The sequence below is a fragment of the Bombina bombina genome, chromosome 6, assembly GCF_027579735.1.
Source record: "Bombina bombina isolate aBomBom1 chromosome 6, aBomBom1.pri, whole genome shotgun sequence".
Classification (NCBI taxonomy): domain Eukaryota; kingdom Metazoa; phylum Chordata; class Amphibia; order Anura; family Bombinatoridae; genus Bombina; species Bombina bombina.
The window spans coordinates 59902619-60046797 of record NC_069504.1 but is presented as its reverse complement, the minus strand read 5'-3'; positions in this window follow the sequence as shown (position 1 = coordinate 60046797).

Genomic DNA, 144179 nt, shown 5'->3' with positions numbered 1-144179 from the left:
ATTGTACCTAGTTAAAATAAATACAAAGTTGCCTGTAAAATAAATATAAATCCTAAAATAGCTACAATGTAACTATTAGTTATATTGTATCTATCTTATGGTTTATTTTACAGGTAAGTATTTCGTTTTAAATAGGAATTATTTATTTAATTGTAGTAATTTTATTTCATTTTATTTAAATTATATTTATGTTAGGGGGGTGTTAGGGTTAGGGTTAGACTTAGGTTTAGGGGTTAATACATTTATTATAGTAGCGGTGACGTTGCGGGCGGGAGATTAGGGGTTAATAATTGTAGGTAGGTGGCGGCGATGTTAGGGAGGGCAGATTAGTGGTTAATAAAATGTATTATAGTGTTTGCGAGGCGGGAGTGCGGCAGTTTAGGCGTAAATACATTTATTATAGTGGCGGCGAGGTCAGGTCAGCAGATTAGGGGTTAATAATTGTAGTTAGGTAGCGGAGACGTTGGGGGGGCAGATTAGGGGTTAATAAATATAATATAGGTGACGGCGGTGTTAGGGGCAGCAGATTAGGTGTTCATAGCTATAATGTAGGTTGCGGCGGTGTCCGGAGCGGCAGATTAGGGGTTAATAGTATAATGCAGGGGTCAGCGATAGCGGGGCGGCAGATTAGGGGTTAATAAGTGTAAGGTTAGGGGTGTTTAGACTCAGGTTCATGTTAGGGTGTTAGGTGCAGACTTAGAGAGTGTTTCACCATAGGAAACAATGGGGCTGCGTTAGGAGCTGAACGCTGCTTTTTTGCAGGTGTTAGGTTTTTTGGCAGCCAGCTCAGCACCATTGTTTCCTATGGGGATATCGTGCACGTTTTTCCAGCTTACCGCTACCGTAAGCAATGCTGGTATTGAGGGTTGAAGAGGAGCTAAATTATGCTCAACGCCCCCCATTTCTCAGCCTAACGCAGCCACTCAGACAACTCTAAATACCAGCGTTGTCTTAAGGGTGCGCTGGGAAAAAAAGCAGCGTTAGCTACGTGGGTCTTTACTGACAAAACTCTAAATCTAGCCGTATGTGAATAACATTGGAAAGTAAAATTTGGTTAACACGCTTCGGGTTTCGAGCTTTAGGTCTAATGCAGTGTCAGGTAGACACTGAAGAATGAGTTATCTTAAAGTGTGTTATGTAAAATATTAAATATAAAATCTTAAATATTATTAATAATTATTATAGATACTGCAAAATAATCTATATAGTCTATGTATTTTTAGAATATTTTAGTACATCTATATAATAATTATTTACAATAATAATTATTTTTCAATATTTTATACTTAATAAACACATAATGCACCTTAATATAACTCTTGTCGGTTTAGAGCACATTAAAAATTTGCACTCCTGTCAGGTTTATGTGCGCAAAACCCAACCGGAGTACACTTATTCTTCATGTGCTTGCTCTTCCAATGTTCTTCACATAGAATTTTTTTTTTATTATTAATAAATATATATTACATGATCTACTGTAGTGGATCATGTCCTCTGCACATCGATAAATGCCGACAGTATATGATGTCCTTTTAAGCTTCACTTTTGTTCTTGACAATCCTTACCTCATTAAAAAATACTTTAACAAATATGCTGCTGCTAGCTTATAGCAGTAACACTAGCTACTACTTTAAAGGACCATTAAATACAGCAGCATTGCATAATCAACAAATTCAAAATAAAATGACAATGCACTTACTCTGAATTTCTTTTCAGCTGTATATTTTATTCTGACATATTTCAAAATGTCCTTCTATTTCCCTGCCCCCTTTATTATGTTCCAGCTATTAGTCAATCACAGACTCATATATGTATACACAGTTAACACCTGCACCTGCTCAGTAGTAACTAGTGCCTCAGAATGTGTGCATTTAAAAAGACTATTTAGATTTTGATAATGGAAGTACTGTACATTGGTTAGGTTTTTCTTCTAATCGCATGCTCTACTTAAAACATGAAAGTTTTATTTTGACTTTAGTGTCCCTTTAACTTTATTTAAAGGGACAGTTCACCCTATATTTTTTTCTACTTTAGTTTGTTTCCAATGATCCATTCTACTTGCTGGAGTGTATTCAATTGTTTACAAATATCTCATTTCACTTTATTTTGGCATTTTAAATAGCTGCTTTTCCTGAGGTATTCCTACCTATTCTGAAACGTTATTTTCTTAAAGGAACATTATACACTAGATTTTTCATTGCATAAATGTTTTGTAGACAATCCATTTATATAGCCCATATGGGAGTGTTTTTGTAAGAATGTATAGTTTTGCTTATTTTTTTATATAATTGTGATTTTCAGACTCCTAACCAAGCCCCAACGTTTTATATGTATACTGATGTTTTTGACCAACATTTGACCAGGTGGTAAGGAAGCCTGAATGTGACAAACATACGGCTAGATTATGAGTCTTGCGTTAGCCTTAAAAAGCAGCGTTGAGAGGTCCCAACGCTACTTTTTAACGCCCGCTGGTATTACGAGTCTGGCAGGTACAGGTGTACCGCTCACTTTTCTTCCGCGACTCGAGCTTACCGCAAATCCCCTTACGTCAATTGCGTATCCTATCTTTTTAATGGGACTTGCATAACGCCGGTATTACGAGTCTTTGCAGAAGTGAGCGGTACACCCTCTCCTGTCAAGACTCCTACCGCATTTAAAAGTCAGTAGTTAAGAGTTTTATGGGCTAAGGCCGTAACATAAAACTCTTAACTAAAGTATTAAAAAGTACCCTAGCACCCATAAACTACCTATTAACCCCTAAACCGAGGCCCCCCCACATCTCAAACAATTAAATAAAATGTTTAACCCCTAATCTGCCGACCGGACATCGCCGCCACTTTAATAAATATATTAACCCCTAAACCGCCGCACTTCCACCTTGGAAACACTAGTTAGATTTTATTAACCCCTAATATGCTGTCCCTAACATCGCCAACACCTATCTACATTTATTAACTCCTAATCTGCTGCCACCAACGTCGCCGTTACTATATTAAATGAATTAACCCATAAACCTAAGTCTAACTCTAAGTCTAACCCCCCTAATTTAAATATAATTTAAATAAAACAAAATAAAATTACTACAATTAAATAAATTAATCCTATTTAAAACTAAATACTTACCTATAAAATAAACCATAAGATAGCTACAAAATAACTAATAATTACATTGTATCTATCTTAGGGTTTATTTTTATTTTACAGGCAACTTTGTATTTATTTAAACTACGTACAATAGCTATTAAATAGTTATTAACTATTTAATAGCTACCTAGTTAAAATAAGTACAAATTTACCTGTAAAATAAATCCTAACCTAAATTACAATTAAACCTAACACTACACTATAATTAAATTAATTACATAAACTAACTACAATTAACTACAATTAAAATAAATAAACTAAAGTGCGAAAAAACAACAACACTAAATTACAGAAAATAAAAAATAATTACAAGAATTTTAAACTAATTAAACCTACTCTAATCCCCCTAATAAAATAAAAAATCCCCCCAAAATAAAAAAATTCCCTACCCTATACTAAATTACTAATAGCCCTTAAAAGGGCCTTTTGCGGGGCATTGCCCCAAAGTAATCAGCTCTTTTACCTGTAAAAAAAATACAATACCCCCCCAACATTAAAACCCACCACCCACACACTCAACCCTACTCTAAAACCCACCCTATCCCCCCTTAAAAAAACTTAACACTACCCCCTTGAAGATCACCCTACCTTGAGACGTCTTCACCCAGCCGGGCACAAGTGGTCCTCCAGAGGGGCAGAAGTCTTCATCTGATCCGGGCAGAAGAGTTCCTCCCAGTGGCAGAAGTCTTCATCCAGATGGCATCTTCTATCTTCATCCATTCGGAGCGGAGCGGGTCCATCTTCAACCCAACCGACGCAGAGCATCCTCTTCAAACGAAGTCCAAGCGAAGAATGAAGGTTCCTTTAAATGACATCATCCAAGAGGGCGTCCCTTGAATTCTGATTGGCTGATAGGATTCTATCAGCCAATCGGAATTAAGGTAGGAAAAATCCTATTGGCTGATGCAAACAGCCAATAGGATTGCTCTCGCATTCTTTTGGCTGTTCCAATCAGCCAATAGAATGCAACCTCAATCCTATAGGCTGATTGCTTCAGCCAATAGGATTTTTCCTACCTTAATTCCGATTGGCTGATAGAATCCTATCAGCCAATTGGAATTCAAGGGATGCCATCTTGGATGACATCATTTAAAGGAACCTTCATTCTTCGCTTGGACTTCGTTTGAAGAGGATGCTCCGTGTCGGCTGGATTGAAGATGGACCCGCTCCGCATGGATGAAGATAGAAGATGCCGCCTGGATGAAGACTTCTGCCGCTTGGAGGACCTCTTCTGCCCGGATCAGATGAAGACTTCTGCCCCTCTGGAGGTCCACTTGTGCCCGGCTGGGTGAAGATGTCTCAAGGTAGGGTGATCTTCAAGGGGGTAGTGTTAGGTTTTTTTAAGGGGGGATTGGGTGGGTTTTAGAGTAAGGTTGGGTGTGTGGGTGGTGGGTTTTAATGTTGGGGGGTATTGTATTTTTTTTTACAGGTAAAATAGCTGATTACTTTGGGGCAATGCCCCGCAAAAGGCCCTTTTAAGGGCTATTTGTAGTTTTGTATAGGGTAGGGAATTTTTTTATTTTGGGGGGATTTTTTATTTTATTAGGGGGATTAGAGTAAGTGTAATTAGTTTAAAATTCTTGTAATTATTTTTTTATTTTCTGTAATTTAGTGGGGTTTTTTTTTCGTACTTTAGTTTATTTATTTTAATTGTAGTTAATTGTAATTATTTTATGTAATTAATTTAATTATAGTGTAGTGTTAGGTTTAATTGTAATTTAGGTTAGGATTTATTTTACAGGTAAATTTGTACTTATTTTAATTAGGTAGCTATTAAATAGTTAATAACTATTTAATAACTATTGTACCTAGTTAAAATAAATACAAACTTGCCTGTAAAATAAATATAAACCCTAAGCTAGCTACAATGTAACTATTCATTATATTGTAGCTAGCTTAGGGTTTATTTTATAGGTGAGTATTTAGTTTTAAATAGGAATAATTTATTTAATTGTAGTTATTTTATTTAAATTTATTTTAATTATATTTAAATTAGGGGGGTGTTAGTGTTAGGGTTAGACTTAGGTTTTGGGGTCAATAACTTTATTATAGTGGCGACGATGTTGGTGGCGGAATATTAGGGGTTAAGAAGTTAGGGGTTAATAAATATAATGTAGGGTTCGGTGATGTTGGGGGCATAAGATTAGGGGTTCATAGGGATAATGTAGGTGGCGGCGGTGTCCGGAGCGGCAGAGTAGGGGTTAATAATTATAATGTAGGTAGCGATGATGTCAGGGACAGCAGATTAGGGGTTAATAAACGTAAGATTAGGGGTGTTTAGACTCGGGGTTCATGTTAGGGTGTTAGGTGTAGACATAAAATGTATTTCTTCATAGGAAACAATGGGGCTGCGTTACTTAGGAGCTGAACGCTGCTTTTTTGCAGGTTTTAGTTTTTTTTTCAGCCGGCTCAGCCCCATTGTTTCCTATGGGGAAATCGTGCACGAGCATGTTTAGCCAGCTTACCGCTACCGTAAGCAACACTGGTATTGAGGTGAGATGTGGAGCTAAATTCTGCTCTACGCTCACCTTTTTGTGGCTAACGCCAGGTTTAAAAAAAACTGTAATACCAGCGTTGTCTTAAGGGAGCGGTGAAAAAAAAGGCTTGTTAGCACCGCACTCCTGCTTAAGGCGATAGTTACCTTAAGATCATAAATATCACAGGCTTTTTCACTTAAAGGACCATAAAAATTCAAATTTAAAGTTTCATGATGCAGTATAAAAAAATATTTCCAATATAATACCATTATCAAAATGTGCACACCTATTGAGTATGTTCAAAAGGCCCAGTATATACATATATCCGTTTTGTGATTGGCTGATGGCTGTCACATGATATGGGGTAGGAAAAATTGGATTAACTTTGAAATTTGCCAGAAAATATTATACTGCTCATTTGATATTCAAAATAATTGCTATTGCATTGTCTTTTTATTGTGTACATATGATTGGGTCACAGTCAAATAAATGGGTGATTTTTTTGGTACCAGATTTAGTCCAAAAACATTTTTATTCATGATTTGTGTTGGTATGAGTTGTTATTATCTACAGATGAGGTGAGAGAATAAATAATGTATCCATTTAGAATACATATATGTAAAGGTTGATGACCAAGTCAAATGTTGTAAATTTACATCCCCTGGCAAGTAACCTATCTTGGGTTTTCAAAAAATGTAAAGTTTTTTTTTTTTACTATGAATTCCCAACATGTTATTTTGCTTTAAACACAGATTGTGAATGCTCTTTCTGAAACAATATTCAGGTACAATTCCTTGGAGTGACTCTGTATTATTTTACAAAAATCCTGGAGGACAGAATTCGGCTCTAATACTGCAGATATCAATACCATTTTGTGTGGCTCCTCTGATATTTAAACTGGTTTAAAGGGACTGTAAAGATTGTTCAATGCAACTCAGTATAACTGATGCACAATTATACATTGGTGATGTTAACTTTTAGATGCAAAGGGCCATATTTATCAAGCTCCGTATGGAGCTTGATGCCCCGTGTTTCTGGCGAGTCTTCAGACTCGCCAGAAACAGCAGTTATGAAGCAGCGGTCACAGAGACCACTGCTCCATAACCTGTCCGCCTGCTCTGAGCAGGCGGACAGACATTGCCAGAAATCCACCCAATTGAGTACGATCGGGTTGATTGACACCCCCCTGCTGGTGGCCGATTGGCCGCTAGTCGGAAGGGGGTGGGGTTGCACCAGCAGCTTTTGTGAACTGCTGGTGCAATGCTGAATACGGCAAGCGTATTGCTCGCCGTATTCAGCAAGGTCTGGCGGACCTGATCCGCACTGTCGGATCAGGTCCGCCAGACCTTGATAAATAGGGGCCAAAGCATCAAATAATTTGTCTGGATACATTAATATCAGCTCTATTTTTACTAGGTTTACATACCTCCACATATCATTTTACAAGCACACTAAAATTGTGTAAGGTGTTACGTGTAACCTTATCCACATTGTTATCTGATGTTCAGCAACTTGGCTGTTTTTAGAAGAAAATTAGCGTTTGCTTCCTCCACAACAGACACACAATTATACAAAATATTTTATAACTTATTTTATTTACATCTGTGTCAGACTCCTATATTTTGTTCATGTATTTTCCTTCATGGTTAATAACAATAGTGGGGTTGATGGCAATAGTTTTGAAAAGCTTATCAAACAATTTATCTACAAAAATCCCCCAAAATTTTTATGGTAAATTGTGGAGAAAATTAGATATTTTGTGTGTGTTATTGTGATTGACCTTATAATAATGATTATATTATTTTAATGTTACAATCTACGCAAAGGTAATGTCAGACAAAAGAGGAACCTAAAGCTGTGGAAGGTAAAGGCCCAAGCTTGATCATTGTCAGATTTTTGCTCTCTTTAAACAGTAAGTATAGCAAAATAATGTAAATACCAGAGTATGTAAAAATCCAGAACAGGATCAACTTGAAAATAGACAAGGGGGGGGTAGTTATCAAGCCGTCAACCTCAAATACGCTGGAATTCCGCAGTGTATTTGTGGCGAGGCTGATTCGCCTTAGTTATCAAAGGCTAGAGACCGGCAAAAGTAGAATATTGTGACGTAAACTTAAATAAGATTGAGCTTGCATTCTATTGGCTGATCGGAACAGCCAATAGAATGCGAACTCAATCTGATTGGCTGATTGGATCAGCCAATCGGATTGAACTTGAATCTGATTGGCTGATTCCATCAGCCAATCAGAATTTTCCTACCTTAATTCCGATTGGCTGATAGAATCCTATCAGCCAATCGAAATTGAAGGGACACCATCTTGGATGACGTCCCTTAAAGGAGCCTTCATTCGTCAGTAGTCCGTCGGGAAAGAAGGATGTTCCGCGTCGGCGGGATGATGATTCAAGACCCGGCTTCGAAGATGACCTCGGCCGGATAGAAGACTTCTCCAGCGCCTCTTGGAAGATGACATCGCCCGGATGGAAGATTTCTTCAGCGCCGCTTGGAGGATCACTTCATCGGATGGAAGATTTCTTCAGCGCCCCTTGGATGATCACTTCTGCCGGTCCGGATGTCCTCTTCAGTTCCATCGGTGGCTCGGCTGAGTGAAGACGACTAAAGGTAGGATGATCTTCAGGGGATTAGTGTTAGGTTATTTTAAGGGGGGTTTGGGTTAGATTAGGGGTATGTGGGTGGTGGGTTTTAATGTTGGGGGGTTGTATTTTTCTTTTACAGGCAAAAGAGCTGAACTCTTTGGGGCATGCCCCCACAAAAGGCCCTTTTAAGGGCTGGTTAGGTAAAAGAGCTTTGAACTTTTTTAATGTAGAATAGGGTAGGGCATTTTTTATTTTGGGGGGTTTGTTATTTTATTAGGGGGCTTAGATTAGGTGTAAGTAGCTTAAAATTGTTGTAATATTTTTTAAAATGTTTGTAACTTATTTTTTTATTTTTTGTAACTTAGCTTTTTTTATTTTTTGTACTTTAGTTAGTTTATGTAATTGTATTTAATTGTAGTTATTTGTAGGTAGTTTATTTAATTTATTTAATGATAGTGTAGTGTTAGGTTTAATTGTAACTTAGGTTATGATTTATTTTACAGGTAATTTTGTATTTCTTTTAGCTAGGTAGTTATTAAATAGTTAATAACTATTTAATAACTATTCTAACTAGCTAAAATAAATACAAAGTTACCTGTAAAATAAATATAAATCCTAAGATAGCTACAATGTAATTATTAATTATATTGTAGCTATCTTAGGGTTTATTTTACAGGTAAGTATTTAGTTTTAAATAGGAATAATTTATTTAAGTATAGTGTAGTGTTAGGTGTAATTGTAACTTAGGTTAGTTTTTATTTTACAGGTACATTTCTCTTTATTTTAGCTAGGTAGCTATTAAATAGTTAATAACTATTTAATAGCTATTGTACCTAGTTAAAATAAATTGAAAGGTGCCTGTAAAATAAAAATAAATCCTAAGCTAGTGTGTCCTACGAATGTATTCTTATGTAATGAAACTTTGTCATCAATTTTAGAAGCTTTAGCAGAAAAATTGTTAATACATGTCAATTACAAACTTTATATTCTTTGAATTCTTTATTTAAATACCCCATATTTTTTTGAGTGCATAATGTCCCTTTAAATTATCTAATTTGCTTCATTCTTTTAATATCATTTGATGAAAGGCATATCTAGATAGGCTCAGTAGTTGCTGATTGGTGGTTGCACATAGATGCCTCGTGTGGTTGGCTCACCCATGTGCATTGCTATTTCTTCAACAAAGGATATCTAAAGAATGAAGCAAATTAGATAATAGAAGTAAATTGGAATGTTGTTTAAAACTGTATTATCTACCTGAATCGTGAAAGAAAATGTTTGGGTTTAGTGTCCCTTTAATATAAAGCTTTTCAATTTAGATACAAATTATCTTTTAGTTAGTACTTGGTGAATATTGCTTTTCCACTGCTGAGTCAATAACTTTAATCTTCATAGTCTATTTTGATATTGATTCAATGGCACTGTCCAACAAAGCTGACATTGTAGTACAGAGAATATCCATGACTGTTACTGTTATCATTTATATCTATATTTTGTTGTAATTTGTTTGCTTTACCTCAATAATAATATATTATATAAAAGCCTCCCATAAAACCTTTATCCTAAAACTTAAATCCCATAAAAAAATCTTACATTTAGAAAAATGTTCCTAAAAAAATCCAAGTTAAAAAAAACTATAAATACCTGGCTCTTCTCTTCCATTTCCCCCTTTTCATAGGGGTTTTCTGGCAGTTCAAATCAGACAAAAGAAGGGCAGTTAACGAGTGGCATGAGTGGGTGCATTACAAGTTGAAAGTAAATTCGTTTTCTCAAGCACATTTGAATTTAACACGCCTCAGATCTCTAATTAACTGTTAAAGGAACATGAAAGTCAAACATTTTCTTTCATGATTCAGTTAGAGAATACAATTTTAATCAACTTTCTAATTTACTTCTATTATCTAATTTGTTTCATTCTCTTGGTATCATTCGTTGAAGGAGCAGAAATGTACTACTGGTTTCTAACTGAACACATGGGTAAGCCAATGACAGTTGGTACCTCCAATCAGCAGCTAGAACCTAGATTCTTTGCTGCTCCTGAGCTTGCCAAGCTAAACCTTTCAGCAAAGGATAACAAGAGAAGGAAGCAAATTAAATAATAGAAGTAAATTGGAAAGTTGTTTAAAATTGTATTCTCTATCTGAATCATGAAATTTTTTGGGGGGTTTCATTTCCCTTTAAGCTCAAATAAAAACTTGCACAAAATACAAAAACATTACACACTCATAATAACATCTAATAGAAATTATTGGGAACACATTGCTTAAAGGGACAGTCTAGGCCAAAATAAACTTTCATGATTCAGATAGAGCATGCAATTTTAAACAATTTTCCAATTTACTTTTATCACCAATTTTGTTTTGTTCTCTTGGTATTCTTAGTTGAAAACTTAACCTAGGAGGTTCATATGCTAATTTCTTAGACCTTGAAGGCCACCTCTTTTCAGAATGCATTTTAACAGTTTTTCACCACTAGAGGGTGTTAGTTCATGTATTTCATATAGATAACACTGTGCTCGTGCACGTGAAATTATCTGGGAGCAGGCACTGATTGGCTAAACTGCAAGTCTGTCAAAAGAACTGAAATAAAGGGGCAGTTTGCAGAGGCCTAGATACAAGATAATCACAAAGGTTAAAAGTATATTATTATAACTGTGTTGGTTATGCAAAACTGGGGAATGGGTAATAAAGGGATTATCTATCTTTTAAAACAATAAAAATTCTGGTGTAGACTGACCCTTTAAATAAATTATAAGGGCTCAAAGATATGAGTTCTCAGGTGTTAGAATAAAAAAAGGACTTTAACATACATATGCATGTCTAAATATGTATGTATATGTGAGAGAGAGAGAGATGCTAAATAAGGGGGAGAGAGAGATAATTCAAAAGAGAGGGGGGGGGGAGAGAGAGTGCAAAAGAGAGGGGGGAGAGAGAGGGAGCAAGGGTTGGAACCGCGGTACCTAAAAAATTGGCCCGTGTACACAAGCTTTAGGACTATTATTTAATAAAGTGTTATACTGTGTCCTTAGTGTAAATATTTCACATTCAGCAGAAGAGGAGATTAGAAAAGGACCACAGTGGATTGCTTCAGATATTGGCCTCTATTTAACAAGCTCCGTAAGGAGCTTGCTGGCCCCTGTTTCTGGTGAGTCTTCAGACTATCCAGAAACAGCAGTTATGAAGCAGACATCCTCGGAAATGAACCCGATCGAGTACGATCGGGTTGTTTGACACCCCACTGCTGGCGTCCTGTTGGCCGCGAGTCTGCAGGGGGCGGCGCTGCACCAGCAGCTCTTGTGAGCTGCTGGTGCAATGCTGAATACGGCGAGCGTGTTGCTCGCTGTATTCAGCGAGGTCTGTCGGACCGGATCAGGTCCAACAGACCTTGATAACGTGGGGCCTAAGAATCTGGACACCAGTGACCTGACAGAAGACTTCGGACTGTGAGTAGAAGGGTTTTTTGGAGGGGTATTTTTATTTATTTTTTTAATTTTAAATAGGGACACTATCGGCTAGATTTAGAGTTTTGTCGGTAACGACCCGCGTAGCAAACGCTGGCTTTTTTCTGGCTGCACCTTTTAAATAACTCTGGTATTGAGAGTCCACAGAATGGCTGCGTTAGGCTCCAAAAAAGGAGCGTAGAGCATATTTAACGCAACTTCAACTCTCGATACCAGAGTTGCTTACGGACGCGGCCAGCCTCAAAAACGTGCTCGTGCACGATTCCCCCATAGAAAACAATGGGGCTGTTTGAGCTGAAAAAAACCCTAACACCTGCAAAAAAGCCGCGTTCAGCTCCTAACGCAGCCCCATTGTTTTCTATGAGGAAACACTTCCTACGTCTGCACCTAACACCCTAACATGTACCCCGAGTCTAAACACCCCTAACCTTACACTTATTAACCCCTATTCTGCCGCCCCCGCTATCGCTGACACCTGCATATTATTTTTAACCCCTAATCTGCCGCTCCGTAAACCGCCGCTACTTACATTATCCCTATGTACCCCTAATCTGCTGCCCCTAACACCGCCGACCCCTATATTATATTTATTAACCCCTAATCTGCCCCCCACAACGTCGCCTCCACCTGCCTACACTTATTAACCCCTAATCTCCCGAGCGGACCACACCGCTATTATACTAAAGCTATTAACCCCTAATCCGCCTCACTAACCCTATAATAATTAGTATTAACCCCTAATTAACCCTCCCTAACATCGCCGACACCTAACTTCAAACATTAACCCCTAATCTGCCGACTGGAGCTCACCGCTATTCTAATAAATGTTTTAACCCCTAAATTAAAAGCTAAGTCTAACCCTAACACTAACACCCCCCTAAGTTAAATATAATTTAAATCTAACGAAATAAATTAACTCTTATTAAATAAATTATTCCTATTTAAAGCTAAATACTTACCTGTAAAATAAATCCTAATATAGCTACAATATAAATTATATTTATATTATAGCTATTTTAGGATTTATATTTATTTTACAGGTAACTTTGTATTTATTTTAACCAGGTACAATAGCTAAAATAGTTAAAATAATTACAAAATTACCTGTAAAATAAATCCTAACCTAAGTTACAATTAAACCTAACACTACACTATCAATAAATAAATAAAATAAACTACCTACAATTATCTACAATTAAACCTAACACTACACTATCAATAAATTAATTAAATACAATATCTACAAATAAATACAATGAAATAAACTAACTAAAGTACAAAAAATAAAAAAGAACTAAGTTACAAAAAATAAAAAAATATTTACAAACATCCGAAAAATATTACAACAATTTTAAACTAATTACACCTACTCTAAGCCCCCTTATAAAATAACAAAGACCCCCAAAATAAAAAAATGCCCTATCCTATTCTAAATTACTAAAGTTCAAAGCTCTTTTACCTTACCAGCCCTTGGCATGCCCCAAAGAATTCAGCTCTTTTGCCTGTAAAAAAAACACATACAATACCCCCCCCCCAACATTACAACCCACCACCCACATACCCCTAATCTAACCCAAACCCCCCTTAAATAAACCTAACACTAAGCCCCTGAAGATCTTCCTACCTTATCTTCACCATACCAGGTTCACCGATCGATCCAGAAGAGCTCCTCCGATGTCCTGATCCAAGCCCAAGCGGGGGGCTGAAGATGTCCATGATCCGGCTGAAGTCATCATCCAAGCGGGAGCTGAAGAGGTCCATGATCCGGCTGAAGTCTTCTATCAACGGCATCTTCAATCTTCTTTCTTCCGAATCCATCTTGCAGACCTCCGACGCGGAACATCCTGCTGGCCCGACGGACTACCGATGAATGAAGGCTCCTTTACGGGACGTCATCCAAGATGGCATCCCTCGAATTCCGATTGGCTGATAGGATTCTTTCAGCCAATCGGAATTAAGGTAGGAAAATTCTGATTGGCTGATGGAATCAGCCAATCAGAATCAAGTTCAATCCGATTGGCTGATCCGATCAGCCAATCAGATTGAGCTCGCATTCTATTGGCTGTTCCGATCAGGTATGGAAAAGTCGCGGCTGAATAGTGAGCTTTAGACCCTTTCCTGACTGACTCCAAATACCGGCGGTAGCCTAAAACCAGCGTTAGGAGCCTCTAACGCTGGTTTTCACGGCTACCGCCAAACTTTAAATCTAGGCCTATGTTTTTAATTTAGGATTTTTTTAATGGGACTTTTTAGTTTACTTTTAAGGAGGGATTTAGTTTTAGCAAAGGATTTTTAGGTGGGCCTTTTTTATTTTTTAGCAGGTTTAGTTTTAGTATAGGGGTTTTTAGGGGGCCTTTTTTATTTATTTTTAACCACAGATTTAGTTTTAGGATAAAGGTTTTAAGGGGGCCTTTTTATTTTTTAGGGGGACTTAAGTTTTAGGATAGGGTTTTTAGGGAGTTATTTTCATATTTTTGTTTTTTGTATTTTACTGTCTTTTTTTTATTTGTACCTTAGGGGGTGTTAGTTTAGGGGTCTTGAAGAGTTGGCAGTGTGGGTTTCTATGCATTGGGGTTGTTGTAGTTTATGGGTTAGTAGCATATTAACATTGTGTTAATTCTCAGACTTCTAATTAAGCCCCACAGTGTCAGATGTATACACTCGTTTACAGACTGTTTATGTTATATGTTGTTCCCAGCCCCTTTCACTGGGTGTCCCAGACTAACTTCATCAACAGTGCTAAGTAAGTTTTTAAAAGTTTTTATACTGGCTTTTTAGATCAGTATCTTTGCGTATTCTTCTTTACAGTAGTGTCTATTACATGCAGTTATATGAAAATTGGTGTACACTGTCCCTTTTTATAGCATAGAGGTTTTTGTAATGGGGTTGTGGCAGTTTAGGGATTCATAGCATAGTTTTTTTTGTGATGGGTTCTAGTAGTTTAGGGGTTAACAGTATAGAGGGTGTATTGTGATTGGTGTTGTGTGGTGGTTTAGGGGGTTAATATATATATATATATTTTTTAAGTGGTGTTGTGGCAATTTTAGGGTTAATAGTTCAGTTTTGGTTACCCTGTTTAAAAATGATTTCTTCTGGAATGCCATGGAGACAAACAGCATAAAGGATAAAGACAGAGGCAAGTTTCAGATATGTAGTAGGGAAGAAAGATGAAGAAGCTGATTTATCATATGTTGTGTGGACATGATCCTCTGAGCGAATCATGTCCACCCGACATCGCTGAATGCCGAAATCATACGCTGTCGGCATTTAACATTGCACAAGTAGTTCTGGTGAACTGCTTGTGCAATGCCGCCCCCTGCAGATTCACGGCCAATTGGCTGCTAGCAGGGGGTGTCAATCAACCTGATCATATTCGATTGGGGTGATTGCTGTTCGCAGCCTCAGAGGCGGCAGACCAGTTAAGGAGCAGAGGTCTTAAGACCACTGCTTCTTAACTGCTGTTTATGGTGAACCTGAAGGCTCGCGCGGATACAGCTGAATTGGAACCGATCGATCGTTTGGTAAATCGGTCCTGAAGTGTGCTTTTTTTAGAAATTGGGTCTGTAATAATCCATATCACAATGTAGTTATTGGATGGTGGCGAATTTAAAATTAAATCCATTTCTAAATTTGTTTAAGGTTGTTTAGACACTGGGAGTATTTGCAAAATCCAGAGTGAGGAATGTAGTTGCACAAATGTAAAATTTAAGAACAGAATCTTTTTACATATTTAACCACAATAGGTCACCAGACTTGTGGAAGTAACTGTAACTGAGAAAGGCGACTGTGGAGAGTGTTGTACAGGTGTAGTAGCAGGGGCAACTGGCATGGTAGTGGTAGTAAAAGAAGAGACCAGTATAAAAAAGCATGTGCACCCAAGAAAATCAACACAGTGTAAACAGTCTCTTAGTTTGTGTCCAGAGTCCAGAGATAGGGCAACCGTTGCTACCTTGTTGGGATCCATACATGGTCCACCTACTCTGTCACAATCTACACATGGTTGTACCAAGCCAAATAGGACCCATTGACTGAGTAGCAGACTGAGATTAGTTTGTGTGGTGATTACTTATTTATAGTTCCCAAATACAGAACCACAAAACACTAATAAGAAATAGTTGCTAGGCAAATTTAACACATTCATAAAAATAAATCCTTTTTAATTACTATCCTATATAAAAAATAAAGAAAAAAGATGAAAGACACATGGGGGTGTTACATCATCACACTTCCAGTATAGGTCTATCTGTCTTCATGTAAAAAGAAAATACAAATCATATCAAGGCTTAAAGGTCATAAACAACCTTGTACAGTTAGAGTTTATAAAGAATCAACACACACACTTCACAACTAATTAGTTTGTAGAAAGGGGGAGATGTTTGTAAAGCTTGAAGGACTAGGATATGTGACATGAAATAAAATCACAGTTGTCACTAGAACCAATTAGAGTGAATTACAATTACATTGTGATTTACTGTTCTTTCCAGTGTGGAAGGCTTAGCAGTCATGCAAAAGATTAATGGAAAAAAGACCTGCTGATGGGCAACTGGAAGCAGATTTAGAAATCTTTGGGGGACAAAAATAATGTAAATGTTACTTTTTGACTCTCTTGAGAGGATTTGATACCCATTTAATACACATTTATTTGAAGTTACAGTAAACACTTTTATATAATGGGCCAGATCACGAGTGGAGCGGTATTTATCGCTCCAACTCTCAAGCTAACTCCACTAGATGTGAGGTTTTTGCGTATCGGGTAGCACTCGTATTACAAGTTGAAAGTAAAAAGCTTTTACTTGTGCTGTAACCCGCAAAAAGCTGAAGTTATAATATTACGTTAATGTATTCCTCCATAGTAGTCAATGGAACAAGAAAAGTATACAAAAGGCACCCTACTCCTGCGCAAACCCGATCACATATTCTTAAGTGAGCTAACCCAACATGAAAATATTAATATTTCACATTCCAATTTTCTTCACATAGCAGATTGTTCTATTCATTCATGAATACATATTTCTAAATATACAATGCCTAGCAAAAGTATTTACACCCTTGGCATTTTCCCTATTTTGTTGCATGACAACCTGGAATAAAATTGCTTTTTTTGGGGGGTTTGTATCATTTGATTTACACAATATGCCTACCACTTTAAAAAATATTTTTTTATTGTGAAACAAACAAAAAATTAGACCAAAAAACAGAAAACTTGAGTGTGCATAACAATTCACCCCCCCCCAAATTCAATACTTTGTAGATCCACCTTTTACAGCAATTGCAAGTCTCTTGGGGTAAGTCCTTATAAACTTGGCACATCTGTCCACTTGGATTTTTGCCTATTCTTCAAGGCAAAACTTTGACACATTTGGCTAGATTACGAGTTTTGCCTTATGAGTAGTGATGTAGCGAATAGTTCGCCAGCGAATAGTTCCCAGCGAACATAGCTTGTTCGCGTTCGCTGTGGCGGGCGAACATATGCAATGTTCGATCCGCCCCTATTCATCATCATTGAGTAAACTTTGACCCTGTACCTCACAGTCAGCAGACACATTGCAGCCAATCAGCAGCAGACCCTCCCTCCCAGACCCTCCCACCTCCTGGACAGCATCCATTTTAGATTCATTTGGAAGCTGCATTCTTAGTGAGAGGAGGGACAGTGTAGCTGCTGCTGATTTAATAGGGAAATCGATAGCTAGGCTAGTATATTCAGTGTCCACTATAGTCCTGAAGGACTCATCTAATCTCTGCTGTAAGGACAGCACCCCAAAAAGCCCTTTCTAGGGCTAGAACATCAGTCTACTTTTTTTTTTTTTCCTGTGTAATCTAATTACAGTTGCTTGCCTGCCAGCGTGTGTGTCAGACCCACAGAATATACTGTGCCCACTTGCCCAGTGCCACCACTCATATCTGGTGTGGCAGATGGTGGGGGTTGGTCTGTGGGGGGGGGGGAAGCTACACTACAGAAAAAAAAAATTAAAACAGAAAAAACTACTTTTTTTTGCAAACTGGGTACTTGCAGACAGCTGCCAGTACCCAAGATGGCTGCCTATAAGGCAGATGGGGAGGGTTAGAGAGCTGTTTTGGGGGGGATCAGGGAGGTTGGGGGCTAAGGGGGGATGCTACACCACAGCATATGTAAATATGCTAAAAAAATAAATATTTAAAAACCTTTTATTTTAGTACTGGCAGACTTTCTGCCAGTACTTAAGATTGCGGGGACAATTGTGGGGTGGGGGAGGGAAGGGAGCTGTTTGGGAGGGATCAGGGGGTCTGATGTGTCAGGTGGGAGGCTGATTTCTACACTAAAGCTAAAATTAACCCTGCAAGCTCCCTACAAACCACCTAATTAACCCCTTCACTGCTAGCCATAATACATGTGTGATGAGCAGAAGCATTTAGCAGCCTTCTAATTACCAGAAAGCAACGCCAAAGTCATATATGTCTGCTATTTCTGAACAAAGGGGATCCCAGAGAAGCATTTACAACCATTTTTGCCATAATTGCACAAGCTGTTTGTAAATAATTTCAGTGAGAAACCTAAAATTGCGAAAAAAATTGTTTTTTTTTAATTTGATCGCATTTGGGGTGAAATGGTGGCATTAAATATACCAAAATGGGCCTAGATTAATACTTTGGGTTGTCTACTACACTACACTTAAGCTAAAATTAATTCTACAAGCTCCCTACATGCTCCCTAATTAACCCCTTCACTGCTGGGCATAAAACACGTGTGGTGCGCAGTGGCATTTAGCAGCCTTCTAATTACCAAAAAGCAACGCCAAAGCCATATAAGTTTGTTATTTCTGAACAAAGGGGATCCCAGAGAGGCATTTACAAACATTTATGCCATAATTGCATAAGTTGTTTGTAAATAATTAGTGATGTCGCGAATAGTTCGCCGGCGAATAGTTCCCGGCGAACATAGCATGTTCGCGTTCGCCGCAGCGGGCGAACATATGCGATGTTCGATCCGCCCCCTATTCTTCATCATTGAGTAATACTTTGACCCTGTACCTCACAGTCAGCAGGCACATTCCAGCCAATCAGCAGCAGACCCTCCCTCCCAGACCCTCCTACCTCCTGGACAGCATCCATTTTAGATTCATTTGGAAGCTGCATTGTTAGTGAGAGGAGGGACAGTGTAGCTGCTGCTGATTTAGTAGGGAAATCTATAGCTAGGCTAGTGTATTCAGTGTCCACTACAGTCCTGAAGGACTCATCTGATCTCCAAAAAGCCCTTTTTAGGGCTGTTTTTTTTTTTTTCCTGTGTAATCTAATTGCAGTTGACTGCCTGCCAGAATGTGTGTCAGGCTCACAGTGTATACTGTGCCCACTTGCCCAGTGCAACTCATATCTGGTGTTACAGTAGTGTACATTTAAAAAAAATAACACTTTTTTGACTGTGTTAAATAATAGCAATCAGTTTCCTTCACACGTGTGCGTTTCAGTGCCTGCCTGCCAGGGCACAGTGTCACTCCAGTGCAACTCATATCTGTTGTAACAGTAGTGTAGAATTAAAAAACAACAACACTTTTTTGACTGTGTTAAATAATAGCAGCAGTCACTGTGCTCGTGCACGAGAAGTTATCTGGGAGCAGGCACTGATTGGCTAGACTGCAAGTCTGTCAAAAGAACTGAAAAAAGGGGCAGTTTGCAGAGGCTTAGATACAAGATAATCACAGAGGTTAAAAGTATATTATTATAAATGTGTTAGTTATGCAAAAATGGGAAATGAGTAATAAAGGGATTATCTATCTTTTAAAACAATAAAAATTCTGGTGTAGACTGTCCCTTTAAGCGGGGAGTTTGGTCTGTCACTGTGAAGCGGGCGTAACCCTTACACTACCTGATCGATGCAACATCATACCTGATGTTTTAAAGCACGTTATTCCAAACAATTTAGGAATTTTAGGTGATTTATGCCCTTTATGGATTAAAACCAGACTCTGCATCAACTATGTAATTTTCCATGGGAGTTTTGCCATGGATCCCCCTCCGGCATGCCACAGTCCAGGTGTTAGTCCACTTGAAACAACTTTTCCATCACTATTGTGGCAAGAAAGAGTCCCTGTGGGTTTTAAAGTTCACCTGTCTATTGAAGTCGATGGCGGTTCACCCGGTTCGCCCGTTCGCGAACGGTTGTGGAAGTTCGCGTTTGCAGTTCGCTAACCCAAATTTTTATGTTCGCGACATCACTATAAAAAATTTCTGTGAGAAACCAAAAGTTTGTGAAAAAGTGAACAATTTTTAAATTTGATCGCATTTGGGGTGAAATGGTGGCATGAAATATACCAAAATGGGCCTAGATCAATACTTTGGGTTGTCTACTACACTGCACTTAAGCTAAAATTAACTCTACAAGCTCCCTACATGCTCCCTAATTAACCCCTTCACTGCTGGGCATAAAACACGTGTGGTGCGCAGTGGCATTTAGCAGCCTTCTAATTACCAAAAAGCAACGCCAAAGCCATATAAGTCTGCTATTTCTGAACAAAGGGGATCCCAGAGAAGCATTTACAACCATTTATGCCATAATTGCATAAGTTGTTTGTAAATATATAATAATTTCTGTGAGAAACCAAAAGTTTGTAAAAAAGTGAACATTTTTTTTTTATTTGATCGCATTTGGCGGTGAAATGGTGGCATTAAATATACCAAAATGGGCCTAGATCAATACTTTGGGATGTCTTCTAAAAAAAAATATATACATGTCAAGGGATATTCAAGTATTCCTGACAGATATCAGGGTTCCAATGTAACTAGCGCTCATTTTGAAAAAAAGTGGTTTTGAAATAGCAAAGTGCTTCTTGTATTTATTTCCCTATAACTTGCAAAAAAGCAAAGAACATGTTAACATTGGGTATTTCTAAACTCAGGACAAAATTTAGAAACTATTTAGATGTTGTACCCGCTGCGGGAGTTTGGTCTGTCTCTGTGAAGCGGGCGTAACCCTTACACTACCTGATCGATACAACATCATACCTGATGTTTTAAAGCACGTTATTCCAAACAATTTAGGAATGTTAGGTGATTTATGCCCTTTATGGATTAAAACCAGGCTCTGCATCAACTATGTAATTTTCCATGGGAGTTTTGCCATGGATCCCCCTCCGGCATGCCACAGTCCAGGTGTTAGTCCCCTTGAAACAACTTTTCCATCACTATTGTGACCATAAAGAGTCCCTGTGGGTTTTAAAATTCGCCTGCCTATTGAAGTCTATGGCGGTTCGCCCGGTTCGCCCGTTCGGGAACATTTGTGGAAGTTTGCGTTCGCCGTTCGCGAACCGAAAATTTTATGTTCGCGACATCACTATTTATGAGGGGTGCGGTGCTAACTTGCACGTTATTGTCACCGCTCACTTCCCTACAGCGCTGGTATTACAGGTTTTCATAAACCTGGCGTTAAAAGACAAGAAGTGAGCGCAGAGCAAAATTGTGCTCCATACCGCACTCCAATACCGGTGCTGCTTAAGTCAGCGGTGAGCTGGTTGTACGTGCTCATGCGCGATTTCCCCATAGACATCAATGGGGAGAGCCGGCTGAAAAAAAGCCTAACTCCTTCAATAAAGCAGCGTAAAGTTCCTTAATGCAGCCCCATTGATTCCTATAAGAAAACTAAATTTATGTTTAAACCTAACACCCTAACATGAACCCTGAGTCTAAACACCCCTAATCTTACACTTATTAAACCCTAATCTGCCACCCCGACATCACCGACACCTACATTATACTTATTAACCCCTAATCTGCCATTCCAGACATCGACGCCACCTACATTATACTTATTAACCCCTAATCTGCTGCCCCCAACATCACCGCCACCTACATTATATTTATTAACCCCTAATCTCCCGCCCCCAATGTCGCCGCAACCTACCTACACTTATTAAACCCTAAACTGCCGCCCCCAACGTCGCCGCCACTATAATAAACATATTAACCCCTAAACCGCCACACTCCCGCCTCGCAAACACTAGTTCAATATTATTAACCCCTAATCTGCCGTCCCTAACATCACTGCCACCTACCTACATTTATTAACCCCTAATCTGCCACCCCCAACGTCGCCGCCACTATACTAAATTTATTAACCCCTAAACCTAAGTCTAACCCTAACACCACCTAACTTAAATATAATTAAAATAAATCTAAAGAAAACCTACTATTAATAACTAAATAATTCCTATTTAAACTAAATACTTACCTATAAAATAAACCCTAAGCTAGCTACAATATAACTAATAGTTACATTGGGGGGTAGTTATCAAGCCGTCAACCTCAAATACGCTGGAATTCCGCAGCGTATTTGTGGCGAGGCTGATTTGCCTTAGTTATCAAAGGCTCGAGACCGGCAAAAGTAGAATTTTGTGACGTAAGCTTCGATCCGCCGGACTCAGTCCGACACAGATCGATTCTTACGTCACTCCAGATGCGGCACATTCTCACTACTTTTGCTAGTTATCAAATGACTAGCAGGTACGCTCGGCACTTTTACGGCCCAGCGTACCTGGTTTTCAAACTTCCACCGCTGGAGACGGCGGATCCCATAGGAATCAATGGGAGTCTGACCATAGCGAAAGTACAAGTTTGCTGCTGACAGACATCCCATTGATTTCTATGGGAGCTGTCTGCACCTAACACCCTAACATGTACCCCGAGTCTAAACACCACTAATCTGTCCCCCCCTACACCGCCGCAACTAAATTAAATTATTACCCCCTAAACCGCCGCTCCCGGAGCCCACCGCAAGCTACTCTATACATATTAACCCCTAAAAAACCACTCCCTGACCCCGCCGCAACTATTATAAATGTATTAACCCCTAAACCGCCGCTCCCGGAGCCCACCGCAAGCTACTCTATACATATTAACCCCTAAACCGCCGCTCCCTGACCCCGCCGCAACTATAATAAATGTATTAACCCCTAAACCGCCGCTCCCGGAGCCCACTGCAACTATAATAAATGTATTAACCCCTAAACCGCCACTCCCTGAACCCACCGCAACCTATATTAAATGTATTAACCCCTATCCTGCCCCCCCTACACCGTTGCCACCTATAATAAATTTATTAACCCCTAATCTGCCCCCCCTACACTGTCGCCACCTATAATAAATTTATTAACCCCTATCCTGCCCCCCACTACGCCGCTGCCACTGTAATAAAATTATTAACCCCTAAACCTAAGTCTAACACTAACCCTAACGCCCCCCTAACTTAAATATTAATTAAATAAATCTAAATAATATTTTTTATTATTAAATAAATTAATCCTATTTAAAACTAAATACTTACATTTAAAATAAACCCTAATATAGCTACAATATAAATAATAATTATACTGTAGCTATCTTAGAATTTATTTTTATTTTACAGGTACCTTTCAATTTATTTTAACTAGGTACAATAGCTATTAAATAGTTATTAACTATTTAATAGCTTACCTAGCTAAAATAAACTGAAATTTACCTGTAAAATAAATCCTAACCTAAGTTACAATTACACCTAACACTACACTATACTTTAATAAATTATTCCTATTTAAAACTAAATACTTACCTGTAAAATAAACCCTAATATAGCTACAATATAAGTAATAATTATATTGTAGCTATCTTAGACCTAGATTTGGAGTTTGGCGTTAGCCGTGAAAACCAGCGTTAGAGGCTCCTAACGCTGGTTTTAGGCTACCGCCGGTATTTGGAGTCACTCAAAATAGGGTCTAACGCTCACTTTTCAGCCGCGACTTTTCCATACCGCAGATCCCCTTACGTCAATTGCGTATCCTATCTTTTCAATGGGATTTTTCTAACTCCGGTATTTGGAGTCGTGTCTGAAGTGAGCGTTAGAAATCTAACGACAAAACTCCAGCTGCAGGAAAAAAGTCAGTAGTTAAGAGCTTTCTGGGCTAACGCCGGTTTCTAAAGCTCTTAACTACTGTACTCTAAAGTACACTAACACCCATAAACTACCTATGTACCCCTAAACCGAGGTCCCCCCACATCGCCGACACTCGAATACATTTTTTTAACTCCTAATCTGCCGACCACCACCTACGTTATCCTTATGTACCCCTAATCTGCTGCCCCTAACACCGCCGACCCCTGTATTATATTTATTAACCCCTAATCTGCCCCCCTCAAAGTCGCCTCCATCTGCCTACACTTATTAACCCCTAATCTGCCGACCGCAAAGCGCCGCCACCTACGTTATCCTTATGTACCCCTAATCTGCTGCCCCTAACACCGCCGACCCCTATATTATATTTATTAACCCCTAATCTGCCCCCCACAACGTCGCCTCCACCTGCCTACACTTATTAACCCCTAATCTGCCGAGCGGACCTGAGCGCTACTATAATAAAGTTATTAACCCCTAATCCGCATCACTAACCCTATAATAAATAGTATTAACCCCTAATCTGCCCTCCCTAACATCGCTGACACCTAACTTCAATTATTAACCCCTAATCTGCCGACTGGAGCTCACCGCTACTCTAATAAATGTATTAACCCCTAAAGCTAAGTCTAACCCTAACACTAACACCCCCCTAAATAAAATATAATTTACATCTAACAAAATTAATTAACTCTTATTAAATAAATTATTCCTATTTAAAGATAAATACTTACCTGTAAAATAAATCCTAATATAGCTGCAATATAAATTATAATTATATTATAGCTATTTTAGGATTAATATTTATTTTACAGGTAACTTTGTATTTATTTTAACCAGGTACAATAGCTATTAAATAGTTAAGAACTATTTAATAGCTAAAATAGTTAAAATAATTACAAAATTACCTGTAAAATAAATACTAACCTAAATTACAATTAAACCTAACACTACACTATCAATAAATTAATTAAATAAACTACCTACAATTACCTACAATTAAACCTAACACTACACTATCAATACATTAATTAAATACAATTCCTACAAATAAATACAATTAAATAAACTAGCTAAAGTACAAAAAATAAAAAAGAACTAAGTTACAAAAAAATATTTACAAACATAAGAAAAATATTACAACAATTTTAAACTAATTACACCTACTCTAAGCCCCCTAATAAAACAACAAAGCCCCCCAAAATAAAAAATGCCCTACCCTATTCTAAATTACTAAAGTTAAAAGCTCTTTTACCTTACCAGCCCTGAACAGGGCCCTTTGCGGGGCATGCCCCAAGAAGTTCAGCTCTTTTGCCTGTAAAAAAAACCATACAATACCCCCCCCCAACATTACAACCCACCACCCACATACCCCTAATCTAACCCAAACCCCCCTTAAATAAACCTAACACTAAGCCCCTGAAGATCATCCTACCTTGTCTTCACCTCACCAGGTATCACCGATCCGCCCTGGCTCCAAAATCTTCATCCAACCCAAGCGGGGGTTGGCGATCCATCATCCGGTGGCTGAAGAGGTCCAGAAGAGGCTCCAAAGTCTTCATCCTATATGGGAAGAAGAGGCGATCCGGACCGGCAACCATCTTGATCCAAGCGGCATCTTCTATCTTCATCCGATGACGACCGGCTCCATCCTGAAGACCTCCACCGCGGACCCATCTTCTTCCGGCGACGTCCAACTGAAGAATGACGGTTCCTTTAAGGGACGTCATCCAAGATGGCGTCCCTCGAATTCCGATTGGCTGATAGGATTCTATCAGCCAATCGGAATTAAGGTAGGAATATTCTGATTGGCTGATGGAATCAGCCAATCAGAATTAAGTTCAATCCGATTGGCTGATCCAATCAGCCAATCAGATTGAGCTTGCATTCTATTGGCTGATCGGAACGAAATTTATTTTTCGTTTTAAATAGGAATAATTTAGTTAATGATAGTTATTTTTATTTAGATTTATTTAAATTATATTTAGGTTATGGGGTGTTAGGGTTAGACTTAGGTTTAGGGGTTAATAACTTTAATATAGTGGCAGCGACGTTGGGGGCAGCAGATTAGGGGTTAATAAGTGTAGGTAGGTTGCAGCAACATTGGGGGCAGCAGATTAGGGGTTAATAAATATAATGTAGGTGTCGGCAATGTTGGGGGCAGCAGATTAGGGGTTCATAAGTATAATGTAGGTGGCGGCGGTGTCCGGAGTGGCAGATTAGGGGTTAATAATATAATGTAGGTGTTGGCGGTGTCGGGGACGGCAGATCAGGGGTTTATAATTGTAAGATTAGGGGTATTTAGACTCGGGGTTCATGTTAGGGTGTTAGGTGTAGACATAAATGTATTTTCCCCATAGGAATCAATAGTGCTGCGTGAGGAGTTAAACGCTGCTTTTATGCAGGTGTTAGGATTTTTTTCATACGGCTCTCCCCCATTGATTCCTATGGAGAAATCATGCATGAGCACGTTCAGCCAGCACACCGCTAATGTAAGCAGCGCTGGTATTGAGGTGAGATGTGGAGCAAATTTTTGCTCTATGATCACTTTTTTGCGGTTAACGCCGGGTTTGGAAAAACCCGTAATACCAGCGCTGTCTGTAAGTGAGCATAAACTGCTCGTTAGCACCGCACAGCTTCTAACGCCAAACTCATAATCTAGCCGATAGATTTTGATGGCAGATAAGAGCCATAGGCCCAACAAGTCTGCCCGATATTTCTTAAAATTATAAACTTATCTAGTTCGTAGGACAACCTTATGGTTATCCCAGGCATTCTTAAAGTTCCCCACAGTGTTTGTTATTACTACCTCTTGAGTAAGTTTATTCCATGAATCAATCACCCTTTCTGTAAAGAGGCTTCCTCAAATTACTCCTGAATGTATTACCCTTCAGCTCATGACCCTTTGTTCTTGAATTTTTCTTTCTATGTAAAATACTCACAGCCTCTGCTTTACTAAGCCCTTTAATAAACTTGAAGTTTGCTATCATATCCCCTCTTCCCCTTCTCTCCTCTAAGCTATACATATTTAGGTCATCGAGCCTCTACTGGTACGTTTTTTAGACCATGTACCATTTGGTAGCCCTCCTTTGCACAGATTCAGGTTTGATTATATCCTTCTGAAGATAGGGCCCCCATAACTGCACACAATACTCAAGAGGAGACCTAACTAATGATCTGTAAAGTGGCACTTTATCTGCTTGTTTTAAACACCTTTAGACCTGACTGATGTTATTCTATGGCAACACAATAGTTTATAATAGGGCTGTGTAAAATGTACATATCTATCAAATGTGTCAAAAAGTACTAACAAAAATCAGCCATATCTACTAATTATTATAAATGCGATTTGTATTGTAATTAGTGTAAATAATTTGTGCATGGCCAAGTGTGAAAATTGTATTATGTACAACAAATCGGTTGTTATGAATAATAGCATTTGAATAATGCAAATACAAAATACAATGGGATAGATTACAAGTGGCGCGCTGGCCCACCCTAACATTAGCGCACAACTTGATATTAAAAGGGTGCCGACCACTCTAGCACAACCTATACTTTAAACCGCGCTAATTAGGGCACATATCACAAGTCGAAGTTATAGTTTGCGCCCGAGTGAAACCCATAACTGTGCTAGAATATTTACATCGACTTGAGACCTGGGGGTCCATTTATTAAGCAGCGGATGCTGCTTCGGAGCCACATCGTTTCAGGTCCACCTGAAACAGAAGTGAAGAAGAAGCGGTCGTAAGGCTGCTGCTCCTTAACTAAAGGTGTCAAACTGAAATCAACCCGATCCAATCTGATTGGGATGATTGATGGCACCTGCTAGTGGCCGAATGGCCGCCAATGAGCGAAATGCTTGTGCAATGTTAAATGAATGCATATGTTGTCAGCATTTAACAAGGTTGATCGAATATGACTCTCTACATCGAATCATGTTTGCTCGACCTTTGTTAAATCTACCACCTGAAGTAAATTTCAGGGATATGGTATATGGCAAGGTGTTTGTGTGTCTATGTGTGTGTATATATATATATTTATATGTGTATACATGTGTATCTGTGTGTTTATATGTGTATCTGTATGTTTATTTGTGTATCTGTGTGTTTATATGTGTAGATATGTATTTATATGTGTATTCATGTGTATCTGTGTAAATATGTATTTATATGTGTATTCATGAGTATCTGTGTAAATATGTATTTATATGTGTATTCATGAGTATCTGTGTAAATATGTATGTATATGTGTATCCATGTGTATCTGTGTAAATATGTATTTTTATGTGTATCCATGTGTATCTGTGTAAATATGTATTTATATGTGTATCCATGTGTATCTGTGTAAATATGTATTTATATGTGTATCCATGTGTATCTGTGTAAATATGTATTAATATGTGTATCCATTTGTATCTGTGTAAATATGTATTTATATGTGTTTCCATGTGTATCTGTGTGTTTATATGTGTATCTGTATGTTTATGTGTGTATCTGTGTGTTTATATGTGTATCTGTATGTTTATGTGTGTATCTGTGTGTTTATATGTGTAAATATGTATTTATATGTGTATCCATGTGCATATGTGTGTTTATATGTGTGTTTATATGTGTATCTGTGTGTTTATATGTGTAAATATGTATTTATATGTGTATCCATGTGTGTCTGTGTAAATATGTATTTATATGTGTATCCATGTGTGTCTGTGTAAATATGTATTTATATGTGTATCCATGTGTATCTGTGTGTTTATATGTGTATCTGTATGTTTATTTGTGTATCTGTGTGTTTATATGTGTAAATATGTATTTATATGTGTATTCATGAGTATCTGTGTAAATATGTATGTATTTGTGTATCTGTGTAAATATGTATTTTTATGTGTATCCATGTGTATCTGTGTAAATATGTATTTATATGTGTATCCATGTGTATCTGTGTAAATATGTATTAATATGTGTATCCATGTGTATCTGTGTAAATATGTATTTATATGTGTATCCATGTGTATCTGTGTGTTTATATGTGTATCTGTATGTTTATGTGTGTATCTGTGTGTTTATATGTGTAAATATGTATTTATATGTGTATCCATGTGTATATGTGTGTTTATATGTGTATATGTGTGTTTATATGTGTATCTGTGTGTTTATATGTGTAAATATGTATTTATATGTGTATCCATGTGTGTCTGTGTAAATATGTATTTATATGTGCATCCATGTGTGTCTGTGTAATATGTATTTATATGTGTATCCATGTGTATCTGTGTAAATATGTATTTATATGTGTATCCATGTGTAGCTGTGTGTTTATATGTGTAAATATGTATGTGCACATATACAGACATATAAATACATATATACACATATAAACACACAGATACACATGGATGCACATATAAATAAATATTTACACATATAAACAAAAATACAGATGTATAAGAGCTCTTCCCAGTCAAATACCTTGAAACATGCAATATAATGTGTATTCATTTTCAATGTTTTAATGTGTTTTGAATAGAAATACTTGAAATTCCTATGCTCTTCAAATAGAAGAAAATGTTCTTTTTATTTTTAAATATATATATGTACCATATACTGTATATATACAGTGTATATATACAGTATATGGTACATGTTAATGACATGAATCTTAAATTCACCGAAAAACATAGTAAAGAGGAAATAGAATTTCTTGACCTTACCTTATTTCATCAAAATGATACTATAAAAACACGACTATTTTCAAAGGAAACAGATAGTAATGGATACATTCATGCTTCTAGTGGCCACCATTTGTCCTGGATAAAGAATATCCCGGTGGGACAAATGGAAAGAATAAGAAGAAACTGCACTAATTATGATGATTGCACAATAGAAGCAGACAAATTGGCTAAAAAATTCCTGGAAAAAGGATATAAAAAGAAATGGATTGAAAAGGCATATAATAGGGTAGAAGACAAATTTAAGCCTAAAGACACACCTGGTTCTCTAATACCAGATAAACAGAAAGAATCTGGAGATAACAAAACTTGCTTTATATCTACTTGCAATGAAGGATCAGAAGGTATTAAGCAGATTTTAAAAAAACATTGGTACATCCTTCAGAAGGATGATCTATTGAAGGACAAAATAGGGACCAGACCGACCTGTATTTTCAGGAGGAATAAAAACTTAAAATCAATTATAGCCCCCAGTCAATTGAAAGATATGAAAAGCAAAGAGAATTGGCTAAATAAGGAATCGATAGGATTCTATAGATGCAACAGATTGAACTGTGTATCATGTGAAAGGATGTATCATGGAAAAAAACCTACAAAAAGTATCAATTCTACTTCAAATGGTAAAGAATGCAGGATCAAGAGCCTGATTAACTGTAAAACTACATATGTAGTATACCTATTACAATGTAGTTGTAATCTTCAGTATATAGGGAGGACTACTAGACCATACAAAAAAAGGCTCTATGAGCATGTTACGAATATCAAAGAAGGTTTAAAATCCCATAATTTGTCTGAACACTATAGACAGATACACCATGAGAACCCTGAATGCTTAAGAGGTACGATCTTAGAGCATGTTAATGTAGGAATTAGAGGTGGCAATAGGGAAACTCTCCTGAGACAGAGAGAGACATATTGGATCCATGCATTCAATACGAGGGTCCCAGCTGGACTAAATGTGGATATAGACATTTCTGCCTTTCTATAGACCCACTATAGACCTAATACAACTTCTCTTTACCTGTTTACATATTTAGATTTTTCTGATCCCTTAGTGGTCCTATTTTTATAATTCTTATATAATCTTTACTGTTCCTCTTAGAAATATAAAGTATCACTTTATATTTATATTTATATAATATATTTCTAGATATATATTTTTTAAAATATTATATATGTTTTTAGGATATTTTCACTTTTAATGTAGCCTTGTATGTATTTGTATTTTTATTCCAATGAAATATGTTGGGATAAAATAACCTCTGAATGATATATCTATTTATTAATTATTTATATTTTTATCTGGCTATGTATTAGGAATATTAATTGTAATTTTAATCATTTGACTATAGTATGTATTTTAATATACTCCTATTTTTCTTCAGGTTTTATTTTAGGGATACTCTATGTCATATTGTTATAAACCCCGTTTGGTATTGACTCGCATAGTGGGCACATCCGCTATCTCCTTTCTTATGGGATTAATGTTGTCCGTATCTATGACAACGGTCTATCCTGAGCTAGAGGTCCGTCTGTATGCGCATGTCCGGAAGTACGCCTTGCGTGTCACGGACCCCGGAAATGCCAGCGTGCGTGTCAAACCTCTCGCGGTAGATTGTCTAATTGAATGTAGCTACTTTGGGGCACTATTTATAGGTGAGTTTTATAATAGTCCATATCTCTGATGAAGAAGGGAATCTAATTTGCTCTACTCTTCGAAACGCGTAAGATAAATTAGGAAGGTACATTACCTGTTGTATGAACTGTTTGATGCCTCTGTGACTGTGGAGCCTGTTACTGTTCTTTGAACCATTATCCCTACTACGGATATTCTTTGGACGCCTGAGCTACTGTTTTATCACGCTTATGTGCTTTCTTCATACCTCATTAGTTGAGGTTTTTTATGTGAGTGTAACTTATCGTGTGTCATTTATGTCATATTAATGCAGTTTTACACTATGTTTGCTTTTCTGGTTCTTCTTTTATGACACCTACACTGAAATTGGAAGTTACTACTCACCTAAAGAGAGCACAATGATACTTGGTGTCATGATTCCGTACCGTTCATTGCCGTGTCGCCGCGGCTCCCGGATCTTCTCTGTGTGACTGACGTCATGTTGCTTAGCAACGTGACGCTTTCTTGACACACCCCTCTGATGACGTTGCTGCTCCTGCCTTTAAACCACGGCGGGAGATCTGAATCGGGGCCCGTTTGTTTGTTCCTCTTGGAGTTTGTGAGTACCTTGTCAAAATCTGTTTTCTTGATACCGACTTCTGCCTGCCTGACCAAGCCTGTTGCCTTAACCCTTTTGCTGTTATTTGGATTCCGACTTCTGCCTGTTTGACCAAGCCTTTTGCCTTAACCCTTTTGCTGATATTTGGATACCGACTTCTGCCTGTCTGACCAAGCCTTATGCCTTAATCCTTTTTTGCTTATGTTTGGATGCCGACTTCTGCCTGCCTGACCTTGTTTTTGCCTTATTCCACAATCCTTTCTTTGATTAATAAAACCTGCTTAAAGGGACATTTTCTTTTACAAACTGCAAAGGAGAACTTTGACTTTCTGTTTTGGTATAAACCTGCTTAAAGGGACATTTTCTTTTACAAACTGCAAAGGAGAACTTTGACTTTCTGTTTTGTTATAAACCTGCTTAAAGGGACATTTTCTTTTACAAGCTGCAAAGGAGAACTTTGACTTTCTGTTTTGTTATAAGCCTGCTTAAAGGGACATTTACTTTTTCAAAGCTGCAAAAGGGAACTTTGTTACAAGCCTGCTAATGAGGACCTTTTTTCTAAGGTGCAAATAAGAGCATTTCCTTTATATTCTTTGACCTGCTTAAAGGGACGTTTTTTCCTTTGTGGTTTCCCTGCATCCTGAGCAACTATTATTTTTTGTAATCTTTCTCATCTGTTTCCTGAGTGGGTCACGTCCTGGATATTTCTCAGTGTGCTAGCGTGTGCTTTCTATTCACGCTAGCAGTTGGGTTGCATCCCGGACTGATTCCAAAGCGGCTGACATTACAAACGGGACATAAAAATGGACCCCACTGAATTATCCATGGCCGTGGCTCACCAGGGACAGCTTTTGGGATCTCATGCCACTCACCTGCAGTCTCTGGACACTAAACTTGATCAAATAACTGCTCTATTACAAAATTTGGTTGCTACCGCACCTCCCAATCCTAATCCCAATCCTAATCCTATTGAGGCATTACCTCCTTCGATTCCTAACAATCAGTCTCAGGTACAACTAAGTCCCAGGATACCTCTTCCGGATAAATATGATGGGAATCCTGAAGATTGTAGAGGCTTTCTGAATCAATGCCGTCTTCATTTCCGAAGTAGCCCTACTCTTTTTGCTACTCCCTCTTCTAGAATCACATTTCTTATTTCCTTAATGAAAGGAAAAGCCTTGGCTTGGGTATCACCTTTGCTAGAAAAGAATGATCCTATACTTTTGGATGTTGATACATTTCTATCTATGTTCTCAAATGTATTCGATAAACCTGGAAGGTCATCCGCTGCTGAAGCCACTCTCCTGGATTTACGTCAAGGTAATCAACCAGTCTCTCAATACGCTATTGAGTTCCGCACCCTTGAATCTGAAACCACTTGGAATCAGGGAGCACTCAGAGCCGCTTTCCGTAAAGGACTTTCTGAGCGTCTCAAGGATGAATTGGTGTATCGTGAACTTCCAGAGTCCTTAGAAGCCTTAATAAATCTCTGTATCAGTCTCGACGCCAGGTTTCGTGAACGCCAACAAGAAAAGGATAGAACACAGAGGTCTTCAACTCGAACTCCTTTTCGTTTGGCTCCTCGTTTTTCTAATCCAGTCACTCCAGTCTCTCCTACTACTGATCAGGCTGAACCCATGGAAGTGGGAAGTATAAAATTAACTGAGACTGAACGCTTGAGAAGACGGACTCTTGGCTTATGTCTGTACTGTGGCCTTAAAGGGCATTTATTAAGGGATTGTCCTACTAGGCCAGTAAAAGCCAGGGCTTAACTCTAGTCCAGGGAACTGAGTTAAGCCAAAACAGTTGCCATTCCCTGTACAAGAAGCTCTTTGTTCCAGTAACCCTTCTGATTGGACATAAGAAGATTTATACCCAAGCTCTGATTGATTCTGGTGCTGGAGGAGTGTTCATTGACTCTACATTCGTCTCTACTCACTCTATACCCTTACTAAAGAAGGAGTATTCCATTTCAGTCTCTACGGTCAGTGGAGATCCTTTGGGTTCTGGATATATTCAGTTTTCTACTCAACCCTTACTCCTTACCGTAGGAATACTTCATTCCGAGACAATTTGTTTTGATGTCATCCCCACTCCGCAATTTCCCATTATCTTGGGATTACCCTGGCTCCAAATTCACAATCCCATTTTTTCTTGGACTTTCGGTGAACTCACTTCCTGGGGATCTACATGCCAGACTAAATGTCTTCAAAAGATTACCAAGTTACCACTCACTATTGCTCTCACAGTTGAAACTCCGGACTCCTTACCTATGCCTTATCATGACTTTGTGGATGTTTTCTCCAAAAAAGAAGCTGAACGTCTTCCTCCTCACCGCCCTTTTGATTGTCCCATTGATCTCCTTCCCGGGGCTGCCTATCCTCGAGGCAAGACATATCCACTTTCTAAACCAGAAAACATGGCTTTGGAAGAATATATTAAAGACAATCTGGCTAGAGGATTTATTCGACCCTCCTCTTCCCCTGTAGGGGCTGGTTTCTTTTTTGTAGGAAAAAAGGATGGCGGATTAAGACCCTGTATTGATTATCGAGGATTAAATCAGATTACCATCAAGAACAGTTATCCTCTACCCCTTATTCCTGAACTTTTTACTTATCTTCAGGGAGCCATCATATTCACCAAACTCGACCTACGTGGTGCATACAATCTGATCCGTATACGCAAAGGAGATGAGTGGAAGACTGCCTTTAACACTCGATTTGGGCATTATGAATATTTGGTCATGCCCTTCGGGCTATGCAATGCTCCGGCGGTTTTTCAACATTTTGTAAACGAGATCTTTCGTGATTTTTTGAATATCTTTGTCATCATATACCTTGACGACATCTTAATTTTTTCTCAGAACCACCAAGATCATGTGCACCACGTCAAGAAAGTACTTCAACGTTTAAGAGAATTCCATCGGTTTGCTAAACTGGAGAAATGTTCTTTCCATCAAAAATCCATACCCTTTCTGGGTTATGTAATATCGGCATCTGGATTTGAAATGGACCCTACTAAACTTTCTGCCATTTTGGATTGGCCTAGACCTGATTCTTTGAAGGCTTTACAACGTTTTCTAGGCTTCGCCAACTACTACAGGAAGTTCATCAAGAATTTTGCTACTATTACTTCTCCTCTTACTTCTCTCACTAGAAAAGGACAAAACTGTAAAAAATGGCCTCCTGAGGCTATAGAAGCTTTTGAGTCTCTCAAAGAAGCTTTTTCCTCAGCACCTATTCTCCGTCATCCAAATCCTGAGTTTCAATTTATCCTGGAAGTTGATGCTTCCTCTGTTGCTGCTGGAGCTGTTCTGTCTCAACGAATACCAGAGAATGGAAAGATTCATCCTGTTGCTTTCTTCTCTAAAAAATTCAATCCTTCTGAATTTAACTATGACGTAGGGAATAAAGAGTTGCTTGCCATCAAAATGGCATTGGATGAATGGAGACATTGGCTGGAAGGTACTTCTTTGCCATTTACTATCCTCACTGATCATAAGAACCTTCTGTATCTCCAAACAGCCAAACGATTGAATTCCAGGCAAGCACGCTGGTCATTATTCTTCTCCCGGTTTCACTATAATTTGTCTTACATACCTGGTTCAAAAAATATTAAAGCAGACGCCCTTTCCAGACAATTTCAAGATACCCCAGTTCCTGAGTCTGGTACCATTCTCCAACCTCATGAAGTCATAGCCCAGTTAACAACTTCCTGGTTACAAGAATTACAGTCTGCTCAAGAGAATCTTCCTTTGTCCTGTAAACCTCCCGATGGTTTACTCTTTGTTCCTGAACGTCTTCGTTCCAAGATTTTATTTTGGGCTCATGATAGTCCCCTTTCTGGACATCCTGGCATCAGTATTACCACTCGAAACCTCAAACAACATGTCTGGTGGCCTACTCTCTCTCAAGAGGTGAAGGATTACGTCTCAGTATGCACACAATGTGCCATGAACAAAACTCCACGCCAACTTCCTTCAGGATTGCTCCAACCATTGCCTATACCTCACCAGCCTTGGACTCATGTATCCATGGACTTCATTACCGACCTTCCCTTGTCCGCTGGAAACAATACTATCTGGGTGGTGGTCGACAGGTTCACTAAGACTGCCCATTTTGTACCATTACCAGGATTACCATCTGCCAAAAGACTCTCTGAACTTTTTATTTCACATATTGTAAGAATCCATGGATTTCCTCTAGATATTGTTTCAGATAGAGGGGTACAGTTTGTTTCTCGATTATGGAGGTCACTTTGTAAACATTTTGGAACTACTATATCTCTCTCTACTTCTCACCACCCACAATCGAATGGCCAGACTGAAAGAGTAAACCAGTGTCTTGAAACATATCTTAGACATTATGTGGATCATTATCACTCTAACTGGACTTCTTACCTTCCTTTGGCTGAATTGGCTCATAATGCCCGGTACAATTCCTCCCTTCAGACTTCTCCTTTTCATGCAGCTTACGGATATGAACCCAGAACATTCCCTTTGCGTACTTCCTCCACAGTGAATCCTGCTTCTGATCTTACAGCCCGAAGATTAACTCGACATTGGCAGAAAATACATCGAATTCTTTCTGTAACTTCTAGACGTTACAAGTTCTTTTCAGACCTTCGACGGAAGAAAGCTCCCAAATATCGCCCTGGTGATAAAGTTTGGATTTCCTCTCGATTTCTTCGCCTGAAACAACCTTCTAACAAATTGGGACCACGATACGTGGGTCCTTTCCGAATACTGGGTCAGGTGTGTTCCACTGCTTATCGGGTGGCTTTACCCAAGACTCTCAAAGTCCATCCGGTATTCCATGTTTCTCTTTTAAAACCTGTGATGACTAACAGGTATTCTAAGCCTTTTTCTAAACCTCCACCGTTATTTGTGCATGGACACCCTGAGTTTGAGATCAGCCATATTCTAGATTCCAAGTTGCGTGGCAAGAAATTGTATTATCTCATTCATTGGAAAGGTTATCCAGTCACGGAACGTTCTTGGGAACCGGCTCATCAAGTAAATGCTCCTACTTTGATCAAGACCTTCCACAAGACTCATCCTGATAGGCCTGGTCCTGTCCCCCGGAGGGGTCCTTGAGGAGGGGGTGCTGTCATGATTCCGTACCGTTCATTGCCGTGTCGCCGCGGCTCCCGGATCTTCTCTGTGTGACTGACGTCACGTTGCTTAGCAACGTGACGCTTTCTCGACACACCCCTCTGATGACGTTGCCGCTCCTGCCTTTAAACCATGGCGGGAGATCTGAATCGGGGCCCGTTTGTTTGTTCCCCTTGGAGTTTGTGAGTACCTTGTCAAAATCTGTTTTCTTGATACCGACTTCTGCCTGCCTGACCAAGCCTGTTGCCTTAACCCTTTTGCTGTTATTTGGATTCCGACTTCTGCCTGTTTGACCAAGCCTTTTGCCTTAACCCTTTTGCTGATATTTGGATACCGACTTCTGCCTGTCTGACCAAGCCTTATGCCTTAATCCTTTTTTGCTTATGTTTGGATGCCGACTTCTGCCTGCCTGACCTTGTTTTTGCCTTATTCCACAATCCTTTCTTTGATTAATAAAACCTGCTTAAAGGGACATTTTCTTTTACAAACTGCAAAGGAGAACTTTGACTTTCTGTTTTGGTATAAACCTGCTTAAAGGGACATTTTCTTTTACAAACTGCAAAGGAGAACTTTGACTTTCTGTTTTGTTATAAACCTGCTTAAAGGGACATTTTCTTTTACAAGCTGCAAAGGAGAACTTTGACTTTCTGTTTTGTTATAAGCCTGCTTAAAGGGACATTTACTTTTTCAAAGCTGCAAAAGGGAACTTTGTTACAAGCCTGCTAATGAGGACCTTTTTTCTAAGCTGCAAATAAGAGCATTTCCTTTATATTCTTTGACCTGCTTAAAGGGACGTTTTTTCCTTTGTGGTTTCCCTGCATCCTGAGCAACTATTATTTTTTGTAATCTTTCTCATCTGTTTCCTGAGTGGGTCACGTCCTGGATATTTCTCAGTGTGCTAGCGTGTGCTTTCTATTCACGCTAGCAGTTGGGTTGCATCCCGGACTGATTCCAAAGCGGCTGACACTTGGAGGATTCTACTCTCTATATTCCAAGACACAGAAGGCCAATATCTGGGAGATCCAGTTGATCGTTCTATATCTTTTCTACAGGAGGTGCCTTGCCCATTTATGAAAGTGCTACATTCTTACCTCATTTGATTGAGGTTCCCTGAAGTAAGTGTACATCTATTAGGGGATACGCTTGAAGACTGTGTTCTCCACATTTTTATGTGCTCTGGATTATTCTTGTTCTCTTTTTAGTGTATTTTAATTTTATTGCTCTTATTTTTATTTTTATTTCACTCTGATTAACATTTGTATTGCTCTTACCATACTGTCACATTATTACTGTGTACTGTATTTTATCTGTTGTGTTTTCTAGTTTTGATTCTCTGCGCCACCCTGCTTCTTCCTTCATTCATTCTCTCTTAGAGGAGTGATAGGTCTCCTCTGTTATTTTAGGGTTTGGCAGCTAGTTATATCATGCTAGAATCTTTATATGAGGTGCTGGGTATATAGTATATACTTTGTGGCATAGCTTTTATCTGATAGTGAGAGCCGAGGATTGATCCAGTGGATTCTTTCTACTGGTTCACTTATCTTGTGTACTTATATCATTTCCTATTTCCTGGGCTGCTATACTCTCAGAGCTTTGTTCTCATATTTTATCTTATAGATTTAACGCCTTTAGTATGGCCGAATCTATAGATTTCGAATATGGGGCTTATTTTGACCCCATAAATAAAGTAAAGAAATTGTCTATTGATGAAGGGAATGAAATCCTTAATGAAAATTTAAGTATTACTAATCCCAAACATCTCTTTGAGAAATTAGAAAAACTGACAGAAAAGCAACTCCTTAGTTGGCATGATTGCACAAACCTAGAAAGGTATGTTAAATACAAGATCATACCTAAAGGTCTGAAATTTGAGAAGGTCGCTATCATGGATCCATCAGAAGTAGAATTACTAACTGAATGGGATAACAGTTTGGAGGAAATTTCCTTCAAACTGATAGATATTTTAATCAGATACAGACAAAAACAAGTATCAATGGCTACTACCCAAATTAATGACATTAGAGTAAGACTAAATAACTTTAAAGGGGACCTATATTATAAAGAACTAGATATGGCAAATAAAAAGAAAATAGATACCTTTGAATCCAAAGTTGAAAACAAAAAGAAAATACAATTTTTAAGAGACTATACCTTAAAAAAACAAAAGGATGAAGAGAACACTAAATTACTGCCTGGGATAGAAAACATGGAAGGGAGGTCCACTAGTCGCCCTAATGAAAATAATGAGGACTTGGATGATCAGGTCTTCCATGAAGTAGAAAATAGAAGGGGGAATGATCCAAAAGAAGGAGGTTCAAACTGGGATTGGACTGACATCTATTCCCCCGATTATAGGGAGGATGGCACCATATGGGGTGATGGTCCAATTATTAGACACTCCAGGGCCACGACGAATAAAAATAAAAATTCTAGTAATAAGAATAATGTGAACTATAATAAAAATAAAAATAAGAATGACAAAGTGGGGGTAACTCAAAATTACTCCAAAAGTATCCAGGCTAATAATAAGAAGAGAATACCCTCAAATAGGGTTCCCAATAAACAAATGAGCCATATAAAATATGGAGGTACTGACTCAAGAATACAGGGTCATATTAATACACAAAAATTAAAAAGACACCAATATTTCGAACAGAATAGGAACATTAGATCTGATAAGCAGACTTTTTTAGAGCAACGCTTCAGGGACCAATACCTGAGTCCCCAACAACAACCTCGGAACAGACCACCAACTCCGCAATGGAGAAGGCAAAGCCAAAAAAGGGGTCTAGAAAGAAATTTAGAGGATGTAGAGCAGGGAAACTGGTACGAAGCCGGAAATTCAAAAAGGAACAGAACAAACATAGAATGGGATTATTAAAGAGTGTAAAGATATTTAATCTGACTGATAAAACCTTTCCTGAAAATACTCTAAACTTATTTAGGAAGGGTCTATCCTTTGCCCCCACTAGAGGGCCTAATCCATTCTCGTTATATATTGATCTTCAGAAATTTGTGAGAAAACTCACATTGGACAGACATTTTGCCAAAAACCAAAAAGATCAATTGAATAAAGTAGAAAACAGACAAAATACTATTCTTGAAAAAGAGGATTTAGATACTGTGTGTATCTTGGAAGAATTAGAGGCCAGTGGTGGTCAGAATGTGGAGGAATCCGAATTGGAGGAAAGTAATAAAATAACTTATAAACAATTTTCGACATTAAAATTACCCTCTAATTTTTATCCATTAAATTCCAAGGGCCATTACATCTCGGTTTTTGAAACTCTTGTGGGTCAGGAGTTTGATGAATACTGTAAGAATTATAGAATCAAACATGACAACCTCAGTAAAAAAGAGAAAGAGGAAATTAAAATTCTTTCTGATAATGCAGGGATTGTTATAAGGGAAGCCGACAAGGGTGGGGGAGTGGTGATTCAAAATAGGGAGATATATGTAAAAGAAGCTAAGAGACTTCTGGATGATCAGACTACCTATAGGAAACTCCAAAAAAATCCCACCAGTACCTTTGTAAGACAATACTCCCATTTACTGGATAATGCAAAATATGAGGGGATCTTAAATAATGATGAACTCATGTTTTTGGATAGAAGAGAGCCTAAAACGATTATCTTCTATCACTTACCAAAGATCCACAAAGATACACAGAATCCTCCGGGCCGACCTATTATTGCTGGAATTGATTCTTTAACTTCCCCATTATCTGAATATGTGGATCATTATTTGCAACCCATAGTATCAAAAGTTAAATCCTATATTAAGGATACCCCAGATACAATATCCAAGATAACTAAGATTAAATGGGAAACTGATTATATTTGGGCTACAATTGATGTAACAGCCCTATACACAAACATCCCACATAAGTTGGGGATTGAAGCAGTAGGATATTGGCTTGATACTTCTACCGATCTATCATCAAGTAAACAAATATTTTTGAATGAAGCAATTGAATTTATCTTGGAAAAAAACTATTTCCTATTTGAAAATGACTATTATGTACAGGTTGGCGGAACAGCTATGGGCACTAAATTTGCCCCTAGCTACGCCAACCTGTACATGGGATTTTGGGAGGAAAAATATGTATGGCATAATAACCCTTTCCATGATAATGTTGTAATCTGGCTAAGATTCATTGATGATATTGTTTTGATATGGAAGGGAGGGGAAGACTCTCTGGCCCAATTCTTTAAATACCTCAATGTTAATGACATGAATCTTAAATTCACCGAAAAACATAGTAAAGAGGAAATAGAATTTCTTGACCTTACCTTATTTCATCAAAATGATACTATAAAAACACGACTATTTTCAAAGGAAACAGATAGTAATGGATACATTCATGCTTCTAGTGGCCACCATTTGTCCTGGATAAAGAATATCCCGGTGGGACAAATGGAAAGAATAAGAAGAAACTGCACTAATTATGATGATTGCACAATAGAAGCAGACAAATTGGCTAAAAAATTCCTGGAAAAAGGATATAAAAAGAAATGGATTGAAAAGGCATATAATAGGGTAGAAGACAAATTTAAGCCTAAAGACACACCTGGTTCTCTAATACCAGATAAACAGAAAGAATCTGGAGATAACAAAACTTGCTTTATATCTACTTACAATGAAGGATCAGAAGGTATTAAGCAGATTTTAAAAAAACATTGGTACATCCTTCAGAAGGATGATCTATTGAAGGACAAAATAGGGACCAGACCGACCTGTATTTTCAGGAGGAATAAAAACTTAAAATCAATTATAGCCCCCAGTCAATTGAAAGATATGAAAAGCAAAGAGAATTGGCTAAATAAGGAATCGATAGGATTCTATAGATGCAACAGATTGAACTGTGTATCATGTGAAAGGATGTATCATGGAAAAAACCTACAAAAAGTATAAATTCTACTTCAAATGGTAAAGAATGCAGGATCAAGAGCCTGGTTAACTGTAAAACTACATATGTTGTATACCTATTACAATGTAGTTGTAATCTTCAGTATATAGGGAGGACTACTAGACCATACAAAAAAATGCTCTATGAGCATGTTACGAATATCAAAGAAGGTCTAAAATCCCATAATTTGTCTGAACACTATAGACAGATACACCATGAGAACCCTGAATGCTTAAGAGGTATGATCTTAGAGCATGTTAATGTAGGAATTAGAGGTGGCAATAGGGAAACTCTCCTGAGACAGAGAGAGACATATTGGATCCATGCATTCAATACGAGGGTCCCAGTTGGACTAAATGTGGATATAGACATTGCTGCCTTTCTATAGACCCACTATAGACCTAATACAACTTCTCTTTACCTGTTTACATATTTAGATTTTTCTGATCCCTAAGTGGTCCTATTTTTTTAATTCTTATATAATCTTTACTGTTCCTCTTAGAAATATAAAGTATCACTTTATATTTATATTTATATAATATATTTCTAGATATATATTTTTTAAAATATTATATATGTTTTTAGGATATTTTCACTTTTAATGTAGCCTTGTATGTATTTGTATTTTTATTCCAATGAAATATGTTGGGATAAAATAACCTCTGAATGATATATCTATTTATTAATTATTTATATTTTTATCTGGCTATGTATTAGGAATATTAATTGTAATTTTAATCATTTGACTATAGTATGTATTTTAATATACTCCTATTTTTCTTCAGGTTTTATTTTAGTGATACTCTATGTCATATTGTTATAAACCCCGTTTGGTATTGACTCGCATAGTGGGCACATCCGCTATCTCCTTTCTTATGGGATTAATGTTGTCCGTATCTATGACAACGGTCTATCCTGAGCTAGAGGTCCGTCTGTATGCGCATGTCCGGAAGTACGCCTTGCGTGTCACGGACCCCGGAAATGCCAGCGTGCGTATCAAACCTCTCGCGGTAGATTGTCTAATTGAATGTAGCTACTTTGGGGCACTATTTATAGGTGAGTTTTATAATAGTCCATATCTCTGATGAAGAAGGGAATCTAATTTGCTCTACCCTTCGAAACGCGTAAGATAAATTAGGAAGGTACATTACCTGTTGTATGAACTGTTTGATGCCTCTGTGACCGTGGAGCCTGTTACTGTTCTTTGAACCATTATCCCTACTACGGATATTCTTTGGACGCCTGAGCTACTGTTTTATCACGCTTATGTGCTTTCTTCATACCTCATTAGCTGAGGTTTTTTATGTGAGTGTAACTTATCGTGTGTCATTTATGTCATATTAAAGCAGTTTTACACTATGTTTGCTTTTCTGGTTCTTCTTATATGACACCTACACTGAAATTGGAAGTTACTACTCACCTAAAGAGAGCACAAGGATACTTGGAGGATTCTACTATCTATATTCCAAGACACAGAAGGCCAATATCTGGGAGATCCAGTTGATCGTTCTATATCTTTTCTACAGGAGGTGCATTGCCCATTTATGAAAGTGCTACATTCTTACCTCATTTAATTGAGGTTCCCTGAAGTAAGTGTACGCTTGAAGACTGTGTTCTCCACATTTTTATGTGCTCTGGATTATTCTTGTTCTCTTTTTAGTGTATTTTAATTTTATTGCTCTTATTTTTATTTTTATTTTTATTTCACTCTGATTAACATTTGTATTGCTCTTACCATACTGTCACATTATTACTGTGTACTGTATTTTATCTGTTGTGTTTTCTAGTTTTGATTCTCTGCGCCACCCTGCTTCTTCCTTCATTCATATATATATAATACAGAAATATACATATAAAAATAAAAAGAACATTTTCTTCTGTGTTAAGACCTTCAGGTTTAGCGCTGTTGATCTAGCGGAGTGTTGGGTAGGGTACTTCATAGAAATCTATGGGGATAAGAAGAATCTAGCGCAGTTGCGATATCTGAAGTTCTGTAGTTAGTGTATCTGAGTCTCTCGCGCTAGCATTTTAATTACAGCTTGTAATATGGGCGCAAATCCGGCCAAGCTTAAATTTTAACTTGAACGTAGTTAGCGCTCAAGTGAAAAATAATTGTAATATAGTCAAATATGTTTAATTCAAAGACATTTAACTACAGCCCTCAAGGCACACCCACTGTGTAAAATTATAACACAGGTGAAATAATTGGCTGATCAATAACATTCTCTCACCCAAATACATAGGTACACATATATAACATATATATATACAGTACATACATATACATATTTTGACATGTATATGTATGTATTCCTAGGTTAAAGCCCTTTGTGTGACTTTTTTATCTAACACTTGAGACCTCATATCTTTGAGCCCTTATAACGTTTTATGCAATTTAAAAAAATATATATTTTTAATAGGTAGTGTTATTATGAGTGTAACTGTACTTTTTAATGTGTTTTTGATGTGTTTTGTGCAGCTTTTTTGTTTCCCAAAACAGTTAGTCAGCGCTCTGAGGACGCAGTAATCATTCTAGATTAAATCACGATTGCACTCATCTCGTTTGCGTTCAACTTGTAATATGAGTGCAAAACCACTTTTCGCTTGCACGTAACTGTTAGCGCGCCACTCGTAATCTGGACATAAATTAATTTTGAACATTTCTGCAAACTGTACAATTCATCAGTTTATCCCAAAACCAATTACAGAATTATAGATTTTTTTTCTTGCAGTGAACAGATTCCTTATAAATAGTGATTAGCTTCTCATTCAGAATGCAATAAAATATTTAGTCATCGTATTTTATTAAAATGGAGCACTTGGATACAATGTAATCAAAACATATGAGTCAGTAAAGGATTTTTCTTCAATAAAATATAAGTGAATATTACCATTCCGTAGGGGAAATGGTACTAAAGTATGCAAATGTGATTTATGTAGAGAAAATTAAAAACCAAAATGTTTTTTATTGCATTAAAAAGGGGACATTTTCTTAAATTGTTATGTGGTATGTAGTTCTACTATATAACGCAGTCAAATACTTGCAGTATATTATTTTTTCAGAGATACTGTATTATGTATTAATCAGCCTAGCTAACCTTTCTGTTTATCAGACATTTAACATTGTGTTCAGCTTATATTTATGAGCGCAATTAGCTTTGTATTATTGTGAAAACTGAATATTAAAAGGACATAAAATACTACAATTATAAGACTATTCTGCAAGCTTTCAATAAGGTAACATACCAAGTGCAACTATGTGCCAGATTATAAGTGGCGCACTATTTATCGCTTTAATTTTTCTAGAAGTAAAGCTGTTTGCATGCGTTGGGTAGCGTTCCTATTTCAAGTTGAAAGTAAAAAGTTTGCGCGCATGAAAAACCCAACGCTCATTAACCAAAGGACTGTGCAATATCGTGACTGTATCTCCCCATAGACTTCAATGAAGAGCGTAGAAGAAAACACACCTATCATTTGCACACTAACCCGACAGGAGTTAGAAATAATTTACATTCCAATGTTTTTCATATACAGGAAAATTTTATTTTTATTGTAAATATATATTACTATATATATCTGTATAAACCTAAACCTATATGTCTATTCTTATAGGTATATAAGTATAGATATCTATTTTACATTAACATTATCATATATATATATATAATAATAAAAACTATGTAAAGAACTTAGTAATGTAAAATATGGGTAACACAATTCGAGTTTTGAGTTTTAACGTGGTTTGGGTTAGCACACATGAAGAATTACTAATCTTAAAGCGCATTCTTGAAAATGTAAATATAAACTATTCAATAATATTAATATTAATTATTAAAAATTCATTTACATACTGTAGAATATCTACTGTGTATATATATATATATATATATATATGTAGAATCTGCTAACTTTTTAGTTACTATTTCCACAATAATATTACCTTTAGCTTAGGAAATCAGGACGCTGCTTGATGAAATTATTTCTTTTATTATACAGAAAATAAGTATTTACATAGAAACAAGTTGCTAACTAATGTAAGGGAAGGAAAGGGAAGTTGGAAAAAGGGGAGAGGGAGAGATGGAAGGGGAGAGGTGAGTGAGAAGAGAGCTAGCTTAGCCTACAATGGCAACTAACTTATATAGTCATTCATTCTTTCTCACAGCCCAGCCCACACTCTATAAATTCTTCAGAGACCAGATGACATCATTAGATCAGGGGGGTAGAATGTGACGTCCTTAGGCTGTTGGTGATAGGAACTGAGATAAAATCAGGGCCTTGTACACCATCTGTGCTGAAATGCTAAAATGTTTGTAAGGGTTGTAAAATGTCTTAGTGAATCCTGTGGTATCCTTCTGATCTATTGTTTACATCAGATTTCCAACTGGTTTCCACTTGTCTTGTCACCTCTGAACTGGAACTGTAGGTCAGTGTGCATTTAACCCTTTGTATAGACAAATGTCCCATAGCATTTCATTATTCAATAATGTCCATGGAAATAACAGTCTGATATTAAAGTTAGGTGTGTTCATAAAATACATCATTCCCCTCTTTGATCATTAAATCACTTATGATCATAACGTTGTACTGCTCACTTTATAGTTTCTTCTGTGAGCGGGGCAACCTGAAATAAAACCATTCATTCACATCCATACTCTAAATAAATACTAAAATACAATCCCCTTACAATGTGTAGCACATTCTAACAATCACATTATGAATATGATGATTAGATCAATTTTACAAATACAATATATATTTTTTCCGGTTAGAATTAACAATAATCTGAGATGTATATCAAATCATCGGCATATTTAGAGTAATTATACATATGATACAAATTAATTGTTACATATCACACACAATCTTAATGACTACTACTAGGAGTAGTGCTCAAACTTTGCTAATTATTTTCTAGCACATTGTGAGATTTGAATGTTATACATATGTGACAGATTATAATTTATTAATACAAAATACTTGCTATCTGAGGTCATAAACAAAACGTAGCCTATAGCTTTGCAAAACATGTATACTAATGTCATTTTAACATTAAATCATAGTATCATTATCTGCTTCAAGGCATGCACACAGTCTTATAATCTACTGGTCAGCACTTAAAAACCTATAAGTAGACAATGTTATACTCTTTAAACATAACTGGCTTATGAAAAATTACTGAAAACCATTGTGGCAAAACAGATTTAAAAATAAAAAAAACTAATACGGAAGCATTTAAAAAAAAATGTTACCTATTGTGATAAAAAAAACAAAAAGAGAGAAAAAATAAAAATGTGCTTAAAAATACAAAAATGGTAGTGAATAAAAAATGTCCTTAAAAATAAAAAATGTCCTCAAAAATACAAAAATGGTTGTGAAGGGATCCCCCGTTTGGTTCCTTGATAGAAAAGGAACCATATTACAAAAAATAACAATAATTCATTTTAAACATATAAAACAGAGACAACACAGAACAAACACAACATAAAAACAGTACGTCACACAAAACATGTTGCTGTTCTCCTTAAATATAACAGCGTTCTTAAATAACTAAATTTGGATTTTGCATTAAATTATCCAATTTAAAATATATAGTCTTCTCTACAGTAAATGATTTGTGCTTCTTTGGGCGATGGTATAGGTTGCTTCTGTAAGTAATCAGAATTGTTAGTTCATGACATTAATAACACAAACAAAATAACATAGACATATAAAACAGTACTTGAAACGATGACTTTTAAAATAAACTGGTTATGATCAATTGTTTGCAAACAATTCATTGTGACTATATTACATTTATGTTACTGATGAGCTCATCATAAAGTACCACGTGGTCTTTAAAGGGACATTATACACTCATTTTTTCTTTACAGAAATGTTTTGTAGATGATCTATTTATATAGCCCATAAAGTTTTTTTTTAAAATAAATGTATAGTTTTGCTTATTTTTAAATAACATTGCTCTGATTTTCAGACTCCTAACCAAGCCCCAAAGTTTTATGTGAATACGCTCAGCTACCTACTCCAGCTTCCTTCTGTTTGTGTAAAGGGTCTTTTCATATGCAAAAGAAGGGGGAGGGTCTTATTTGCCACTTGCAGTGGGCTTTCCAGGTACCTTTTCAACACAGCCAAACTGACAGCTTCTAAGTAAGTTTTTAAACAGTTTTATACTGGGTTTTTATATCAGTATCTGTGCATCTTATTCTTTATAGTAGTGTCTATTACATGCAGTTATATGAAAATGAGTGTATACTGTCCCTTTAAGAAAAAGGGGGAAATGCATTTCTTTATACTATAAACATTTTATTCATGAATAGCAACAACCTGTGAATAAAAATAAACAATTACAAAATTCTTAATTTCTAGAAGTAGACTGTACAAAGTTCACTTCTCTTCAAGTAATAGCCTTAAAAAAAAGAAACATAGCATTAATATAGACATATATACAAAGTAAATAAATGAAACAAAATAAATCTCTACTTGCCTAAAGTAAAATTCTACCATCACTATACATGGAATACCTGGTAATAGAATGTAGAGAATAGAGACAGATTTCTGCAATCAATTGGCAATATACACAGGCTGAGCTAAATTGAATATCAATAGATGCATTGCCAATTGTGTATAATTAAAAAGTTCCCAAAATGGCCAGTTTATGTAAGGCATCTGAAATTGAACATTTGTCCCTTCTTTTTTGGATGAGGGCTCTTTGCAATTTTGCTGAGAGTCTTTTTTAGATGGGGGCTCTTTGCAAGATTCCTTCCTAGTAGGTTCTTCTATTATTTCTTTCTTTGTTAAAGAAGATATATTCTGTTCTTTTTCACCTTCAAATATAGCACTGTATTTTCCTTCCTTACTTAAATATGATATTTTGTTCTGCCTCCTAATGTAATTTTTATCCCTGATATCTCTCATTGATGTCACACATTCCCTCATGATGTGCCCAAACTTTCCACCTTTAAAACAGCGTCTCAAAAATCTCTGCTTTCCCTGACTCTCAGTTAGCATAGATATATTATTATGAGTAGCATTCTTATGCTTTGAGTCTTTAAACCAGTCTTTAAGTATGTTAACAAAGTTTGTATAGGAGCTGGCATTTCTAAGAGTGATTCTTGTACTACTGTCAATTAATGTGCATTTATTTGCCATAGAATACAGAAAATCTGCATCATCTGGGGACATGTTAGGGCAGTTATAAGTTATCTTATACAGTGCAAGGTACTCAGTACAAAACAAAATCGGGTCATCTCCTTCCTTTAAACTTGCATTTGCTATGGCACTGGTACCTCTGGCATCACGACAACACATAACATACTGTAATTCCTTTGATCTGTCCCCTGAATTTCCCCAGTTTGCATCAATATCAGGAGACACTCCTTTATGGGTGCCTACTGGTGCCCTTAGCTGTGCAGCTACTTGTGATGGCAACCAGGCCCGAAGCAAAGCACAGGCATCTCTGTTGCCTAAATTATACTGAGTAATAACAGCTTCTAACTTATTAGAAAGGATTACAGGTGGTGTGGAGGTATCAAAGTGACCTAAAATATGGCACAAATTATTACGGTCTTGTATTGTAAGGGGGGCAGAGTTACTATGATTATTTACTTTAGTCTGTAATTGGGGGTTACTTTGTCTGCATTCTATTTGAGGAGTTAGAATAGAGGGGACTTGGTTTAAAGTCAACAAAGAACTGTCAGGAATGTTAGGGGTTTGTCCATCCAGTTCTATAGTTTGACTTTCATTACCATCTACTTCTAAAGGACACACATGTGCTAGACTACACCTGTAATGGTTACATTTGTCTTGTATCCCCTGTGCTTTAAGAGACAAGATACTTTGTTCTTTATTTAACAGCTGTGATTCAGACTCCCATAAGTCTGCCTTAAGTGATGCAATAACATTCTCTCTCTGCATTTCCTTTTCTTCCATACATGTTACTAATTGCTCTCCCATTCCACACCTCACTTCACATTCATTAAGCCTCTCTTGTAGCTCAGCATTCAGTTTAGTAAGTTTGTCTATCTCTTCACTCAGTGTATCACACTCACATCTATTTTCAGAGGAACTAGCAACAGCCATAATAGATTGACCAAGTTTATCCAGCTGTTCTATGATATCAGTTCTTTCTGCCTTCCATTCCAACTCTTTCTGTTCAGCAATCTCTTTCATTCTTAGAAACATACTTAGTAAATTACTTAGCTCTCTTTTTTCTATGTCTTTCTGAAACAGTTTTCTACTTAGTTCATTATTGTGCTTTTCACATTGTTTATTACATTATAAAACTGACGTGTCAATGGATCTTCTGCACATGTAATAAATGTGACAGAGGCATATTTCTTAATGTATTTCTCAACCAGTTCCATTCTTACTAACAATACACACACCAGATTCACACAACACACTATACACAGTACAGATGTACACAATGATCACACAACAAACTATACACAGTACAGATGTACACACTGATCACACAACACACTATACACAGTACAGATGTACACACTGATCACACAACACACTATACACAGTACAGATGTACACACTGATCACACAACACACTATACACAGTACAGACCTAACATCAACAAACCTTTTGCATTATTAGCCTAAAATCTAGACCTAGAGGGATCTCCTTTTGAGCTGCATGTAAAACTGGGCTATGCCTATTACACTTTACCCTCAGAGATGTCTGGTTACTCTCTTGTTTTCAGATTTTAGTAAACTTAATTCAGCAAGAAACAATTAATATATTTACTTTTCTGTAGCATACAGGAACATAACATAAACATAAAGAAACATATACTTACGGTACTTGCAGCTTTCTCACTACACAGTGTCTTGTAGATCTGCACACTTCCCACACAGATAGGTCCGGTCTGGCCTCTATTCACAAAGAGTTCTTGCAGCTCCAGTACTTCAGTTTAGCAAATTCAGCTGTAGTTCAACGTGGAATTAGTGATTTATCCACGTCCCGTATGGGGTGCCAAATGTAGAATCTGCTAACTTTGTAGTTACTATTTCCACACTAATATTACCTTTAGCTTAGGAAATCAGGACGCTGCTTGATGAAATTATTTCTTTTATTATACAGAAAATAAGTATTTACATAGAAACAAGTTGCTAACTAATGTAAGGGAAGGAAAGGGAAGTTGGAAAAAGGGGAGAGGGAGAGATGGAAGGGGAGAGGTGAGTGAGAAGAGAGCTAGCTTAGCCTACAATGGCAACTAACTTATATAGTCATTCATTCTTTCTCACAGCCCAGCCCACACTCTATAAATTCTTTAGAGACCAGATGACATCATTAGATCAGGGGGGTAGAATGTGACGTCCTTAGGCTGTTGGTGATAGGAACTGAGATAAAATCAGGGCCTTGTACACCATCTGTGCTGAAATGCTAAAATGTTTGTAAGGGTTGTAAAATGTCTTAGTGAATCCTGTGGTATCCTTCTGATCTATTGTTTACATCAGATTTCCAACTGGTTTCCACTTGTCTTGTCACCTCTGAACTGGAACTGTAGGTCAGTGTGCATTTAACCCTTTGTATAGACAAATGTCCCTTAGCATTTCATTATTCAATAATGTCCATGGAAATAACAGTCTGATATTAAAGTTAGGTGTGTTCATAAAATACAACAATATATATATATATATATATATATATATATATATATATATATATATATATATATATATATATATATATATATATATATATATATATATATATATATATATTCTAGGTATTATTTAGAATTTTTTTTACAGTAAGTATAATCATTTTTAATAATTATTATTAACATTTTTAAATATTTTATATTTAATATATTTTATATTTCAAGAATGTGCTTTAAGATTAGTATTTCTTCATGTTAGACCTAAACACAAAACATGAATAGTGTTACGCATATCTTACATTGCTATGTTCTTTACATAGAATTTTTTTATTATTATTAAATATATATTTCTATATATATATATGATAATGTTAATATAATATAGATATACAGATATATATATATATATATATATATATATATATATATATATATATATATATATATATATATATATATATATATATATATATATATATAAAAAAATATATAGGGCTAGATTACAAGTGGCGCAGTATTTTTTTTTCGCAATCGTGAAAACTCAGCTCTTTGCGCTAGTTGGGTTGTGTTCGCATTAAAAGTTCAAAAAACGTATTTTGCACTAGCATTACCATGAATAGCACTAAAAAAACTAACAAGTTCTTGAGTGTGCATGCATGTATTCCCTCATAGAATTCAATAGAGAAAAAATAAATGTTGAAAAATAACCCATTGAGCATTTAACATAGCATATTCACATTAGCAAATGTAAAATATTACAGTAAATACATAGTTAAAATAATTCTTAAATATGAATATTGCATAAATATGTTTTATCATGTTTTCATCTACTTAACTGCAAAGGGCTATAATGAACTTAAATATATGTTTACATATGTGTACGTACAGGGAGTGCAGAATTATTAGGCAAGTTGTATTTTTGAGGATTAATTTTATTATTGAACAAAAACCATGTTCTCAATGAACCCAAAAAAATCATTAATATCAAAGCTGAATAGTTTTGGAAGTAGTTTTTAGTTTGTTTTTAGTTATAGCTATTTTAGGGGGATATCTGTGTGTGCAGGTGACTATTACTGTGCATAATTATTAGGCAACTTAACAAAAAACAAATATATACCCATTTCAATTATTTATTTTTACCAGTAAAACCAATATAACATCTCAACATTCACAAATATACATTTCTGACATTCAAAAACAAAACAAAAACAAATCAGTGACCAATATAGCCACCTTTCTTTGCAAGGACACTCAAAAGCCTGCCATCCATGGATTCTGTCAGTGTTTTGATCTGTTCACCATCAACATTGCGTGCAGCAGCAACCACAGCCTCCCAGACACTGTTCAGAGAGGTGTACTGTTTTCCCTCCTTGTAAATCTCACATTTGATGATGGACCACAGGTTCTCAATGGGGTTCAGATCAGGTGAACAAGGAGGCCATGTCATTAGATTTTCTTCTTTTATACCCTTTCTTGCCAGCCACGCTGTGGAGTACTTGGACGCGTGTGATGGAGCATTGTCCTGCATGAAAATCATGTTTTTCTTGAAGGATGCAGACTTCTTCCTGTACCACTGCTTGAAGAAGGTGTCTTCCAGAAACTGGCAGTAGGACTGGGAGTTGAGCTTGACTCCATCCTCAACCCGAAAAAGCCTCACAAGCTCATCTTTGATGATACCAGCCCAAACCAGTACTCCACCTCCACCTTGCTGGCGTCTGAGTCGGACTGGAGCTCTCTGCCCTTTACCAATCCAGCAACGGGCCCATCCATCTGGCCCATCAAGACTCACTCTCATTTCATCAGTCCATAAAACCTTAGAAAAATCAGTCTTGAGATATTTCTTGGCCCAGTCTTGACGTTTCAGCTTGTGTGTCTTGTTCAGTGGTGGTCGTCTTTCAGCCTTTCTTACCTTGGCCATGTCTCTGAGTATTGCACACCTTGTGCTTTTGGGCACTCCAGTGATGTTGCAGCTCTGAAATATGGCCAAACTGGTGGCAAGTGGCATCTTGGCAGCTGCACGCTTGACTTTTCTCAGTTCATGGGCAGTTATTTTGCGCCTTGGTTTTTCCACACGCTTCTTGCGACCCTGTTGACTATTTTGAATGAAACGCTTGATTGTTCGATGATCACGCTTCAGAAGCTTTGCAATTTTAAGAGTGCTGCATCCCTCTGCAAGATATCTCACTATTTTTGACTTTTCTGAGCCTGTCAAGTCCTTCTTTTGACCCATTTTGCCAAAGGAAAGGAAGTTGCCTAATAATTATGCACACCTGATATAGGGTGTTGATGTCATTAGACCACACCCCTTCTCATTACAGAGATGCACATCACCTAATATGCTTAATTGGTAGTAGGCTTTCGAGCCTATACAGCTTGGAGTAAGACAACATGCATAAAGAGGATGATGTGGTCAAAATATTAATTTGCCTAATAATTCTGCACTCCCTGAATATATTATTGTTCTTATCTATCTATCTATCTATCTATCTATCTATCTATCTATCTATCTATCTATCTATCTATCTATCTATCTATCTATCTATATATATATATATATATATAACTGTAAATACATATATACACATATAAATACATTGATATATATGTACACATATATAGACATATCTATATACATATAAATACATATTTAGCAATGTATATGTATGTGTCTCAATGTTAAAGCCATTTGCCTGCCTTTTTTTTTCTAACACATATCTTTGAACTGTACTTTGTAATGAATTTTTGTAGTGTTTTGTGCAACTTTTTTGTTTTGAAAAACTGTTAACCACAGCTCTGAAATTGCGGTAAGGATTGAAGCATAAATGGCGATTGCATTAGCATAATTGCGATTTTGCTCCCTTTGTAATATCAGCACAATGAAAATGGCTAGCAAAGACACGATTACGCTAGCGCAAAACTGTTTGCACCTCACTTGTTATCTAGCCCATAGTATATACAGGTATATATTGTAATACATTTTACTTTACTTTGTGAAGAACATTGGAATGTGAAATATGTAAGTAAATATACAGTAAAACACATTAATACATATGTACACATATGTAATTAGGTACAGCCCTGTTGTGCACACAGATGATTCATTCCATTGTGTTGCATGTCATGTGGCCACAGTATTTTTACAGCAGAACAACCTTCCTACTATCAGTTAATTGTACAAACCGCAGCGAGAATGGGGAAGAGCAGTGATCTACTGGACTTTAAACGTGGCATGATAGTAGGTGCAAGATGTGCTGGACGAAGCGTATCTGTAACGGCAGTACTTTTCACGTACCACAGTTTCAAGGGTGTATCGAGAATGAACAAAAAACAACCAGTCAGCGGCAGTCCTGTGGAAGAAAAACACTTGTTGATGAGAGAGGTCAGAGGCGGATGGCTAGACTCGTGCAAGCAAACAGACAGGCCACAATTTTGCTAATCACATCAGAATTTAACATTAATGCGGAGAAAAACATATTTCAATGCACTACTAGGCGCACCTTGTCGCAGATGGACTATAACAGCCGGCGGCCACATCGGGTGCCGTTTTTATCATAGACTAAAAAGAGAGCAAGCCTTCTGTGGGCACAACAACACCAGCACTGGACCATCAAAGACTGGAAAAAAAGTCTCTTAGTCTGACGAGTCGAAGTTCATAGTGCGTGATGTTGATGGCAGGCTCTGAATTTGGCAAAAATTTCATGAATACATGGACCCGTCATGTCTGATAAAAACTGTGCAAGGTGGTAGGGGCGGTGTTATGGTGTGGGGAATGTTTACCTGGCACACGTTGGGTGCATTGATACCCCTAGATTAATGCCACAGTGTACATAAACGTCTTTGCTGACCAAGTGCATTTGTTTATGTTAACAGTTTATCCTCAGGCAGATCGTTACTTCTAGCGGATATGCGCCGGTGCACAAAGCCTGCATCACTATGGGATGGTTCCTGGAACATGACAATGAATGTTCTTTGCTGCAGTGACACGCTCAGTCCCCTGATCTCCATCCTATTGAATATATTTGAGATGAGCTGGAAAGGGCACTTCACTGCAGGCCTACACCTCTGTCAAATCTCCAGGAGTTGCGTGACACACCCATGTCTGCATGGTACACAATACCTCCACAATGTTTTTAGCATGTTGTTGAATACATGCCTAGATGAATTCAGGCTGTTTTGACGGCTAAAGGAGACTCAATACGCTACTAGGTAGCTATACCTAATAAAGTGGCCGTACAGTATATATATATATATATATATATATATATATATAATTTGGCTTTATGATTAAAAATAGCATACCATTCCTTGCATTATATAGTAAAGTCAACATCTTTATTCCATTGCTGAATGTTCTTATGTTGAGGAGTAACTAAGAGTGTATAGAGCACAGATATAGTATGTCTGTGAGGTGTAGTAGAACTACATATGACTAGATTACAAGTAGTCGGGTTGCATTTGTATTACAAGTTCCAAAAAAACATATTTTGGCTAGCAGTAACCCTAATAGTGCAAAAATCCTAACAAGTTTTCATGTGTGAGTGCATGTTTTCCCCATAGAAATCAAGGAAGAAAAAAAGTAGGAAATAAAACCTAACCCCCGAGATTGTGCAAACACCATCGCATTTTCGCATTCCCCATAGAAGTCGATGCAGAGAAAAAATTGTTGAAAAAAATGTGAAATAATTACAGTAAATATATACATAACATTTTTATTAAATATGAATATTGCATAAATATGTTTTATCATGTTTTCATCTACTTAATGCCAAAGGGCTCTAATGCACACATATATATCTGTCAATCATAGAATTAGTGAGTTCTGATTGGTTACCACCAACCCGGTAGTCATACCTTTTTAGCCTTATATAACAGCTAGCCGTGTCACACTTACTATACAACTGAGGAAGGGGCGTGACAGGAAGGGGCGTGACTACACGTTTAGTCTGGCCAGACTAGTGTGCTACAGTTAGCTGTTATTAACCTATCTGTTTTTAGTCTATTTTATTGTACTTGCTGTAGACTGTTTTAATTATCTTGCCTTGTGTCTGAATATCGTCATTCACTTGCTATATACGGTCCCAATATCCTTTTTAGGATTTGTTCTTTGCATTTTACATACACTTTTTGTGCTTACAATTGTAAGAAAGCTACATCATGTTAAATGTTTAATACGAACAACGCTCTATTGCATTACTTAATTTTATTCTGTACAATTTATTCACAATTGATTGACAATCTGTTTTTTATTGAATAAAATATCTTATTTTAGATTCACATCATTGTCACTTCTTACAAGTGCTGTTGTTTTGTATATACATTTTTCTTGTTTTTTTACATAACAGCTGCTTACCTTATATCACATGATAAATATTAACACATCTATATTAAAAGTTTCTAACGAGTGACGCTCTCATATTCTTTACATATATATGTATATGTGTGTACATATATATTCATGTTTTTATATGTGTATATATGACTGTGAATACATATATACACATATAAATACATTAATTTATATGTACACATACAGTTATAAATATATATATATATATATATATATATATATATATATATATATCCAAGTTATAACATAAACACTCACTGAACTTGATACAGGTGAAATAAAAGTTTGTTGGTCTGATGAAGGGGTGGACACCCCGAAACGTAACTTGTTTATATGGAATAAAACACTTTTTATTTCACCTGTATCAAGTCTAGTGAGTGCTTGTGTTATAACTTGGATATTTGAACTTTCTATAGCACCCTGGCAGAATTAAATTTAATGTTCGTGGGAGTGCACTTATTTTAGTGGATTTTATATATATATGTATACACATACAAATACATTTTTAACAATGTATATGTATGTGTCTCAATGTTAAAGCCATTTGCCGGCATTTTTTTTGTATTCTCCAACACTCGAAATCTCATATGTTTGAGACCTTATAACTTTTTTGTGTAGTATTTTTTTTAAATAATTCTTATTAGACAGTGTTAATATAAGTGTAAGTGTACTTTTTAGTGTATTTTGTGACACTTTTTTGTTTTGGAAAACAGTTAACCACAGCTCTAAGATGGCAGTAAGGATTAAAGTGTAAATGGCGATTGCACTAGCACAATCTTGATTTCGCCCTCAACCAGCACAATGAAAAAGGCTTGGGAAAAGATGTTATTGCTTGTGCAAAACCATTTGCGTCTCACTTGTAATCTAGCCCATAGTCTTTCAAATGCAGTAAGAGCTCCAGTCAGTTTTGGTTTATTCCTGTGTGTGGATACATAGGCCCCGATGATTGAAAGTGCTACAAGGTGGCAACATTTTTAAAGAGATCTGCCGAATGCCGATATGTGGAGTGAGTCTGTCGGAATATTCCAAGCTCTCGACATTGTGCCATCACTGAGAAGTATTTACTGTACACACCAGTGGTCGGTGATGCTGGCTTTAGACAACACCCAGCATCGCCACCCATATTGGTGAAGTATAGTAAAGGATTCCTGGATTATAACTGCCGTCTGCCTAACTACTAATCCTAATCGCAAACTAGCACTACACTACACAGCCTCTGACAAAGTAGGGAGTACCCCTACGAAATGCGTAAGGCCACGCCCACCATTCACACGCTACCACTAACAGCTGATGCAAGTTGCCGGCTTCTATTGCTTGCAAACGGCTGATCTTAGTGGCGTGTTCCTTTTAACTTTAAGCAAGTGCCCATACCTTACGAACTGGATAGAGTGTATGGTGATCCTGGGAAAAGCCTGCACATTTGTTTGGTGTGTGTAATATCTGGACACGCTATCAATGTACTTTGTATGCAGCTGAACGGACATAAAGGGATTTCATCTGAGCGACCTGGATGGTTCCCAAGCGCTTTTGTCATACCTCATTTATGTTGAGGTTATCCTTGTGAGTTTTTAATCGTTGATGTGTTAATAAATGTTTTTGGTTTTACATACATATTGCACTTAGAGGTGTTGCGCCTGTTTTCCTTTCTTTTTTTCTATACAGTTTATATCCGGTGTTCAGAGCCTGCATCACTATGGGATGGTTCCTGGAACATGACAATGAATGTTCTTTGCTGCAGTGACCCGCTCAGTCCCCTGATCTCCATCCTATTGAATATATTTGAGATGAGCTGGAAAGGGCACTTCACTGCAGGCCTACACTTCCGTCAAATCTCCAGGAGTTGCGTGACACACCCATGTCTGCATGGTACACAATACCTCCACAATGTTTTTAGCATGTTGTTGAATACATGCCTAGATGAATTCAGGCTGTTTTGACGGCTAAAGGAGACTCAATACGCTACTAGGTAGCTATACCTAATAAAGTGGCCGTACAGTATATATATATATATATATATATATATATATATATATATATATATATATATATAATTTGGCTTTATGATTAAAAATAGCATACCATTCCTTGCATGATATAGTAAAGTCAACATCTTTATTCCATTGCTGAATGTTCTTATGTTGAGGAGTAACTAAGAGTGTATAGAGCACAGATATAGTATGTCTGTGAGGTGTAGTAGAACTACATATGACTAGATTACAAGTAGTCGGGTTGCATTTGTATTACAAGTTCCAAAAAAACATATTTTGGCTAGCAGTAACCCTAATAGTGCAAAAATCCTAACAAGTTTTCATGTGTGAGTGCATGTTTTCCCCATAGAAATCAAGGAAGAAAAAAAGTAGGAAATAAAACCTAACCCCCGAGATTGTGCAAACACCATCGCATTTTCGCATTCCCCATAGAAGTCGATGCAGAGAAAAAATTGTTGAAAAAAATGTGAAATAATTACAGTAAATATATACATAACATTTTTATTAAATATGAATATTGCATAAATATGTTTTATCATGTTTTCATCTACTTAATGCCAAAGGGCTCTAATGCACACATATATATCTGTCAATCATAGAATTAGTGAGTTTTGATTGGTTACCACCAACCCGGTAGTCATACCTTTTTAGCCTTATATAACAGCTAGCCGTGTCACACTTACTATACAACTGAGGAAGGGGCGTGACAGGAAGGGGCGTGACTACACGTTTAGTCTGGCCAGACTAGTGTGCTACAGTTAGCTGTTATTAACCTATCTGTTTTTAGTCTATTTTATTGTACTTGCTGTAGACTGTTTTAATTATCTTGCCTTGTGTCTGAATATCGTCATTCACTTGCTATATACGGTCCCAATATCCTTTTTAGGATTTGTTCTTTGCATTTTACATACACTTTTTGTGCTTACAATTGTAAGAAAGCTACATCATGTTAAATGTTTAATACGAACAACGCTCTATTGCATTACTTAATTTTATTCTGTACAATTTATTCACAATTGATTGACAATCTGTTTTTTATTGAATAAAATATCTTATTTTAGATTCACATCATTGTCACTTCTTACAAGTGCTGTTGTTTTGTATATACATTTTTCTTGTTTTTTTACATAACAGCTGCTTACCTTATATCACATGATAAATATTAACACATCTATATTAAAAGTTTCTAACGAGTGACGCTCTCATATTCTTTACATATATATGTATATGTGTGTACATATATATTCATGTTTTTATATGTGTATATATGACTGTGAATACATATATACACATATAAATACATTAATTTATATGTACACATACAGTTATAAATATATATATATATATATATATATATATATATATATATATATATATATATATATATATATCCAAGTTATAACATAAACACTCACTGAACTTGATACAGGTGAAATAAAAGTTTGTTGGTCTGATGAAGGGGTGGACACCCCGAAACGTAACTTGTTTATATGGAATAAAACACTTTTTATTTCACCTGTATCAAGTCTAGTGAGTGCTTGTGTTATAACTTGGATATTTGAACTTTCTATAGCACCCTGGCAGAATTAAATTTAATGTTCGTGGGAGTGCACTTATTTTAGTGGATTTTATATATATATGTATACACATACAAATACATTTTTAACAATGTATATGTATGTGTCTCAATGTTAAAGCCATTTGCCGGCATTTTTTTTGTATTCTCCAACACTCGAAATCTCATATGTTTGAGACCTTATAACTTTTTTGTGTAGTATTTTTTTAAAATAATTCTTATTAGACAGTGTTAATATAAGTGTAAGTATACTTTTTAGTGTATTTTGTGACACTTTTTTGTTTTGGAAAACAGTTAACCACAGCTCTAAGATGGCAGTAAGGATTAAAGTGTAAATGGCGATTGCACTAGCACAATCTTGATTTCGCCCTCAACCAGCACAATGAAAAAGGCTTGGGAAAAGATGTTATTGCTTGTGCAAAACCATTTGCGTCTCACTTGTAATCTAGCCCATAGTCTTTCAAATGCAGTAAGAGCTCCAGTCAGTTTTGGTTTATTCCTGTGTGTGGATACATAGGCCCCGATGATTGAAAGTGCTACAAGGTGGCAACATTTTTAAAGAGATCTGCCGAATGCCGATATGTGGAGTGAGTCTGTCGGAATATTCCAAGCTCTCGACATTGTGCCATCACTGAGAAGTATTTACTGTACACACCAGTGGTCGGTGATGCTGGCTTTAGACAACACCCAGCATCGCCACCCATATTGGTGAAGTATAGTAAAGGATTCCTGGATTATAACTGCCGTCTGCCTAACTACTAATCCTAATCGCAAACTAGCACTACACTACACAGCCTCTGACAAAGTAGGGAGTACCCCTACGAAATGCGTAAGGCCACGCCCACCATTCACACGCTACCACTAACAGCTGATGCAAGTTGCCGGCTTCTATTGCTTGCAAACGGCTGATCTTAGTGGCGTGTTCCTTTTAACTTTAAGCAAGTGCCCATACCTTACGAACTGGATAGAGTGTATGGTGATCCTGGGAAAAGCCTGCACATTTGTTTGGTGTGTGTAATATCTGGACACGCTATCAATGTACTTTGTATGCAGCTGAACGGACATAAAGGGATTTCATCTGAGCGACCTGGATGGTTCCCAAGCGCTTTTGTCATACCTCATTTATGTTGAGGTTATCCTTGTGAGTTTTTAATCGTTGATGTGTTAATAAATGTTTTTGGTTTTACATACATATTGCACTTAGAGGTGTTGCGCCTGTTTTCCTTTCTTTTTTTCTATACAGTTTATATCCGGTGTTCAGAGCCGTGACAGGTGTATGGCAGCAACCCAGGCTCTAGTGCAGCATTGACACCTACTCCCCATATATCCTTTTTTCAGCTATCTCAGTTGAGCGCTCAGAATTATATTTTATTTGTAGCACTACACTAATAAAGATTTAAACTGCCACATACCCACCACAAGTCACTAACTATTAACCCCTAATGCCACCACACACCCACTGCTAGTATCTAACTATGAACCATATGCCACCACACACCCACTGCTAGTATCTAAATATAGACCATATGCCACCATACACCCACTGTTAGTATCTAACTATGAACCATATGCCACCACACACCCACTGCGAGTATCTAACTATAAACCATATGCCACCACACACCCACTGCTAGTATCTAACTATGAACCATATGCCACCACACACCCACTGCTAGTATCTAACTATAAACCATATGCAGCCACACACCCACTGCTAGTATCTAACTATGAACCCCCATGCCACCACACACCCACTGCTAGTATCTTACTATAAACCATCTGCCACAACACACCCACTGCTAGTATCTTACTATAAACCATCTGCCACCACACACCCACTGCTAGTATCTAACTATAAACCATATGCAGCCACACACCCACTGCTAGTATCTAACTATGAACCCCCATGCCGCCACATACCCACCACTAGTATCTAACTATAAACCCATATGCCACCACACACCCACTGCTAGTATCTAACTATAAACCCATATGCCACCACACACCCACTGCTAGTATCTAACTATAAACCATCTGCCACCACACACCCACTGCTAGTATCTAACTATAAACCCATATGCCACCACACACCCACTGCTAGTATCTAACTATAAACCCATATGCCACCACACACCCACTGCTAGTATCTAACTATAAACCCATATGCCACCACACACCCACTGCTAGTATCTAACTATAAACCATATGCCACCACACACCCACTGCTAGTATCTAACTATAAACCCATATGCCACCACACACCCACTGCTAGTATCTAACTATAAACCATATGCCACCACACACCCACTGCTAGTATCTAACTATAAACCATATGCCACCACACACCCACTGCTAGTATCTAACTATAAACCCATATGCCACCACACACCCACTGCTAGTATCTAACTATAAACCCATATGCCACCACACACCCACTGCTAGTATCTAACTATAAACCATATGCCACCACACACCCACTGCTAGTATCTAACTATAAACCATCTGCCACCACACACCCACTGCTAGTATCTAACTATAAACCATATGCCACCACACACCCACTGCTAGTATCTAACTATAAACCATATGCCCCCACATACCCACCACTAGTATCTAACTATAAACCCATATGCCACCACACACCCACTGCTAGTATCTAACTATAAACCATATGCCACCACACACCCACTGCTAGTATCTAACTATAAACCATCTGCCACCACACACCCACTGCTAGTATCTAACTATAAACCATATGCCACCACACACCCACTGCTATTATCTAACTATAAACCATATGCCCCCACATACCCACTGCTATTATCTAACTATAAACCATATGCCCCCACATACCCACCACTAGTATCTAACTATAAACCCATATGCCACCACACACCCACTGCTAGTATCTAACTATAAACCATATGCCACCACACACCCACTGCTAGTATCTAACTATAAACCATCTGCCACCACACACCCACTGCTAGTATCTAACTATAAACCATATGCAGCCACACACCCACTGCTAGTATCTAACTATAAACCATATGCCACCACACACCCACTGCTATTATCTAACTATAAACCATATGCCACCACACACCCACTGCTAGTATCTAACTATAAACCATATGCCACCACACACCCACTGCTATTATCTAACTATAAACCATATGCCCCCACATACCCACCACTAGTATCTAACTATAAACCCATATGCCGCCACATACCCACCGCTTGTATCTAACTATACACTACTGTGTATAAGTAGTAAAAAAGGAGAACTACTTAAAAACACATTTTTATTGTGATAAATTCATATATCATTTATATGATTTTATCACAATAAATTTGTGTTTTTAAGTATTTCTCCTTTTTTCCTACTTATACACAATTTGAAGTGCTCCACATCATTCTTATTTGCTACATCTTTTTGAAGATCCTCCCAGGGAGACCAAACTGACTGATCAGTTTAGACAGCTGGTGTCTACAATATCCAGCCTGCCTGCTTGCAGGATCACTACAGATACCAGTCACATCTGCACTATGAGAAGCCTTGTGTTTTCTTAAAAGGTCACCATACCCCGAATCCCTAATAACACAAACATATTTTAATTACTATAAAATCTTATTACACCAACAACTTTTGTGCCCTCTGTCAACTTCCTATATATATATAAATAGGGGTATCACTTAATTTTGATTGTCTGATTTAAAATCAGTCAATCCCTAATGGCTGATTTGAATTTAACTTTTTTAAATTTAAATTCTAATAATTTAATAGAAAAGGATAATTAGAATTTAAATTTAAAAAAAATTCTTAAAAAAGAGAGGAGATTTTTAATTTCTATTGACCAGGTGTTAGTGGTTTCAATTATTATTGGATAACATTTAATCTGAGTGGCTTTATTGATTGAGGGCTACCAGCATGCACTCCCCAGTTGTGGAGAGTTTGTAAGTATGCGTTCGTTAGTTGGTTTTATTCAATTCCTCATCACACATTTATTATTCTTTTTAAAATGGTGGCATATCTTTGTTATTGGAGATTCGTTACTTCCAGCACACAATGTTAAGATGGAAGGTGAAAGGTATATTTGGTGACCAGGGGAGGGGGACGCTTCTGCCAGATATGAGTTTAATATAGATTTCAATTTAGGTATTAAAGGTTGTGGGAGAGGTATAGGAACCATTAGGAAGATTATAAAATTTTAGGGATAATGATACATTTTTAGCACATTGATTCTTCCAAGTCAAGAGGTTATTATGGGTAACCACAAGAAGGTTTGTGAGGAAACTTCACCAAGATGTATCTCCTTTTTAGTTTATATAATTGATGGAGTCAGGAGATAGGAAGATTCACAAATATTTAATAGAGTTTAGGGATATTGTTTATGGCTAAAGGTTATTTAGATACCTTGCCATATTCTTCTAGATCTAACAGCATGGCGGAGAGAGACGTGAGGTGAGGACAAAATTATAAGAAGAAGGTAGTGTAAAGGGGGGAGAAACCTTGTTATACATTTGTCTGGTGTTGTCTTTTAGTAGCCAAACTCTCCCAGAACTATCCTTATTGGGAGGAGCCAATTCATACTTTGTACTGAGCTACCCAGTGATATTTTGGGGTTAATTCCAATCTTTCCGTTTTTTTATGATGTTGGAAAAATGGGAATATGCATTATTTTTTTATTTTTAAAGTGATCACAACATTTCAAACACAACTGATTTTTAACACAGACAAGATTTGATCTCTATTTTCTCTCAATATCAATCAGAACTATTGATAATGGATGCTGACCACTGAAATTCCAAATGGGTTAAGGGGTTAATGTGTTTTGCAATTGGATAGAGTTGTCTTTATGATAATTGTTAGACAATATAAATGTCATTTGTACATATGCATCATTGGTATACTCGGCATGTTTTACTAATTATCGCCTAGATTACGAGTTTTGTCGGTAAAGACCCGCGGTGCTAACGCTCCTTTTTTTCCAGCGCACCCTTACAGATTGTGATTTACAAACCTCACTCTCACTGTACAGATTGTGATTTACAAACCTCACTCTCATTGTACAGACCGTGACTTACAAACCTCACTCTCACTGTACAGATTGTGATTTACAAACCTCAATCTCAATGTACAGACTGTGATTTCCAAACCTCACTCTCATTGTACAGATTGTGATTTACAAATTTCACTCTCATTGTACAGATTGTAATTTACAAACCTCACTCTCACTGTACAGATTGTGATTTACAAACCTCACTCTCATTGTACTGATCGTGATTTACAAACCTCACTCTCACTGTACAGATTGTGATTTACAAACCTAACTCTCACTGTACAGATTGTGATTTACAAACCTCACTCTCACTGTACAGATTGTGATTTACAAACCTCACTCTCACTGTACAGATCGTGATTTACAAACCTCACTCTCATTGTACAGATCGTGATTTACAAACCTCACTCTCATTGAACAGATCGTGATTTACAAACCTCACTCTCATTGTACAGATCGTGATTTACAAACCTCAATCTCACTGTACAGATTGTGATTTACAAAGCTCACTCTCACTGTACAGTCTGTGATTTACAAACCTCAATCTCACTGTACAGTCTGTGATTTACAAACCTGACCCTACTTTCACTGTACAGATCAAGGGTTCGATCCGATATAAATCGTCGCCTGCAAAAGCCGGCGACGCCAATATTTGTGCGGGTTTGGTATCACATATACGGCGTAACCTAGAAGTTACGCCCGTATATTTCTGCCGTCGCCCGCAGTTTTTTGGGCCATAGGCAGGTATACCAAACCCGCGCAGTTTGGTATCCAATATGCAGCGTAAGGACTTACGTGGCGAAAATGGAGAAAACTTACTCCATTTTCACCTCGCCACAAAAAGCAGCCGTAAGAAGCCTTACGCTGACTATTGGAGCCCCGTAACTTCCTAAACTGGCTGCTAAAATAAACCTAACACCTAACGCATGCGCAATGTCTATCTCCCTGTCAACCGCGATCTGCTAAAATAAACCTAACACCTAACGCATGCGCAATGTCTATCTCCCTGTCAACCGCGATCCCCCCCCCCCCCGAAATCCCTAATAAAGTTATTACCCCCTAAACCGCCGCTCCCGGACCCCGCTGCCATCTACATAAACTAACCCCCTACTGTGAGCCTCTAAAACCGCCGCCATCTACCTTATCTATCCCCTAATCTGACCCCTTACACCGCCGCCACCTATATAAAAATTATTAACCCCTAATCTAATCCCCCTATACCGCCACCAGCTATATTAATATTATTAACCCCTAATGTAAGCCCCTTACACCGCCGCCATCTCTATTAAAATGATTAACCCCTAATTTAATATACCTACCCTGCCGCCAGCTATATTATCTATATTAACCCTAAGTATATTATAGCTAATATAGTTATTACATTATATATATTAACTATATTAACCCTAATTATATTAGGGTTAATATAGTTAATATAGTTACTATAGTATTTATATTAACTATATTAACTCTATCTAACCCTAACACCCCTAACTAAATTTATATTAAATTAATCTAATTCATTTATAAACTAAAATATTCCTATTTAAATCTAAATACTTACCTATAAAATAAACCCTAAGATAGCTACAAAATAATTAATAATTACATTGTAGCTATGTTAGGGTTAATATTTATTTTACAGGTAAATTGTTAATTATTTTAACTAGGTATAATAGATATTAAATAGTTATTAACTATTTAATATCTACCTAGTTAAAATAATTACCCAATTACCTGTAAAATAAATCCTAACCTAAGTTACAAATACACCTACACTATCAATAAATTTAATAAACTACAAACATCTATCTAAAAATACAATTAAATTAACTAAACTAAATTACAAAAAAAAACAAACACTAAATTACAAAAAATAAAAAAAAAGATTACAAGATATTTAAGCTAATTACACCTATTCTAAGCCCCCTAATAAAATAATAAACCCCCAAAATAAAAAAATTCCCTGCCCTATTCTAAATTAAACAAATTTCAAAGCTCTTTACCTTACCAGCCCTTAAAAGGGCCTTTTGTGGGGCATGCCCCAAAGAATTCAGCTCTTTTGCATACAACAAATACAATCCCCCCCCCCCCCATTACAACCCAATCAGCCAATCATATTTTTCTAACTTAATTCCGATTGGCTGATAGAATCCTATCAGCCAATCGGAATTCGGCGGACGCCATCTTGGATGACGTAATTTAAAGGTACCTCATTCCAAGTACAGCAGTCGGCCAGGATGGATGCTCCGCTGCGGCGGAGCGAAGAAAGAAGATTGAAGATGCCGCCGGAAGAATGAAGACTTTGCTGCCGCTTGGAAGAAGACGTCGCCGGAGGAAGAATTCTTCTTTGCCGCTTGAAGGAAGACATCGCCGGAGGAAGAATTCTTCTTTGCCGCTTGGAGGAAGACATCGCCCGGATCGGATCAGGAGTTCGGCCCGGTGTGGTGAAGACAAGGTAGGGAGATCTTCAGGGGGGTAGTGTTAGGCTTTTTTAAGGGGGGTTTGGGTGGTTTTAGAATAGGGGTATGTGGGTGGTGGGTTGTAATGGGGGGGGGGGGATTGTATTTGTTGTATGCAAAAGAGCTGAATTCTTTGGGGCATGCCCCACAAAAGGCCCTTTTAAGGGCTGGTAAGGTAAAGAGCTTTGAAATTTGTTTAATTTAGAATAGGGCAGGGAATTTTTTTTATTTTGGGGGTTTATTATTTTATTAGGGGGCTTAGAATAGGTGTAATTAGCTTAAATATCTTGTAATCTTTTTTTTATTTTTTGTAATTTAGTGTTTGTTTTTTTTTGTAATTTAGTTTAGTTAATTTAATTGTATTTTTAGATAGATGTTTGTAGTTTATTAAATTTATTGATAGTGTAGGTGTATTTGTAACTTAGGTTAGGATTTATTTTACAGGTAATTGGGTAATTATTTTAACTAGGTAGATATTAAATAGTTAATAACTATTTAATATCTATTATACCTAGTTAAAATAATTAACAATTTACCTGTAAAATAAATATTAACCCTAACATAGCTACAATGTAATTATTAATTATATTGTAGCTATCTTAGGGTTTATTTTATAGGTAAGTATTTAGATTTAAATAGGAATATTTTAGTTTATAAATGAATTAGATTAATTTAATATAAATTTAGTTAGGGGTGTTAGGGTTAGATAGAGTTAATATAGTTAATATAAATACTATAGTAACTATATTAACTATATTAACCCTAATATAATTAGGGTTAATATAGTTAATATATATAATGTAATACCTATATTAACTATAATATACTTAGGGTTAATATAGATAATATAGCTGGCGGCGGGGTAGGTAGATTAAATTAGGGGTTAATCATTTTAATAGAGATGGCGGCGGTGTAAGGGGCTTACATTAGGGTTTAATAATTTTAATATAGATGGCGGCGGTGTTAGGGGCTCACTTTAGGGGGTTATAGATATAATATAGCTGGCGGCGGGGTATGGGAGCGGCGGTTTAGGGGTTAATAGCTTTTTTATTGTTAGGATAGTGAGGGGGGATAGCGGATAGAGGGTTAGACAGTGCGGGCTATGTTAGGGAGGCGTGTTAGACAGTGCGGGCTATGTTAGGGAGGCGTGTTAGACAGTGCGGGTGTTTTAGACTTTAGTCAGGTTTTATAGGCGCCGGCAGTTTCTAACGTGCCGCAAGTCACTGGCGACGCCAGAAATTTGTACTTACGCAGATTTCTGGACATCGCTGGTTTATCCGACTTACGGCACGTTAGCATCTGACGGTGACATATATGGGATGGCTCGAGTTGCGAGCTGAAACTGCGGGCGACGCCGGTTCCCTCGCTTGCGCCGCAAACTGCGATCTATATCGGATCGCGCCCCATGATTTCCAAATCTCACTGTCACTGTACAGATTGTGATTTACAAACCTAACTCTTACTGTACAGATTGTGATTTACAAACCTCACTCTCACTGTACAGTCCGTGATTTACAAACCTCACTCTCATTGTACAGAACAGGATTTCTCTTTGACACATTCCTATAACTGTAAGAAGATTTTAAACAAAAAAGACTGAATGGCAAATCACTGATCACAACAATGTGATTGCCAAGAAAAAAAAACTTCCCTAAAAAGGAGCATATTGTACTTTACAATCCTGAAAATGTGAGCATTAAATAAAAGCAAATATATTAAAGAGAGCGATTGCTAAAACCCATTTCTCTGTATTGCAGTCATGATTTCCATTTTGTCATGTTTCCTGCAGATCTCATTAGCTGTATGGGGTATCACGACTTTTAATTATTATCTCATAATTAGTTTGGTTTGAGGACAAATTTATTTTACCTTTTTTGTCTTCAAAACAAGGAACAGCTATGGGGCAAAATTTGCCACCTCATATGCTAATTTATACCATGGATATTATGGGGCCGATTTAAGAAAGTGCGAGCGGACATGGTCCGCTGTAACGGATCATGTCTGCCGCACATGGATAAATGCAGACAGCATACGCTGTCGGCATTTATCATTGCACACGCAGTTCTGGTGAACTGCTTATGCAATGCCGCCCCCTGCAGATTGGCTGCTAGCAGGGGATTTTAATCAATCCGATCATATGCGATTGGGCGGATTGATATCCGCCGCCTAAGAGGAAGCGTACGAGTTAAGTAGCAGCGGTCTTAACTCCTGTTTCCGTCGAGCCTGAAGGCACGTGCAGAAACAGTTACATTCAGGGCCATTCGGCCCTTGTTAAATCGGCCCATATGAGTTAACTAAAGTGTATATTATTCCAGATTTATAGGTGACCTGGGAAAGGTGGAAGGCAAAGGGTTTTAACATAGAGAAACATACATATACATGTCTAAATATATCTATGTCTGTATGTGTATATATATATATATATATATATATATATATGACATGGAGCAAATAAGAAAGAATAAACAAGAACGAAATCTTGTCTGTTAAAAGACAGGGAAATCAGCACTCTTTTATAGAATTAGAAAAATGCTCAAAAAATATATATACTTCAATAGCAAATTTTTAATTGTGAATCAGTGACATCTCACCCCATGGGAACACCATCAGTCATACAAAATGTTCAATTCCAAGATACATATACAATGTGTAAGCACACAGGGACATATATATTTTAAAACCATACATAACATGATAGTTATATGCAAAGTGCATAGTGAACCTGACCGGTCAGGGATGAACACAGGGATCCAGCTGATAATGGCAAGGTCTTAATTAGCCTACTACACCCTAATGCTCACAGAACCCCCAAGCAAAGGAAGCACAGAGGTATAGCCTGGGCAGACATAGAATGAGATCTAAGAGGTTAATTATAAAACTCTTGCATCAGTACAGATTAGTATATCAACATTTGAACATTTTGAACATCCTGACGAAGCCCTGTTTTATAAACAGACGAGGGGGTGAAACGCACGTCGGCATTGGCTAGCCGACTGGAACATGTTAGAATCACAGAACTTCGACTTGAGGACTGTGGCGTCTTTCGGAGCAGGTTGCTCAACAAGCACGCACTATATGGAGTAAAATATTCTCAAGAAGGATACACACGGCTTCCAACACCCGTCTAGGTGGCAATAAGGTTGTATGAACTTTGCAATAAAAAACAGCAGGGAGACCTGTAAAGCAGGAGTGTACTTTGAGTCGATAGTAAACTTGTGCATAATTATCCCTGTCGAGGGTTATGGGCCAAAAACTTGGAACTGTTACTTCAAAAACTGCATGCTGTCTAAATGTTGCCTCACGCAGCGTTTCCAATCGACCTTCATTCTTGCAAGAATACAACTGCAATGATATAAAAATGATATGCTCGCACCATTGCTGCCTACTTGCTTACTAACCTTCATATGCTTTCACTTTGCATGCTCCTTATTCTTTGCTATATGTACATATTTAGGTGGGTTGATCACTAGACTACTTAGATCCCATTTTTTCCTGCCCAGCTCATACCTCTGTCTTTGGGGTGCTGTGTGCAGCAGGGTGTAGTTTATCTAGATAACATTCCACCTTTAATATATTGCCGTGCTAACTAATGTACTTTGTAACACTGCTCCGCTAAGCTGTTCAAAAGTTGATAAACTAATCTGTACTGATGCAAGAGTTTTATAATTAACCTCTTAGATCCCATTCTATATCTGTCCAGGCTATACCTCCGTGCTTCCATTGCTTGGGGGTTCTGTGAGCAGTAGTGTGTAGTATGCTAATTAAGAACTTGCCATTATCAGCCGGATACCTACAGCTTTAATTTATTTGTGCCTGTGTTCATCCCTTACCGGTCAGGTTCACTATGCACTTTGCATATAACTATCATGTTATGTATGGTTTTAAAATATATATGTCCCTGTGTACTTACACATTGTATATGTATCTTGGAATTGAACATTTTGTATGACTGATGGTGTTCCCACGGGGTGAGATGTCACTGATTCACAATTAAAAATTTGCTATTGAAGTATATATATTTTTTGAGCATTTTTCTAATCCTATAAAAGAGTGCTGATTTCCCTGTCTTTTAACAGACAAGATTTTGTTCTTGTTTATTCTTTCTTATTTGTTCCATGTCATTTATAATAAGGGTCTGCACCATATTGTTCTATATAGACATTCACCAAGTCTGAAACAAGAATACTAAATATAGCTCAAACAGCAGTTGCTTCCCCTCTGACTATTTCTCGATATATATATATATATATATATATATATACACACTGTATATGTACTCAGCCTGTACATCATGAAAGTTACAAGGTTTAATCTAATACAAGAACGTAGCCACAAAAATGCCACAACAACTAGTTCCAAACTATACTGTACAGAAAGAGGCTTATTTGTGTACACTATACAATAGTGATGAACTCCTGCTAGTGTATATTGTCTGACAATTACACAGAGCATTAAGGGACATTAGCAATCTGTTGTGCTTTCTCTGATGTTCCCTAGAGAGACCAGAAAGAAAAATCTGTAACCTTCAGTTTCAAAACGCTGCAAATTTCCTAAACCATCTGCTTGATTTGCAGCGTTTGCAGTCGGCAGAATTGGCATTTTAGTCTGCGTAAGGAGTGTCCTTCAGTAAGTGTGAAACAGCTACTGCTATTATGGTTTTAAATTCCGACAAAACAAGTCAATATGTTTCAATGCTGCCCTTTCATATGGGTTTATAAGTTTGAGTACAATTTGAGTGTATGAATGTGTTTGTGGTGTACTGGGAGACGGGACATGCAAATTCATATTTTTATATAGTCTTAATACATATCAGCTATTAAGAATGACATTTCTTTATCTATCTATCTATCTATCTATCTATCTATCTATCTATCTATCTATCTATCTCTATATATATATATGTTTTATAAGCATTTTAAACAGTGTTTATTTTTTTAATCACATTTTTACTTTAATTTTGTTGCCTCTTGAGAAAATGTCCATATCTTGTTTCCTATGGTCATATAGCACCAAATGTATGAGCTCTGGCAATGCATAAGCAATTACTGGATAGCAAGCAACAGGGTCAGGTTTACTATCACAAAATTAAAACTACATTGCACTCAATTTGCCCTGTTCCATTCAAAAGATAATACTTTGAAATGTATTACAGTGATGAAAAAAAGATATCTCTGTGCGGAATAAAACAAACTTTTTTGAGTGGGAGTTGTCCCTATAAGGTATTGCACCTTAGATACTTTGGTATCAGCTTACATTTAACCTTTTTTTCATAGAAAATATTTTTAAAATGTTTAACTGTTGCTCATTCTGATACACAACAGAAAAAGTGTGAGTACTATGTCATGTTTACATCTCTCTATAAAAACAATTCCATTAGAGCAGAGCTTTCCAAACTTTTCATGTTGGTGACGCACTTTTTAGACCTACATCATTTCGCGACACGGTAATTCAGTTGTACTAGCAAACAGGAGGTTAAACTAACTTGTTTTAAGAGATACGGACACATACATAAATTATATAATAACAAAATGTATTTACAAGTAACAGTATGTATGTGCAAGAATAACACCAATAACTACTTACTATTTTAATGGGATGTATGAGGTTGATGGGATGAACAGTTTCAGAATATTTGGTGGAATATTAGATAAAGACACTCGCATTTCATCATCAAGCATTTTTAAGCTTCCACTTCCTATCCATATATCAAGAACAGGAGCAGCAATGCACTACTGGGAGCTAGTTGCAAAAAAATCCCACTGACTTCTGCTCAGCGTTTAAGCTGCCACCCTCAGAGCTCTGTGAGTCCGACTGACTACTGCCCGGGCTGCAAACACACTGCTGTCCCACTCACTGGCTACACGTGCAGTCACAAGCCAATGTGTCGCCAATGGTAATACTTTCAGTTCCCACTGAGCTGTGCCAATTGGTTAAGATGATCTGTGACCCACTAGGTATCAATCACGTGTCAACCATGTGATATCTGTGTAGCAGGCAGGTGGAAAGTCAGAAACCAAAAAACTATTTAAAAAAAAATAATTAAATTTAAAAAAAATTGTGCTGAAGCAGGGACACACCTACACACTGCTGCCGACACACTAGTGTGTCCCGACACACAGTTTGGAAAGCACTGCATTAGAGCATCCTATTAAATATACAGATGTAGAACTATAATAGGTTTTCTTGCATTTCTTGCATGTTTGAGATCAACCAAGAGATTTTCAATAATATAATATTCAAGTTTGTGGGACTGTGACAGCCATTCCAAAACATTTTTTTTTTCTTCAATTAGTTTATTTTTTGTTTTGGATCAAAATTGTGTTGGAATATCCAGAGTCTTTTCAGCTTCAGTTTCTTCACTGACTGTAGGGCATTACCTTCCAGGATTTGCTGACATTTAGTAGAATCCATTCTTCCCTACACCTTTCAATATTTCCTGTGCCACTAACAGCCACACAACCCCATAGCATAATAAATCCATCCTCAGGCATAGCTTTAGTGATTGTATCATCAGACCACAGTACTATGTTACAAAATGTCTCTGGCTGAACATTATGGTTTGCTGCATACTTCAGATATTGAATTTTGTGATGAGAGTTTTTTTATTGACCTTCATGTTTGTACATGCATTGCTGCAAGGTGCCAGCTAAACCTTCTTGCAGGTCTTTTGAAGTTATATGGGAGTTTTGTTTTGCTTTTCTCACCAGTCTAAGAGCACATGACTGGGCGGTTAACTTAGAGGGTTATAAAAGAGTAATTAAAAGGGTGGAGGAATTTGCATGTATATAAAACCTGACCTTAAACTTACAATAAGGGAATATATTTATGAATATACAGGTGATAATGAAGAGACCCTGTGATTTGAAATAAATACTGGGGAAAAAATCCTTAAAAAAATATTACTAGAAATATGCTACAAGTTCCCAACATTAGTGACATAGAGGAAACTCAACAACTAATGCAAATAGGAAAGGCTGCTAATAATACCAGTGCTGTAATTATGGGAGATTTTAACTACTCCGACATAAACTGGACAAATGAAACTAACTAAACACGAAGGGAGATTGGGACAAAGTATTTTCTAATAGAAATACAGAGGATAAATTAATAATATCTACAACTTTGTTAAATAAATGTAGCATGATTAACAGTGACTGGGAAACGTATGAAGTACTAAACCAGTTCTATTCTTCAGTATACATCAATGGAAGATACGTTGAAACACACTAGAACATACATGCCCATACCATTAACTGAGTTATCTCTAGTGGATATCAGGAACAAAATGAATAATATTAAGGTTCCAGATGGAAGACCCAAATGGAATATACCCAAGGGTTTTACAGGAACTTAGCATTGTTATAGCCAAACCTCTACTCTTAATTTTTCAAGACTCATTATCCTCAGGCATAGTACAGGGCTGGTGTAAATCTGATATGGGGCCACTTTTTAAAAAGGGAAACAGGGCTGATCCAGGAAGCTATAGACCAGTTAGTCAGACATCGATAGTGGGAAAGATACTTGAAGGGATTATATTGATGTGTATATTTGTGCAAACCAAAGTATGAGTTCAAATCAGCATGGTTTTATGAGAAATAGATCATGTCAAACTAATCTAATTATATTCTATGAGGAAGTAAATAAAAATATAGATAAAGGGGAATCAGTTGATGTGATACAGTTGGATTTTAAACGATAAAAGCAAAAAGAAAGCGTCACATGGGGCAGACAGCCAAACTGTTGGGAGGGAAAGTGGTAATGATATTCTCACATGTGAGGAAGCACAACAATGTGTTATATAGGCCAACCAGATCCTTGGAGTTGTCTGGCAGACTCAACTCCAAAAACTGGAACACAGCCAAGATCCAGCGATGACATGCTACAAGCGAACGCTCCACAAACTAATCCAAGACAAAGGTGTGTCCAACAGGAACCCCACATAACCGGCTATGGGAGCGGTGCCCAATCCTGGGAAAGCAAGGGTCTGCTTGCCATAGAGGATATGGAAAGTCTGTAGATGCAAAGACATAATATAATATGGCAGAGTAAAATCCAAACTGGTTTATCTTGGCTGTGTTCCAGTTTCTGGAGTTGAGTCTTCCGGATGATTCCTAGGATCCGGCTTGCCTATACAGCACACTGTTGTGCTTCCTCACATATGAGTAATATCATTACCGGTTTCCCTCCCAACAGCTTGGCTGTCTGCCCCATGTGGGACTTTCTTTTTGCTTTTATAGTTATAGATCTCATCTTGTCTGGCCAGACTTTATAAGAAGAGCTGCCCTACATGGGACATTCCCTTTAGAGAAATTATCAACATTTTAATACTGACATTTTCTGTATTTCTAACACGTATAGAGACTGCAAGTATCATTTGCACTCACTTTACTTACTTATATAACTGTTGTTGTTCTTTGTCATCGTTTGTTTAGTGGTTTGACAGTGTTTTGACACATATATATATATATATATATATATATATATATATATATAAATATATATATATGTTAATGTTTATGTGTTTATAATACTGCTACTTTGGGCGGGTCCTTGTAGGCGCATATGTATACACTCATATATTTTTACTCATAGTCGTATTTTGCAAAGGCATTTGATATAGTGCCACATGAGAGATTAGTGTATAAAATGAAAGGACTGGGAGTAGCTGAACATTTTATCTCATGGTTGGATAAATAACTGGAAAAAAGACAGGAAGCAACGAGTAGTAGTAAATGGATCATACTCAGAATGGACAAAGTTAATTAGGGAAGTACCCCAGGGATCAATACTGTGCCCTGTTCTTTTCAATATTTTTATTAATGACTTGGAGCAAGGATTAAATAGTAACATATCTTTTTTGCAGATGATGCAAAGTTGTTTAAGCCTGTTAGGTCAGTGGAGGATGAAGTTGCTTTAAAAAGGGATTAGAAGAATGGGCAGGCAAATGGAAAATGAGATTTAATACTGGAAGATGTAAGGTTCATTTTGGAAGTAAAAATAAGCAGGCAACCTATTATTTAAATTGGACAAGACTTAGCAAAACAGAGGATGGATTTGGGAGTACTTATAGATAAAAGCTAAAGATGGGTGCATAACACAAAGCAATGACTTCTAAGGCTAATAAAAGAAAAGCATGCATTGAAAGAGACATTGATGCAAGGGAGGAAAGCATAATTCTGTCACTATATAAATGCCTGGTAATACCTCACTTTGAAGATGGAGTGCAGTTCTGGGGACCAATCTCTAAAAAAGAAATGGTAGACTTAGAAAAAGTTTAAAGAAGGGCCACAAAGCTAATATGGTGAATGGAGAATTTAAGATGTGAGGAGATTTTAGCCAAACTGGGTCTCTTTTCTCTAGAAAAAATGGCACTTGAGAGGTGACATGAATAAATTATTTAAATATATTCAAGGCCCATATATAGAGATGGCAGAAACTCTGTTTATTGTGGTCACAATTTAAGGCTAAAGGAAAAGAGACCAAAAGGCCTACTTATCAAGCCGTCAACTTACTTGCATTCAACAGCACCAATACACCCGCCTGACATCGCCTAATATCACGGCCGCAGACCTGAATACGCTCTCCATATTTATATAAAAAGCTGTCAAAAAGCCGCGCACCAAGTATGGGGCGATGAGCAGCGGACTGTTGTTAACTAACAGTCATCGATATCGCTGCTCTTCGTCTTTTTCACTGCTTTATTTATACCCTTTAACTAAACACTGCCACTATACTAAAATGTTTAACACCTATCCCGCTGCTCCCGGACCCCGCCACAACTAAATAAAGTTATTAACCCCTAAACCACCGCTCTAGGACCCCACCGCAACTCTAATAAAGTTATTAACCCCTATCCCGCCGCTCCCAGAGCCCACGCAACTCTAATAAAGTTATTAAAACCTATCCCGCTGCTCCCGGACCCTACTGTAACTAAATAAAGGTATTAACCCCAAAACCTCTGGCCTCCCACATCACTACCACTTACTAAACCTATTAACCTCTAAACCGTCAGCCCCCACACATCGCCATAAACTAAATTAACCTATTAACCCCTAAACCTAACAACCCGCTGACTTTATATTAAATATTAACTCCTCCCTATCTTATAATAAATTTAAACTTACCTTTAGATTTAAATTAAACTATATTAAACTAATAATTAACATGAGCTTTCACTGCTTTCAGTCTCCCATTGATTCCTATGGCATCCGCCGCCTCCAGGGCGGCGGATTGAAAACCAGGTATGCTGGGCCTGAATAGTGGTGAGCGTACCTGTTAGATATTTGTTAACTAGCAAAAGTAGTCAGATAGTGCCGAATTTGCATTCGGAACATCTGTAATGACGTAAGCATCGATCTGTGTCGGACTGAGACCGGCGGATCGTATGTTATGTCACAAATTTCAACTTTTGCCGGTCTGTAGGCTTTGATAACTAAGGGGAATCAAGCTCGCCAGAATTACGCTGCGGAATTCCAGCGTATTTGCAGTTGACAGCTTGATAAGTAAAAAAAATGGTTTAGATACATTCCTGGCCAGAAACAGAATTCGGGGATATGATTGCTGGTGTTAAATGGGTCACCTTTTTAATTGGATTAATCAACTGGAGCTTTTATTGTAAGTAAATTAAGATTTGTATTGGTTGAGCTTGATGGACTTCTGTCTTTTTTTCAACCTTATCTACTATGTTACTATGTAATTGTATTGGAGATTTTTCCTGATTATCTAGATCTTGTCTAATAGATCCTTTAAACTTCCATTTGTAAATGACAATGTAACTGCAAATAGGAAGTGTTTAGAGATCTATTTATAAACTTATCTGCTTTGTAAGAGTCAATTATCTTTCTTTTCTTTTCAGCAGCTCAGAGGAGCCCATTAATTTCCCAAGATTCAGATAATGTATTAGCTTTGGAATTGTCAATACTAGATCATAGTATAACAAGTTAATTTAGACAACTAGGCTTCTGAGAACTGTTTTATGTTTTACAATCAGTTAAATTTAGCAAATAAAATAGTAACTGTGTATTACAATTTGAACAAATGAGTTTAAGTTTGTTCACTTATGAGGTTGTTAAAGGACCAGTAACAACAGAAGATTTGCATAACTAACAAATGCAGTATAACAAGACAATGCAATAGCACTTAAAGGCCTATTTATCAAGCCGCCAACCGCAAATACGCTGGAATTCCGCAGCGTAATTGTGGCGAGCCAGATTCGACCTATTTATCAAAGCCTACAGACCGGTAAAAGTTTAAATATGTGGCGTAACATACAATCCGCCGGTCTCAGTCCGACACAGATCGATGCTTACATCTTACAGATGTTTCGAATACAAATTCGGCTCTATTTGACACCTTTTACCATATATCAAATTTCTAACAGGTACGCTTGCGGCTATTCCGGCCCAGCGTACCTGGTTTTCAATCCGCCACCCTGGAGGCTGCGGATGCCATAGGAATCAATCGGAGTCTGAAAGTAGCGAAAGCTTATGTTCGATGCTGCCAGATATCCTATTGATTTCTATGGTAGAAAACCAGTAACGCTTACACCTAACACCCTAACATAAATTCCAAGTCTAAACACCCCTAATCTGCTGCCCCCGACATCGCCGCCACCTACATAATGTTATTAACCCCTATCTCGCCGCTCCCGGACCCCACCGCAACTAAATAAATGTATTAACCCCTATCCCACTGCTCCCGGACCCCACAGCAACTAAATAAATATATTAACCCCTATCCCGCTACTCTAGGACCCCACCGCAAATAAATAAATGTATTAACCCCTATCCCGCTGCTCCCGAACCACACCGGAACTAAATAAATATATTAACCCCTATCCCACCTATGTCACCATTGCTAGGGGCGCGGTGTCTCCCTCCTGCTCATTGCCTAGGGCTGTGTCGGCTCAGGATGCATGTGGTGCTGACATCATCGATGCACGCTCCTGATGCTGACCGGTCCTGTGAAGCCAATCCTTTCCTTATTTAAACTGGCAGCAAAGGATCTGTCAGTGCCCAAGTATAGGTGCTACTTTGTGTACTCCTGGGTGTGATAGATCATTTGCTGGACAGATTTATTGTTGCTGATGCCTGCCTGTCTCACTACACTACCTGGTTAACCCCTGCATTACTGACAGATTCATTGTTGCTGATCCCTGCCTGTCTCACTACGCTACCTGGTTAACCCCTGCATTACTGACAGATTTATTGCTGCTGATCCCTGCCTGTCTCACTACACTACCTGGTTAACCCCTGCACTACTGACTGATATATTGTTGCTGAACCCTGCCTGTCTCACTACGCTACCTGGTTAACTCCTGAATTGCTGGACAGATTTATTGTTGCTGATCCCTGCCTGTCTCACTACGCTACCTGGTTATCCCCTGCATTACTGACTGATATATTGTTGCTGAACCCTGTTTGTCTCACTACGCTACCTGGTTAACCCCTGAATTGCTGGACTTATTTATTGTTGCCGAAGCCTGCCTGCCTGACCATTCTTGTAATTTGCCTTGTGTTGTCCTGCCTGTGGTGAGTGCCGATCTCCTCATTTGTCTAATATTCTCTGCTCTGGGATATTCCCTATCTTTCCGGCTCGACGACGGGATAACAAGACTACTGGCCGAGTTAGGTCTGATAGAGGAGTATCTTACGAGCATTACAGCCGCTCCCCGACACCGCCGCAACTAACTAAATGCATTAACCCCTAAACCCCTGGCCTCCCACATCACTACCACTTACTAAACCTATTAACCCCTAAACTGCCAGCCCCCCACATCGCCATAAACTAAATTAAGCTATTAACCCCTAAACCTAACAACCCGCTAACTTTATATTAAATATTAACTCATCCCTATCTTATAATAAATTTAAACTTACCTTTAGAATTAAAATAAACTGTATTAAACTACTAATTAACCTACCCTAACTATTATACTAAAATTACATTAAACTATATTAAACTATTAATTAACCTACCCTAACTATTATACTAAAATTACATTAAACTATATTAAACTACTAATTAACCTACCCTAACTATTATCCTAAAATTACACTAAACTACAAATTAAATTAACTATATTACATATTTAAAAACCTAACCCTACTCAAATTATTTAAATCTACAATAAAGAATTACTTAGTTACAAAAATAACAACTAAGTTATACAAAATAAAACACTAAGTTACACAAACTAAAAAATGAATGATCAAATATTTAAACTAATTACACCTAATCTAATAGCCCTATCAAAATTAAAAAGCCCCCCCCCCAAAAAAAAAAACCCTAGCCTTCAATAAATTACCAATGACCCTTAAAAGGGCCTTTTGCGGGACATTGCCCCAAAGAAATCAGCTCTTTTACCTGTAAAATAAAATACAAACACCCCCCAACAGTAAAACCCACCACCCACACAACTAACTCCCCCAAATAAAAACCTATGTAAAAAACCTAAGATCCCCATTGCCCTGAAAAGGGCAATTGTATGGGCATTGCCCTTAAAAGGGCATTTAGCGCTTTTTCCGCCCAAAGTCCCTAACCTAAAATTAAAACCCACCTAATAAACCCTTAAAAAAAACTATCACTAACCCCCGAAGATCCACTTACAGTTTTCGAAGACCCGACATCCATCCTCCTCCAAGCGGCAGAAGTCCTTAGCGAAGATGGCAGAAGTCCTCATCCAAGCAGGCCGAAGTCTTCATCCAACTGGGCAGAAGTCTTTATCCAGACGGCATCTTCTATCTTCATCCATTCGATGCGGAGCGGCTCCATCTTCAAGACATCCGGCGTGGAGCATCCTCTTCGTATGATCGCCGCTGAAGAATAAAGTTTCCTTTAAATGACATCATCCAAGATGGCATTTCTTACATTCTGATTAGCTGATAGAATTCTATTAGCCAATAGGAATTAAGGTGGAAAAAATCCTATTGGCTGTTGCAATCAGCCAATAGGATTGAGCTTTAATCCTATTGGCTGATGGGGATGGGGGCTTGGGGTTAATAACTTTATTAGAGTTGCAGTGGGTCCCGGGAGCGGCGGGATAGGGGTTAATAACTTTATTAGAGTTGCAGTTGGCTCCGGGAGCAGTGGGATGGGGATTAATAACTTTATTAGAGTTGCGGTGGGCTCCGGGAATGGCAGGATAGGGGTTAATAACTTTATTAGAGTTGCGGTGGGCTCCGGAAGCAGCAGGATGAGGGTTAATAACTTTATTAGAGTTGCGGTGAGCTTCGGGAGCGGCGGGATAGGGGTTAAACATTTTAGTATAGTGGCAGTGTTTAGTGACAGGGTATAAATAAAGTTGGGAAAAAGCCAAATAGCAACGAGATTGATTACTGTTAGATAACAACAGTCCGCTGCTCATCGCCCTGTACTTGGTGCGCGGCTTTTTGACAGCTTTTTTTATAAATAAGGAGAGCGTATTCAGTTCCACGGCCGAAATGTTAGACGATGTTAGGCGAGCGTATTGGTGCCGTCGAATGCAGCATAGTTGACGGCTTGATAAATATCCCTCTATGGGGCCTAGTTATCAAGCCGTCAACCTCAAATACGCTGGAATTCCACAGCGTATTTGTGGCGAGGCTGATTCGCCTTAGTTATCAAAGGCTAGAGACCAGCAAAAGTAGAATTTTGTGACGGAAACTTTGATCCGCCGGACTCAGTCCGACACAGATCGATTCTTACGTCACTCCAGATGTTCCGCACACAAGTGTGGCACAATCTGACTACTTTTGCTAGTTATCAAATGACTAGCAGGTACGCTCGGCACTTTTCCGGCCCAGCGTACCTGGTTTTCAATCCGCCGCCCTGGAGGCGGCAGATCCCATAGGAATCAATGGGAGTCTGACCATAGCGAAAGTACAAGTTCGCTGCTGCCAGACATCCCATTGATTCCTATGGGAAATGTCTGCACCTAACACCCTAACATGTACCCCGAGTCTAAGCACCCCTAATCTGTCCCCCCCTACACCGCCGCAACTAAATAAATGTATTACCCCCTAAACCACCGCTCCCGGAGCCCACCGCCACTATAATAAATATGTTAACCCCTAAACCGCTGCTCCTGGAGCCCACCGCAAGCTTTATACATATTAACCCCTAAACCGCCGCTCCCGGAGCCCACCGCAAGCTACTCTATACATATTAACCCCTAAACTGCCGCTCCAGGAGCCCACCGCAACCTACATTATACCTAGTAACCCCTATCCTGCCCCCCTACACCGTCACCACCTATAATACATTTATTAACCCCTATCCTGCCCCCCCTACACCGCCGCCACTGTAATAAAATTATTAACCCCTAAACCTAAGTGTAACACTAACCCTAACACCCCCCTAACTTAAATATTAATTAAATAAATATAAATAATATTTCTATTATTAACTAAATGAATCCTATTTAAAACTAAATACTTACCTTTAAAATAAACCCGAATATAGCTACAATATAAATAATAATTATATTGTAGCTATCTTAGGATTTATTTTTATTTTACAGGCAAATTTCAATTTATTTTAACTAGGTACAATAGCTATTAAATAGTTATTAACTATTTAATAGCTTACCTAGCTAAAATAAAGAGAAATTTACCTGTAAAATAAAAACTAACCTAAGTTACAATTACACCTAACACTACACTATACTTTAATAAATTATTCCTATTTAAACTAAATACTTACCTGTAAAATAAACCCTAAGATAGCTACAATGTAATTAATAATTACATTGTAGCTATTTTAGGATTTATATTTATTTTACAGGTAACTTTGTATTTATTTTAGCTAGTTAGAATAGTTATTAAATAGTTATTAACTATTTAATAACTACCTAGCTAAAAGAAATACAAAATTACCTGTAAAATAAATCCTAACCTAAGTTACAATTAAACCTAACACTACACTATCATTAAATTAATTAAATAAATTAACCACAAATAACTACAATTAAATACAATTACATAAACCAACTAAAGTACAAAAAATAAAAAAAGCTAAGTTACAAAAAATAAAAAACATAAGTTACAAACCTTTAAAAAATATTACAACAATTTTAAGCTAATTACACCTAATCTAAGCCCCCTAATAAAATAACAAAGCCCCCCAAAATAAAAAAATTCCCTACCCTATTCTACATTAAAAAAGTTCAAAGCTCTTTTACCTTACCAGCCCTTAAAAGGGCCTTTTGTGGGGCATGCCCCAAAGAAAACTGCTCTTTTGCCTGTAAAAGCAAAATACAACCCACCCCAACATTAAAACCCACCACCCACATACCCCTAATCTAACCCAAACCCCCCTTAAAATAACCTAACACTAATCCCCTGAAGATCATCCTACCTTGAGTCGTCTTCAATCAGCGGAGCCACCGATGGAACTGAAGAGGAGATCCGGAGCGCCAGAAGTGATCCTCCAAGGGGCGCTGAAGAATTCTTCCATCCGATGAAGTGATCCTCCAAGCGGCGCTGAAGAAGTCTTCCATCCGGGCGATGTCATCTTCCAAGCGGCGCTGAAGATCATCTTCCATCCGGGCGATGATCGGAACAGCCAATAGAATGCGATCTCAATCTGATTGGCTGATTCAATCAGCCAATCAGATTTTTCTACCTTAATTCCGATTGGCTGATAGAATCCTATCAGCCAATCGGAATTGAAGGGACGCCATCTTGGATGACGTCCCTTAAAGGAGCCTTCATTCGTTGTTAGTCCGTCGGGGAAGAAGGATGTTCCGCGTCGGCGGGATGAAGATCGATCCTGAAGCAAGAAGATTGAAGACCCCGCTTGGAAGATGACATCGCCCGGATGGAAGATGATCTTCAGCGCCGCTTGGAAGATGACATTGCCCGGATGGAAGACTTCTTCAGCGCCCCTTGGAGGATCACTTCTGGCGCTCCGGATCTCCTCTTCAGTTCCATCGGTGGCTCAGCTGAGTGAAGACAACTCAAGGTAGGATGATCTTCAGGGGATTAGTGTTAGGTTATTTTAAAGGGGGTTTGGGTTAGATTAGGGGTATGTGGGTGGTGGGTTTTAATGTTGGGGCGGTTGTATTTTTCTTTTACAGGCAAAAGAGCAGTTTTCTTTGGGGCATGCCCCACAAAAGGCCCTTTTAAGGGCTGGTAAGGTAAAAGAGCTTTGAACTTTTTTAATGTAGAATAGGGTAGGGAATTTTTTTATTTTGGGGGCTTTGTTATTTTATTAGGGGGCTTAGATTAGGTGTAATTAGCTTAAAATTGTTGTAATATTTTTTAAATGTTTGTAACTTATGTTTTTTATTTTTTGTAACTTAGCTTTTTTATTTTTTGTACTTTAGTTAGTTTATGTAATTGTATTTAATTGTAGTTATTTGTTGTTAATTTATTTAATTAATTTAATGATAGTGTAGTGTTAGGTTTAATTGTAACTTAGGTTAGGATTTATTTTACAGGTAATTTTGTATTTCTTTTAGCTAGGTAGTTATTAAATAGTTAATAACTATTTAATAACTATTCTAACTAGCTAAAATAAATACAAAGTTACCTGTAAAATAAATATAAATCCTAAAATAGCTACAATGTAATTATTAATTACATTGTAGCTATCTTAGGGTTTATTTTACAGGTAAGTATTTAGTTTTAAATAGGAAAAATTTATTAAAGTATAGTGTAGTGTTAGGTGTAATTGTAACTTAGGTTAGTTTTTATTTCACAGGTAAATTTCTCTTTATTTTAGCTAGGTAAGCTATTAAATAGTTAATAACTATTTAATAGCTATTGTACCTAGTTAAAATAAATTGAAAGTTACCTATAAAATAAAAATAAATCCTAAGATAGCTACAATATAATTATTATTTATATTGTAGGTATATTAGGGTTTATTTTATAGGTAAGTATTTAGTTTTAAATAGGATTCATTTAGTTAATAATAGAAATATTATTTAGATTTATTTAATTAATATTTAAGTTAGGGGGGGTGTTAGGGTTAGTGTTAGACTTAGGTTTAGGGGTTAATACATTTATTACAGTGGCGGCGGTGTAGTGGGGGGCAGGATAGGTGTTAATAAATGTATTATAGGTGGCGACGGTGTAGGGGGGGCAGATTAGGGGTTAATAAATTTAATATAGGTTGCCGCAGGGTCCGGGAGCGGCGGTTTAGGGGTTAAACTATTTATTTAGTTGCGGCGAGGTGCGGGATCAGCAGGATAGGGGTTAATAACTTTATTATAGAGGGCGAAGGTATAGGGGGGGCAGGATAGGCGTTACTAGGTATAATGTAGGTTGCAGCGGTGTACGGGAGCGGCGGTTTAGGGGTTAATACATTTATAAGTGTTGCGGCGGGGTCTAGTAGCGGCGGTTTAGGGGTTAATACATTTATAAGTGTTGCGGCGGGGTCTAGTAGCGTCGGTTTAGGGGTTAATACATTTATAAGTGTTGCGGCGGGGTCTAGGAGCGGCGGTTTAGGGGTTAATACATTTATAAGAGTTGCGGCGGGGTCTAGGAGCGGCGGTTTAGGGGTTAGTAACTTTATTTAGTTGCGGGGGGCTCCGGGGATGCCGGTATAGGGGGTAGAAAAGTGTAGTTTCTGTGAGTGCATAGTGACAGGCTAGCAATAAAGCTGTCAAAAAGCCGAAGAGCAGCGAGATCGGATGAGTGATAACTTTCACAGTCCGCTGCTCATCGCCCCGTACTTGGTGCGCGGCTTTTTGACAGATTTATTGATAACTTAGGCGTATTTTTTCAGGTCCGCGGCGGCGAAGGTAGGCAAGCTTAGGCGGGTGTATAGGGCCGGCGAAGGCAGGAAAGTTGACACGATGATAACTACCCCCCATTGTCTGATCTTCAAATGAGTAGTATTCTTTTTCCTGACAAATGTCAAAGTTATGTCTATTTCCATTCCTCCTGTACCATGTGACAGCTATCAGCCAATCACAAATACATATGCGAATATTCTGTGAATTCTTGCACCTGCTCAATAAATGTAAACATAAAAAGACTGCAAATTTTGTTAATGGAAAAAAAATTTGAAAGTTGTTGCATACATTTTAATTTTGACCTAAGTGTCCCTTTAACTTATTTTTACTTAGAAAATCAGCAATATCTGTTAAATAGTTTTTGCTTATACCCTCTCTTTCTCTCTCACACAAACTCGCATTATCATTCCCAGTGGAAAACAACAAGCCCTTCCAGGTTTTGAACAGTATATTTTAGGTTGAATTATGTAGTCTGAACAGTTCAGAATAAAATATCTTTTTTTTTCTCTCAAAAAAGTCATACCCATTAGAGACATAATGATACACCCTCTGGCATATTTTCTAGCATATCTGCTTATCTATATTGTTCCTGGAAGCAGCAACACAGAACTATAGCAATATGGTTAACATCTGCTTAATTGTTTTGTATTAAAGGTAAAACATTTGAAAAGACAATCATTTCAGATCTCCATTTTCATTCTGTAGTAATATTTTAGTAATGCTAAAATGTAAGATGAGTGAAAAATACACCAGCAATGAATAATGAATAACTATAAATTGGATCTTACCCAAGTATACAAATTTCATGCTATTTAGCACTTTCGCTGGAGCGTAAACACCACCAAAAGTAAACTTTTAACACACGTGGGTTAGCACGCGTATTACAAGTTAAAAGTAAATCAGATGCTGGGGCCCATTTATCAAGCTCCGTGTTTCTGGCGAGTCTGAAGACTCGCCAGAAACAGCAGTTATGAAGCAGTGGTCACAAAGACCTCTGCTCCATAAGAACAGGAGGGCAAATGGCAGGTACTCCAATAACCAGATAGGCGCAACTATATTCGGTAAAAAATTCAAAACTTTAATGAAAAAATGTTTAAAAATTGTATATAAAATACACAATCAAGCTGGACACAAAGACAGGGGGTGAAAAAGACAGGCCTGACGCGTTTCGCGCCCCCTAGTGGCGCTTATTCATAGGCTGCAGCACCTAGTGTGTGGTGCCTTTTTAAAGGGCAAGGAAAACCATTAACCCTTAGTGTGCAAATCATTATTAAAAACAGTAACAAAATAAAAACAACAACAAATTTACATTGGGATTACTTACAAAAAATATAAATACAGATTCAGATACAGACATACCTGAGCCAGTGTGTGGAATAATGTGATACCTAGACATGATAATGAGAAATTAATATATACCAATTACCTAAGTTTGGATACTAGTAACTAAGAGATGTCCTAGTTTTCTTAAATATGTATAAACCAACTAGTATTGTACATAACTCCATAACCCTGTCTGCCTGCTCTGAGCAGGTGGACAGGAATCACCGGAATTCAACCCTATCGAGTACAATCGGGTTGATTGAAACCCCCTGCTGGCGGCCCATTGGCCACAAGTCTGCAGGTGGCGGCTCTTGTGAGCTGCTGGTGCAATGCTTAATACGGAGAGCGTATTGCTCTCCGCATTCAGCAAGGTCTTGCGCACCTGATCCGCACTGTCGGATCAGGTCCGCAAGACCTTTAGTAAATAGGCCTCATTGTGACCATGCTAACTTGTCCCTGTAGACTTCAATGGAGTGTGTTATTAAAAACCCTAACACTTATTGCTCGCACACTAACCAGACTGTGTGTTAAACCTGATGTGAGCTAGGACTATTTTACATTCCAATGTTCTTCTCATGGAAAAAAACATATTTTTTTAAAATATATATTTACCCCGAAACGTCACTGGTTTATATGGAATAAAACACTTTTTATTTCACCTGTATCAAGTCCAGTGAGTGCTTGTGTTATAACTTGGATATTTGAACTTTCTATAGCACCCTGGCAGAATTTAAATTTACTGTTCGTGGGAGTGCACTTATTTCAGTGGATTATATATATATATATATATATATATATATATACACAGTATATATATATATATATATATATATATATATATATATATATATATATATATATATATATAATTCGTGGGAAACGGCACTCACCAGATAACCATCCACCAGGTGCTCGGCAGGGTAAATACACACCCATATGGACACATAGAAGATTTTGCCTTCACTGAGGCTGATGCAGCTCGCATCCGCTGTGAGGCGGACCTGCAGGAGTTAGAGGAAACTAAAGGTGAGACACCTAACAATATTTACCATAAGCTCTTACACCTTGAAAAGAAAGAAATTGATTTCTACTTGCATGCGGTATATATATCCAAATACCATAAATTAAAATCTATACCTAGAGGTTTTAGGATAAAAAACATCCCCACTTTGGGTAGAAATAATATTGATTTTTGTAGAAGATGATGTGGCATCTTAAACAAGTGTTCTCATGATCTTATGCTGCTTGTGATAGAGGAGGTTTCTAAGTTTAAATCGAACATCAGAAAAGAAATTGACACTGTAAAAGACTCTCTGCTGACCATTCTCACATCTGACACCACTACTGACTGGATCACTAAACTTAAGACCCAAATTGACAAATACAAACAAGATCTCCTGATCTTTAAAAATAAAAAAATTTGTGACAGTTGAAAACGACTACAGGGAGAAGAAAGTGTACAGTTGGCTGTTTGGGAGGGATAATTTGTGGACTGGACGTAGGAGACAACCCTTTAACAAAAACAGATAAATTAACCTCACCACAGTGGATAGTAGTGGGGGTGACTCATCAGAAGGCGAAAATCAGACCCCTAGTGTCAGCTCACAAAGTGGAGTAACCACACGCTCTGCCCAGAAGCCCCCTTTAGCCGTTGGCCCAGAGGTGGACGCCTCAGGAGGGGGAGGGGCAAGACGAAAAAACCAACAACGCCAGAAGAAAAAAACACAATAGTTTACAATTTAAGCAAACGCCCACTTACTTCTGACGAATTAAAAATATTGAATAATGGATTATCCTTTATACCTACCCCACGCTGTGATTTATTTGACCTGTTGGTTGATATGGGGAGATTTCAAAGACAATTAAAACTTAAGGATTTTTTTTAAAGATTCTGAGGAATATACCCCGAAACCGTTTAAGACAAAAAGCACTTTTGAACCCAGTAACACCCATTCATCAATCAAAACGTTTCACCATATCTGCACCACCTCACTTATAGAATTACATAAATGCTTACCCATGTCTAGGGATAATCTAACAAGCGGAGAGAGACGAGCCATTAAATCCTTGTCTACTGACAGGGATATAGTCATTAGGCCTGCGGACAAGGGTGGTGCCACTGTGATACTTGACTACTCACAATATAGAGGGGAGGCGTACAAACAACTAAAAGACACTGATACATATCGTCCAATCCGACACTTGTTCAAAAAACAAATTGATTCATTTTTAGGACTGGCCCACCAGGCAGGTGTCATCAATGATGATGTACTGGGATTCCTCACGGTAGAGCATCCGATTTGTCCAATCCTTTACCTATTACCGAAGATTCATAAATCGCTTGTGGATCCCCCTGGCAGACCAATTGTTTCTGCCAGGGGATAGCTCATGCAACCGTTGGCAGAGTTTATTGACTCATACCTCCAACCGGTAGTACAGAATACATCAGCACATTTGAAAGATTCTTCGGAATTAATCAAACTGCTGAAAGGTATGGATGACTTGGCCACAACTGACATTTTAGTCACCATGGACGTGGTAAGTTTATATACCGTGATCCCCCATGCTCATGGTATTGACATGGTAAAACGTATTCTAACAGACAACCACATGAACACGGGCCCTCCTATTGAGTTTATTCTACATTTGTTGGAGTTCTGTCTGGAGAAAAACTACTTTCGCTTTGAGGACAAATATTTCTTACAGACCATGGGCACAGCGATGGGGTCGAATATGGCCCCATCCTATGCCAACATATACATGGCGATGTATGAGGAGGATAATGTGTTCTCCAGACAGAACCCCATCAGATTGTACAGACGGTACATAGATGATGTCTTTCTGGTGTGGAATGGCACATCAGAGAGTCTTGCTGGATGGGTTAATGGTTTGAATTCCCTTGACTCAACCATCAGATTCAAAATGGAACACAGCAGGGACAAAATCCACTTTTTGAATTTGGAAATTTTTAAGGTCAAAACCATGAGGGGATACAGATTAGAAACCACTTTGTTTAAGAAACCGACCGACAAAAATTCCATTCTCCACTATCATAGCTTTCACCCCAAATTCCAAAAAGAAGGTGTCAGTTCCTCTCAACTCCTGCGGGTGGTCCGCAACAACACGGATGACTCCCGTAAGAAAAAACAGCTAGCTGAAATGTCTGAAAAATTCCTGGAGAGGGGCTATCCACCAACGCTGATAGAACAACAATGCTGTAAGACACTTGATCTAACTCAGGACTTGGCCACCACTAAAAGAACTAGGAATGAACAACCTAAACGACTGAATTTTATAACAACCTACACCCCAGGATCGAGGCTAACGCAGGAGATGATTAACAAGAATTGACTTATGTTGTCCAAGGACACAAGCCTTCCCTTCAAGGATATGCCGGAACCAAGGGTGGTGTATAAACGGGCAAGTAATCTGAGGGACCTGCTGGTGTTAAGTGACCCTACACACTGCTATGAGAAACAGATGTGGCTGAACAGAGGAAAACCGGGTTGCTACAAATGTGGCAGTTGCGTCACATGCAACAACCTCCTGGCTGGGACCACCTTCCAACATCCTCATAACAACAAGAGATACAAAATTAAACACAGACTTACCTGCTCCACGGACTTTGTGATTTACGCCATTATTTGTCCATGTTCCAAATACTACATTGGTAAAACGGTGACACCGTTCAAGGAACGTCTGGCTAATCACAAGACGGCGATTCGTCAGGCCATTGATAAGGGACGGTCAGAACAGCCGGTGGCACGTCACTTTGCGGAAGCGGGCCACAGTGTTGCTTCGCTACGAGTAATTCTAATTGACCATGTCCCTCGCCATAGGCGAGGTGGGGACAGAGGACGAGCATTGCTGAAACTGGAGGCTTGGTGGATTTTCACCTTGGACACAGTAACACCCCGAGGACTGAATGCCAATATAGACTTTGGCTGCTGTTACAAATAATTATGGACACTATGGGAGTCATCCTGTTGCAATATGTTTCTACCTACTCCTCTTGAGTATGATGCCAATACAATGTTAATACTTTGAGTACTTCTGGCTTCTAGTTGTTAGCTACACCCCACATGCCCTGATACCACAATGGGTAGAGAGGGCTGGGATATATGTTGAACCATTGGTTTTTGTAGCTTAACTAGACATTTCCTATATATTGTGGTAAATTACCCTATTACTAGTATTATAGATACCTGTTTTCATGCTATAAGTTGTTGCACTAATGTTTGAGTAGGGCTTTTATTTATGGCCCTTGTTTTGTTCATCACTATGTCACTGTACATTTGCGCCCATCAGGTGTTCGGCTGCTGTTGCGACGTCTCGCATGCATCACCATGTTTACCCGGTGTTTGCCATGGATACCTGTGACACAGACATTCCCACACAGCGCGCTATGCCGTGATGACGTCATGACGCGCGTGTTGGGAATCAGCTGTTTTCGGATGTCCAGGTGAGTTTGATATGCGCGGGAGGGAGCGGCACCACTTTACAAGCTGATTGGCTATCACTGTGTGTAGGGTTGGTATTTAGGGGTGGTGTTTGTAGGTTCACATTTTCCGGTCTGTATACCATTGAGAAAGTTTTTAAAAATTTCCAGTGTGCCGGCTGTTCTTGGATCGCATTCAACAACGGAGGCCGTCCGTTGGACCCAGTTCTACTATACTATATATATATATATATATATATATATATATATATATATATATACAAACTTATAACCACACTTTTACAAACAGCTTCCGGGGTGCACCTCAAAGCTAGGTATACAATTTTCAAATGACGGGAAGGCACTCTCCATATTAGAAAGTTCACTTTATTTAAGCGGTTAACATTTTCAGGGTCTCCCCCGTCCTCAGACTAACAGAAATAGTAAAAACACTCACCAATATATTTTGAACCATCCACAGTGAAATCCCAGGCAGCTGTGCTCCTTCACGTCTAACCGGCGCCACTGTGCATGCGCTATGATGCTATGGAGCACTGCAAAGGACAAACATCTAAAAGCATTTACAAGCAATCACCAAAGTATTCACCAACATGTTGTGCAAAAACTACTCCATATATGCAATGTAATTCACAGGAGATGGGCATAGGGGTATATACATAATTTAACAATAAGCATTCTAAAGTGTTCTAGTAGCGGACTTCAAGCTGTGTCACGCATGATATACTCTGTCTAAACCATGCTTAATATACGAGCATAAATGTCAACATAACAGTGGCACTCAATGGTATCCTAATAGAGGACAAATATCTATACTGAGCGCTGTTTACTAAGTCTGAGTCTTACTGCAACAAAACATTACCTATTTAGCCATCAGAAAACATGAAATGAACTCTTACAGACTGTCTATCGGGTCTTATGATTCTAAATGTCATAGGCTATTCAAAGATTACAATATACATAGTACTATATGTAAACCTATTACACTAACCTATCAGCATGTACAAGTTCTAATGGCAACAATTCAATATTAAAGGGACATGAAACCCAAAAATTATCTTTCATGAATCAGATAGAGAATAAAAATTTTAACAACTTTCCAATTTACTTCTATTATTTAATTTGCTTCCTTCTCTTGCTATCCTTTGCTGAAAGGTTTATCTAGACAAGCTCAAGAGCAGCAGAGAACCTAGGCTCTGGCTGTTGATTGGTAGCAGCATATATAAATTGATTGTGATTGGCTCACCCATGAGTTCAGTTAGAAACCATTAGTGCATTGCTACTCCTTCAACAAATGATACCAAGAGAATTAAACAAATTAAATAATAGAAGTAAATTAGAAAGTTGTTTAAAATTGTATCCTCTATCTGAATAGTGAAAGAAAAAAATGGGGTTTCATGTTCCTTTAAACAACCATTAATGTACCGTTAGTACTGCAACTTCAATGTAATAACAAATTGTAATATCGGACCTTGTGGTTATGTATTACATCTGTCACTCTTAAATGTACCACACAGATCCTAAGCCAATCATAAAATCACCTATCAATTTAAAGTGACAGTACAAATAAAGACAATTCATATAATGTACTGCAGCTCCTGTTAAACTTATCTACACACTTAAGATGTTAACTATGCTTTTAACTATACAGGGGTAAAGAAAAATAACATAAGTTATCATAAGGCAATGTAATAATCAAAATGTTGTAAAAAACATTGGTAATCCAGGAACATGTTCAATCCCTTTGGATACATAAGCCTCTAGTTATCAAGCCGTCGACTTTCTTGCATTCAACGGCACCAATACGCTTGCCTAAGATCGCCTAACATCGCTACCGCGGACCTGAATACGTTCGCCACAATGATCAAGAAAGCTGTCAAAAAGCTGCGCACCAAGTACGGAGCGATGAGCAGTGGACTGTTGTTAACTAACAGTCATCAATCTCACTGCTCTTTGGCTTATTCGCAGCTTTCTTGGTACCCTGTCACTAAGCACCTACACTATACTATACTGTTTTACCCACTATACCGCTGCTCCCGGACCCCGCCGCACCTAAATAAAGTTATTAACCCCTAAACTGCTGCTCCCGGAGCCCACCGCAACTCTAATAAAGTGTTTAACCCCTAAACCGCCGCTCCCGGACCCCGCCGCACCTAAATAAAATGTTTAACCCCTAAACCGCCGCTCCCGGAGCCCACCGTCACCTACATTATATGTATTAACCCGTAAACCGCCGCTCCTGGACCCCGCCGCACCTAAATAAAGTGTTTAACCCCTAAACCGCCGCTCCCGGACCCCGCCGCCACCTACATTAAATTTATTAACCCCTAATCTGCCCCCCTACACTGCCGCCACCTACATTAAATTTATTAACCCCTAATCTCCCGCCCCCAACGTCGCCGCCACTATATTATATTTATTAACCCCTAAACCTGTCTAACCCTAACCCTAACACCCCCTAATTTAAATATAATTTAAATTAATCTAAATAAATATTCCTATCATGAAATAAATTATACCTATTTAAGAATAAATACTTACCTATAAAATAAACCCTAAGATAGCTACAATATAACTAATAGTTACATTGTAGCTATTTTAGGATTTATTTTTATTTTACAGGCAACTTTGTATTTATTTTAACTAGGTACAATAGTTATTAAATAGTTATTAACTATTTAATAACTGCCTAGTTAAAATAAATACAAAAGTACCTGTAAAATAAAACCTAACCTAAATTTACACCTAACACTACACTATAATTAAATTAATTCCCTAAATTAAAATAAATTAATTACAATTAAATAAAATTAACTAAAGTACAACCCCACCCCCACTAAATTACAGAAAATAATAAAATAATTACAATAATTTTAAACTAATTACACCTAATCTAATCCCACTAATAAAATAAAAAAGCCCCCCAAAATAATAAAATCCCTACCCTATACTAAATTACAAATAGCCCTTAAAAGGGCCTTTTGCGGGGCATTGCCCCAAAGTAATCAGCTCTTTTACCTGTAAAAAAAAAAATACAATACCCCCCAACATTAAAACCCACCACCCACACACCCAACCCTACTCTAAAACCCACCAAATCCCCCCTTAATAAAACCTAACACTACCCCCTTGAAGATCACCCTACCTTGAGACGTCTTCACCTAACCGGGCAGAAATGGTCCTCCAGACGGTCCGAAGTCTTCATCCTATCCGGGCAGAAGAGGACCTCCAGACGGGCAGAAGTCTTCATCCAGGCGGCATCTTCTATCTTCATCCATCTGGAGCGGAGCAGGTCCATCTTCAAGACATCCGATGCGGAGCAACCTTCCAGGCCGACGACTACCCGACGAATGAATATTTCTTTAAATGACGTCATCCAAGATGGCGTCCCTTGAATTCTGATTGGCTGATATAATTCTATCAGCCAATCGGAATTAAGGTAGGAAAAATCTACCTTAATTGGAACAGCCAATAGAATGTGAGCTCAATCCTATTGGCTGATTGCATCAGCCAATAGGATTGAAAGTCAATCCTATTGGCTGATTGCATCAGCCAATAGGATTTTTCCTACCTTAATTCCGATTGGCTGGTAAAATTCTATCAGCCAATCGGAATTCAAGGGACGCCATCTTGGATGACATAATTTAAAGGAATATTCATTCGTCGGGTAGTCGTCGGCCTGGAAGGATGCTCCGCGTTGGATGTCTTGAAGATGGACCCGCTCCGCTCTGGATAGATGAAGATAGAAGATGCCGTCTGGATGAAGACTTCTGCCCGTCTGGAGGACCTCTTCTGCCTGGATAGGATGAAGACTTCGGACCGTCTGGAGGACCACTTCTGCCTGGTTGGGTGAAGACGTCTCAAGGTAGGGTGATCTTCAAGGGGGTAGTGTTAGGTTTTATTAAGAGGGGATTGGGTGGGTTTTAGAGTAGGGTTGGGTGTGTGGGTTGTGGGTTGTAATGTTGGGGGGGTGTACTGTCCTCATTAACTGATAACTAGACAGCTAGTTAACAAACCAGACAGAAATAGCTTTGTGTTTATTCCAAACTGATTTTACTTCTGAATAGTTATTTTGTAAAACTGCAATACAATAAGAAAGGTTGAAATTACAATATGTAGTTACACGTGGTGCTTGCAATACATACAATAATACATGTTTCTAACACAGAGAGCTTACATTTAATCCTTACAGCAAATAGCAATGCAATTCAAATGTACAATGAACTCTTAGCAAACAACAAATAACTTACAGGCATATGTATGTTTATAGGCAAATGTGAAGAGCTCATTTCCATGCTTCTAGAAGCTAAGATGGCTGCTGAGAAACTGAAAGTATTAGTAAGACTTTTTATTAACAAACTTTATTAACACTTCCTGTTTTATTCTTGAGAGGAACCAAGCTGTAATTGCAACATAAAACCACCAGATGTCATCAACATGAACATAATAAGCATATAATAGACAGAACACTCCCAGTCTGGTATAAACATATACCACTATTACATGATCTATAAATTATTATTAAATTCAACCAGATAGCTTTTTACTTTGAAAAAGAACAATCAAATCTGACACAGGTCTGAGGTATACTTTAGCAGTCCCTTGTTTAATGATTTTGACCTCTACCATCACCACTAGGAATGGCTGTTACAATAAGACTCATTGGCCATTCATTGCACTTTACATAAGAGTCTTTCAACAATACAAGATCTCCTTCTTGAACATTTGGTTTCTCTTTCCATTTTCTATATGTCCTTGTTTGGATACATTTGATAGTCACTGTTTCTGTTTGCAAGAAATCTAAGGAATGGCATAACCCTTTGCAGCAATGCCAGCCTGTACACGACTCCTTTTGAGTGCTGCTGGAAAATGACTTAGCAATGTGAATAAGTGTTGCTATACTTCTCACAAGGGACTTCCACTTTGAGAATCTGAGAAATCTATGTGAGTCTAACTGGCATTCATACACTTCAGTTATTAAAGCTGTCACTTCAGGTCTGATCTCACTGTCAGAATCTGGTTCAATGAGGTCAAATACTTCAGCTTCAGATTGATCTCCTGAATCTGCCTGATGTAAGAAATTTGGGCCTGAGAACCAGTTGGTATGTTTTAGGTGAGCTGCCTGAATTGGTCTAGTACCATGATCTGCTGGATTCTGACTGGTGTTAATATAATGCCACTGATCTGGATTAGTAGATTTTCTAATACAAATTATTCTGTTTGAGACATATACATGAAATCTCCTACAAGTACCGTGAATATAATCTAACACAATTTTGCTATCAGTCTAATATTTAACTGCATAAAGTTCAATGTCCATTTCTTCAGTAATAAGTTCAGCTAGCTCAACTGACAAAACAGCTGCACATAATTCTAGACGTGGCACTGTATGGGCTGGTCTTGGAGCTCGTTTAGATTTGCCCATAATAAAGCCTACATGACATTGACCGCTACTGTCTATCGGCTAGATTTGGAGTTTTGTCGGTAACGACCCGAAAAGCTAACGCCGGCTTTTTTCTGGCTGCACCATAAAAATAACTCTGGTATTGAGAGTCCACATAAAGGCTGCGTTAGGCTCCAAAAATGGAGCGTAGAGCATATTTAACGCAGCTTCAACTCTCGATACCAGAGTTGCTTATGCAAGCGGCCAGCCTCAAAAAAGTGCTCGTGCACGATTCCCCCATAGGAAACAATGGGGCAGTTTGAGCTGAAAAAAACCTAACACCTGCAAAAAAGCCGCGTTCAGCTCCTAACGCAGCCCCATTGTTTGCTATGCGGAAACACTTCCTACGTCTGCACCTAACACTCTAACATGTACCCCGAGTCTAAACACCCCTAACCTTACACTTATTAACCCCTAATCTGCCGCCCCCGCTATCGCTGACCCCTGCATATTATTATTAACCCCTAATCTGCCGCTCCGTAAACCGCCGCTACTTACATTATCCCTATGTACCCCTAATCTGCTGCCCTAACATCGCCGACCCCTATATTATATTTATCAACCCCTAATCTGCCCCCCACAACGTCGCCTCCACCTGCCTATACTTATTAACCCCTAATCTGCCGAGCGGACCTGAGCGCTACTATAATATAGTTATTAACCCCTAATCCGCCTGGTGGGGCAGGTTCTGCTTGGTCGTGGTCAAAGATCTTTTGCATAAAGTTAACAAAATGTTCTTTCATTTCAGGTTTTTTCACAAAGGAACGATGTAGAGCAAGGAGTCTTTTCTGGGCTTGCACTATGTTGTTTGGTAGTCTAAGCCGAGGTAAGCGAAATGGTAGGGGTGGTACCCAGTAATTTGCTTCATCAATAAACATCTCTTTTTCAACTACATCAAGGAACATACCATCTTGAATAGACATAGCAGGTTTGTCATCGTTTGGAGTAGTAACAAACACATTATCATCTAAACTGCCCACATTGTGAGTTGCAGTCCCTAAATAACACAATGAGGGGGTGTATGACTGTTGTTTACAAGCATTAAAAGTCTCTTTTACCTGTATATAGCTAGTGCATGGGCTGAACAGAGAAGTGCGTCCACTAGGCAGCACATTTGTCTTGAAAGAGTTCACATCTGCTGGTCTATGAGCTCCTCCTAAGCATACTTCCCCAACTATGACCCAACCTAAGTCTAAATGTTGTGCATAAGGACTGTTGTGAGGCCCATTAATCTGCTCACGTACTTTGTGCACCTTCAGAATGTCTCTCCCTAACAAGAGAAGTATTTGTGCGTTAGGGTCAAGTGCTGGGATCTTGTCTGTTAAGGATTTCAGATGAGGGAAATGCTGTGTAATCTCAGGTGTTGGAATTTCTGACCTGTCATCAGGTATCATGTCACATTCAATGAGTGTGGGGAGTTTTATGTGTGTTTTCCCATCAATAGACTGAACAGTGAAGTTGGATACCCTACACCCTGTTTTCTCTGTAATGCCTGAGCATGTTCTTAGAGTGTAGGAAAATGTTTCACCACTAATGTTAAACACATCAAAAAACTCTGATTTGGCTAAAGAACGGTTACTTTGATCATCTAACACTGCATACATCTTTACAGAACAGTCAGGTTTATTAGAGGGATATACAGTCACTAAACAAATCTTGGAACATGATCTGGGCCTTGTCCCTTTCCCGCATACCTCTGTACACTTGGATACAATAGTGGGTGGAGTATGTTACGTCACTAAATTCTACTTTTGCCGGTCTGTAGGGTTTGATAACTACGGCGAATCAGGCTCGCCACAAATACGCTGCGGAATTCAAGCGTATTTGCGGTTGACAGCTTAATAAATAGAGGCCATTGTATCCAGGTTGTAAATCCACTGAGATTCCTTCTGTAGTAGGCGTTTTGCTCTATCGCCTCCCCTTAGGGGAACTGGAATGTGGTTAATGATGATGTATTTCAAATCTTGGACGCCATGCACAGTTCTCCAAAAAATGTCTAGCCACTGGCTGCTCCAATTCTCCATTTTTAATTGCACTCCGAATGGCAGACTAGAGATTTGCCCCACATAAAACCTGCCACACGGACAGATAGACCACATATGGTGTGGTAGATGTCACTCTGTATCTGATATACAATTTCTTATTAGTCCATGGATGGACAAAACTGGGGCTTTGAGTCAGACTTCTGCAAGTAATGCAGCTGCTACATCTAAAGCAACCCACTTTATTCGTGCTCAGCCACGTGTTGGTGCTGTAGCTATCCCTATTGTCGGGACGTAAAAGTAGATCTTTCAATGATTGTCCCCATCTAAAACTCACAATCAGTATCCCCATACGATCAAAGGGGAGTGATTTGTCACTGTCCAGGATGTCCCATTGGTTCTTCAAAGGTTTGGAAAACTCAAGCCGTTCAGGGGTGAAGTTTGCTGTAAAGATCATTCGTTCCCCCTTATCACACCTCTGTGTTTTAGTTAAAGCTTGTTCCTGGGACATCTGAAGGGTATCCTGTAGGGTCTTTTGTGTTTGAATAGCACTATAACCTCTCTTTTTAAAGTGTTGGTGCATATCCAGTAGCTGGGTCTTTTTCTGTTGTTCGTCGGTGTTATTACGTACCACCCTTTTAAATTGTGACAGTGGTGGTGCCCTCTTCAGGCTAGGAGGGTGGCAACTTGTGACCTCAAGTAGAGAGTTCCTATCTGTCTCCTTTTGGAACAGGGTGGTGCAGAAACCACTGTCCCCTTTGTGGACCCTAAGGTCAAGAAAGTCAATCTGCTCAGTATGAAATGTCATCTTGAATTGTACTCTGTTGTTCACCTTGTTCAAATCCTCAAACCACAGGCGGAGAGCTGTAATAGAACCACCTCAGATGATAAAGAGGTCATCTATAAATCTCTTAAAGAGTTTGACCCTTATGTCCTTGAACAGGTCTGTTTCCTCCATCTCGAAAAATGCCATAAATAAATTGTGTAAGGATGGGGCCACATTTGACCCCATTGCTGTGCCTGAGACCTGAAGGAAAAATTATTTTTCAAATTTGAAGTAAACTGCATGATGACATCAACTGGGGGACCAATGTAAGGGTTTCTTAATAGATGCTTGAAAACAGCAGACATGCCTTGGTCGTGCAGAATTATGGTATATAATAAAGGTATATATATATCCAGTGTGACCAGCACATCATCCCTCAAATAATCGTACCAGGATTGTAGTAATTGGATCAGCTCTATGGAGTCCAATAGGAAAGATGGATAAGTGGCCAGTGGCTGGAGAATAGAGCCCCTGGCTGAGACAATCGGTCTGCCAGGGGGGTGTAGGGGATCCTTTTGCACCTTAGGCAAAGTATATATAACTGGTATAAATCAGGAAATTGACCTGAAAATAATCCCTCAGTTGTTTATCAATTAAGTCTTGTTGTAACAAACACTCCAAGTAGGTATCAATCTTATTCTTGAAGGACTTTGTGGAGTCCCTGGGTAGCTTTCTATAGGTACCATTGTCAGATAGTTGTGCCACGATCTCCGCTTTATAAGCAGTATAGTCCTGAAGTACCAGGGCACCTCCTTTATCCGCTTCCCTGATGACCAGGTTCTGATTACTCTGTAGATCTTTCAGAGCCTGTCTCTCCAATTTGGTGAGGTTATTGCGGACAGAGTGTTGTTTCACATGTTGGTCATTCATCACCCCACCTTTAACCATCCTAGAGAAGGTCTTGATACCTGGGATTATTGCTCTTAGGGTCAAATCTCCCCTTCCTTCTTAATTCAGAATTCATTATAGCTGAAATGCCAAAAAGTCCACACTGAGGGAGAAATCATCAGCATTTGTAGTTAGGACAAATTTGAAACCTTTTTGTAGTAGGGACTGTTAAGATGTTGTCAGCTGATGTGTACTGAGATTCATAATGATATTGGATCCACTACTACCTACTTGCACCATTGCCTCGGTGGTCGTCCTCTTGCTCTGTAGTTTGTGCCTGCCCCTATGTGTGTGGCCTCTGCCTTCCCAGTTTTTTGACCGGGTCATCATTGCTTGTGAACCCTGGACCCCTTCCACTGGTCCTGCAGTACCCACATCATTGTCTTTGCTGTTGTCTGAGCTCTCTACTGTGTTCAGGTTTCTGGGTTTGGTCACCCTGACCCTCCTGTTTCTGGAGTAATAGCTTCTTTCCTGTGGGCTCAATACCCATCTGTAAATCCTTCTTTCTTTATAGTCAGAGGTGACCACCTCCCACTTGTTCTCTTTAAAACTAATCAGTTTTCAAGCTGTTGCTTTAGCTTTGCAAGCCAGGTGTTATCAGTGTCTTCTGTTAATTTATTCAAATGGGTTTTTCAAAGGTTTGTATCTCTGAATCAAGATTCTTTAATTGTTCACCCACCTGCTCAATGACCAATAACATTCAATCCAAGGAACATTTGTTAAGAATCCAACACCATTTTTTACAGAATAGTGGGTTGTTCCTACCAATTGTTGGTATATTCTTAACACGGAAGCCTTTAGGGATGAATACTTTCCTGTGATACTCAGACAGGTAGCAGCCATGCAGCTTCAAATCAACACCTTTCTTCCTTAATTTAAGCAAATTATTAAATAAATGTTCCGGATTTTCTCTCTTAGCTTTAATAATCAAAGCATCGAATCTTATACGGCTTGCATCAGCTTCAGAAAACTGGAACACTTTGGCTCCTTCAATATTGTCAATCCCCTCTATGTCTGCATCTATCTGCCCTTCATCCTGATTCATATTTGCAAAAACGTTTTTGTGCACAAACCTCCACCCACAATAAAACCAAAAAATGACAAATAGTTCCTTGAGAACCATTCTGTTAATTTCCACAGGAAGGGTGCTGTAGATCCAAATAAACATGTACAAACTTAGAACCTGGGAACCAGGACACACTTTTACAAACAGCTTCCGGGGTGCACCTCAAAGTTAGGTATACAATTTTCAAATGATGGGAAGGCACTCTCCAATATATGCAGAACCCTCCACCGTGAAATCCCAGGCAGCTGTGCTCCTGCACGTCTAACCAGCGCCACTGCGCATGCGCTGTATTCTCCAACATGTTGTGCAAAAACTACTACATATATGCAATGTAATTCCCAGGAGATGGGCATAGGAGTATATATATATATATATATATATATATATATATATATATATATATATATATATATATATATGAATTTCTATTTAAAAAAGCAAAGAACATTTTCCTCTTTGTGAAGAACGTAGTATTGTAAAATATTTACAGTAAATACATATTGAAACACAAATTGATTAAAAATGTGTTTTCTTATTTAAAGGTATTTGAGTGGAAAGGGCAGCAAAGTGTATATATAAATATAAATAATTTTATATGGTAATGTCTTCACTTCGTGATTGCCAAAATGTAGTGGTAATTGGTATCAACATGAAAATTAACAATTGCTTACAAGCTTCAAAAGTATTAAAAAAAAAAAAATACCAGAAATTACAACATCCCGTCAAAATTGTATAGGGCAACTATAGCTTAAATAAACCCAGGTTAAACAATTTTACTTACTAAACCTAGTAAACCAGAAAATCTATCCCAAGAAGAATGCACAATAATGATAATATACTCAGCCAGTTCAGTCCTCCAGAGTGCACTCTCTCTTTCTCTAAGATCAGTTGCTTACCGAAGGTGAGGAAGGAAAAAGAATGAGTATGGTAACCCTCATTGTATACTTATTTTGCTTAAGGTGTGTTCTACCATACACTAATCAAAGGTTACATGGGAGTGTCCTTCTTAGACAAAGACTAGGCCAAAGCCTATTCTATAGTTTTTACATATATTTGTATAATACTCAATGTTTGACACAGTATAGTTTAAGAATTAACTATCACCTAGATTACGAGTTTTGAGCGCCATAGGGAAAGTAAAGAATGCCACAAAAGTTGCCTTATTTAACCCCCTATAGCGCTGCAATTACAAGTTTTAAAAAAAACGGCTTGTGCGGGCGATATGGCTGTGTTGAGCTCCATACCGCATACAAAAGCTGCAGTGTTTTGACGTGCTCGTGCACGCTTCCCCCATAGACATCAATGGGGAGAGCCGGCAAAAAAAAAAGTCTAACACCTGCGATCGGGGAAACAAAAGAAGAGGCCGCTTGGATGAAGATTTCTCGCCGATTGAATCAGGATGTTGCCACTGGGATGAAGATTGAAGAGGCCGTCTGGATGAAGACTTCTCGCTGCCTGGATCAGGCGGCGGGATGAAGACTTTTTTAAGGGTTTTTTGGGTGGGTTTTTTGTTTAGTTTATGGTCTGGGCAGTAAAAGAGCTAAATGCCCTTTTAAGGGCAATGTCCATACAAATGCCCTTTTCAGGGCAATGGGGAGCTTAGGTTTTTTTAGAATTAAGTTTTTTATTTTGGGGGGTTGGTTGGGTGGTGGGTTTTACTGTTGGGGGGTCTTTGTATGTTTTTTTTACAGGTGATATCATTGGGGCAATGCCCCATAAAAGGCCCTTTTAAGGGTCATTGGTAGTTTATTGTAGGCTAGGGTTTTTTTTTTTGGGGTGGGCTTTTTTATTTTGATAGGGCTATTAGATTAGGTGTAATTATTTTTAATTTTTTATAATTTAGTTTTTTTATTGTTTGTAATTTAGTGTTTGTTATTTTTTGTAACTTAGTATTTTTTTTAATTAGATACTTTGTAATTTTTAGAGTAGTGTTAGGATTTTTTTAATGTGTAGTTTAGTTTAATTTAATTGGTAGTTAGTTTAATTTTAGTTTAATAATTATATTAGTTTAATTGTAAGTTTAAACTTAATTTTTTTAATTTGACAGGTAAGTTTTAATTTAATTTAACTTTGGGAAATTGTAATTTTAATATAAAGTTAGGGGGTTGTTAGGTTTAGGGGTAAATAGTTTAGTTTATTTCGATGTGGGGGCTTTCAGTTTAGGGGTTAATAGTTTAGTTTAGTATATTTCGTTGTGGGGGGCTTGCAGTTTAGGGGTCAATAGGTTTAGTATAGTGGCAGCGGGGTAGGGCTTAATATCTTTAGTATAGGGGGGGCGATTTGGGCAGACGGCAGATTAGGGGTTAATAATATTTAAATAGTGTTTGTGATGGAGGAGATTGGCAGTTTAGGGGTTAATAAGTTTATTATAGTGGTGACGATGTCGGGAGCGGCGGAATAGGGGTTAATATTTTTTTAAAGTGGCGGCGATATCGGGAGCGCCAGATTAGGGGTTATTAAATTTATTATAGTGTTTGCGATGCTGGAGGGCCTCGGTTTAGAGGTTAATAGGTAGTTTATGGGTGTTAGTGTACTTTTTAATACATAGTTATGAGTTTTATGTTACAGCTTTGTAGCGTAAAACTCATAACTACTGACTTTAAGTGGCGGTACGGATCTTGTCATTTTAGGCTGTAACGCTCGCTTTTAAGCCTCACCGCAAAACTCGTAATACCGGCGCTATTGGAATCCCATGAAAAAACTTCATTTTTAGTAGTGCTGGACTGACGTTGCGGTACAGGCTAAAAGGCTTGCGGTACACCTATACCGACAAGAATTGTAATGGCTGCGTTAGGGAAAATGATGCGTTATGGACCACAACGCTGCTATTTGACTCATAACGCAAAACTCGTAATCTAGGTGTAAGTGCATATTCTAGGGATAAATTATCTGGTTTTATGACCCCACACTGTTAATAAAAATAATACTCTTTATTCACCCAGACCTTATTTTACATTTAAAGCTCACTTTTTACACTGTGATTTAAGTACTAAAGTACAAGTAGTAGACACTTTTTACACTGTGATTTAAGTACTAAAGTACAAGTAGTAGACACTTTTTACACTGTGATTTAAGTACTAAAGTACAAGTAGTAGACACTTTTTACACTGTGATTTAAGTACTAAAGTACAAGTAGTAGACACTTTTTTACACTGTGATTTAAGTACTAAAGTACAAGTAGTAGACACTTTTTACACTGTGATTTAAGTACTAAAGTACAAGTAGTAGACACTTTTTACACTGTGATTTAAGTACTAAAGTACAAGTAGTAGACACTTTTTTACACTGTGATTTAAGTACTAAAGTACAAGTAGTAGACACTTTTTTACACTGTGATTTAAGTACTAAAGTACAAGTAGTAGACACTTTTTACACTGTGATTTAAGTACTAAAGTACAAGTAGTAGACACTTTTTACACTGTGATTTAAGTACTAAAGTACAAGTAGTAGACACTTTTTACACTGTGATTTAAGTACTAAAGTACAAGTAGTAGACACTTTTTACACTGTGATTTAAGTACTAAAGTACAAGTAGTAGACACTTTTTACACTGTGATTTAAGTACTAAAGTACAAGTAGTAGACACTTTTTACACTGTGATTTAAGTACTAAAGTACAAGTAGTAGACACTTTTTTACACTGTGATTTAAGTACTAAAGTACAAGTAGTAGACACTTTTTTACACTGTGATTTAAGTACTAAAGTACAAGTAGTAGACACTTTTTACACTGTGATTTAAGTACTAAAGTACAAGTAGTAGACACTTTTTACACTGTGATTTAAGAACTAAAGTACAAGTAGTAGACACTTTTTACACTGTGATTTAAGTACTAAAGTACAAGTAGTAGACACTTTTTACACTGTGATTTAAGTACTAAAGTACAAGTAGTAGACACTTTTTACACTGTGATTTAAGTACTAAAGTACAAGTAGTAGACACTTTTTTTAACATAGTTTCCATCCATCTTCATAGATTGTAGGTTTTCAAGGTTGTTAGAACTCATTGTTCACTTCTTTAGTTTCTGGCCAGCTAATAATTCTATTTTAACTTACATTTTTAACTTCTTATATGCATTTACCAACTTGGGGGATATTTAGAATTTCTGAAAAATAAATACATTTAGTACATTTTGAATCATACAGTTATCAGTTTTGTTTTTCCCATTTCACAGTATGAGGATTTTACACAGTAGGCTCATTCATATTACACATTTTCATATTCCACTAGGGTGTTTTTATCTTCCTTTTTATACATTCCAGTTGCAAAATTTCGGCATAATGTGGGAAACTCATAGGCCTCGGTTTAGGGGTTAATAGGTAGTTTATGGGTGTTAGTGTACTTTTTAATACATAGTTATGAGTTTTATGTTACAGCTTTGTAGCGTAAAACTCATAACTACTGACTTTAAGTGGCGGTACGGATCTTGTCATTTTAGGCTGTAACGCTCGCTTTTAAGCCTCACCGCAAAACTCGTAATACCGGCGCTATTGGAATCCCATGAAAAAACTTCATTTTTAGTAGTGCTGGACTGACGTTGCGGTACAGGCTAAAAGGCTTGCGGTACACCTATAACTTCTTATATGCATTTACCAACTTGGGGGATATTTAGAATTTCTGAAAAATAAATACATTTAGTACATTTTGAATCATACAGTTATCAGTTTTGTTTTTCCCATTTCACAGTATGAGGATTTTACACAGTAGGCTCATTCATATTACACATTTTCATATTCCACTAGGGTGTTTTTATCTTCCTTTTTATACATTCCAGTTGCAAAATTTCGGCATAATGTGGGAAACTCATAGGTTGGGAGTCCTGCCCGCTAATCTTCCCACTTCCCACCTGAGCCTAGAGTCTAACTGTCCATCACATTACACAGCCATGGCAACACCCCTTCTGGCCACAACTCCACTAAAAAAAATCAACCATGGGCCTACATGTCACCTCACCTCCCAGTCTCGAAAGAGCCTCCAGAAAATTCTGTGAGGAATGAGATCCATTTGATGAACTTTCATTTGAATTCATTGAGATGCCAAATTTTAAATAAGACACAACACAAAAATGTGGTTTTAAGTTGCAGGTTTTCATTTGGATTTTTCATGAAATGTATTCTCTGGGGCTTCCACAGCCCTACTGTCAGGATTCCAAGGTCCAGCCTCAGGAGAAGGGTTTTGCTAACTCATCATAACAAAAATTGCTTAAGGAGGCCAGCTGCACTAACCTGACATTGATGGATGTTCTGTAGGATGTCAGACATGCTAACCCCAGCTCAGCCATGCTAATCCGATAGTGCAGGTTGCACTACAGGAGACCGGGTGTGTTATCTCGGGGTCGGGTAGTGCACAAAAGAAAAATGACAGTGCTTTTCATACCTGTTTTTTTTTCTACATTTAGCCTGTGTGCGCTAAATTGTTCTGAGGATTCTCCTGGAAGCTTTATCAGTGCAGAGGGCGCTATCTCCTGTGGACCTGGATGGTTTGTACATGGGTGCAAAGATGATGACTTATATACCTTTTCTTGGCGGACTTCTTCTACATGTCCTCAGATATGCCTTGGATGACATCATGAGTACTCTACCACTAAACCTATAAATTGATCTGGCTTCTTTTCGTGCTTGGAAATTGTAATAGAACCTCATTAGTCTCTCTAGCTGATGGTTACTTAACTACCTGTGTACTTCCTTCCCCCTTTTTCCTCTTCTGGCTCCCTGACCTTTGGCTATCTAATAGGACTGTAGTCTTTATTTAATCCCTGGCACTATTTTATATATGGACTAATTCTCTGGCTGACGTTTGGCTTCTCTTCTTGGAATACGCTTTCCTTAATCCAGTTTACAAGGACTTGTAAGTTTACCTACCTTATTGCTCCTTCAATTTTCTAACTATCAGAGGGACTGGCAACTCTGCATCCTGACCTCCCTGCTACTGGGTTCCTACCTGCACCTGTTCTCCCAAGGTGATTCTTTACAGCTACACAGAAAATGCACATAGTCAATAATAGACATGTTCAACTGAATCTTTCATTCAGAATATTCAAAATACTTTCTACTATTTGGTGCCCGTGCTATTCGGTATTCGTCTTCTTTTAAACTAAATGAATACCGGCCATTTGTAGAACTTTTACATTAATTTTCGTTAAATGAATGTACATCTTCCACTGCTACAGGTGAAAAGGTTCACCTGTAGCGACTAAAATACTTACCTAACCATGCTGTAGAGCCACACTAACCTGCTTCTTTTCTTCACATAGCCCCAGCTGCTCTAACAGGAGGTTTAGCGTGGAGGCTCCCAGGGCCTGCACTAAAGGACAGGGCTCTGTGAAGAAGAAGAGCGGGCTCTTTAGCACACTTAGGGCTAAATTACAAGTGGCACTGTAAATATTTTTGTGGGGGGTGGCGGTTTAGAGGTTAATAGTTCTATTTCATTATTGCAATGTGAGGGGATTGTTGTTTAGGGGTTAATAGTTTGTTTAGGTACTTTGCGATCTGGAGGTTGGCGGATTAGTGGTTAATAGATTTAATTAGTGTATGTGATGTGGGGGTTATGGCAGATTAGGGGTTAATAGTTTAGTTAGGTACTTTGCGATGTTGGTGGATGGTGGTTTAAGAATTAATAGTTTATTTATGAGTGTAAATGTACTTTGTAATGTATTTTTGAAGTGTTTTGTGCAACTTTTTATTTTCAGAAACCAGTTAACCACAGCTCTTAGATTGTGGAAAAGATTGAAGCGTAAAAATCCCAATTTCGCTGCACGTAATATCAGGGGAATGAAAATGGCTTGTGAAAACGCGATTGCGCTAGCTCAAATCCGTTTGCACCTCACTTGTAATATAGCCTTTAGTATTTTTAACTATTTAAAGAAAACATGAATAGTGCCAAATTAGTTTTCCTTTGAACCCTTAACGAGCAGCGCCGTACCATGTATGACGCTGGTCGTTATGCCCTTAAGGACCAGCGACGTACCCTTCGCTGCAGTTCTGGGCTTCTCTCTGCCGCAATCTCACTCAAAATTGCGAGATTGCACTATTTCTCCATGCCCCACGAGTGGGGCACAGCAGAAATAGAGTTGCAGGGTTAACAAAGCAGAGAGGGCCACTCTGTGTCCCTCTCTGCATCGTACAGCATTGGGACCGATTGTTGGTGGGTGGGAGCGTAAGAAGGGAACTGGGTGGACGGCCCATCACTGGAGGAGGCGGGAGGAGGCAGGAGTGGGCGGGACTGCTCGGAAACGCTACAGGGGGAAAAAAAACTCCAGCTGCGTGATTGAGGGGGAAGGAGGGAGGAGGGAGGATGGGATCATGTGGGATAATTTGAGAAAAAGGGATCTGGGAGGGGTAGGGGGGTTTGGGTATTGAGGGGGGGCAACTAAACTACAGAAAAATGAGTATTATATACAGTATATATTTGGGTACTGGCAGACAGGGACGGAGGGTTAGAGAGCTGCTTGGGGGGATCAGGGAGGTAGGGGGGATACTTCCCTGCAGAAAATATATATTTAAAAACAAAAAAGTAAAAAAAGAAACAAAAAAAACTTTTATTTTTCTACTGGCAGACTTTCTGCTAGTACTTAAGATGGGTGTGACCTTTGGGGTGTGGGGGAGGGAAGAAAGCTGTTTGAGAGGGATCAAGGCGGTGGGGTGTGTCAGGTGGGAGGCTGATCTCTACACTAAATCTAAAATGAACCCTACAAGCTACCTAATTAACCCCTTCACTGCTGGGCATAATACAAGTGTGGTGCGCAGCGGCATTTAGCGGTCTTCTAGTTACCTAAAAGCAATGCCAAAGCCATATATGTCTGCTATTTCTGAACAAAGGGGACCCCAGAGAAGCATTTACAACAATGTGTGCCATGATTGCAAAAGCTGTTTGTAAATTATTTCAGTGAGAAACCTAAAATTGTGAAAAAGTTAACAATTTTTTTTATTTGATCGCATTTGGCGGTGAAATGGTGGCATGAAATATACCAAAATGGACCTAGATCAATACTTTGGGTTGTCTACTAAAACTAAATATATAGTTTTGATAGGTAAAAAAAAAAAGGCTCTATTTCTGTAAATGTAGTGATGTCAAAAATGCTCTGGTCTTTTGGGGAAGTTTTTGTCTGAAATGCCCGGTCTTTAAGGGGTTAAATTTTGTGCTGCAGTCGTTCGGATATTCATCTCGTTTTGTTAACAAATGTGCATTTTGAACAAAAGGCACATGTGTAATCAATATATAAAAAAAGAAAAGAAAATATGGCGGCTTATTTATTCAATATTGTTTATTTTTGTCTAACAAGCATTTTTTTATACTTACAATATTCATGTGACATGTAATTAACTAATTCATATAAATACTTCATTGTATTATTAATATTTTTAATAAATCCAAACACTTTGAGCCAGATTACAAGTGGAGCGCTAAATATCGCTTTCATGAAAGCGATATCTGCGCTCCACTGTGTAACACCAGAGCACAAATTTTCAGCAATACAAACGCGACCTCGCTTTCGCATTGCTGGGAAGCATTTCGCTCATGAGAGCATGCTTCCATTCCCTAGGTTCCTAAGGGAGCCTCGTTCTGATGCGAACAGAGACGGCATCAGAACATATCGGAGCAAAGGGGAGCAGTAGCGCAGTGATGAGCAGCAAACTTAAATATATATGTAAATTATTATATACATTATATCTATGTATTAATATGTGTATATACACATATTAACAATATATATATATGTATATAAGCATATACAAATATATTTACAGGCCTGGGAACACAGTTCCCATTGACCGCAATGTAAAGGCACTTTTTAGTGCCTTTTATTTTCTAACACCCCACTCCCACCAACCTTAGCCCCAAAATACTGCCTTGTGCAGTAATTTTATAAAAAAATAAAGATGCTGCTATCTTTATTTTTTAATAACATACACTAGGCTGCATTTTGAGGGCATTTGGAGCACATTTATAAAATTAACCAGAGATCTGATCTCTGGTTAATTTTATAAGCGCTAATTGCTACTGCAAGCTGTAATGGCTGGTTAATTATAGCATGCCCGCCAACAGGCAAATTTGCCCGATTGCGGGCGTGCAATAATATAGCTTTCCACTTGTAATCTAGCAATTATTTGCAATACTAAATGGACATTCTGATATAATTTCAGTTGTGTACCAGTTTCATAGTTTTATTATTTATTTATTTAGAAGTCAGAGACATTAAATTAGATAATGTAGAAATGTGAGCAGAAAAAGTTATTTAAAGAGTTGGAATAGTACCGTATCTTACAGGTTTTCCTGATATAGAGGTAAAACAGACCATTAGAAAACCACGCAAATACTGCTTTGTTCTTATAGACTCAATGGACCTGAATTTGGAAAACACATAAATCACTTTGTATGACTCTTCTAATGTAAAGAAATTAAGATTCCAAATGTTTTCTGTTATTCCCATATCTGCATCAATTTGACATCAGATGAGTTCCAAGGGGGCTTTATAGGGTTTATTGAATGTTATCAGCACTGCACAAGGACTCATTGCTTTATATGAGGATACCAAAGCCTGTGCCTTGGGAGGCAGGATTTTGAGTGATGGGCAAATTACAAAGTGTAGTTATATGGCATGATGCCTTTTCATACCTATGCTCACTAAAATTAATTAACATTATTTATTAATTTTATAACAATAATCCTTGGCAGTCTAGTGGGGGTTCATCACTCCTCCATATGTTAAATTGCGAGAATAAAATTAGCAAATGTGAGCTAAAATTAGAGGGTGTAATGAAGTTAATTTTCCAGTGACTAGGGCAACACAAATTACACCAATTGGAGGAGAACTCAAACTGGCCAATACATTGATAAATGCAGAAATAAAAAATGAAAATACTGTAAGCATAGTTGAAGATGATTTTAAAATCTAATTTAAATGTAACAGTTATAAAAATGTAATTATCCAGCAATCAATATACTATTACATATTTCAGTGGCAATGCAAATCCTTTACAATGTAGAAAATGTCTTAAATATGTCATTTTTAGCAAAATATAATCAAGGCAAGTAATACCAGCCCAAACCGAAGCTCAAGCAAGCCTAATGCAGAGTGTGACATACAAATCACAAGCAGCGCTTTAATCTTTCTATCTCCAGGTAGGAATAAAGTGACACAATGGGACATGATTTATGCTTGTAAAATTTACTGCAGTGTGTCCTTTCTAACAGCATTACCCAGAAGTTACTCTGTAGTCTTTGATGTGATTTGTCATTGCTGATTGTCACATACATGAAGCAATTTAAAAATAATCTACTCGTGATGTTATTACCAGTAACTGAACCCCTAAATCATTTGATGCTCTTTTGTTCTCACTCTTCTAAGATGAAAACAGTAAGAAAATGGGAATTATTTGGTATTACTTTTTAATAAATGATCACTTGTTTATGATATTCTATGCAGGTGACTTGTGATTGTATCACAATAGAAAAGGCATATTATTATGATTAAGGACATTTCATGTAAACTGCTGCTTTTTAAAACTAAGCAGGGACATTTTAGGTAAAATGTACCCATCATGCCCTGGAAAGTTATAACAAAACAGATTTGGAGATAGTCTACACTTACAACAATTAACATTTACTTTGTTTGAAACATGTTTTCTAAGTGGTTTGGCTGGAATTGTTTTAACCTCTTAGCAATAGGTTTCATGTATGAGGTTTTACGTGTTGGGCACTAATCACAACTATAGGTGTTAATAGTGGGAATGCATTTTGACCATAATTGTACCTTTACAACCTTCTACAGTCTCAAGGGGGTCTATGAATCTAGCCCAATGTCATATACAGAAAAATCTTTATTAATGTTATGTTTTCTGCTAATGACGTTATGGCTGCAAGATTGTGGTCATTAGTCTTGCAACTGCGAAAAAGGGGTTGGACAACCAGGAGGGGGCCATGCTTGGGTACATCCAGCTTAGGCAAGGTGGTACTTTGGATGTGTTATCTGTTTGATAGTCAACCCGGTTTTCGTTAGACAGGATGACTTCATCTACCAGCACTGAACCTTGTGCCAAGAGCTCTGGGAGTGGAAGAAGAAGACAAAGAGGCGCCAAATGGCCTAGTACAGTCAAAACAAAAATGATGTAAATATAGCAAGTGGCTGCTCACAAGCGAATGGCTGACTGATCTCAGGTGATGCACAGGTTACACTCCAATTCACAAGGGGTATACAAGCAGAGTCCAAAGTCCAGCAAGTGTATATATAAAATCAAAGCAACACGTTTCTCAGCCTACACAGGGCTGTTTCCTCAGGCTATTATAAAACATATAAAAATACACTTGCTATTTAAAACACCAGATGTCACAAATTAACACTCTACCAATCAGAGGTCTCATGGTGTTTTAAATAGCAAGTATATTTTTAAATATTTTATAATAGCGTGAGGAAACAGCCTTGTGTAGGCTGAGAAACGTGTTGCTTTTTTATTAAAGATTGTTTCCATTTTATATATACACTTGCTGGACTTTGGATACTGTTCTTATACCCCTTGTGGATTGGAGTGTAACCTGTGCATCACCTGAGATCAGTCAGCTGGGCAGCTGAAAAGCTCCAGCCTGTTTGGATTGCACCTGGAGGTGCTTCGGATGATTGAAGTGTAAAGTGTGACCTATAACATTGTACGGAATTGAGTCCAACTGTGCTGGGCTATGGTGGTTCCTTTATTTTTCCCTATATGGGAACACATTGGTGGCCATTTTGGATTTGACCTCTGAAGCTGTTTGCCTGTATACAGTTAGCTGGACAACTGTGAAGTGCCAGCCTGCCCCATTAGCACCATTGGGTGCCATTGTGCTTGTGAGCAGCCACTTGCTATATTTACATCATTTTTTTTTATGGTACTAGGCCATTTGGCGCCTCTGTCATTTGCATCATCAGGATCCTGATCATCCAATGACCAGAGATGCCTTATTTCCCCTAGGAGTGCTTGTGGACTTTCTATTATTTGCACATATTTTATTGTTTTGTATCAGTTTGTTTTCTTTCTTTTAGAAATATTTTGTTTAGTTTTTGGAAAGCGCCCCCTTGAAGAGATTTGTGTATGCACATTTTTTTCTTTTTTTCTTATATTAGACTCTGGGAGTGGACCAGGAAGTGACCAGTAAATCCAGTTTGATAGGCCTGCATGAAGGGTTCCCACACATCTATGTCTTTGAATAACCCTGAAGAGAAGCTGGGCTCATTCATAGTCTGCATAGATATGTCAGGAGCAGATGAGTAAACCTTATTCTTGCATACCTTCATGTTTATGCCTGGTTCTTCTAGTGATTATAGTGCTGGTTGGAAAAGATCAGTAATGAGTTTTAAAAATAATCAAGAAACTTGTTGTGGATCAACAACAAGGTAGATGCAATAGCACATCATGGCGAGGAACCTAGCTTCCTTGTGCTATTGCTGCTTGCTGAAGATCCAGATTTTTCTTGTCCCCCCTTTGGTTGGATGGCAGCTTTGTGTATTTATGGTTTCCATAGCCTTGTGTGGTAATTTTGCTCTCTCCCCCTTGTAAGCTGCTAGTACAAAGCTGGGGCTGGACCCTTTTAAGTTGGAGTACTATGACATAGGAGGAGTGGGAGTGATAGCATTGGCTTATGGTGCTGTTCCACCAGGTCAGCAGACCAAAATACCCCCTTAAAGGGAAACTCAGGTCAAATTAAATTTTCATGATTCAGATACAGCATGTAATTTTAAACAACTTTCCAATTTACTTCTATTAAAAAAAATGTGCACAGTCTTTAATATTTACACTTTTTGAGTCACCAGCTCCTACTGAGCATGTGCAAGAATTCACAGACTATACGTATATGCATTTGTGATTGGCTGATTGCTATCACATGGTACAGGGGGAGTGGAAATATACATAACTTTGTTAGAGAAACATCTACTACTCATTTGAAATTCAGAGTAAATGATATTGTATTGTATTGTTATCTTGAATTTGTTGATTATGCAAATCTGCTGTGTTTACTGGTCCTTTAAGCCCTTATGACTTTGCCTTGCACAAAACATGGGAATGCATTACAGATCCCCTTGAGGGCTTTGACCTCTCAAATTTTAATGTATGAGGGGATGGGATCTCCTATACTCAAATAATCCTTTAAATAAAACAGAAATCATTTCATGTTTTTCTAATATGTTTTTCTTTAATTTAAAAATAAAATACCAACAAAAAAATAAAAGAAAACATTTGCAAACAAGCCACCATTTTAGTTGTTTTATTGCACTTTTAAACTCACCATAACCCATTTTATCACTAGGCTACTTTTCTGAACATGAAAAATATTTGAATAATATTTTCCTTTTTTTCACTTTATTCATTTCATTTTGATAGCCATTTATAAAATACGTTGCATGTTTGTTTTTAATGTTTTCCTACACAAACCACACAAATGATAACTACACTATTTTAATTATATTATTATATCTCAAAGAACAATAGAAAAATTGAGTCCTACATATTCTAAATATTAATTTACTCACTTGACTGAGATTGTACAGTCATTCAGATAAGTTAATGTAAAGGCAAACAGATTATCTAAAGAATGTGATTTATTAAAAATTGTATCTGTGATTGTTTTTATCAGTAGCCACTAAACTAAAGTTACTGCTTTTGTTGTTTGCTAGATTAGACAATAGATCATTTTAAAAAGTGTAATTTATTCTCATATAACACAATTGATGAACATATTATTTACTAGACATGTTCACTAGATATGTGTATTTGGATCTTTCATGAAGATTAAAATCTGGAAGTAAGCGAATAGCAGAATAAATTGGAGCCGGATTAATTCTTGTGAAAGATCACTACACAAGATTAAATCAGGCTCCAAAAGAGCTGAGCGGCAGCTACTTGTGCAATTTTAAATGCAGGCAGCAGCACGCCGCAATGCTGGGTGGACAGGTTTCTGGGAGCAAACCTCATCCGCCAAGGTACAATGACTTAAATTATTGAAAAATAATGAGGTCAATCAAAATCATTTAGAAAAAGTTTATCAAATGATTTTCTTTCTTAAGGATTGTGATCACCCCAATATATGGGGTGCTAGAGTTTATTTTAGAATCAAGATAGAACACTGTATAAGTCAGCCTAGTAGGCATCTGCTAGCTTATATATGAATGTGATTGAGGAACGATTTGTTTATAATGATCCAGAGTTTGAACATAGATAAATCAAAACTATATATATTTTTAGTAGGCAACACAAGATATTGAACTAGGCCCATTTTTATATATTTCATGCCACAATTTTGCTGTCAAATTTGATCATATTAAAATAAATTAACTTTTTCAAAAACTTTGGGTTTCTTACTGAAATTATTTACACAACTACTGCAGTCATAAGACAACTATTTGTAAAAGCTTCTCTATGATCCCCTTTGTTCAGAAATAGCTGATATGTGTGGTTTTGCCATTGCTTTTTGGCATCATAAGGCAGCTAATTGCAATTGCACACCACACTTCTAATATTCCTGGCAGTGAAGGGGTTAATTGGGTGGCTTGTAATGTTTATTTTAGCTGTTGTGTACAGCTTACCCTAGCACCTGACACCTCCCGACCTCTGATCCCTCCCAAACAGCTCTCTTTTTTCCCTCACCCCCCCCCCCCCCCCCACACACACACACTGGTCACCACCATCTTAGGCACTGTTAGATTTATTTAGTGTATTGTCAAAAGTAGACTGTCCCTTAAAGCTTGAGTAAGGGGTAGAAGCCACAAAATGTTGCTCTGTTTCACCCTGGTGCCAATGAATAAATAATTGAAATTTTAAAGATTTGGGATTGTCTGCCTGATTTCATACTAGTAGGCAGGTGATTGCTATTAGCTACTGCTTGCTTCCTAGAAAGGCAAGAGGCCTTTAGTTTGAAAAATGGGACCCCTCTTTTATTTTTATTTTTTTTAATACTTTGGGGGCATAGATGTGTTTTGTGTCTTTATAGTGTGTGTGTAGGTTTTGTAGGGTATATGTGTGTCTATCGGTTTTGAGTGTTATGTGTGTGTAGGTTTTGTAGGGTATACAGTATGTGTGTCTGTTGGTTTTGAGTGTTATGTATGTTTAGGTTTTTTTTTAGGGTATATGTGTGTCTATTGGTTTTGAGTGTTATGCATGTGTAGGTTTTGTAGGGTATATGTGTGTCTATTGGTTTTGAGTGTTATGTGTCTAGGTTTTGTAAGGTATATCTGTGTCTATTGGTTTTGTGTGTCTATGTGTGTGTATGTCTAAGTTTTGTGTGATTGTATGTGTGTGTTATGACTGTGTGTTTTGTGTGTGTGTGTTTGTTTTTGTGTGTGCATGTGTGATGTATTCTTTCTCATTTGATAGAGGTTTACAAATGAAATACAATTAGTTGAAAATGAATAGATAATAGATCATTTGTTTTAATTGAATTTGTTCAAATATTGTTCTTTAGGACTGCTAAACTATTGTTGTGATTAATATATCTATATTATTCTGTTTTTAAACCATTAAGATTAGTTAGCCTTTTAGTAACTCTTTAAACTTTGCGCCATATTTGACTCAACATTTTTCGCACCAATTATGACGCAAACTCCTAAATAACCCACATACTAGTGAATTTTCCCACCACTTTTGATTGCAATATGCATAATCACATGATTTATGACATCAGTCAATCTGTTTCAAATACACATTATAAACTATCACTAACGAATCAAATTGCTCAATACTTGTGTCATTGGTCACTCATCAGAACTTGTAAGTGCCATTTGTTACATTGTGCATTATACTTTGAAAGTATGTATATGTGAAATTAGTATTAAAGATAAACATTGATGCTGACATTAGGACACAGTGTAATATTTTAGACAAGGATTTTAAAATTCAAATTGATGTTTGATTCAATATAATCTTAAGCTGATAGCTCAAAGGGATAAACCACCTAACTTTAAAGTGTCATGATTCAGATACAGCAGAAATTAAAATCACCTCTTTACTGGCATGCTATTTTCAGTGTATTTCTTCGTTCTCTTGAATTTCTTTTTCAGTAAGAAATGTCATCTTATATGCTAGACCATTTTATAACACCTGTGAAGGGGTGGTTTTTAAAACTAGATTGCAATCAGGAGGGGTTGACAGGCGCAGAGAGAAACCTGGCACAGCTCTTAAAGGGGCAGGAAACCCCAAAATATTCTTTCATGATTTGGATAGAACGTACAATTTTAAAAAACTTTCAAATTCACTTCTAGTATCAAATTTGCTTCATTCTCTTGCACTACTGGCAGCTAGCTGAACTCATCTATTTAGCCAATCACAAGAGACAAATGTGTGCAGGCACCAATTAGCAGCTAGCTCCCACTAGTGTAGGATATGTGCATATTCTTTTCCAACAAGGGATACCAAGAGAAAAAAGCACATTTGAAAATAGAAGTGAATTTTAAAGTGTTTTAAAATTACATGCTCTATCTGAATCATGCAACTTAAATTTTTACTTTCCTATACCTTTAAAATATCCATTGCTTGCAAATAAATACTTATGATACTCTGATTACATGTTATATTCACAATTATTCCTGCTCAGAATAATAATACATTTACAATATATACATATAGTGGTATAAATAAACACAGAGATATGACAGATAACATTGTTTAGAACAAAAAAGGAACTTAGGGACGTAAATATGTTTGCAAAAGATTTCTGACATAACACACACACACTCATATATATATATTTATATATATATATATATATATATATATATATATACGTGCAAGTATATATGTACAAATTCTAGCATTAATAATAATTTTAAAAATAAATAAAAAATATGACTCCTAGACTCCTAGAAATACAAATACACATTCATTTCTGTGAAAGTATCATATAACATTTAAATATAAAAATAACTTTCTATGAGATATTGTTTGTTGAGGTATAATTAAATCTATTTCTTTGACATTAACATATGAAAAATAAAAGATTAGTTTTAGAGAAATGTGCTTGTTCATGGACAGTAATAAAATGGTATAAATAAAGTTGGGAAAAATACGAATAACCACGACATCGATGACTTCACACCGTATTTGACGCGCATGTTTTTGACAGCTTTTTGATAAATAAGGAGATCATATTCAGGTCCACGGCAGTGACGTCTGGCGAGCGTATTGACCCCGGTGAATGCAACATAGTTGACGCTTTGATAATTATATAGACCCCTATAATTCTTATAAATAGCTTTTTTGTTCAGTATAACTCATTATACTTCTTTCCTAATGTAAGGTACTCTTTCTTATGCATGACAAATAAACGTCATCATAGCTGCCTCAAATAGGTTAGAAGGAATTTGCATTTCTGTGATATTTCTGTGATATCTGTTTTTCTTTTCAATGAATAATGGAAAATGAAAAGTCCCTACTGATTCTGGAGAGCACAGTGCATTTAAATATAAAATTGAGTTTACTGCGCTGAATAAATTGATCTTTGCCCAGCCCAATCTTAAAGAATTTCCATACAATGAGTAATTCTTCACACACTTCACGCTGAGCCATCAAGAGAATGTTTAGCAAATTGCTTTAGTTTGCTAATAATATGTTGTTGAAAACATTAATGCTCTCTGACATACAAATATTATGTTTTTTTACTCTGATATATATTTATTTATTTATATGTATATTTACACATAGAATTCTTATTTCAACAAATTATGGCTGCACTACTGTTCCATAATGTGAATATGTATACAGACAAACATACACACTCACAGACACACACACATACACACCCACAGGCACACACACTTTATAATAAAATCCTTATGCTATGGAAATAGGGTTTAAAAAAATACAAAAAATCCTACCCCCAGTGTCAACTTAAAAACAAACAAAAAATGACATCGATTTTCACAGTACCAGTTTTAAAACCACTACATATAACAGAATCAGAATGTGCCCCCCCTTCCCAAATGTGCATGGACGCAGACACTCAACTCCTCACCCCCGCCCATGGACCTCCCTGACTCTTCCCCACACCGCTTGACACCACCCGCAGACAACCTGGCCCCACTCACTGACTCATTCACATCAAGACCCTGCCCACAACAAAGGTGACTTCTTGAAAATGCCCCCATTATAAATATTTTCTGGAGATACCTCTCTCAGTGCCCACACTCTGTGAAATAAAAATGTGTATAGTTAAAAATCTATCTAATATTTTTAAAAGGTTATGACCTAGATTACAAGGGGAGTACAAAAATATTAGAGCTCAATAACAACACTCAAGCTAAATCAAAAGCACTCTCATTCTTGCGCTCATTTTACAAGTTGAAAGTAAAAAGCCTTATGCTTGCTTAACCCATAGCACACACCAAACCTTGCTGTTGACTTGCTCAGGCATTAACCAGAACACTTTAAAAATGTTATATATATATATATATATATATATATATATATATATATATATATATATATATATATATATATATATGCATGTCTAGCACAAACCTGGTGTCAAAGACCTTTTTCACAGCAGTTATTTTGACATGAAATAGTAGGATAAATACAGTTGTTAGCAATTACATTAATTAGGGTTCCATTCTATTTAGGTTTATGAGAGCCAGCTTCCTGCTATTGCTCAAGTATATAAATATATATTGCATCCATACATATACACATACACCACATTTTTATGGTGGATACTAGTTTGATTTATTAAGTGGCCATGCAAGGGTTAAATGTTTGATATGTCCACATGAAATGTATGTGAGTGCACATGCGTTAGGTGGTTGATGAGCCTTCCAGGGACTTACTATGGTTTTTTACTGTGCGCAAGGTTTGGTGTGCCTGCCTATGTGTGGCGAGCTGAAACTGGCAAAAAATATATGCGCAAGTTTATACACTGCCTTTGTGATACCGACGCCAGTTCTATGTTAGTCTATGAGAGTAAAAACTGTGCATGCCATGTAAAATCTATGTATGTTACTTGTGTGCTGCACCGGGTTTGTGATCGGGCGATGTGCGGAAAAAAAGGCGACGCTGGTTTTTGTGCACGTCGCCAAGTATTTGAACGAGGCCCAGATATCCAGCTTATAAAATATGAGCATCTTATGGGTATTCAGCTGTATCTTCCTTTAAAGCCTGATTAATAATGTGTCTATTTTGGGATAATACAAATTACTCATCTGAAGGTTTGTAATTAAATAGTCCCTTTGGTTTCATTAGATTCAAAAGTCACAATAGTAAAAAACCTAAAAAACAATCAAATGTATTTCTGTCCAAGAAACAACACTTGGTTAGTAGTGGCTAAAAACACTGTTGCTGCTATTTTTCTTAATGATATGTAACCAGCTGAACCTCCTCTCTAACTATTTATCACAATTAATGGTTTACTTGAGTCTATAATGAGCTTATAATATACCAGGGAGGGGAGGAAACTGTATTGTGGGTGAGTTAGCCATGTTAAATGAAGAACCAAGGAGTGCAGTGAGATTAAAAAAAAAATAGTAAAAAAAAAAAGTACTTGTTTCTGTTAAAGGGAAGGAAAACTCTAAAACTGTATATCATGCATATGAGAGATATTTAAACATGTTAAACATACTTTTTGCTTTCCCCTTTAATCACTGATTTTTCAAGGAGATAGATCCTGTCTCTTTTCAAGTCTTTTATAGCCAGTCCAAAGTTCTCATTGGCGGAGTCCCAGAGAGTCCATTAACCCATTAATCTATCCACCAGTCAATGGGCTTATGTGAAAAAAAGGAAATCAGGGAAATAAATACACAGGTAAGTTACACAAATGCAAAGATAATTCAATAAAAAGGGTATTTGATAAATTACAATAAACCGAACAATAATCCTATATAAGAGAAAGGAGGACACAACGGGAAAAATACCAATTACTTATATCTCAAATTTTCTTATGTATAAAACAAATTGTAAAACTGGTGGCAATTCAAAATCATAACTGGTAAAGATAGGATTCAACCTGGGACCCCTGGTCTCAAAGCTAGACATACCGATTATGCCACCATATATTACATACCCAAAGTTTTCAATTGAAACTATTAGCTATAAAATTGTTAAGGTAAAATTATATAAAAAAAATATGAATATAAGAGACATAAAAATAGATTAAATTTGTATATCATCCATACTAAAGACGTTATGTCTCTAAAAAAAATTCTAAGAATGATTTCTAAAAATATATTTATTAAAAAAAGGAGTATACTATAAAAAAATATAATTAATATAAAAAAATGATAACTAACTGGTTACTAATACTAACTCTTCTCCAATGTTTTTCCACCATTCTAATACCCATACATTTTGTAATATATTTAGGATGACTGTTCTGTACTAGTTTAAAGTCTAATATTATATCCATGTTCTCCATATCTGGTACCTAATAATTGAGAAGTATGGTCAACATATTGTAGCTGATATGATCATTCTAGAATGTAAATTACATTCTTTAAATGACCTGGGGTATTTCAAACTTCTTCCTGACAATACAGGAAAAAAATTCAGTAATGTTTCTTGGACTATTGCTTTTAAAAGATTTACACCCCATACATGTACCACACTTATAGAAGCCCTTTAGATCTTTATCTTCTCTTATAAAACTGTGAGTCACCATATCTCTATCTGGTTCCTTTTGGAAAACTATATTAGTTTTCAGGAATAATTCCGTGAAGGTTAGCATCTCTTTTGAGTATTCATCTCTAATACAAGCTACTTATTTATCTTTTGAATCTATAGCAGCACATTGCTTAGGTTTACATGTTAAAAAATTCTTGTCTTTCTTTATTTCCAATTTCAATTTTCAACTTGACTAAAAAATCCTCATCATACATTTTCCAAAAACCTATCCTTAAACACACTACACTGATCTTTAAATACCCTTTCATCAGTACAATTCCTTGTTAATCAATGAGATTGACCCTTGGGAATATTCATCAACCATCTTTTTAAATGGCAACTGTTGGTTTTGATGAAGTTATTCACATTTATTTGAGCTTGTTCTCTATGCCTTTTTCCACCTACATCCTGCCCTTTGCATTATTCAATGACAACAAGGTGTGTTGTTTTGGCTATTTGCCAAAGTCAGCTGCTACTTGTGGTTTCCATCGGATAGTGGGAAGTGCTCTGATGCTTCCCCCTATACACGCTAGCACCCCCACCCCCTTGGCAGGCCTGCCTCAAACGTAAAAAAAAAACACTGCTCAAAAGGATGAAAACAAGTTCACATTTACACTATTCTTGAGAGAAAGGCATAGGGCTCAAATGTACACTAGTTAATAGCAATGTCCTTTTCAATTGATTGATTCCGGGGCCAATATATATGTTAGTCAGTTCTGATCCCATTAAAACAAATAAAGAAAAAAAATGTTTTGTGCTGTTGCTGGCTTGTAGAAGTAGCACTAACTACTACATTATTATTCTTTTTTTTAATTGCTCAACAAATTTTCATTTGCTGCCCTGAAGATCTTTATTTCATTTACAAATTAATTTAGAACAACCTGCTTAACGAATATCTGATCAAATTAAAGACATTTTTTGTGACAAATGATTTGCCCAAAATTTTTTTCTATGTGCTTATAACTACAGATTTGTACTCATTTTAATATTTTGAATTCTCAAAATGTAATGACAAATATGATTGTATTTTTCTTATTTCTCAGTTCTCACTTTCTTAACTCAAACTATCCATATTTTTACTCACATATCTACATAGTTCTGACTATTTAGTTCTGCTACCTCTTACAACTGGCTGCCCCCTTTTAACCTCTATTTATATCTAATTATCTTTTTCCTTCCTTCCCACACTTGTTGCTAGCTTGGTTTCCAGTTTCTTACAAGTATTGCTTGTTCTAACTTCTCTTTCCACTCACTTCTCACTTCTTTCAATCTTTCAATTATCTTAGTTCAATTTGCTCACCTCTCACTCTACACCTATCTTCTCACTTTTGGTATCTCTGACTATTTGTCAAAGCAAGTCATGTCCCAGTTATTTGTATCTCTCTTCAAATATTTTATCCAAACATACTGCATTTTTACCATAATTCTATTATATCATTTTATTCTTTCCATCCATCCATCTATCTATCATCTATCTATCTATCTATCTATCTATCTATCTATCTATCTATCTATCATCATCTATCTATTTATCTCATTCCAACTCTCTATCTTACATAGAAACATTGAATTTGATGGTAGATAGGAAACAAAAGGTTTATCAAGTCAACATATTTGTATATATCTGTCATTCACCTATCTATTTATATATCTATCCCTTTCTATCTATTAGAGATATATATGGGGAAAATGTATTTAATTATCCATCTATCCATATAATTTCATCTCTCTATCTTAAAGAGACATTGAATTTGATGGTAGATAAGAACCAAAAGGTCCATCAAGTCAACCTATTCATATACGTCTGTCATTCATCTACCTATCATCTATCTATCTGTCTATATCATTCCATCTCTATATCTTACATAGATACATTGAATTTGATAGTATATAGGAATCAAAAGGTCCATCAAGGCAACCTATTTGTATATGTCTTATCTATCTATCTATCTATCTATTTATCTATCTATCCGTTTCTATCTAATAGAGATGTACACTTGGGAAATTTTTTATTTTGTCCGAAATTGTATTTTTGGTAAAATGTCATTTTTTGTTTTAGTTCACTTTCGTTCATTTGAAATTTTAATTTTGAAATAAAATTTTCGTTTTCAGCTACAGTGAAGATTTTTGCCATTTTTCATTATTTAATTATCCATCTATCCATATAATTTTATCTCTCTTTCTTAAAGAGAGATTAAATTTGATGGTAGATAAGAACCAAAAGGTCCATCAAGTCAACCTATTCATATACGTCTGTCATTCATCTATCTATCTATCTATCTATCTATCTATCTATCTATCATCTATCTATCTATCTATCTATCTATCTATCTATCTATCTATCTATATCATTCTATCTCTATATCTTACATAGAAACATTGAATTTGATAGTATATAGGAACCAAAAGGTCCATCAAGGCAACCTATTTGTATATGTCTTATCCATCTATCATCTATCTATTTATCTATCTATCTGTTTCTATCTAATAGAGATGTACACTTGGGAAAATTTTTATTTTGTCCGAAATTTTTTTTTGGTAAAATGAAATTTTTAGTTTTAGTTCACTTTCGTTCATTTGAAATTTTAATTTTGAAATAAAATTTTCGTTTTCAACTACAGTGATGATTTTTGCCATTTTTCATTATTTAATTATCCATCTATCCATATAATTTCATCTCTCTTTCTTAAAGAGACATTGAATTTGATGGTAGATAAGAACCAAAAGGTCCATCAAGTCAACATATTCATATACGTCTGTCACTCATCTATCATCTATCTATCTATCTATCTATCTATCTATCTATCTATCTATCTATCTATCTATCTATCTATCTATCTATCTATCTATCTATCTATATCATTCCATCTCTATATCTTACATAGAAACATTGAATTTGATAGTATATAGGAACCAAAAGGTCCATCAAGGCAACCTATTTGTATATGTCTTATCTATCTATCTATCTATCTATCTATCTATCTATCTATCTATCTATCTATCATCTATCTATCTATATCCTTCCATCACTATATCTTACATAGAAACATTGAATTTGATAATATATAGGAACCAAAAGGTCCATCAAGGCAACCTATTTGTATATGTCTTATCTATCTATCTATCTATCTATCTATCTATCTATCTATCTATCTATCTGTTTCTATCTAATAGAGATGTACACTTGGGAAAAATGTTATTTTGTCCGAAATTTTCTTTTCGGTAAAATTAAATTTTTTGTTTTAGTTCACTTTCTTTCATTTGAAATTTTAATTTTGAAATAAAATTTTCGTTTTCAGCTACAGTGAAGATTTTTGCCATTTTTCCTTATCTGAAGCTGTAATCAGTTAGCTTTTATTTTGTCATTCTATGTAATTCTTAAAGGGACAGGAAACCCCCAAAAATGTATTCAAGATTCAGATAAAACAAACAATTTTAAACATCTTTCAAATATACTGTAATTATCAATTAAGCTGCATTATCTTGTTATCCTTTGCTGAAGGAACAGCATTGTACTATTGGCAGTTAGCTGAACACATCTAGTTAGCCTATTACAAGTGACAAATGTGTGCAGGCATTAATCACTAGCTAGCTCCCACTAGTGTAGGATATGTGCATATTCATTTTCAACAATGGATATCAAGAGAACAAAATACATTTGGAAATTGGAGTGATTTAAACTTATTCTTTTATTAATACATCTAATTTTTGTGCACTGCATTTTTGGTAAAACTAAAAAGTTTACTTGAAGGTACAGTAACTAGTACTGCTAGTAAACTTACTATACTGAAAGTGTCTATTCTTAAAGGGACATACAACTCAATCATTTTTCATTCATGATTCAGATAGAGCATTGACTTTTATACAACTTTCCTATTTACTTACTTTATCTAATTTGCTTCTTTTTCTTGGTATTCTTTGTTGGAAAGCATACCTGTAGGTGAGGCTCAGAAGCAGGAAGGGAGCTAAAGAATGATTGGTGGCTGCACATATCTGCCTCTTGTCATTGGCTTAACAATGTGTTCAGCTAGTTCCCTCCCAGTAGTGCATTGCTGCACCTTCAACAAAGGATATCAAGATAATGAAGCAAAATTGATAATAGAAATTATATGAAAAGTTACTTACAAATGTGCGCTCTGGTTGCATTTCTGATGGTCTTCTCCGCCGTCATGTTTTTGCTAATAATTTCTTTCTATTTAGGTTACAAATGATTAAAACCAAGAACAAATACAACACAGTGCACAGTTACATACATACATAAACACACTCACATACATACATAAACACACTCATATACATACATAAACACACTCATATACATACATAAACACACTCACATACATACATAAACACACCCATATACATACATAAACACACTCATATACATACATAAACACACTCATATACATACATAAACACACTCACATACATACATACATACATACATACATACATACATACATAAACACACTCACATAAATACATACATAAACACACTCATATACATACATACATAAACACACTCACATACATACATAAACACACTCATATACATACATAAACACACTCATATACATACATAAACACACTCATATACATACATAAACACACTCACATACATACATAAACACACTCACATACATACATAAACACACTCACATACATACATAAACACACTCATATACATATATAAACATACTCACATACATACATAAACACACTCGTATACATACATAAACACACTCATATACATACATAAACACACTCATATACATACATAAACGCACTCGTTTCCCATAGCACACATACTGTACTTGTTGGTTGAATTAGCGCAATGTGGTTTTACTCATGAAGTGTCAGTAACACCATGATATTGCGTCAACCATTTTACTGTGTACAGACAATCTCATATTACCACACATACCTGCCATTGGTTAAATTAGCGATATGTGGTTTTACTCTTGCAGTGTCAGTAACACTATGGTATTGCATAAACCAACAACCATTCTTACTCACCGACACCACAATGTCATAGGATGCCGCCTTTGCCACAAGTCAGTTTGTAATATTTCTGCCCTACTAGCTCTGCCCCAGTCAACTGCCCTATTACTGGGAAGTAGAATTGTCTAGGGACAAAAACATCAGCACAAGAACTGTGCATCCGCCACACCTTTTTTTGTTTTGTTTTTTGTAATAGTGTGCACTGTGTTTTTTATATTACGTTGTGTTAGGTGTGCCATGCCTTTAATTATGTCTGGCAGATTCTAATAAGCCTGAGCTGCAGTAGTTTATATATATATATATATATATATATATATATATATATATATATATATATATATATATATATATATATATATATCTAAAAAAGTAATGAAAAAGAAAGCGCACAAAGGCACCTACATAGTGCAAATCAATTTAATTTAAACAATAATACAAGTGTGTATTATTGTTTAAATTAAATTGATTTGCACTATGTAGGTGCCTTTGTGCGCTTTCTTTTTCATTACTTTTTTAGATTTCTACCTTACTCCGTGAGATCCGGAGGACTAATAAGACACAGCAGCCGACACCTACAATTGATCTGCACTATTACGTGGGATCCAACCAATTTATCCTTTTTATTGTGATTTAGAATCTTATCATTACATATTTTTTATTATATGTTTCAATGAACCAATATTATTTAATCATTTGAATGTTTTGATTTTAGCATCATCCAGATATTTATATTGTATTTTAAAAAAAAGGGGTTTATTTAGAGCGCAGTTCTGTGTTTTGAAAGAGAGGTTTTTTAACCCTTTGACATACACGTTTTTTTGTTTCATATATATATATATATATATATATATATATATATATATATATATATATAGATAGATACAGTGGATATAAAAAGTCTACACACCCCTGTTAATATGTCAGGTTTCTGTGATGTAAAAAAATTAGACAAAGAAAAATCATTTCAGAAATTTTTCCACCTTTAATGTGACCTATAAACTGTACAACTCAATTGAAAAGCAAACTGAAATCTTTTACGTAGCGGGAAGAAAAAATATAAGAATAAAAAAATATGGTTGCATAAGTGTGCACACCCTTAAACTAATACTTTGTTGAAGCACCTTTTGATTTTATTACAGCACTCAGTCTTTTTGGGTATGAGTCTATCAGCATGGCACATTTTGACTTGACAAGATTTGCCCACTCTTCTTTGCAAAAACACTCAAAATCTGTCAGATTGCGAGGACATCTCCTGTGCACAGCCCTCTTCAGATCACCCCACATATTTTCAATCAGATTCAAGTCTGGGCTCTGGCTGGGCCATTCCAAAACTTTAATCTTCTTCTGGTGAAGCCATTCCTTTGTTGATTTGGATGTATGCTTTGGGTCGTTGTCATGCTGAAAGATGAAGTTCCTCTTCATTTTCAGCTTTCTACCAGAAGCCTGAAGGTTTTGTGCCAATATTGACTGGTATTTGGAACTGTTCATAATTCCCTCTAGCTTAACTAAGGCCCCAGTTCCAGCTGAAGAAAAACAACCTCAAAGCATGATGCTTCCACCACCATGCTTCACTGTGGGTATGGTGTTCTTTTGGTGATGTGCAGTGTTGTTTTTGCGCCAAACATATCTTTTGGAATTATGGCCAAAAAGTTCAACCTTGGTTTCATCAGACCAGAACACCTTTTCCCACATGCTTTTGGGAGACTTCAGATGTGTTTTGCAAAATGTAGCCTGGCTTGGATGTTTTTCTTCGTAAGAAAAGGCTTTCGTCTTGCCACTCTACCACATAGCCCAAACATATGAAGAATATGGGAGATTGTTGTCACAGCCAGTACTTCCCAGATATTCCTGCAGCTCCTTTACTGTTGCTGTAGGCCTCTTGGTAGCCTCCCAGACCAGTTTTCTTCTTGTCTTTTCATCAATTTTGGAGGGACGTCCAGTTCTTGGTAATGTCACTGTTCTGCCATATTTCTCCACTTGATGATGACTGTCTTCACAGTCAATGAACATCTCTATAATATTGATCAGTATTGCTTCAGACATGAAGAAAAGAGGAAACTCCCAAAAGCCTTTACTATGTAATGTTAGTCCAGTAAAAAAAGGTCATACTGCAATATTTTGATATTTAACTACTAGACTAATATGACTACTACTTTTAACACACACACACACACACACACACACACATAAAGTTTGCATTATTTAAAAGCAACTTGCAGTGTTTTTTTATATTTTGTGAATAATGTTCTTGCAATATATTTTTATAAGTGTATTAAGTCAACTTGATTATTCCAATTACATATTTATCTTTCAAATGTTATCTTTTAATTGGGTGTAACCAGTAACTTCCACAATTGCACAATTGTTGCATAATTTCCCATTTAACCCATTTAAATTAGTAATCATATAGAAAGAATTGTGAGTGTGACATGTGCTTTGCATATGGATATATAATTTTTTTTAAATTATTTATTAATATACTCTTCATATTTGTTTTGCATACTTTTGCTTTAATTTAACTTTGAATAATGGGTTTTTCCACAACCATAGAATTTAGAATTCACTCTGTAGGATTCTGATCTTTGACCTTTAACCTTCTATTCAGTGGTTCTTTGATCAGTGTATAAGCTCAGCAAATTGTAATGGGCTGGCGTTGCTTATTGCTGTTCATCAAAGTCAGAGGGCTAAACCTCTTTGATAGAGACTTTGGCCTAGATTTAGAGTTGGGCGGTAGCCGTCAAAACCAGCGTTAGAGGCTCCTAACGCTGGTTTTTACCGCCCTCTGGTATTTGAAGCCACTCATTAAAGGGTCTAACGCTCACTTTCCGGCCGCGACTTTTCCATACCGCAGATCCCCTTACGTCAATTGCATATCCTATCTTTTCAATGGGATCTTTCTAACGCTGGTATTTAGAGTCATGGCTGAAGTGAGCGTTAGAAATCTAACGACAAAACTCCAGCCGCAGAAAAAAGTCAGTAGTTAAGAGCTTTCTGGGCTAACGCCGGTTTATAAAGCTCTTAACTAATGCGCTCTAAAGTACACTAACACCCATAAACTACCTATGTACCCCTAAACCGATGTCCCCCCACATCGCCACCACTATATTTAAATTTTTTTAACCCCTAATCTTCCGCTCCGTACACCGCCGCCAACTACATTATCCCAATGTACCCCTAATCTGCTGCCCCTAACACCGCCGACCCTATATTATATTTATTAACCCCTAATCTGCCCCCCACAACGTCGCCGCCAGCTACCTACAATAATTAACCCCTAATCTGCCGACCGGAGCTCACCGCTAGTATAATAAATGTATTAACCCCTAATCCGCCTGACTCCCGCCTCAATAACCCTATCTTAAATAGTATCAGCATTCTATTGGCTGATCGGAACAGCCAATAGAATGCGAGCTCAATCTGATTGGCTGATTGAATCAGCCAATCGGATTGAACTTGATTCTGATTGGCTGATTCCATCAGCCAATCAGAATTTTCCTACCTTAATTCCGATTGGCTGATAGAATCCTATCAGCCAATCGGAATTCGAGGGACGCCATCTTGGATGACGTCCCTTAAAGGAACAGTCATTCGTCAGGAAGTCGTCGGAAGAAGATAATGGGTCCGCGGTGGAGGTCTTCAAGATGGAGCCGGTCGTCATCGGATGAAGATAGAAGATGCCGCTTGGAAGAAGATGGTTGCTGGTCTGGATCTACTCTTCTTCCCGGATAGGATGAAGACTTTGGAGCCTCTTCTGGACTTCTTCAGCCGTCGCTTGATAGAAGACTTCAGCCGGATGATGGATGTCTAGCTTGGGCTTGGATGAAGATTTCGGAGCCTGGAACGATCGGTGATACCTGGCATGGTGAAGGCAAGGTAGGAAGATCTTCAGGGGCTTAGTGTTAGGTTTATTTAAGGGGGGTTTGAGTTAGATTAGGGGTATCAGAGGTAAAAGAGCTTTGAACTTTTGTAATTTAGAATAGGGTAGGGCATTTTTTTATTTTGGGGGTCTTTGTTATTTTATTAGGGGGCTTAGAGTAGGTGTAATTAGTTTAAAATTGTTGTAATTTTTTTCTAATGTTTGTAAATATTTTTTTATTTTTTGTAACTTAGTTCTTTTTTATTTTTTGTACTTTAGTTAGTTTATTTAATTGTATTTATTTGTAGGAATTGTATTTAATTTTTTTATTGATAGTGTAGTGTTAGGTTTAATTGTAGATAATTGTAGGTAGTTTATTTAATTAATTTATTGATAGTGTAGTGTTAGGTTTAATTGTAACTTAGGTTAGGATTTATTTTACAGGTTATTTTGTAATTATTTTAACTAGGTAGCTATTAAATACTTAACTATTTAATAGCTATTGTACCTGGTTAAAATAAATACAAAGTTGCCTGTAAAATAAATATTAATCCTAAAATAGCTACAATATAATTATAATTTATATTGTAGCTATATTAGGGTTTATTTTACAGGTAAGTATTTAGATTTAAATAGGAATAATTTATTTAATAAGAGTTAATTTATTTCGTTAGATAAACATTATATTTAACTTAGGGGGGTGTTAGTGTTAGGGTTAGACTTAGCTTTATGGGTTAATACATTTATTATAGTATCGGTGAGCTCCGATCGGCAGATTAGGGGTTAATTATTATAGGTAGCTGGCGGCGACGTTGTGGGGGGCAGATTAGGGGTTAATAAATATAATATAGGGGTCGGCGGTGTTAGGGGGAGCAGATTAGGGGTACATAACTATAATGTATGTTGCGGCGGTATAGGGAGCGGCAGATTAGGGGTTAATAATAATATGCAGGTGTCAGCGATAGCGGGGGCGGCAGATTAGGGGTTAATAAGTGTAAGGTTAGGGGTGTTTAGACTCGGGGTACATGTTAGAGTGTTAGGTGCAGACGTAGGAAGTGCTTCCCCATAGAAAACAATGGGGCTGCGTTAAGAGATGAACGCTGCTTTTTTGCAGGTGTTAGTTTTTTTTTCAGCTCAAACTGCCCCATTGTTTTCTATGGGGATATCGTGCACGAGCACGTTTTTGAAGCTGGCCGCGTCCGTAAGTACCGCTGGTATCTAGAGTTGCAGTGGCGTTAAATTATGCTCTACGCTCCCTTTTTGGAGCCTAACGCACTGAAAACCCAGCCATTCTGTGAACTCTAAATACCAGCGGTATTTAAAAGGTGCGGGAGAAAAAAAGCACACGTAGCTAACGCACCCCTTTGGCCGCCAAACTCTAAATCTAGCCGAGAGAGGTTGAGAAATGTTTACTTTTGTGTAGGAGCCCTGTCCCTACCATTTTTTAAAGGGAATAAATGTAACTGAAGCAGTCATGAAGTACTTCTGTAACAGTGGTAGCCTGCGAAGTGGCTTAGTATTTGTCTAGCCAAGAAAATGTCTATGTTTTTCAGCCAGCAATTTAACAAGTGTTTGCGTGTCGTGATTTGTTGGTATGATATTCTTTTTCAAAATAATGTGTTACAGCAGCAAACAAGCTTTTCAAAAGTGTATCGGCTAGATTTAGAGTTTGGCGTTAGCCGTCAAAACCAGCGTTAGAGGCTCCTAACGCTGGTTTTGGGCTACCGCTGGTATTTAGAGTCTTGTAGGTAAGGGTCTAACGCTCACTTTGCAGCCGCGACTTTTCCATACCGCAGATCCCTCTATGCCATTTGCGTATCCTATCTTTTCAATGGGATCTTTATAACGCCGGTATTTAGAGTCTTGGCTGAAGTGAGCGTTAGAAATCTAACGACAAAACTCCAGCCGCAAAAAAAAGTCAGTAGTTAAGAGCTTTTTGGGCTAACGCCGGTTTATAAAGCTCTTAACTACTGTGCTCTAAAGTACACTAACACCCATAAACTACCTATGTACCCCTAAACCGAGGCCCCCCCCACATCGCCGCCACTCTATTAAATTTTTTTAACCCCTAATCTGCCGACTGCACACCGCCGCCAGCTACGTTATCCTTATGTACCCCTAATCTGCTGCCCCTAACACCGCCGACCCCTATATTATATTTATTAACCCCTAATCTGCCCTCCCTAACATCGCCGACACCTAACTTCAAGTATTAACCCCTAATCTGCCGACCGGACCTCACCGCTACTCTAATACATTTTTTAACCCCTAAAGCTAATTCTAACCCTAACACTAACACCCCCCTAAGTTAAATATAATTTAAATCTAACGAAATAAATTAACTCTTATTAAATAAATTATTCCTATTTAAAGCTAAATACTTACCTGTAAAGTAAACCCTAATATAGCTACAATATAAATTATAATTATATTGTAGCTATTTTAGGATTAATATTTATTTTACAGGCAACTTTTTTTTTTTTTTTTTAACCAGGTACAATAGCTATTAAAAAGTTATTTACTATTTAATAGCTACCTAGTTAAAATAATTACAAAATTACCTGTAAAATAAATCCTAACCTAAGTTACAATTAAACCTAACACTACACTATCAATAAATTAATTAAATACAATACCTACAAATAAATACAATTAAATAAACTAACTAAAGTACAAAAAATAAAAAAGAACTAAGTTACAAAAAATAAAAAAATATTTACAAACATTACAAAAATATTACAACAATTTTAAACTAATTACACCTACTCTAAGCCCCCTAATAAAATAACAAAGCCCCCCCAAAATAAAAAAATGCCCTACCATATTCTAAAATTAAAATAGAAAAGCTCTTTTACCTTACCAGCCCTTAAAAGGGCCCTTTGCGGGGCATGCCCCAAAGAATTCAGCTCTTTTGCCTGTGAAAAAAAAACATACAATACCCCCGCCAACATTACAACCCACCACCCACATACCCCTAATCTAACACAAACCCCCCTTAAATAAACCTAACACTAAGCCACTGAAGATCTCCCTACCTTGTCTTCACCACACCGGGTCCCGATCGGTCCAGAAGAGCCTCTGAAGTCTTCATCCAAGCCCAAGCGGGGGCTGAAGAGTGACGTCCATCCTCCAGCTGAATTCTGGATCCAAGCGGCAGCTAAAGAATTCCATCTTCGGGCAGAAGTCTTCATCCTATCCTGGCAGAAGAGTCGATCCAGACCTGCAAACATCTTCATCCAAGCCGCATCTTCTATGTTCTTCCATCCGATGATGACCGGCTCCATCTTGAAGACCTCCGGCGCGGATCCATCCTCTTCTTCCGACGACTAGACGACGAATGAAGGTTCCTTTAAGGGACGTCATCCAAGATGGTGTCCCTCGAATTCCGATTGGCTGATAGGATTCTATCAGCCAATCGGAATTAAGGTAGGAAAATTCTGATTGGCTGATGGAATCAGCCAATTAGATTCAAGTTCAATCCGATTGGCTGATCCGATCAGCCAATCAGATTGAGCTTGCATTCTATTGGCTATCATACCAACAAATCAAGACACGCAAACACTTGTTTGGCTGATACATAGGTATAATGTAGGTTGCGGCGCTGTACGGAGCAGCAGATTAGGGGTTAATAATAATATGCAGGGGTCAGCGATAGCGGGGGCAGCAAATTAGGGGTTAATAAGTGTAAGGTTAGGGGTGTTTAGACTCGGGGTACATGTTAGAGTGTTAGGTGCAGACTTAGGAAGTGTTTCCCCATAGGAAACAATGGGGCTGCGTTAGGAGCTGAACGCTGCTTTTTTGCAGGTGATAGGTTTTTTTTTCAGCTCAAAATGCCCCATTGTTTTCTATGGGGGAATCGTGTACGAGCATGTTTTTGAAGCTGGCCGCGTCCGTAAGCACCGCTGGTATTTAGAGTTGCAGTGGCGGTAAATTATGCTCTACGCTCTCTTTTTGGAGCCTAATGCAGCCATTCTGTGAACTCTAAATACCAGCTGTATTTAAAAGGTGCAGGGAAAAAAAGCATGCGTTAGCTACGCGGGTCGTTACAGACAAAACTCTGTTTGGTTAAATGAACTAAGCTTGTCACCCCTCTTAGATAAACAAGGAAGTATCACACACTTAATTGGCTTACCATAAAATATATACTTAAAAAAATAAATACATAACATAAACAAGATAATAAATTGGCTACAGGAAAAATAGCCAAATCTCCAAAACAATGAAAGAAAGAAAAAATTAGATTTAAAAGAAATATGTATTTTGGATGCACTGCAGTGCAGTATTGACTTTAAATGGACATGGAAGTAAAAAAAGAATCTTGATCCAGAGGGATCATGCCTTTTTATTATTTATTTGTTTATAATGCACTGTATTGAAGGAAATATAAAGCATTGCTTCTTTGCAGCAAAAGTCTTCTACTGAGCATTGGCAATAAACTGACTGCAGCTATTATGAGTGTCTCCTAGCAACACTCCAAACAAAAGCTGCCACTTTTCCTTCCTGTAGAGCCCCCTTGCAGTAACAGAAAGTAATGGACCCTTAACAAGTAAAAAAAAAAAAAAGGTAAAATGTTTTTAAATAATATATAACATGTTACAATTTCTACCCACTGATCAGTGCCTTTTTATTACAATAAAACAAATGTTTTACGTCCCTTTAATAGTCCCTTAATGTCCCCTTTATTTTGCACAAATGTATACAAAGGTATAAACCTAGGCACCGACGCATTGTAGCCTCACAAATTTCACTACATTAGAAAATTTGCTTTCTCCTACAGTATCTATTTGACTGCACAAATGCATCTATTTTATTTTGTTTTCCTTGTTTGCTAAAAGATAATGTGTCACTGTAAACTGACTACAAATCATTTTATATCAAAGAGGAAGGCTGAAGTAGGTACAGTTAATGTGTCTTTTTTTCTGCTGTGATGTATTCCTGTAGTATAGCATGCACTACATAAACCTAATTATGCAGACAGAAATGGGTAAAGTGCTCTGTACGATAAGTGACGATTGAAGCTTATAATGTGCTGGATTCTCTAGATAGAGAAATAAAGAAGGACTGACAGAAATAAAATAGACACTATTACTTTGTCTTGGGAGCAGTGCAGATCATTCAATTAATTTCACAAGCTATTTCTATAATGAAAATTGCTCGTAGAGATTGGACTGTTGAAATAGCAATTGAGATTCAATATAATAGTATGAAGGAATGTCTCAACATACTTACTCTATCCATAATAAATTGAAAGATTGCACTGACTATTGCTGTAAAAAAATATTATTTTATTTAGTGTGATTTTGCTGTATAAATGACAGTGATGTAATCAGGTCAAGAGCATGATTCATCAATATATAGAGGGAATATGGATGAATGTCTGTATACTGATATTTAAAAGAAAGAAAAAATAAAGGATCACAATGACATTAATATACCCATTCAAAAATGTCTATGGAATTAATTCTAACAAAAGCAAATTTTGGGCCAGATTACATGTGGCGTGGTAATAGTAAAAAGGGTTTTACGCGGGTGTCTGTATGAAACAGTTTTTTCGTTCATATTACAAGTTGAAAGTAAATGTTAACGCTTATCAGGATATTGTGTCCTTAGAGCACTGCCTGTTGCAAAACAAAAAAAAATTCACAAAACACATAAAAATCCATTACAAAGTACACTTGTACGCATAACACAAGCTAATAATAATTATTTTAAAAAAATATTGCACAAAAAGTTATAAAGGGATAAAAGGGTTTGCAGGGGGAGTAGGGTGCTATTTTTTTCTCCTCTTTTTTACTCAAATGATTTCTAGGGGGGGAATACGTTATTGTATGCGTGATATTCTAAATTCGGCATTTTACGCACGTTGGGTTAGCACATGAAAGAAAACAGATTACTTTGAACTTGTAATGCCAACGTAGTTCTAGTGGAATTTAGCCCTAGAGCGGGAGCGTTAAATATAGATCCAATTCTTAAAGTGAAGGTAAAGTTTGAAGCTTTTGAAGACATAAATTCATTACTTAATCTTAGCATAATCTAACCGCTAACTTAGAGTTTCTATTACTTTTCAATTTATATACATTTATCTAACGCTACGGTTTCGATGGTAACTCCTCCCTACCTCTATTTCCTGCTTTGTTGGTCTGTGACGTATAGAGCGGTCCCACCCACTCTATATATCTCTCGAAATCACGTGCATGATGATCAGATCAGATGCTCTGATCAACCGCTCACCTGCGCAAATCGGCAATTGAACTCTACTGCACATGCAAAGCCGTTATCCAAATGTGAAATGGAAGTGCACAAGGGATTCCATATGAATAATAAAGAATAGCGCATGCACAGATGATAATGGTGGCGGGTGACGTGGAGTGATGGCCGCCTAATGGCCAGATTATCAATTGGATAATCGAAACACGGGATAGAGCGAAAAAAAAAATGGGTTGAATTTGTGGACCAACAGTAATTGAATTATAACGTTGATAACTCGAATTACACTAAAAGTTAGAACGTTTGATGAATGAAAGTCATACTGATTTTCAACAAAGAATGACATACTGGATCAGCATCAAGGTAAGTTTACCTTCACTTTAATGTCCATTTAAATTCAATACTCAATAATGATATATAAAAGTTTATTCCAATAGAATTACCCTGATATTTTGAGGATAAATATTTGAATGTTAAATTTAGTAATCAAATTATACATTTTGTTATATCTGGATTTTACTTGTTTTGAATAAAATAGATTTTTATATATAGTTTCAGACTGCTTTGATTGCTCTGATTTCAAAGATTTGGACACCTTTCCTCTTTTTGTTTGAGAGGTTCATAGGTATATTTTTGATACCACCAAGGCAACAAAGCCACCATTTGTCAACAAAATCTGCTGTACACGGAGGCACACACCGCACTACAGAGAGACGTGGAAAAAGTGTGGTGGAGACACTGGAGTTTGAGCTTTCTGAACAGCTCCTAAAGGTTCAGCAGGCCTGTTTAGCACTCTAAATGTGCCCATGACATTATGTTTTCATATCTTAAGTGCAATATTATCAGTGCTGGATTTGCATACCGAGATATCGGGAGATTTCCCTGTCACAGGGCCACATCATTTAGGGAAGCTGGGCAAGCTGAGGGAGCCATGTGCATGTATTATTTCAATGCCGCTCCTGGCAGAAGGGCCGTGAGGGGGGTCAGATCAGGGGCCACACCCGTAATGTGGCATGGATGGGAGAATTCCCTCACAGACTCAGAAAAGGGGTCCACAGAGCACCCCCCTCCACCCCAGCTTTCAGCTTGCCTGTAAAATGCTGGGTCAGGGCAATTCTGGGATGGACTTCAAACATTTCCAGGGCTGCTTGGATTTCCCATTCTGGCCCTGACTATTATTTAAGGTAACATAGAATGAATGCATTAACTTAATAAAAAAAATATTAATTACTTTTAAATGACAGAATAACTTTTGAGACATTTTTTATGTTGCGCTCAATGCAAAGACTCAGTTTTTTTACTTTATAGTTCAAGCCAAAGTGAACAATTAGATAGTTGGTTTGCAAGGTGTCCAGTATTTACTAACTTGACAGTCCAGCATTTCAGCTAGCTTTTCAGTCAAATATTTACAAATATACTGGACACTTGACTGATAAGGTTCCATCTGAGCCCAAATTTTGTCAAATACTTGATGGGTCCAGGGATGAAGATTCGACCTATGGGCTGATATTGGTATATAACTGACAGGTGTTGTAGGCAATGGTGTCATATCTGAGGTCTGATCATGATACCATTTACTTCTGTCAGGCAAGTCAGTTGAGGTTTATGGTCATAGAACAAGCTAGAAAGAATTTACAGAGAGGGTATAGAATCAAAGATTTACTGTATAAAGAAGGCAAATGGATCTTGAAATTGGATACTAAGCAAAGAATTTGAGTTTATGCCTTTTATTTAGTGTTTAGTTATAGGTGGCTATTTTGGTGTTAAATGAAAAAGGGCCCTTGAAATAATAACTGTGTATTACATCCCTATGGCTGATAGAATCTAATACAGGCAGTCTAGGGTTAAGGTATGGAGGGTTGTATATAGAAGCTGATGTCATGATGATGTAAGGGGATTGGTCACCCATCTTATGTGTTTGACATAAATTGAATCATGTTTCCATTGTGTGTTAGCTTGAGAAAGGGGCAGGAGCCCTGAAATGTTGCTCTAAAAAAGGCTTTTAAATTTACCTGGAGTGCTACCTACTTTCTTTTATTCACAATTTACCTCTTTAATGCTCCGTACTTTTTTCTCCTTATAATGCCTTAGAGAGAGGTTATTCTGAAATCTGAATTCCAGGCACCTACCTCTAATATTATATAAGTAAAAATGGTCTCATATTTTATGAAAGATTTTGAGTACAATATATAAAGAAAAAGGCATGAGAGAAGAAAAAAATATTACAAATATGTATTTTATTGTTACAAATATGCAGTATTATATTACAAAAATAAAATTATTTTATTGCTAAATAAATGCAATGAAAATGTATTTAAAAAAATATGAATCCAATATTGCAGATACAATGCTTTAATCATGCTTGCATATAAATAAATAATACACCATACCAGGCAGTCTGACATGGTTCAGATTATATTTTCTGCCCCCTTATAAGTTCAGGGAAGAGGCATTTATACCCTTTTAAACAAAACATTGTCATTACATCATGAGTAATTAGCAAATTCTTTAACCTTGTTACAATATTGGCGCCATTGAGACTGGTCATAAGACATAAACAATTTTATAACCTTGGGGGATAATACAATAAGTTCTTATCACAACAACATATCATACTTGATTTCTTATTTATTTTATTTGAAACTATTATATTTATTTAATGCATATCTTTAATAAAACACTACATTAAAATAAATGCATTTATTAAGAAATTCAGTAAAGCATTTTCTCTTTCATTTTGAATAACTACCTTTATTTATAAAATCCCTAATAGCTTAACTAAGGGCTAGATTTATCAACACTGAGGCGTACAGGGGCGCGTATACGCGCCCCTGTACGCCTCAGCTCGCCTGTGGCGGGGTGAAATTACCCGCAGGTAATTAACATAGCACACGAGCGCAATCTTGCGCTTACGTGCAATCCCGCCCCCTGCCCGCGCACAGCCAATCACGCGTGGGCAGGAGTCAATCTCCTCGGTCGGATTCGACCGAGGAGATTGAATTTCGCCACAATAGAGGTGGCAAAGATGTTAGGGAAGCAGTGGTCTGGTGACCGCTGCTTGATAAATCTCGGTGAGCAAGTTCTTAAAAGAACTTGCAGCCGAAGAGGCTTGATAAATCGAGCCCTAAATAGCATTAGAAACATGAATATATGATGTGTCTCTCTCTGCTGGCTATAGAGCAGTGCTTTCCAAACGGTGTGTCGTGACACATTAATGTGTCGGCGGCAGTGTGTAGGTGTGTCCCTGCTTTAGCACAAATGCTTTTGAATTTTTTTTTTTTTATTTTTTTTTGGGTTTCCAGCTTTCCGCCTGCCTGCTATGCATATCATGTGGTTGACACGTGATTGATACCTAGTGGGTCACATATCATCTTAACCTAGTGGCACAGATTAGTGGGATCTGAAACTATTCCCATTTGCGGCACATTGGCTCCTAACTGCACGTGTAGACTCCTCAATCAGCTTGTAACTGCATGTGTAGTCAGTGAGTGGGACAGCAGTGTGTTTGCAGCACGGCCAGTAGTCAGTTGGATTCACAGAGCTCTGAGGGCAGAAGCTTAAACACTGAGCTAACGTCAGAAGTCAAAGGCCTCTATTTATCAAAGTCTGGCGGACCTGATCCAACACTGCGGATGAGGTCCACCAGACCTCGCTGAATACAGAGAGCAATACGCTCGCCGTATTCAGCATTGCACCAGCAGCTCACAAGAGCTGCTGGTACAACACCGCCCCCTGCAGACTCGCGGCAAATTGGCCGCCAGCAGGGGGGTGTCAATCAACCCGATCATACTCGATGGGGTTGATTTCCGGCGATGTCTGTCCGCCTGCTCAGAGCAGGCGGACAGGTTATGGAGCAGCGGTCTTTGTGACCGCTGCTTCATAACTTGTGTTTCTGGCGAGTCTGAAGACTCGCCAGAAACACGGCCCTAAATATGGGCCATTGTGTTGTTGTTTTTTGCAGCTAGCTCCCAGTAGTGCATTGCTGCTCCTGCTCTTGATATATGGATAGGAAGTGGAAGCTTAAAAATGCTTGATGATGAAATGCGAGTTTCTTTATCTAATATTTCACCAAATATTCAGAAACCGTGTTAATCCCATCAACCTCATACAGCCCATTAAAATAGTAAATAGCTATTGGTGTTATTCTTGCACATACATACTGTTACTTGTAAATACATTTTGTTATTATATCATTTATGTATGTGTCTGTATCTCTTAAAACAAGTTAGTTTATCCTCCTGTTTGCTAGTACACATTAATTACTGTGTCGCAAAATGATGTCGGTCTAAAATGTGTGTGACCAAGATGAAATGTTTGGAAAGCTCTGCTATAGAGTATAGAGGAGGACACCTGGCAACCGTATCAGAGAGTGAGTAAGGATTAAACGCCGCAATGAAGAAATGTGAAAAGAAATTCCCTCTAAAAGCCAATAGAGCACTGTTTTTCTCTTATATAATTGACTTAGTTGACTGGTATTTAAATGGCAGTGGCATTTCGCTATTTCAGCCCTGTATTTTTAAGTGTATTAGTGCAACACACAGATTTCTGTACAAAACGAAATGAACTGAACCGAATGCTGCTGCCTGTTGCCATATTTGGCATTCAATACTATAAAAAAAATGTCAAATTATGAAAAATTGCACATACCTAGTAGTTAGTAAAAATAATCACCTCAGCTGCTATCCAAATTTTTTCATATGGATGTTCTGATGGAGGTTCTTTAAGATTTAGATAGTATAAGGTGTTGAATTGCTTAAAACTGAATAAAACTCCAAATGGGAACAGCTTGGGATTTAGAGACTCCGGAACAGACATATTTTGGATTTTAAAAGGGACATGAAAACCAAAAATTTTCTTTCATCATTCAGATAGAGAATACAATTTTAAACAACTTTCTAATTTACTTCTATTATCTAATCTGTTTCATTCTCTTGGTATCATTTGTTGAAGGAGCAGCAATGCACTACTAGTTTCTATGTAAAAAAGGTTTAGTTGAACTGTGGAAAAGCTACACCAGATCTAGCCACCCTTACTGATGGAGTCTCTCACAAATTATTCCGCAAGTAAATTTTAAAAAAATGATGTAGGGGTTATGTAGGAGGCGCCACAGGCAGTCTGGTTTAATTAAAATTGAAGTTTACAAATCGCTAATTTAGGATTTGATCGATATCACTATATCTTTATCTATTTAATCTATACCACTTTATATTTCTGTGTTCAATACTTGTGCATTCGTGAGTTAATACTGTATATTTAATGTGACTAATTCTATATATATCCTGTATGACACTGTACCTTACTGCATAGTAGAAAAATCTTAAATCTCAGGAAGTGCGTGCACTCACTGCTATCCAGCTAAGGCCTTATTGGTCCGGAAAGCCCATGTGACCAAAACCCGGTTCTTGGATACAAAGTTCCAACGGTTTATTACGCCACAACAAAAAAGAAGATCAATGGATTTTTCTACTATGCAGTAAGGTGCAGTGTCACACAGGATATAAGACCAGGTGAAAGAAAAATCACTGAAACCTTTAATATCACCATAGAAGTGAACGGAACTGACCAAAGTTGCTACAAACGTGACATTCATATTTGCAACATATTTGGCGTTTGTAAATATTCTACTGGCTACATAATTACTGTATGTGACCCTACTGGGGTTTTGCACAGAGAGTGAACAGTAATATATATACATGTAAATTGCAATACTATTGTATGTTCTCCTGGCTAAAATCTTATAATATCCTCATTGAACACTGAAAAGTAATATGCAGGCTATTTGATTATTTTTTAAGATATTGTTGACACCGGTGTCTTTATAGGAGTGTTTTAAATGTATTTTAACATCATCTTCCATATAAATACATAGCATAGAATAGACTCAAGACCTACTATAGTTTCTTATAGAACATGTCTCTTCAATAAATGTTGTATTATTATTAAATTTGTCGGAAGTCTCCAAATTTGCAAGTATAGACTCACAATTAATTTAAAGAGTTTTTGCTTAGGGAATATTATATCGTCTAATACAGATAGATCATTAACCATAGAATTATCACTAAGAAAATTATTAAAGCACAGTACCCAACTAGATACAGATAAATTAAATTGCCTTAACGTCTATTCATCTAAAATACTCTGATACAATATTTATTTTAATACTGATTATATATATATATAAATTTTTTTCACCACTCAAG